This window comes from Perognathus longimembris, chromosome 23, assembly GCF_023159225.1.
Source record: "Perognathus longimembris pacificus isolate PPM17 chromosome 23, ASM2315922v1, whole genome shotgun sequence".
Classification (NCBI taxonomy): domain Eukaryota; kingdom Metazoa; phylum Chordata; class Mammalia; order Rodentia; family Heteromyidae; genus Perognathus; species Perognathus longimembris.
Genome location: NC_063183.1, coordinates 9620534 through 9742429, shown reverse-complemented (window position 1 = coordinate 9742429; position 121896 = coordinate 9620534). Strand labels below are relative to the sequence as shown.

General features: G+C 45.1%; 3 protein-coding genes, 1 long non-coding RNA gene and 1 other non-coding gene across 6 annotated transcripts in view; 2 read left to right on the top strand and 3 right to left on the bottom strand.

The window, feature by feature from the left end:
* Positions 1-718: 718 nt before the first annotated feature.
* On the bottom strand, positions 719-87752 carry Parn (poly(A)-specific ribonuclease). Its single transcript, XM_048333315.1, has 24 exons — positions 87596-87752; positions 87075-87152; positions 84080-84159; positions 83141-83208; positions 82968-83049; positions 82202-82262; positions 80099-80264; positions 78561-78626; positions 77585-77623; positions 74664-74706; positions 72832-72912; positions 71609-71665; positions 67169-67246; positions 62913-62956; positions 61602-61644; positions 60142-60217; positions 57717-57827; positions 57119-57188; positions 48804-48859; positions 47132-47218; positions 45673-45747; positions 14925-15114; positions 4381-4553; positions 719-1439 (listed from the first exon to the last, which is right to left on the bottom strand). The coding sequence occupies exons 1-24, from the start codon at positions 87612-87614 to the stop codon at positions 1387-1389; spliced, it is 1896 nt and encodes a 631-aa protein (XP_048189272.1). The 5' UTR covers positions 87615-87752; the 3' UTR covers positions 719-1386.
* LOC125341251 lies at positions 51023-51127 on the top strand. The gene has a single exon (XR_007208933.1). It is a non-coding gene; the product is annotated as a U6 spliceosomal RNA (small nuclear RNA).
* On the bottom strand, positions 51083-56845 carry LOC125341219. The gene is made up of 3 exons (XR_007208914.1): positions 56823-56845; positions 56416-56417; positions 51083-51381 (listed from the first exon to the last, which is right to left on the bottom strand). It is a non-coding gene; the product is annotated as an uncharacterized LOC125341219 (long non-coding RNA).
* A 2291-nt stretch (positions 87753-90043) lies between the features above and the next one.
* Positions 90044-111485, top strand: Bfar (bifunctional apoptosis regulator). 2 transcript variants are annotated; one of them, XM_048333317.1, is made up of 8 exons: positions 90044-90259; positions 103015-103350; positions 103819-103987; positions 104318-104487; positions 105654-105798; positions 109105-109278; positions 110377-110579; positions 110881-111485. In XM_048333317.1, exons 2-8 carry the CDS (start codon positions 103088-103090, stop codon positions 111071-111073), a joined length of 1317 nt encoding a protein of 438 aa, XP_048189274.1. In that variant the 5' UTR covers positions 90044-90259; positions 103015-103087; the 3' UTR covers positions 111074-111485. The 2 variants fall into 2 exon arrangements, with proteins under 2 accessions (XP_048189274.1, XP_048189273.1); XM_048333316.1 differs by having other exon boundaries at positions 103783-103987.
* Positions 111486-114546: 3061 nt separating this feature from the next.
* The window catches only part of LOC125341073 (group 10 secretory phospholipase A2-like), a 12571-nt gene continuing 5221 nt past the window's right edge, over positions 114547-121896 (bottom strand). Inside the window, exon 4 of the mRNA XM_048333079.1 lies at positions 114547-114857. Within this exon, the coding sequence (XP_048189036.1) occupies positions 114715-114857 (143 nt within the window). The 3' untranslated portion in view covers positions 114547-114714. The remainder of the gene's footprint in view (positions 114858-121896) is intronic.

The window sequence follows — 121896 nt, the reverse complement described above, 5'->3', positions numbered from 1 at the left end:
TCACTCATACCTGGAATCCCAGATCTCAAGAAACTGAGGCAGGGCTGGGAATACATGAAGACCTGGGTTCGATTCCCCAGCACCACATATATAGAAAATGGCCAGAAGTGGCGCTGTGGCTCAAGTGGCAGAGTGCTAGCCTTGAGCAAGAAGAAGCCAGGGACAGTGCTCAGGCCCTGAGTCCAAGGCCCAGGACTGGCCAAAAAAAAAAAGAATTCTATAAGGGATGAGAGGGGGCCAATCTGTCCACCCTCCTCCTGCACCAGTGGGGGCGGGGGGGTGAGAGGTGAGAAAGGAAGAAAGAATCCGCGGCCCCCTAGGCCCCCAGTGACTTCCTTGGTCTTCTCAGGGGTGAGAAGCACCCCCTAGGCAGCGAGTCTGCCCGTCCCTTATTCCACAGAGCAAAGAAGAATCGGGGCTCTATGAAAATTTCTTTAATTTTATCGTTTCCAGAAATACACATTTTTATTTTCATGATACAAAAATGTTCAGTATCTAATGATGATCTACTGGAAGCAGACCTGCGGAAGGAGGTCTGGGACGTGCTGCTGCCACTGTGATGTTCACATCCAGGTTGGGGTTCACCATGATATCTCTCTCTCTCACACACACACACACACACACACACACACACACACACACACACACACTCCTTGCAGGATAGGAAGCTCTGCTAGACATTGACAAACCACTAGATTTTCCTTCTTGAACATGACACACACACACACACACACACACACACACACACACACAAACACCAAGCAAGGATCAGCAGTGAAGATGCTGCAGAGCCAGCCCAGTACCTACTTATAATAGCATTAGGTTTCCACTGGGCTGCTCCCACGAGAAGCTGGCATGGCAGGAGAATAATGGTAATCAATATGCCCATAGGCCCCGGCCCACGCCGGCTCCCCTGGGGTTAGACCCTGCACCATTCCCATCGGAATCAAGCCTGACTGATGTTTTCAGGCAGCCATGGTGGGAAGGGGAGGCTCTCAGGAGCCTTGTCCTTGACCTCTGACCGCCCCACAGATGGGGACAGGAGGGGATGGGCTGGCATCTCCCTAAGCAGAAGAGAGCTCAGGCCTGAATCTGCGACCAAGACACCAGAAGTGGGCTCTACTCTCGCGCTAACCCACATAAAGCTTCCTGGGAGCAGAAAATGATTAACGGGTTAGTACAGTAATGCCCACGCTCACGACCGCCCACAGTTGTGATGTGTGTCCACAGTTAGTTTAGATTAAAAATGAGAGGGGGGGGAAATAAAGCAGCAGCCACCAAAGTAAGAACGGGAGACACTCGTGGTTTTGCCCCTTCCACACCATGCTTTAGTAACACAATGCAGCATGGCTTCCCGGCTTGCTGGCGGCTCCTCCTCAGGCCTCGTTACCAGGTGTCAGGAACTTCAAAGAGCTTGGCCGGGCTGTCCATGCAGCTCCCTGGGGGGGAAGAAAGCACAGTGTGAATGAGGTAGGCATGGAGGCACAGGCTGGCACTGCGCCCTGCACGGACAGGCATCTTGAGGTGGGCAGCCAAGGCACAAGTCACAGAGCACATTCCTAGCTATGGCAACAGGCCCTGCAACCACGTGGAAGTCGCCCATTGCCAGGGGTAGAGTTCGGAGCCTCCCATCCCTGCCTCAGTTGCCTGTTCCTGTTCTCTCATTTCCAGTGTTTAAACAAGGGCGTGCAGTGGTGCACGCAGGCAATCGCACTGGGTACTGGATTCATGCATAATCTTCATTAAAGTCCACCCAACTATCACCAATAGCCACACACAGACCGGAGAGACAGATATGGTAGAGCCATGCTGCTACCAGGTAGCTGCTTCGGTGGCACTGAGCTCCTGTGGGGGCCCGAGAACGTGGTTTCCGTGTGGGGTAGGGTGGAGAAGCCCCAGGGATAGCGAAAGAGAAGTATGCCAGCCAGGGCCCAGAGATCCCAAGATAGCAAGAGCAGATGCAGCTACAGCTTTTCCCACCGCATTGAGGCAGGCCGAGTCCACCTGTAAGATGGAGCCGGGTCAGCTGCACAGGGCCTGCTATACATCAGGGAAACCCAGCCTAGCCAGGCTCCAAGCCAAACTCCAAACCCCAGACCCCAAACCTAAGCCCAGACATCCTTCAGCTGGGCCAACAGCAATAGGAATGGAATATTATTCAACAATAACAAGGAATGAACCAACGATGCACGCAACAGCACGGATGTCAAGTGCCTTGTGAGAGATGAGGGAAGAAGGCTGGATTCTGTTTGTGAAGACATGTGCCTGAGATGTCAGGCGACTTGCTGCCTGACTACCTGTGACAAGGCTCAGTCGCTGGGGCCTCTCAGTGGGTCACACTGTCTACACCACATTGCACCTCATGCCCTCCGGCTCCTCCCCAGGAGTTTCGCATCCTCTCGCATCCCAGCCAGGCCAGAGGGTCTGGTGGGCTCCACCCAGCACACAAGCCTCCATGGGTCAAGGAAGGGCCAGGAGAAAAAGCCCATCCCCCAGGTTCAATTAAAACTTGTCTCTCTTCCTCTTTGCCGCACTGACAGAAAAGTACAAAGTTGATCTTTCTTTCTTTCTTTTTTAAAGCTCAAATCTTTTGGCAGTGACAGCTTTACTGTCAAAGGAGAGGAAATAAAGAAAAATACTCCCTATCTTATTACAGTACTAGAAGTTCAAAACCCCAAATAACTTATATAAAGTTTTCACTTAGAATAATGAAAACTGTAAAAGGAGCTAATCTATTAAGGCAGTATTTTAATATGTTTAAGATTATGGTGACAGAGGAGAAAGATTAAAAAGCTTATCTCTGAGAGGAGATAAACTAACAGTTCCTAAGAGACTGAGCTACAAAACGGCAGACACAAAGTGGACGCAAGCTCAGCATGATTGCTAAGTCATGCTGACACCTAACATTTACTTATTTATTTATTTTTGGGCGGTGGAACTCAGGGCCTTGCCCTCCGTCCCCCAGACCTCCTTGGCTTTGTTATTTTGTGAATGGTATGTGGTATTTTTGCCTAGGTCCAGACTGGACTTTGAGCCACCTATTTACACTTCCCGTGCAGTTGGTACGGCAGGTGTACCCCACCATGCCCAGATATTGTTAAGATGGCATCTTGGCACCTTTCTGCCAAGGAAAGCCTTGACTCTTAAATCTTCCTGATCTCTGCCCCATCAGTTACTGGGGTAGAAAGTATGAACCACCATACAGCTAACACCTAACCCCTTCCTGAGCATGAGGGATGAGAGACTTCTCCTCAATTCAGGTAGGAAAAGGGGGATATGCCGGGCTCCACAGGAATGGCTAAACTACAGCAATCAAGGCTTCACACAAGAGTGAAGGTTTTCTGTTAAAATTACACTTCAGCACAAGTTATAAAAAGCACTTGCCGCATTTTTGCTGCTTCTGTGATTTCGTTGGTATCAATGAGATTCAGAAAACTCCGGGTAGCCAGATCAGGCCAGACATGATGAAGGAAAAACGAACACGGGGCTTAGAGACTCGGGTCTGGGGCCAGCCCCACTGCCGGCTGCTGCCTCCTCCGGCCGCTTGTGAGCGCTAACCAGGCTGCGGGCACCACGCACAACAGAGGAGAGTGACAGCTGCGGGGGCCTGTGCCTCTGTCATCCGAGTGCACAGCGATGGCTGTGACATGGGGTGCACGTAAGGGCTCGGGGCCGCCAGCAAGCCACTGACCTCCGAGCCTCTTGTTTCAATCATGAACTGGACAATGGCGAGCACCCTTGCCATGCAAAGGAAAGGCCTCCGGTCAAGCCCGCAAGGCACACTCAGGAGGCAGTGTTGCAGGCACTGTCACTGTGACTGCAATCTGACTAGTGGCCAGCATCCTCCTGCTGTGGCCTTTCAGCCACCTCCTGCCCTTGCTCTAGCCTGTGTGGGGTCTGTGCCTGGGGCTGCCTGGGACACAGAGCTTGGGGGTCCTCGGCTCTGCCTCTACCTCCAGTACTCATGTGGCCCCGATGCCTTCCTAAGCTCTCTGAGCTAGGCACCACAGGTCTAAGACGGGGTGATGGCTCCCCATGCTGGCCGGGAATGGGGCAAGGAGAGAACAGGCAGTAGCCTCTGGCAGGTAGGACCACTCAGCATACACGCATTTCCTGTTTCTCTGCTTCTTACATAACCTTGCACAAGGGAGAAATCCAGGTGTCAGGTGTTGCTAGGAGGGGTGAAAATCATGTGCAGGAGTGGGCTGCTTTGAACGCATGACCCGAATCTACAGCATGGGGCAGGACTTAGTGTGGAGTCCCATGGGGGAGGCCACCAGTACCAGAGTCAGACTCGGCCCGCAAGGGAAACACTGCTAGCATTTCTCCCTCAAAAAAGGAGTACACACGGCCCAGAGGTTCAGCAAGAACAGTACCAACCTGCCCGAGGAAGCTCTTTCTTCATCCTTTTCAATTTCTTGGCCTTCTTGCGTCCCTCGTAGAGGGGCTCAGCCTCGCACTCAGATTCCTCGCCGGCCGCTCCGTCCTCCGAGCAGGCTTCTCCTGCCCCAGGGCTGGCGGTCCTCTCTCCCATGGTGCTGGTGGCCGAGAAGCTGAAAGGCATGGAAGGGGACACGGGGCTGTTCAGAAGAGCTTGAGGGGGCACTCTCTAGCCACCAGCAAGGGGGCGATGGCCGGAAACAGTCAGGGCCTTCTTATGAATCAAGTTAAAGACTTTCCCCAGGTCAGAGGCCGGCTCTGCCCTGCTCCACGCCGCTGGGAGTGGTGAAGCACATTCTGCCAGGACATTCCTGGCCTCTGTTTAGTGAAGCTGCTGCAGCAGAAGAGTAGAAGATGAGACTTCAACCTGCTAAGGGAGTCACTACACCACCTTCAACCCACCTGCTCTCATCCAGCTTCAAAGGAAGAGGTTTTGAGCTACAGAATTCTCTTCTTTTCCAAAAAAAAAAAAAAGGTGACTCATTACATTTATCATGAAGCCTGGGTTCCTTCTGAAAGCTTTATAGGATTTGGCATGTTGAATGAAATCAGATTATATGTCCTGATTTTCCCTTAAGAAAATATGGCCCCTGAAATATAACTTGATTTAACAAAAAACAAAAAACAGTGTGCATGGCCAGTAAACTTTCTCCTCTAAATGGTCTTGCAAATACTGTCGGTCATTTATTAGGAAAAGCATCAAACAACAAAAACCCGGAACAACACATGCGCACACACACACACACACACACGTACACACGTGCACGCGTGAAAAACCCCAAGGCATTCCATTTAAAGGGGTGCAGTGAGGAGACAGTGAGAACGTGCATCTGCGTGGCTTCCCTGAGCAGCGAATGCTCAGGTGTCCCAGGTAGATACCGGCTGTCCAGTCGTCTCAGGTCTCATGCTGTTCTGCTTTGCAGTACACCCACATGGGGAGGAGAACAAATGCCTCCTCTGAGTCACAGGAAAGGTCTCAGGTGCTCAGCCTCTGAGACAAACTGCACTTTCACATCTCTACACGGTTCCTTTCTTTCTTTTTCTTTTTGTTTGCTTGCTTTATTAAGTTCTTGCTATGTAGCCCAGGCTGGCTTCAAACTCATGAACCCACTGCCTCAGCCACCTGAATTCTGGGACTAGAGGTATGTGCTCCCACACTCAGCCACACAGACCAGAGCTTCTTGAGAGTGGCTGATTCCAGCTGGAAAATGACTGTGAGCTTTCTCATACCACCAGAGGGAAACTGCTCAAGGAACCATAGAGTATGTCTCAAGGACAAAGGAGCTAGCAGAACACCTTTAGCCAAATAATTAAAGAGAAGTAGTAAACGCCAAACTGTTGAAAAAAATAGGAATCCACAGATCGATATCAACGTACAAGGATGGAAGGTGAGAGGGAAAGAAAAAGAATGGGAAGGGGGTGGGGAGAGTGTCCTAATGCGTGCACTGAAACATGACTAATAAAAAAAAATACACTGTGGGCCTCTTGAAACAAGGCAGAGCCATCTTGGCTCATTAACAAACTATCTCATTTTATAAAACTCTCTCTCTCTCTCTCTCTCTCTCTCTCTAGTGGGCCTGGCCACAGGCTTGGAGGCAGTGTCTGGCCTTTGTCATTCTCTAGTGCCACTGCAGACCTGACTTTCTCATGCTTGGGATGACAGTTGGGACCCTCCTTCTGTGGCATCCTATCAGCTTTCCTTTCCTTTCTTTTTTTTTTTTTCTTTTTTCTTTTTTTGTATTGGGGCTTGAAATCAGGGCCTGGGCTCTGTCCCTGAGCTTTTTTGTTTAAGGCAAGGGCTCTTGAACCACAGTGCTACGTGTGTGTGTGTGTGTGTGTGTGTGTGTGTGTGTGTGTGTGTGTGGTTAATTGGGGATTAAGAGTCTCATAGACTCTCCTGCTCAGGCTGGCCTTAGAACTGTGATCCTCAGATCTCAGCCCCCTGAATGGCTGGGATTACAGGGATGAACCACTGGCACCCAGTCCAATCAGCTTTTCTAGCCTGCTCTTCCACCGGGCCCCAATGCAGGTTGAACTAAGGAAGTCCATCAGATGGTCTCTCCAAAGGTCCCCTTAGGTCTTCTAAGCCCAAAAGCTCCCACCCCACACTTCTGTTCCCACACTACCACCTACCACATCAATTCCCAGTCCCTGTTTAAGGCTCCCTCCACCCACGCATCCCACCATACTCTGCTCGATAGTCATTCATCTTTTCTAACAAACAGAAAGTGTTGACAGCACAGGTGTTCATCAACAGGAGACGACAGGGTGCGACCCACAGCAAAGAAACAAACAGAGGTGCACTCACACCATGGCGTGCAATGATGCACCAACAACATGATCATTGCAAGAACATTCTAAGAACATAAAGCTTTCCCAGAATAGAGTGGGTATTTCATAAGTCCATTTATGCGAACTCCAGACGAGAGGAGGAAAAACTGGAGAGGAAAAATTTCAGCAGAATGGTGGGGGTGGGAGGGTAGGCAGGTCTGGACACGGGGGAATGTTCTGGCATCGTGGTAACGCTCTGCTTCTTCACAAGTGTGCAACATGAGGTGGAGGGTTTGCAAAGTGGCTCAGTGGTAGAGTGTGTGCCGAGTGTATATAAGGACCTGGGTACACCACCCAGCAACACCGAAAGAAAAAAAAATTGAGGAACAACAAAATTAGGTGGATATTTCATAGACAAATGGTTTGATTGCTTTAATTTTTAACTGCAATAGATGGTTTTGAAAGGCCTTGTAGGCATACTCTGCTTTTTACCTAACCCCAAGTTACTGTGGCATCTATGGTTAAGGAGCCTCTGCCTGTGTAGTGCCCTCCACAAACACGAGTGTCCCTGGGCCACAGGGACTGTACAGGCCAGGCCACTCACAAGTCCTGGCCCTCACAGAACTTTTTTTGGGTGGTCAGTTGTGGAGCTTAAACTCAGGGCGAGGGCCCTGTCCCTGAGCTTTTTCCACTCAAGGCTAGCACTCAACCTCTTTAAGATACTGCACCATTTCCGGGTATTTTGGTTGGTTAATTGAAGATAAGGGTCTCACAGGGACTTTTCTGCCTGGACTGGCTTTGACCCATGATCCTCAAATCTCAGCCTCCTGAGTACCTAGGATGACAGGCATGAGCCACCAATGCCCAGCTCACAGGACTTTTAAGTAAACAAAGTATGTATGAGAACATTTAAAACTTACTTTGCAATATATTTCTTAGCTGTTAACCTAAGTTTGCTCTCAAGTAAGAGTCTCTTGCTTCCTAGGGAAAGTCACTGGTTATTGGGCGCCCCTCCCTGAGAGGCCCTCAGAGGCATCGTTACACATTTCATGTGTTATACTCATGTGGCTTCCCACTGCAAGCCTCAGATCCCAGCTTCCTGAGTAGCTAGAATTATAGGCGTGAGCACTGATGCTGGCTGCTCCTTCTTTTCAAGAGGCTGCTCAGCTTATCAACTGCTCACCTTCCATATTCATACATGACCATTTCTAAGGTGAACAGGATTTCTGTTGCTTTTGCAAGCTCCTCCTCAGAGAAAGTGGCTCTTCCGGGTTGTGAAGCAGCAGGACAGGCCTGACACTAACCCCACCCCCACCCCATCTTGGGACTGTTTTAGAGCCCCCCCCCCCCCATTCTTGTCCTCACAGGGCTGTGCAGGTCTCAGGGGTCCCTAAAGGGGCCCAAGTCCCGCAGCCTGCAGCGTTCACACATCCTCCTGCTGCCCAGCCGTTCCTCTCCTCACCGCTGCTGCCGGGCTGTTCATTGGCTCTCTCCATCTCTGTAGTTTCTTGTTCTATTTCTTGTTCTCTCCTCCCTCCCTCCCAGGGGAGGGCAATCTAAGAGAGCAGAGGACACGCCTATGTGCTCAGCACTAGCAGGGCCTGGCAGATACGGGCCCTCTGTCCCACCCCACCCCATTCAGCTTGCTGACTGGGTAAAATAAATGGAAGAAGAGCATGCTGTCCCCCCAGAAGCAACAAGGCCAGGGACAGACACTAAACTGTTCCATCTGTCCTGAATTATATATAATATTAGCCTGGCTTATGCTCCATTATATGGGCAACTAACTTCCCAGTCATCTGGATAAAAATGCTTTCCTAGGGGAAGGAAGGCAGGACAAACATCCTCCCCCTCCCGCCCCCCCAGTCCAGCCTCACACAGCAGAATGAACTGGAAAAATGCGGGTTGGTAGGAGTTGGAAAGCTTGCTTGTATTCATTCACAAGCGCTCAGGCTGAGTGCAAATTCCGTGACCATGACTGCGTCTATGACTCGGGGCGTGATCTGGGTGGAAGGTGAGGTGTTGGCCAGTCTGGGCTCAAGTCAGAAGCCACTCCCTCAGAACTAGGACTATTTCTAACCAAGAATTTGAGTGTGAGTTGGGTGCAGTGGCTCATGTCTGTAATCCTAGCTACTCAAGAGGCTAAACTCAGGAGGACTTCTGTGTGAGTCCAGCCTCGGTAACAAGTTTGCAAAACTCCATCTCAACAGAAAAGTCTGGGCAGGGTGTAAGTGCTTATCATCCCAGCTATATGGAAATTGTAAATAAGAGACTCCCCATATAGATGAGCCTGGGGAAAAAGTTATACTCTATCTGAAAAATAACCAGAGCAAGAAGGGCCATAGCACAAGCAGTGCAGTGTCCGTCTGGCAAACACAAGGCTCTGAGTTCAAATCCCACTCATCAAAAAATGAGAATTTCGGTTTGAAAAGCAAAGCTAACATTAAATAAGATATGTCTGCACGACAGCTACATAGCAATAAAGGACAGCTCTTGTGGAATGAGAGTGTCCATCTGTGCATGTATGAGAGAGACACAGAGCAAGAGAACATAAACAGGCAAAAATTGTAGCTGAAAAGATGAAATGGCCTAAGTCAGAGAAAACTGGCTCTGAGTTACTCAAAATTAATAGCATCACATCAGAATATTTTTTTACTAGTCAGGCATCAGTGACACATGTCTATAACCCTAGCTACTCAGGAGGCTGAGATCTAAGGACTGAGATTTGAAGCCAGCCTGGGCAGGAAAGTCCTTGAGATTCTTAGTTTCAATTAATAGCCAAAAAAGCTGGAAGTGGAGCCATGGCTCAAGAGGTAGAGCATTAGCCTTGAGGAAAAAACTAACAAACAGCAAAAGCACCGGGGCCATGAATTCAAGCCCTAGAATTGGTGCACACACACACACACACACACACATACACACACACACACACAAATCCATGTCAAATCTGGTGAGAAAAATCTGAGATCCTAAATTGGTAAAAAGATAAACTATTTTAATGGACTAGAAGATAATATAGTTAAATTTTATTTTATTTTTTGGCCAGTCCTGGGGCTTGAACTCAGGGCCTGAGCACTGTCCCTGGCTTCTTTTTGCTCAAGGCTACCACTCTGCCAACTTGAGCCACAGCGCCACTTCTGACCTTTTCTGTATATGTGGTGCTAAGGAATCGAACCCAGGGCTTCATGTATATGAGGCAAGCACTCTTACCACTAGGCCATATTCCCAGCGCCTCTAGTTAAGATATTAATTATCCTACTCATGATTGACAGATTCAATGACATTCCAATCAAAGGGCTGGCAGGCTTTGTGTAGAAACTGACAGACAGATTGAAATCTGGGCATCCAGTAGCTCACACCTGTAATCCTAGCTGTTTTGGGAAGCTGAGATCTAAGAATCATGGTCCAAAGCTAACCCAGGTAGGTAAGTCTGTGAGACTCTTCTCTCTAACCAGAAAAAGGACAGACGTGGAGTTGTGGCTCAAGTGGTGAAGTAGCTAAGGGAAAGCACCCAGGCCCTAAATTCAAGCCCTTAGTACTATTGGCATAAAAACAAAACAAAAGAATAAAAAAATTTTTTAAAGAAAAAGGTGAAAGGCAGATGCAATAAACTGACCTCAAGATTCACTGTGAAGCAACAACTGGGGGCAGAAGGGCACTGGACGGTGACGGACAAGTCCAGAAGTCCATCCACATACTCAGCCAGGTGATTCCTCACAAAGGCACAGTAGGCCATAAAGGAAGAACTGTTCACAACTGCACAACTGTAGCTCTGCCCTACACCATGTATCAACATCAACTTGAAAATAGATGGGACACTTAAATATAAAACTGAAAGCTATGAAATTACTAGAGAAAATAAGAACATGTTGTAACCTTAGTTTGGGCCTACATTGCTTTTGTACATATAAAACATATACACCTTAAAGAAATTGAAATATCTGGGGCTGTGAATGTGGCATAGCGGTAGATCTGCTCACCTAGCATGCATGAAGACCTGGGTTCAATTCCTCAGCACCACATAAACAGAAAAAGCCAGAAGTAGCACTGTGGCTCAAGTGGTAGAGTGCTAGCCTTGAGCCAAAAGAAGCCAGGGATAGTGCTCACTCAAGCTCTGAGTTCAAGCCCCAGGACTGGCAAAAAGAAAGAAAAAAAAAAAGAAAAAGAAACTGAAACATCTTCAGAAGAAAGACCTAAGTTCAAAGGCCGCTTCTCCCGTCACTGTCCAACCCTGCAAGACCCTCAACAAAATCAGCACTCGCATGGAAGGCATCTAGAACCTGTAATGGAGGACCTAGACTATTCCCAGCTAGCAAGTCCCTGGGACAGCCACGTAGCTAAGCACAGGGAACTCTGTCTCAGGCGTGGTAGATGATGACCAACAATCGAACTGGATGCTGCTATCAGCTCAGTGGTGTCACACGAAGACTGAGAATGCACTCAGAATGTCTGCCAAGCATTAAGTGTCAGAAAAAGGCCTTCTAGAAAAATGCTAATGATGTCTACATCTGCCAATTAAAATGCAGGATTTACACGTTTCATACTTTGTTTTAGCTAACACTATTTCAAAGACTACAGAAATAAGCCTAAGCATGTGTAATTTAGGCAACTCAAACAGGAAATGCTTTTAGCTACCAGACATGGCAAACAGCATTTCACTCTGTGCCATCTAAGGGGGTGGGGGGAGGCAGTCTGTCATCACAGCACCACGCACTTTCACACACACACAAAAATGACACTACCACATGAAGTACCAAGAAACACAGCCCAAGTGACCAAGACTTCTAACATGGTGGATCAAGTAAATAATATGAAGAGAAAGACAGCATTCATTTCCAAATATTCCTACCATTTTGAAACATGAAAGTGCCCCAACACATCAAAAGTCATGTATGCCACAAGAAGATGTTAAACTTGGCCTTCCGTTATTTAAAATAAAATCCCAAGTTGCCACGCTACTCTACAGTGAGGCCACAGAAGGCATTCGTCCAAATCTCCAATTTCTGCGACAAGGAGCTTTTCGTAGAAATGCTGGCTTTGACTTAGAAGGAAGCGACAAAACTTTTCCGTAGTTCCTAATTTAAAGAAAGCTATATCATTGCCAAAAAAGAACTACATTTTAATGAAGTACAGCTTTTTTAAACATCAAGTAAAGAAGCCTTAGAGATTAAACTCTAAAAGCACTCAAGGCTGAGGATGTATAGCTCAATGGTAGAGATCTCATCCAACATGTGCACGGCTCAGGACTCCGCCCCCAGTATCACAAATATATGAAAAGACCTAAAATTGCAGAGACCATTTTTCATATATAGTACTGCTCTGCTTCCCAGCTGAGCTCTGTGTGTGTGTGTGTGTGTGTGTGTGTGTGTGTGTGTGTGTGTGTGTGTGTGTGTTTGCCAGTCCTGGAGCTTGAACTCAGGGCCTGAGTACCATCCCTGGCTTCTTTTTGCTCAAGGCTAGCACTCTACCACTTGAGCCACAGTGCCACTTCCGGCTTTTCTCTATATATGTGGTGCTGAGGAATCGAACCCAGGGCTTCATGTATAGGAGGCGAGCACTTTACCACTAGGCCACATTCCCAGCCCCTCAGCTGAGCTTTGTCTACATTTTATACACCTCTACAGTAAGGCTGACATCCACCTCCACACTGCCCCGCCTGGGCATCAGGTGTGCTACACCAGCCTGCAGATGCAAGGAGAAAGGCTAGAGAAAAAGCACAAGCCATGCACGAGGCCCTTTAACACATGAAGCAGAGGAAGGAGGCAGCAGGACCTCCCAGGCTCTGTCCCTGGTGCTATTCCATCCCCTCTCAGGGGCACTCTCCCAATGCTGGCTTCTGACAATCCCGACTCTGCTTTTTCATGGTGGTTCCCATAGCCCTGGGCTTTCTCAGCAAGGCTAAAGACAGACAGAAAGACAGACACACACACACACACACACCCTATTTTCCTGTGGACTTGCTCCTTCCTCTGCTTAAAATCAACCACCCATTCATCAAAGATCAGGACAGGATCCCACATGGAGCGGAGCAGGACAGGGCCCAGCAGGGAGGATTTGAGTGTGTATGGTGCTGGACATCTGAATCTTCTCCCCAAATAAGCAAGGTTGAAAGGTGAAGGCTTCTTTGCTAGTTACCTGTCGTTTCATAACTTATTCAAATGAGATGCACAATCATGCAAACATGCCACAATGCTGGGAGGTAACACCAAACATCACACTGAGTCGCCAATGCCTCTATGTTAAGACTCCTATGCAGCGGAGCTAAATGGTTTAGCTCCACTGAGTCAGGAACAGCACATCATCCCTGGTTTCACTGAGATGTTATACGGGATAAATAAACAGGCACCTATTCTGGTGCCTGGAAGGAAGAAAGTGCTTTAATAGATGTTGTGCAGGTCAGCCTACAAAGAGCTCAGAAAGCATACTGTGTGCTGGTGAGCTTGACCCTAAGCAGGCAGAAAAGCAATGAAGAGATGAGAAAAGGTAACAGATTCTCTCTTACCAGTTAGTTTTCACAGAGCACCTGACCCGTACAACAGTCCTGCCCTTGGCTCTGAGGTGGTTTAATATAAATGAGGAGTCAAATGGCCAGGTACAGCTAAAGCATGTTTTCACTAAGGAACCATGGGAGACTGAAGGACCTGGCAATGCAAAGAGCTGTGGTCTAATTGCTGGGAGCAATGCCAGGGTGCCTTGCACTGAGTTAGGGGACAGTGAGGGGCCCATGTAGCCCCTCACATTCTTGTGAGATGAAAGAACATCAGCACAGGGGATGGAGAAGACATGAGGTGAGAACCTGAGGGGGGAGGAGGAGCCAGGCTTTCTTCAATGGATCCTGCTAGGTAGGTTCACCCCTGCCAACACAGAGTGGTTAATGTAACTATCATGAAAATTTAAATTCTGGAAGAAGTAAACCCCACAGAAGTAAAAATAAAACAAGCCTACACTGGGTGCTGGTGGCTCATACATGTAAGCCTAGCTATTGAGAGGCTGAGATTTGAGGATTGAGGTTCCAAGCCAGCCTAAGCAGACCATCTACAGGACTGTTATTTCCCATCAACTTGCAAAACTGCCACACTGGACATTTGGCTCAGATGGTAAGCACCATCCATGAGCAAAAAAAAAGCCTAGTGAGAATGCAAGATCCAAAGTTAAAAAGAAAAAAAAAAAAAGGAATGCTCATTTACTAGGATAAAACTATTTCGGCACAATAGAAAAGAAAGGCTGAACTAAAATAAAATAAAGTTCAAGTACAAATGACATTGGATATATTAGTATTTCAAAAAGAAAGGAAGACAGACTTTTTTGCTAACTCTTTTCATTCAAGGGCCCACTACTAATGACCTGCTTTCTTAGGTAAACCCCACCCCTAAGATCTCCATCATCCTCCATGTTATCAGACAAAAACTTCAACACATGAGCTTCTGGGGGCCAGTTAAGAGCCAAACCATAACACCCATCTGACTCCAAATACAAGATTCATTTAGAATGGACTATGACAAGAAACCTAAAATAAGCCAATCACAGTTCAAGCCCACACCTGGACAGGAAGCAAGACAGTATCCGAAAAATAGCCAACAAAAAACTGGGATTTATGGGGCTGGGAATATGGTCTAGTGGTAGAGTCTCACATACGTGAAGCCCTGGATTCCATTCCTCAGTACCACATATATAGAAAAAGCCAGAAGTGACACTGTGGCTCAAGTGGTAGAGTGTTGAAAAAGAAGCCAGGGACAGTGATCAGACCCTGAGTCACACACACACACACACACACACACACACACACACACACACACACACACACACACACACACACACACGGATTGCAGCTGGGTGCCAGTGGCTCTCACCTAAAATCCTAGCTACTCAAGGAGACTGAGGTCTGAGGATCATGGTTCAAAGCCAGCACGGGCAGGAAAGTTCATGAGGCTTTTATCTCCAATTAACCACCAGAAAACCAGAAGTGGCACTGTGGCTCAAGTGGTAGAGTGCTAGCCTTGTGCTGAAGAGCTCAGGGACAGCATCCAGGCCAAGAGTTCAATACCTATGGCCAATCCAAAAAACAAAACTGGATTGAGGTGTGGGTCAGTAACAAAGCACCACCTGGCGAATATGAGGCCCTGAATTCAAACCTTAGTCACTCCTCTTCCAAACAATCAGATTTCTCACAATTCTAACAGAAGCTACACTGGACCAAGTTGCTAGGCTCTCACCTGTTGGTGCAGAAGTCGTGGTTCTGTAACTCGTGGGACGATGTTTTCGTGTCCAGTCTCTTCTGCTCTACCTCCTGCCAGCTGTCTTCTGTCCATTTCCTCTTGGTTTGCTTCTCTTCCCGCTTCTTCCCCACATACTCGGCATAGGTCTGGATTCGATAGCTTTCTGCGTATTTGCTGGTATTCACAGCTACAAGGAAAAGGAAGCAATCCTTACTGACATCGAGGGAGTGGGTGTGGCCTAGCCAGGCAACACTGGGGACATCCAGCACAGCCTCCTGGTCTGCATCCTCTCCCAGAGCATGGCCGCCAACACAGTGAGAAGCTTCAAACAGCAATATACATAAAACACGAGCCAAACAAATGCAGTGAGCATGACTGTCTAAAAATTATTCAGGCAGAAATGAAAATAAAATCAATGACCACTAGGCAAAACTGCCAACCGTATTTTGTTAACAGGCCTCTGCTACCCCCCGGATGCCACCAGGTAACTGAGACACGCCATGCTCCTTTCCTTTCTCAAGGATACCAATGCTCTGGATTGTGCTCTGCCAGCAGGAAGGCTTGGGAGCAAAACCAAGTCTGGGAGGCAAATACTTCATACTACAGTCAGGACAGATTGTTTCTTTTATCAGTTGTGAGGCTTAAACTCAGGGCCTAGGCTCTGTCCCTGAGCTTTTCTGCCCAAAGCTAATGCTCTACCACTTTGAACCACAGCTCCACTTTCATGTTTCAGGACTTTCTTGCCTGGGCTGGCTTCGAACTGTGATCCTCAGATCTCAGCTTAGTAGCTAGGATCGCAGGTGTGAGCCACCAACATCTGGCCTCAGGTCAGTTTTCTGTTATTTTGTTTCTGCAGTGCTTGAAATGGAACCCAGGACCTCACTATACCACTGAGCCTCATCCCTAGATGGAGCCGGGTTAGATGTTCTTATCCCCTGCCACCCTCTCCCTTGAAGTTGCTGGATGGATACACTGGAACCATGCACATGAGGACAGACAGACAGCCGCCCTGCACTGGTGCTGGCTCATGCAGCTTGGGCACGTGCTCTCCTAGCTGCTGTCCCTGAAGTGGTAAGAGCCTGGCCATGCTGTCAAGGACAGTGTTGGGACCTCCGTGATTCCACCAGCACAGTGACATCAGAAACTGTGCACCCCGCCCCCAACAGAGCTCCTGGCGCGGAGCAGTTCTCAGCAGCTGTAAGGTAAATGAGTGTACAGCAGAGGTGGCCGGGGAAGTGAGTGAGAGCACAGGGGAACTGGACCAGGGCCTAATATGCACCAGGGACCTCTGCTCCAAGGCCAGGGCAGCTAGCTGCATGGGAGGCAGAGGCTACACACATACAGTGTACAATGACTTAGGAAATCCATGCCTCAATATTTAGCCAACTATTCGGGGAGAGGGGGTGTATTGGGGTTTGAACTCAGGGCTCTGTGCTTGTTATGTAAGTACTCTACCACTTCCAGCCTTTTTGCTGTGTGTGTGTGTGTGTGTGTGTGTGTGTGTGTGTGTGTGTATTTAATGGTGCCCGACAGTTTCCAATTACCACACTTTCTGTCCCATGGATTATATGCGCAAACAAGCGGCAAATATGGACAGGGAATTTATTTGGAAGTCAGGATCACTTAAGAGGGGAGAGGAATGGTCATCCGCTTTGCTGGCCTTCGGATGGCCAGCATTTCCTCATGTCCCATGGCTTTGCAGCTCTAGAAGTCCAAACTCTGGCTGCCAGCCATGCTTCTGAGGGCAGCATCAGCAGAAGGAACTGGCCCCCAACTGCATCCTCCAGCACGTCCAGCCTGCCTGCGAGGGGCAGGGTAACACCGAGCAGGCTGCACGGTAACACAAACCCTTTCTAAATTTGTCAGGGCAAGGATTCAAGGCCATCTTTTGGTCCAAACATGTGTTGTCAAAGCCACTGGGGGAAACAAGTGTATAGAGAACCTACCTCATTTCCCCACAGGCGAGTGAAGCAGCTGAGCCAGAATAACCTGGCCTGTTCACAGCTTCATCAGTTCCTAACACACGCACATCAGAGCAGTCAATCTCCGCAAATCCCCGAGGAAGGGATGTCCCAGTAACCACACAGAAACTGAGCGTCCAGCAAACTCAATGGCTGGCCGAGGCCGTATCAGTTAAGTGGCAAAGCTGGTGTAAATCGACATGTGAGCAATATATGGACACAACTATAGACACAATACAGGTATTTTCTATGTTTAAGGTTGGCCTCTGTTTCATAAAGTCCTTCCTGTACTCAGAGTTTTATTTATTTTTTTACGAGTCCTGGGGCTTGAACTTAGGACCTGACCTGAGCACTGTCCCTGGCTTCCTTTTGCTCAAGGCTAGCACTCTACTACTTGAGCCACAGCACCACTTCTGGCTTTTTCTATATATGTGGTGCTGAGGAATCGAACCCAGGGCTTCATGTATACAAGGCAAGCACTCTACCACTAGGTCATATTCCGAGCCCCTGTATTAAGAGTTTTAAAGAATACCTTAAAGCGTCTGGGGTTTGAACTCAGAGCCTGAGCACTGTCCCTGAGTTTCTTTTGTGTTCAAGGCTAGCGCTCTACCACTTGAGCTACAGTACCACTTCTGGCTTTTTCTGAGTAGCTTACTGGAGATAAGACTCTCACAGACATTTCTGCCTGGGCTGGCATTGAACCACAATCCTCAGATCTTAGCCTCCTCAGTAGCTAGGAATATAGGTGTGAGCCACCCCTGGCTATGTTTACTTTTTTAAAAAAATTGAGGTTATTTTCCAGCCAGGTATAGTAACTTACACCTGTAATTTCAACACTCAGGAAGCTGAGGCCAAAAGGATTACAAGTTTAAGATAGTATTGGCTACATAGTAAGAATCTATCACAGCCTCCTTAGAGAGAGATGGCTTTCCTTTCAGGTCAAATGAAGTCTAAAATGACAGCCCAATTGTTGATGAGGAGAAAGATTTAATGTGTAATGTATAATCCTCTGGGTCTCAACAGAAAAAAGCAGTAGTTAGAGGAATTGGGCTGGGTTATGGGTAGTGAGGCAGAAAGTGACTCCAATGGGAGGTGGTGTTTGGGGGTGGTGAAGGAGGTAACCTGTGTCTTGATGGTGGGGGTGACCTAACCTCAGGCCTTTTTTGAAACATAGACCATATACCAAAGATAGTCATTGTGTTTTATGGGCTATATACCTTAAGTATTCCATGGACCTGAAAGATAGATTCCAAAATTTAAATGGGAGAATAAAAGACCCAATGATAGCTCTTTTTCTTTTCTTTCACTCCCCCTTTTTTCCCTTTTGGCAATTCTGGGTATTGAGTGCAAAGCTTTGTGCTTGTCCACTTGATCTATTTGTTTGTTTGTTTTCCAGATGGAGTCTCATGCTTTCTGTTCATGCCAGCCATGGGCCATGACCCTTCTATGCCGGGCTAGGTTCACCTCCCCTGGCGCAGGGATGCCAGGCTTACTCTATTATCTGTGCTCCCTTTCTCACCCTCTCCCCTGGTCACCTGACCCACAGGCAAGGCCAGGGTGGAGTGGGGGGCTAGGGAAGACCTCAGGTGCACGTGGCCAAACGAGATCCCTTTTCCTCCCTCCTTACCCACGAAGGAAGCCAGGCGTACGTGGAGTCTCGGAGACAGCTTCAAGAGCAAATCTGATTTAATAAGGGAGTGGCCAACAGCTAATATAGTAATGGTGACGAGAAAAGGGGTGATCTACCAAGAGCTGGCGATAGGCTGGCGAGCTTGTCTTAAGACCCCCTCGATGGGCTAACGTCACTTGCATAGCACCACCCCATGGGCAAAGCCCGCGAAAATGGGGGGGGGGGGCATACGTGCTAGCTGGCGAGAGGTTGGGGGGCTGGTCACAAAGCCAGCCCTTCTGGTTCCGGACCCAGAGAGGTGTGGCCTGCTTCCACACTGCCCCAGGGCTGGGGGAAGGGCCAAGTCTCGGGATAGCTCTCCTTTGCCCTTCCCCCCTCAAAGCCAAAGCTGAACCCCAACACTTCTATCTCTGCTTTTGCCTCTTGAATAGCTGGGATTATAGGTGTGAGCCACCAGACACTTCCAAAGAGCAGTGAGAAGAGCTTATTTTCATGCTGTAGAAACTAAGACATGTAGCTATGGAGTCCAAGTAAACAATTAAATAACCTGGCCAATGGTAGAGAATTAAGAGCCTAGTAATAGAATTCTGTGACTTTGATTTTTGACAGAACAATCTAGAAAAATTGAAGAGCTGGAAAAACTGTTTATCTATAGGAACATAATGATAGTGGATTCTTAGTCATACCAGGCCAAAAAAAAAAAAAAATCTAGTCCAGATGGATGAAGAACATAAATGTCAAAAGTGAACTTTGAAAACTTGAAAAGAAAACGTAAGGGAAGAGCTTTCTGAGCTTGACGTAGGAAAAATTTATGAAGAGACATAAAAGAAAAGATCAGGAAGCTTGGCTACATTAATATTAAAACTCTGCTCCATCAGAAGATTCTTAAAAGAAAGAAAGAGGAAACGCTGGGCAAAGAAATGGAGAAGACATTAATAGGACAGCTGGCAGAAACCAACCCAGAAATACATGAAATGCCGACACATCAGTCAGATGACAATGGAAATGGGAAAAGGGGGCCAATGAACACATGCAGAGGCACTCAGCCTCGGGCCCAGGGACGTGAGGAGCACGGGAAGATGAACACTTTGTGTCTATTGCCTTGGACAAAAATGAAGATGATTGGTAATATCAATCATTGGGAAGATGGGCAGTGTGTCAACTACTATGCAAATACACATCAGTCTAACTTCTTCATCAACTCACTTCTGTACTCAGTCATGAACAAATGAGCCACCATGTGAAACTAGACACAGACCTGTACTCACTGGGGAGAGAGACAGTGTGTACCTGGGGAACTGCCAAGTCCTACGGGTCTCCAGGGGCACCTGACCAAGCCCATGACACAGGAATGGTACCCTCAACAAAGACGCTGGGCTGAACCTAAGGGTTGGGAGAAGAGGTGGTATGAAAAATACAGAAAAGAGTCGAGCCGCAGACAGGACCATGAAAGTGAACTATCTCTGGGGAGGGCATGGGCTGGAGGCTGGGTGATGGTAGGGGGGTGCTGTGGCCAGTGTGGTGGGAGACTTGGAAGGCCTCAGCCTAGGATCCGAGGGAGTAGCAGAAGGGAGTGTGAGCCCGGAGGAAGGGCAGAAAGGCTGGTGGAGAAGGGCGAGCAAAGGAGAGCTCACACTAAGCACTGAGGCACCCTCCCACCTGCTGAATCCCCATCCATCTCATCAAGCTTCCTAACTCCATTTTCACAAACACACATTGAGTACTATGACTGTGTGTGCTCCTTTCACTCATACATCCTTCCCTCCTTGGTTGGGTTTTCTTGAGGAAGAATCTTACTTTGTAGCCAGGTGGTCCTCAAACTTCCAATTCTCCTGCTTCAGCCTCCCATATACTGTGATTACAAGTATGCACCACCACACGTGGCTATTGACAACTTTAAACCTTCACAGAAGTCCCCCACCAAGTACAAAAGGTTTCCCAAGTGCTGACACAGCTCCTTACAATGTGGGGCTGGAGATGTGCAGAATGGGAGGAAATTTAAGATGGAGGCAAGCAGGAACAGGTGGAGCTCTGGAAAAACGTTAAAACAATTACTTCTTTTTTTAAAAAAATCACCAAAAACCAACCTTGATTTTCTTAGATGAAACCTCTAACTTTAAACAGGAGTTGGGAGGCAATTCCACATTTCACAGTCTTGCGGGAGTTGACAGACAGCTGAAAGACCTGAGCAATTTACAACATTCTTCACACTGCGTGCAAGAAAATTGAGACTGATGTCTCAACTACACAAGAATAACTCAGGGTTAAATCAAAGCTCAGCCAGACCTTGTGAAACATTGAGAACACTGAATAAATCCCACCCCAGGGAAAGACCGCCCCACTCATGTTTAGTCATGCTCTTTGGAGCAACCTCTGAAGGCACCTAACATAAAGGTGTGCACACAGACAACAACTGCAGTGCTGCAGACCAGCTGCTGTGCCATCTCAAATCCTAACACAGTGCCCTATGGTATAGACTTAGTACATCCTCTTTTCTCTCTGGTCCCACGTGATGAGACAGCATAGCATGAGCATCACAGATGGAGACTAACAGGCTGAGCAAGCAGCCGCTACTTGTGGCCACAGCGAGCCGAGCCCATTGCTACTGCTGAACCCACTTCCCAACACCGTCTTCCCTGCCTCACTGGCAACACCCAGCATGCAACAAGTCTCAGGTTGCACTAGTATCACCAAACACAAGCTTCCTCAGGACAAGAAGCCGCCCTGATGTGCCCTGCTTCTCCCTCTTGTACTGGTATCAGCCAGCATTGAGTTCCTGACCTGCTACCGGCTGACCTGAAGCTGGAAGCTCACTGATAACCACCATTTCTATGTGACAATATGCTTTGTTTCTAAAAGGTTAATCAACAAAAGGACTTTCAGGACACGACCCCATTGGAGCCGTGTGCAGCTGAACTGCTTGCTGGCTGTAGGTGGTAGATTTAAATGCAGTCCTTTCGTTCCTGCGGAGGATGTCTTAGTTTCCCTGTAGGTGCAAACACAGGTAGAAGCAAGCTACATGCACACACGCACCACACACCCACAGTACAATCTCTCCCCTCCCCCCCTCCATTTCCCACCACCATGTGAGCAAAAATTCTGGCCGAGTAGCATGGGCATAAAGATGTCTGAGTTTCAGCTGCTGCAGAGCCTGAAGTCTGTTTGTTTATATATGAACAGTGTTCGCTGGATGGCAGGATTTCCTTACAGCTCCTAACTCAGCAAAGTCTGGAGGGAGCTGGAGGAAAGGATGGAAATGACAGGTCCTTATCAGCTAGGCAAGGGCTAAGCTGGCTCACCTGGGAGGTAAAGTGTCAGCACCCAGAGCGGTCACAGAAACTCCCAAGGGACTGCCAATGGGGCCACCCCAAGTATCCCTTCACCAGGCGGGGCCTTTATCAGTTGCCTGCTGGGGGATGAAGGGTGGGGGGTGTTCCAGGTTGCTCCATTAGAAACAAGAGCCCTCTGTCTTTCCTTGCTTTTTCGCTCTTTGATGATGGGCTGAACCTCACAACTTACTTCACTGGAGGACTCTTTCTGTACCCATAAAAACCCTAAACAGATATCGTTATTTCTATTAAGTTTTGGAGACACAGTCTCCCAAGGTTGCCTAGGCTGACCTTGAACTCATGGGCTCAAGGAACTTTCCTACATCGTGAGTAGCTCGGACTACAGGTGTGTGCTACCATGATTTAAAAGTCCCATCTTGTCTTAGCATTCTGTATGAAACACTTGTTTTGTTTTAGCCTCTTTTCAAATTTTCAAAGCACATCCCAGTCTATGTTAATTTTAGACTATTACTCCATTTCATTTTCTTCCTCATCAAATAGTTACCCTGCTCTTAGCTGGGGAACATTAAACCGCCAAAATGAAATGAACCAACACATCAGTACCCAGAGAGCGGGAGAAGGAAGGAAGGAAGGAGAGAGGAGCACAGAGGGAAAGGGGTACAGAGAATGAGAGTCAGCAGGAACAAGCTTTGCCCTGTGGCAAGGGCTTTGGGTGGTTAGCAAGTCCCCACAAACCCAGAGAGGTAACAATCTCAAGCACTAGAAGAATCTGTGAAATTCTCTGCCAGTAGAATAAGATTTGTTTTTAAAGTGACACTGGAGGCGGGAGGCATGGCTGGGTGGGGGAGTGCGTGCTTATTAGCACGCAGGGGCCCCAGGCTCTCCTAGCAACCCACACATGCATGTGCGCATGCACACACAACACACACACATGCACACACACTCACATATGACACGCACTGTTCAGCCTGTCTCACATTTTATTATCTTCAAATTATTCTAAACATTTGTTTTGTTTTCCACATCACAAGGAGAAATATGCATCTTTTTGTGTAGATGTCCAATGCAATAATCAATTGGCTAGATAATATTTATGTGTAAAACAAACACAATGGCAAGTATGATATTGCTGTATATTTTTGAATGTTTTAGAATAATGCATCATAAAGTTCCCAATCACCCAGTGGTGTCCCGCAATGTCAAAATACTTAATACAAGAAGTAGTTAGCGGTAGAAAGCCAGGCTAGTGTGCATAAGGCATTGGGTTCAACTGCAGAGCCCCCCGCCCCCAACAAAAAGATCTCAATACAAATTGGGAAACTGAAAAACAATTTCTGAGAGCCATGTACTGACAGAGCAGAATACATAATTTTTCTGATTGACAGCAGAGTAGCTTGTAGATTTAAAAGTGCTTCCGACATTGTTCCCTAGAAAAATATTGCCATCCTTTGAATTCTAATCCTCCAGTCCCACAGCAAGTGCCTGTAATGTAAGTAGTCTTGTCTTGAAGCATGCTTAATGCTGCCTTTGCACAGTATTATGCTTGACTGTCATAAGGAAAAGCGTAAGTTCTCTTGTAACAATGGCCCTGGAACCCGGCTGTAAGGCACCATACACAGTGTTTCACCTGTGAGCTTACTGTGAGTGAGCGCCCTGTGCCCCTGTGTACCCCACTCCACCCCGACATGGCCAACCAACACAAAGGAAAGACCTTTGAAGGGAAGAAGCACAATAGCCACAACTCTGCCACCATTTAGCTATGCAGTCTCTGTGGAAGTACCTGGCAGGCAGCTGACTGGAATTAGCTGAGCCAGCCCTCCTGGCTCATGGCTGGCCTCTTCCCCTTGGAAATTCACCCTACAAGCATGTTCCCGAGTACCTGATTGTACCCCCAAAATCCAATTGAGGCATAGAACTTACATAATTAGGTGATATTCTGGCACAGAGTTAGGGTGTGGTGTTGGTTCACTACTGCTCCCCAAAAGAACACAGGCAGATTGTGTTATCAAGAAGCTTTGGATTGGGCTGGGAATATGGCCTAGTGGCAACAGTGCTTGCCTCCTACACATGAAGCTCTCGGTTCGATTCCCCAGCACCACATATATGGAAAACACCAGGAGGGGCACTGTGGCTCAGGTGGCAGAGTGCTAGCCTTGAGCGGGAAGAAGCCAGGGATGGTGCTCAGGCCCTGAGTCCAAGGCCCAGGACTGGCCAAAAAAAAAAAAAAAAGAAGCTTTGGATTGCTTAAAAAATAAAAATAAACGAAGTCTGGCCACCTGAGGAGTTAAGACACTTTAACGATCATCCTCTGCAAGAAGGACGTGGTGGGGAACAAGTGCGCCATGGTGACAGTGTTGCTTCCCGCCTGTCCCACGTCCTCTCTGGAAACCGGTCTCCCATCTGCACCAGGCCCTCTCTAGGGCGGTGTGGAGGCATGGCTGGAGTTCACCTTGGCTAGCCACCCGGCGTGCCAGCCAGATGTGGACCTGAGCAGGCTCTGATCTCACACACCAGAGGATGACCACATTGCTCAAGACACAACTCACAGTTGGCAGACACACCCAAGGGGAGTCTGGGAACTGAGAGCCAAGTGGGAAAAGCAGCTATGCATCTCCTGTCATCTCAGATGAACTTAGGTGCAGTTTCACTGAGTGGAGTGATGGGAAAAACCAGTCTCGTTTGCCTTCAACATCTACCCAACACCAAGAAGCCTGAACTCACACACATGCACCAACTCCAACACACAGCTGGATATGGTACCTAGTCTTTGTCACCCTGAAGCTAGCACAGCGCTCCTCTGTGTCCCAACAGTCCCATCACCACTACCAGCTGCTGACAAGCAAGGCTGACTTTCCAGAGTAGGGATCTGACTTCAGATCGGGGAGGAAATGTTAAATAATTCATCGGGCAATTTAAAACCATTTTAGTATTAAGATCAAAAACGGATATATTAGAGAAAGTAGAATTTTTTTAAATTGGTAAGTCATATGTTTAAATAAAACATACAACTGCAGAGAAATTCCGAGTCTTGCTCCTCTCCTCCTCGGCCCGCTGCCCTTGAGCTAGCAGCGGCTCTCCTCGGGCAGAGGCAGTTTGAGCACAGCCTCCAGCCACAGAGGCACCTGGTAAACATTAGCTGGAAGAATGACTGACTATTCTCTGGCTGAATGGGCACAGCAGAGAGAGAAGACCTTGCTTTTCTTGGTAGCAAAGTGGTATAAATTCCAGGCAAGAAGCAAGACTCTGTCTCAAAAATACTCAATTGCAAAAGGGAGCTGGAGGCATGGGTCAGCAGAACAACACCTGCTTAACAAGTGGAGGGCTACATGCAAACCCCAATCCTATTCAAGAAAAAGAAGAAATAAAAATCATACTCAAAAGAGAAAAAAAAGGCCGGGCACAGGTGAATCACGCCTGGATCATGGTGCGAAGCCAGCCAGGCATGAAAGTCCATGAGACTCTTTTCTCCAATTAACTACCAGAAAATCGGAAATGGAGCTGTGGCTCAATGAAGTAGAATGCTAGCCTTGAGTGAAAAAGCTCAGGGACAGTGCCCAGGCCCTGAGTTCAAGCCCCACGACGGACAAAAAGAAAAAGAAAGAAATTACACAGTAATGATGACAAATAAGCAAATATAAACCTTCAAGAGAAGTTGGTTTCTTTCTGTTTGTGTTTTTGAGACAGGCTCTGTAGCCCAAGCTAACCTTGCACTCAAAATCTTTAATGCTAAGACTTTCAGGCATATATATTACTTAGTTTCTTAATTCTAGTAGCTATCCTTATTTTCTTAACCTATCATGTTACTTTTCTGAATCCCATCCCAGCATCCCAGGCCACTGTGCACAGCTCTCCCCCACTCACTGGCTCACCGCCCGCCCCCCACTGGACAATGCCAGAGCACAAATAAGGGGGTCAACCAGCCACTCATCTGTGTGGCATGGTGATTTGACTTTCCCATACAGACAGCTTCAGTCAAGTGGCCAAGCTTATTCTCCTATTGTGCTGTACCAGCAAGGAAGAAGACAAGACAAAGAACCGGTGTCTATTGAAAAAACAGCAGAAAAAAATTTTTTTTTACCAGTGTTAGAATTTCCGAATGCCACCCAACCATTGGATTGCTTAATAAAGGTAGTTTCTGGATCATTTCCCTTTTTAAAGAGCTCTGTGAACACCCAAATCAGACCAGAAGGACCTATTCTATTAACCTCCGATCTAGCAAGTGCTGTCTTTAAGCTGAACATTAGCCTTCCTTTATTTAAAAATTTAAACTTTTCACTGCCAGCTAAAACTCTATGGCAATCAGCTGCTATCTCCATGTGTTGGTACAGATGATAAGGCCAAGGTCACAGTGTCCTTTAAAGGTCAAGGGTGATATAGCTTGGCTTGCCCTCTGATCCTTGGTCAGAAATGAACACCACTGGCTATCCACGTAGGACAGGGAAAGAGCAGCCAGCTCTGCACAAGCTGTTCAAGGAGTCACTAAAAAACAGAAAACTAAAACAAAAATAAAATGGGCCGGGTGTATAGCTCAATGGCAGAGCGCTACTAAGCATATATGAGGCCTTTGGTTTGATCTTCAGCATAGTAAAAGAGAAAAAAATAAAGATACTTGGGAAGCAGCACATAAATTCCTACACTAGTCAGACAGAGGAGCTAATAAACAATACATCACATACAATGTAAGCCTGAACCAACGAGCTGAAATCATGACAAAAATATGAGATAAAACAGAGCCAAAACGACAAGCCAAAAGTATCGCTGGCTCTCTTCTGCCTACTGAATTATGAGGCGGCTTAGCAGATTCAAGTAGAAATCTGTGTATCTAAAAGATAAACACAGCTAAAAATGAGATTATGTGCAATTCTGAAAAGTCTTTGGGGTCTAAAAGTAATTCATTTCCTCCCCTTCCCCTGCCCCCAGTTTTCTGGAGCCCGTAAGTTAAAAAGACATGTTTTGCCAGGAGGGAGTGGCTCACGCCTGTAATCCTGGCTACTCAGGAGGCTGAGATCTGAGGATCATGGTTCAAAGCCAGCCTAGGCAGCAAAGTCCTCATGAGATTCTTTTTTTTTTTTTTTGGGCCAGTCCTGGGGCTTGGACTCAGGGACTGAGTACTGTCCCTGGCTTCTTTTTGCTCAAGGCTAGCACTCTGCCACTTGAGCCACAGCGCCACTTCTGGGCGTTTTCTGTATATGTGGAGCTGGGGAATTGAACCCAGGGCCTCATGTATACGAGGCAAGCGCTCTTGCCACTAGGCCATATCCCCAGCCCTGTCATGAGACTCCTATCTCCGATCAATCACTCAAAAATCAGAAGTGGAGCTGTGGCTCTAAGTGGTAGAGTGCTAGCTAGCCTTGAACAAAAAAGAGCTCAAAGACAATGCCTAGACCCTGAGTTTAAGCCCCAAGACTCACCAGAAAAAAAACAAAAGAAAATGACATTATGTTCAAACACAAGACAAAGCATTTTCTCTTCAAGCACTGTAGGTAAGAACTAAGAACCATCACTCACTTAGCTAAGGCTGAGCACTTACAGAATCACACCCAACTCTCCTCAGACAGGAGCAACAGCAGTAGTATGCCTATCTTTATAAGAAGAATCTGGAGGGCTGGGAATATGGCCTAGTGGTGGAGTGCTCGCCTCGTGTACATGAAGCCCTGGGTTCAATTCCTCAGCATCACATATATAGAAAAAAGCTGGAAGTGACGCTGTGGCTCAAGTGGTAGAGTGCTAGCCTTGAGCAAAAAGAAGCCAGGGACAGAGCTCAGGCCCTGAGTTCAAGCCCCAGGGCTAGCAAAAAAAAAAAGAAGAATCTACTTTTTACATTACCTTTATAATAACAATTTTTAAAAAGAAGAATCTTCTTAAGGGACACCCACTGCAATATTTACCAGTTAACATGATATGGCTCTAGAACATGCTTCAAAACAAAACCAACATGGGGTGCTGGTGGATCCCACCTGTAATCCTATTTGGAAGGCTAGGACCTGGAGGACCATGGTTTGAAGCCAGCCTTGTCAGAAAGTTCCCTAGACGTTACCTCCAATTAACTAGCAAAAAACTGAGCTGGAGGTACAAAAGTGGTAGAGTGCCTGCTGAGCGAGCAAGCAAGTTGAGATTCACCATGTGTTTCTAGTTGAGTAGTTGGAAAGGGAATACACAGGAGAATATATATTTTAATTTTTTCCACAAGAATAAGTTCAAGCAAATCATCACCACCATTGCATAGGCCTTTCCCTGTGAGCCCCTCCCCCTGCAGAAACCCCACCAGCAACACCAGCATGGACCTGGCGCCTCTGCTGACCCTACACTGCTTGGTCTTTGGATGCTCTAGGTTACATTCTTGGATGTAGCGAAAGTCCACCATTTTGCTTCTGATGCTTTTCAATTCTAGGAAGAGCTGCTACAAGTACACTTTGTCCACTTTGGCAAACCTCAACTTCCCCCTTTCTTTCTCACATGTAGAACAAGAATACTTGATGGACAACAGAGTAAGTCCAGTAGATCCAGTTAATTCCCCCTCCCATCAATTAATGAAGACATTGGCCTAAGCCTTGACTAAGATGGGTGACTGGAATTTGGCTCCCTCAGAACTCCCACACTCAAAGGATCAGGAGTTGAAGCCACAGTGGAGCAAGCTCATCCCCCAATTCAGGCTCTTGGAATTCTCTGAAGAAAACCAGGGCTGTCCAAAAAATGCTATAAGCCACAGGTCCCTAACTCCACCCCACCCCACCACCCCAGTCCTCCAGCCTTGCAAATACATAACATAGGATAAAGACCCGCACAGAGTCACACATCAGTAAATAAACACACAGGATCATTGAAGAAAAACATATGCCAAATGAAACGGGTTTTTTTTTGTTTTTTGTTTTTTTTTTTTGCTTTCCACTCTGAATATTTGTTAAATATCATAGAGGAGCCAAGTCTAAGGTAAAAATAGTCCTGCAAGTGAAAACAAGAAAAGCCCAAATACCAACACAGAAAGAACTTTGGCTGCAAACCTCATATGCACTCCAATCAGAAACCAAACAGAGCTGGGGTGCAGGTGGGGAGGGAAGCAGAGGCTCCTCCCTGCAGGAAGGTATAGGAGTGCTAGCGCTGGCCTACAGCTCCAGCTTGAAGGCCAGTTGTGGACTAGGCCACAAGAGAAATCCTACTCGAAGCCTGCTCCCTACCTGGATGTTTACAAAAAAAAGCAAAGTAAACAGCAAAGATAAATTTTCCAAATCCACTTAAAAGATAGGCATTCTCGTTCAGATTGAAGAAAAGCAAACTGGCACCTATATGCTTTTCACAAGTGACACATCAAAAGCAACTCTGAAAATGGGTCATAAAGAATGGAAAAGATGTTATCAGGAATATACTAACCAAAACAGGAAAATCTTGCAATAATTACATTATACCAGACAAAAAATAAGTTCAGGACAAAAAAAAAAACCAACCCACTAATTAGCACAATAGCATTAAAGTATGTGAAACAAAAACTGACAGAATTACAAGGGAAAAAAAGCCCAACAATTTTACAACTGCAGTATGAGTTAAAACTACAGATCTCAACTACAAACTTTTATATCAGATGAAAATAATTAATACACATATAGAAAATCAGAGCCTATGTCTGACCAACTGGACATGCAGAAGCCACTACTTAGCAGCTAGAAAGCACACTTTCAAACACACTTGGAATATTTACAAAAACTAAGTCATGAGGCAAGACTCAACAAACACCACCGCCTGCCTGCACCGCATTAGCTGACACAGGGCTGTAAAGTCAGAGGCAGGGTGGGGCCTGGGTGCAAACTGGATGGAAGTCCACTGAGAGCTGCACTGTCAGAGATGCCCATCCTTCACAGGTAGAAAACATACACTTTGTACGTGGACAGGCAGCCACGTCCACTGAACACTTCAGTAAGGAGAAAATGACCCCCCTGCTTCTGCGAACCTCCCACGAGTGACACAGGACACAGACTTCCAGGGAAGTCCTCGAATCAAATAGTAGTTAATTCTAACACGTAAGTAAAAGTTTCATTTTTCTTAGCCTACAAACACTTAAAGCACTGCCTGAGCTGCTGTTTTCCCAAGGCAGCTATTCAGTTATAAACTGTCTTGCTTTGTTTTTCCTTACCAGAAGGAAGATGAAGAAGAACTGAGGCCTGAGGCCAAACCTCAGCACCAAGGTACCATGCCATTGGTCCATCCAGGTGATTTACATAATCGTGATCATAACTAGGTATACTTTCCTGTCCAAACATGAGTGAGAAAGATCTTTACTCCTAGGAGCAGCTGTTCACTGCTGCTTCTAAGCTGCAGAATTCAGACTGTTCCATTTGTCAAGATAAGAAGACAAAGATCAAACTCTAACATCATTTTTTAAAATGCTTGCAAGCATTTGGTAACAATGGCTGGGATGGAAAAGCTCCCTTAACTTAAGCCAGCAATCTAACAAGAATGAAGAGAAAATTCTAAGTTTACTTCTAATTCTTTACTATTTTACCTCTTCTTACAAATAATTTCCCAAATGGTATTCGTTGTAACATCTCAGAAGTGATATTACAACTTTAATTTGTTATTTAACACAAACAAAATAGAGCCATCAGCACTTCCTCAGATCTGCCTGTCGTTTTGTTTTTGTTGTTGGCCATGGGGCTTGAACTCAGGGACCTGGGCGCTGTCCCTGAGCTCTTTTGCTTAAGGCTAGCACTCTACCATTTTGAGCCACAGTGCCACTTATGGTTTTCTTGTCGTTAGTTGGAGATAAGAGTCTTCCAGGGCTGGGAGTATGGCCTAGTGGCAAGAGTGCTTGCCTCCTACACATGAAGCAGTCAGTTCAATTCCCCAGCACCACATATATGGAAAACGGCCAGAGGGGGCGCTGTGGCTCAAGTGGCAGAGTGCTAGCCTTGAGCAAGAAGAGGCCAGGGACCGTGCTCAGGCCCTGAGTCCAAGGCCCAGGACTGACCAAAAAAAAAAAAAAAAAGAGTCTTCCACAGTCTTTCCTGCTTGGGCTGACTTTGAACCACGATCCTCAGCCTCCTGAGTAGCTAGGATTATAGGTATGAGCTACCGGCGAGCTGCCTGCCTAGGGTTTTTATGTGTCTTTCCTAGTTCAGATCAATTAAATCTTTCTATTACCAGACATTACAATATCATACACATAAAATGATTCTCTCCTTTCAACATTATAGCCCAACATGGGTGGTATGTAGCAGGGAGAAATGAGATCTAAGGAGAAATAAGGATTTAGCTAATGACCAGTTTTAAAACAGTCTATGATAGAAAATACTATTACAAAAGACACAAAGGTGTTAAATGAAGTCTTTTTTTGTCTCTGTTTGTCTGAAGTTATCTCATAATGAAACTTCACTTTGAGATATAAGAAAAATGTCCAGGTCGTGTCTTAGTCTCACTTAAGGTGACCTCTAGAAAGGAAGAGATATCCATGACTAATGTATGAGGCAGGTGAGTCGCCCGCCCACCTGACAGTGAAACATGTGTGTGGACAGCTCAGGAAGCCAGCTTGAAGCTATTCAAGACACACCAGTTCCCAACACTACACTTCCTACTGGAACGGCCCCATCACCAGCAATGGCACAGCCAGGCACTGGGTGGCTCTGAGGTGCCACCGGTTGGGATGGCAGAAGACGCTTCCAGTTGGATGAGTGGGTGAAGGTTAGCGTGTCCTCTGTTCCTGGCACCTTCTCTTTCTATAACCCCTGCTCAGGGTCCCACGTGCCAACAACGGGGCAGAGCCTCTCAGTGAATCCCAGGATTTGATGAGTTCACCAGCCCAAAGAGCAACTCTGTCCTCAACTCCAGGCTCCACAGGAAAAGACAGCACACCCAGTGTCACATGGACAGAGGTGAAAGAAAGATGGTGTCACAGAGCTGAGACCCTTGCTTTGATTTCAACCCAGTTTGCTGGTTACATTTTTAAGTGCTTGTCTAAAGAGTAAGATGAATCCCCCTTCCTTTTCCTCTTCTCCCATCTCAGGCTCCTCCTTCCTAAAGGGCCAAGATGCAAAGTTAAAATGTAGCGGAAACCAAGAGACTGGACCACATCTGATTTTGTCAAACCTCATCATACTTCAAAGTGAAAGTCGAAATCCACCATAAGAGGGTATGTCTACAGAAAAAAAGCACCAAGCAAAGGAAGAAACTAGGACATCACTTATAGCTAAAGTCAGATTCAATAGTACCCTATGTCTCCATTTACCTAATCACCCCACATCAGGGGTCTCACCCTCTGCTGGAAACTCATCTTTTCAGACCTGGTTCTCTGCCATCTTTTCTCTCCCTTGAAGACAAACAGAATGCAGGGAAGATGGCTGTATAGTAAAGTACCTGCATAGCTTGTACAAACTCTGGGTTCTATCCTCAGAATCACAAAAATGAAACTCCAAAACACAACCCACACATAGATTGCCTTTGCCATAAAAGGCTTGGGTCAAACATCCTAGAAGAGAAAGCAAAGCCTAGCTACATGGACAGGACATTGGTCAGAGCCCCATGGGCCCCGCTGCATCTGGGGAAAACACAAGGTTAAGTATCCATGAGCCTCTGGTCACACTTTGGACAACCTTGTTTTTTTGTGCAGATCTCATTTAAGCCACAATGAGCTCACATCAAGTCCCACTGAGCTCATGGCCACCGCACTAGCCTCCTTCCTGGGGGAGAGCTGATCCAACACCTTACGCACTTTCTCTAAGGCTGGGCCCAGCCATCTTCCACTCATTGCCAACACCAGGTCCTAAGGCCATTTAGTCACAGAGTCACCACAAGCAGCAGCACAATTCACAAATGTGACACTGAGGAGACTGGGCAAAGGCCACCTGTTTACAGTGTGTGAGCTGAGGCAAAAGTCAGGGCACGCCGCCTAGGATCACCTCCACTGGAACACGTGCTTGTGGGGACCTTGACTGTCCCCCACCTCTCTGTGTGTGTCTGTGGGTGACTGTGAAAGCACTGTGGTGATTTTGAGGTCACCAGAACTGCTGTAACAAGTAGGTGAACAAGTCCCCAATCTGAATCATGAGGGCTGTGTCTTTTTTTTGTAAACCCAGGCCAAAACTAGTTTTCCAAACAGTGTGAAGAGACACACACACAGACCTAATGAGTCCAACCTCATCCTGTGGCAGCCTTTTCTGTGTGTGTGTGTGTGTGTGTGTGTGTACATGGGTGCACAAGCATATGCACATGTACACACTCCTGGGATGGAGCCCAAGGCTGGGTTGGTGGGATACAAGCATTCTACCAGCCATACCCACACTACCCTGCTTACCAACTTTCTCCCAACAGAAAGCTGCTGTAGTCACCATCAAACTGGGGCTGGCCCCCCACATTGATAGGAAGTTCATTAAAATACACTCCAGCCACAGGGAGTCATGGGAAAGGAGAGACAACTGAAGTCAGTAGTCTGGGCAGCTGTTTTCTGATCTTTTGTTCAAAGCACACAGAAACATCACTGTAACCCTCTGCAAAGGTGGCTCCAGCACCAGCTTCTCCAGCTCTGTGCTGCCTGCCTGCTGACGCTGCAGGAGGGGGCCCACTCCATCCCAACCTGAATCTTAATGGGGCCTGGGTACCGAGCTGTGAGCTAAGCCTTTGGGAGGGAGGGGGGCGCAGGTGTCCCTTGAACCTGGAAAGATGAACTGGTGGCCGGCGTGACAGCGCCATCTTGTGGCTGGTACGGGCAAACGAGGTCATATAAAGTCATGATGTGAGGTTTTGTAACCCAGAGAGGCAGCAAAGTAAAACATTCAGTTTCCATAAACTGACTGGGTTCCAGTAGCAATAAAACACCTCACAGACCAATCACAAAACAGAGTAACTATGGGTCAGGATGTCTTCCACTGTGCTGTTACAGACACTGTACCACCCCCCTCACTCCCCGCCCCACCGCTCAGGGATTCCTCCCCTGATCCGCAGGCATGCTGCTCACATACAGAGTCCAAATTTGAGATGGGAGGGAACCGGGAACAGGAATGAGCAACCCTATCTCTCTTGCCCAAGTCAGCACACAGCAAGCACCTTCCCAGTATCCCCCAGGGGATACACAAGAATGGAAGGAGGGGCACGGTATGAGGTAGCAACTCCTGAGCCAGGCACTGTATGGGTCAAGGGGTAAACTAAACACACCACCCCACCCTTACCCTCAGCCCCACTCCCCCCCCAGTCCCAGGCAGCTGCGTCCATGAAACCTAAGCTTTCCATCCTCCTCAACCACAAATCTAGCCAAGTTCATTACCAAAGCTGGGGTATGGCTCAGTAGTCTAGCACTTGGCCTAGCATGCATAAAGCTCGGGGTTCCATCCTACAACTAGGGGGAATCAAACGCTGCTTGTGGTAGCTCAGGCCTATAATCTCAGCACTCCAGAAGCTAAAGCTCAATAGAGAACTGTAGGCCAGTCTGGGCTATATAAAGAGACCTTGAGTCAAAATAAAAACAAACTGTCTTGGTTATATGGAGTACAGTCTGACATTTTCTTTTTCTTTTTTTTTTTTTTGGCCAGTCCTAGACCTTGGACTCAGGGCCTGAGCACTGTCCCTGGCTTCTTTTTGCTCAAGGCTAGCACTCTGCCACTGGAGCCACAGCACCACTTCTGGCCTTTTCTATATATATGGTGCTGAGGAATCGAACCCAGGGCTTCATGTATACGAGGCAAGCACTCTAGCCACTAGGCCATATCCCCAGCCCCCCAGTCTGACATTTTCTAACTCCTTCCTTTCAAAAAAAAATGTCGAGGGCTTGGCTAAAGCTTAGTGGTAGAGTGCACGTTGCCTAGGATATGTAAGGTTCAATCAAGAAAGGGATGGGGCAGGGAACTAGTGGCTCACGCCTGTCATCTTAGCTACTCAGGAGGTTGAGATCTGAGGATCATGGCTTGAAGCCAGCCTGGGGAGAAAAGTCCCCATGAAACTCTTATCTCCAATTAATCACTCAAAAAACAGAAGCTCAAAGTGGTAGAGCGCTAGCCTTGAGCAAAAGAGCAGGGACAGCACCTGGGCCCTGAGTTCAAGCCCCATGACCAACAAAAAAAGGAGGAGGAAAAATGGGATGGGAGGAGGGAGGGGGGCAGAGAGGGAATGCTAGTCACTGGGGCACTGATTTCACCAAGGACTGAGAGAATATGACCCATAGTTTGAAAACACTGTGGCCAACATGCACTGTCAACAGCCGTGTGGTGGAACGTGTCCCCCAGCTCTGTGGTGGCATGCCCCCCCTACCCTCTGCTAACAGACTGTCCTTGTCACACCAATCATATCATGCCTCTCCTCCCAGCTTCCCACAACTCTGTTCCTGGCACTAATCCAAATATCAAGGATGTGAATTCATGAAGGGCAGTCTCCACTTCATGCTGCTGTCCCTCCATCCCCTCCCAACCCACAGAGCCTCAGGCACCTACAAACATCCATCTACTCATTCAGCCACTTCCCAGTCACTGGCTGCAGCTCCATCTGTGTAAACATTTAGACGTTTGTCAAAAGATGAGTCCATCTAGAGTGGACTCTTTTTTTTTTTTTTTTGCGACCTTGTTTGTCAAGGGATGATTTTCATGAACTGAAGAGCACTGTCACGGGTTCTTGGAAGCCACGAGCCATTTATTATGCTGTGTAGCATTTATAGATGTGGCTGCTTCCCAAATCAAGTCACTCTGGACTTGGTCTAAGGCTATGAGCTGGAGTATATGCAAGCACAGCCTTCCAGGTGCCTCAAATAGGCTGCTTACTTCATCCCTTCTAACTGCGCCACAGCACATGGGAGAGGGCCACATGAGCAGCGCACACACCTCCGAGAATAACCAAGCTTTCCAAGGGCAGCACCCCAATTGGACGATTGACTTGGCTCAATACCTAGAAACCCTTTTTAGAGTCCCAGACTTTTTCAAAGAAAAGTGGTTCATGGCAAGATCTTTTTTTTTTTTTTTTTTTTTAAGTTCTAGGGCTTGGACTCAGGGCCTGGGCACTGTCCCTGGCTTCTTTTCGTTCAAGGCTAGCACTCTACCACTTGAGCCACAGTGCCACTTCTGGCCTTTTCTGTTTATGTGGTGCTGAGGAATCAAACCCAGGGCTTCAGGCACTCTACCACCAAGCCACATTCCCAGCCAGAATTTTATTTTATTTTTTTATTTTTATTTTTATTTTTTTTGGCCAGTCCTGGGCCTTGGACTCAGGGCCTGAGCACTGTCCCTGGCTTCTTCCCGCTCAAGGCTAGCACTCCGCCACTTGAGCCACAGCGCCGCTTCTGGCCGTTTTTCTGTATATGTGGTGCTGGGGAATCGAACCTAGGGCCTCGTGTATCCGAGGCAGGCACTCTTGCCACTAGGCTATATCCCCAGCCCCAGAATTTTATTTTTAAAGCCTACTTTAAACACAAAGAAATGAACAACCCAAGGCCCATGACAGCAAGGCTTGTACAACAGACAAGATGCAAACTCCTACTCCTAAGGCACAAAGTTCGTGTCTCTCCCTTCTGCCTTCACCACATTGGGTCACAGCAAAGGACGAACAGAGCCCATCATGATCTCCTCAGGCCTCTCTGCTAGGCCACCTCCAACTCATCCTGGCTCAGGCATGTGATCCAGTGGGCCTTTCCTGATGGTGCTTTTCTGCTGCCCACCCCCCACACTCCTGCTTCCTCATGGTGCTCTGCCTGAGCTGTGCTGTGTCCCTGAGTCCTTCCACAGAGACAGGCCAGGGCTCAAGCAGCGACCTTGCCAAAGGCCAGGTGCTAGTGACTCAAGCCTGTCACCCTAGCTACTCAGGAAGGTGAGATCTAAGGATCATAGTTTGAGGCCAGCCTGGATAGGAAAGTCTGTGAGATGCTCAACTCCAACTAACCACTAGAAAACCAGAAGTGGAACTGTGGCTTAAGTGGTAGAATACCGAAAGCTCAAGGATGGCACCCATGTTCTGAGTTCAAGCCCCAAGACCCCTCGCCCCCCCCCAAAAAAAATCAAAGCCTAAGGTTATGCCATACATACATAAACATCATGCATACAACTGAAAGGTAAGTCTCCAATATTATCTGCAATTATCTTTGCTAACATATGGGTAACTACACACTTTTTTTTGTCGGTCATGGGGCTTGAAAGAACCACAGACATAAGGACTGAAGCACAGATGCCCCATTAGAGTGAATTAAAAATACTACAAATTTGGATTATAGCTGAAATAAGTTATGACTATTGGCACAATGAAAACAATGCACCTATTTTTAAAATCAAACTCCCGACGGCAAATGTACAATGACATAGTAAGTATAAAGGGAAGGCTCCAAATGCATTTAATGCAATCAGGGTACTCAGCAGACACTGTAGAAAATGAACCCTGAAGTCTGTGGGCAGGGACAGAAGGAGGAAACTGGGGGAAAGCAAAGGAAGGGGTGACATTGTCCAAAAAAGAAATCTACTCATTACCTGACTTATGAAATGGTACACAATACTTTAATAATAACAATAAAATTATATTTAAAAATTAAAAAAATTGAAACAGGCTTTGTATAAATGCATTTAAAGAGCCCAGTAAGTATTAAAAATGTTACAAAAAATTTAATCCAGACACAGTAGAATAACATAAGAAATAGTAATAAAACATTACTAATACTCATATCTAGGTGGTGAGACCATGATGAAATCATTTTCTCCTTGAAATGTTCAAGTATTTTGTGCATTTCCAGCAATGAGTTTGATTTACTTCTAAAACTGAAAGTACTTCTAAAACAGGAGAGTAAAACAGTAACATTTTATTTTACTTTTATTGTTTTACTTTCATTTTTTATAAATGACATTGCCATTAAATCGGATAGATTTACTGAATATTCTGATGGTGCATCACAAAGCAAGCATTCTCAGATCCAGATAACAGATTTTAAAATAAAAAGCAGGCCAGCAGTTTGGAAAAGAACCAATGAAACAAAGTATGGAAGCTCAGTATCCAGCATGGCTTGCCCACTTACTCTGCCTACTCACGCTCTCTCTCTCTCTCTTTCTCGCTCGCTCTCTCTCTCTCTCTCTCTCTCACACACACACACACACACACACACACACACACACAGTGTTCTCTGCCACTTAAGGCTGGTCTTTCTTTTGTTGCATTTTTTTAATAACCTTCATTTACTAGTGAATATTTGCATTGCAGGAAACAAAAGCTCAAGAAGCAAAGAAGAAAGTTGCCCACGATCGCAAGCAGCTCTGCTGGATGTGTCCCAGGGCCTGGGCGACACTGGGAACTGATTCAAGGACCAGGAAGCCTTTTCTGGCTGAGGAAGGTCTCAGCTCTTTCCTGCACCGGCCAAGGACCACAAAATGCTAATCAGGGAGCAGCCAAGTTACTGCTACACACTTAACTCTGTCCGATACTGCAAATTCTCAAGAGTAAACACACTAGTGAAACAAGAACAATCTTGATACATTATTAAAGCTTTCCACAGTGCTTTGTATGGACTAAGTACTTTAAAGGGAAAAATATTCAGTCAGTTGGCACTTAGGAGTTTTCACATCAGAAGAGAGCTACATAAACATACATTTATTCACAAGTTTTCTAATAATGCTTTCTCCTTTAGCCAACTGAAGTGCTCTACAAGCTACTACAGTACATACATTGCCTGTACAAAAAAAAAAGAGAGGCACTGGCCAGGCACTGATGCCTATAATCCTAGCTACTCAGGAGGCTGGGATCTGAGGATCACAGTTCAAAGCCAGCCCAAGCAGACAAATCTGCGACTCTTGATAAACCAGTGAAAGGCCAGAGCGAAGGTACAGTTCAAGGGTAGAACACCACCCTCGAGCAAAAAAAAGTCAGGTGAAAACGCAAAGCACTGACATCAAGCCTCAGTATAGCACAAAGACAGGAGAGGGGAGGGAGATGCATTGTTTCCAGAAGCCAGTACTTATGGAAAAACACATCAGGTCATTTTAATCCACAAGATAAATTATCAGCCTCCTCCCACGTAAACAAGCTAGTGCAATAGAAATCTTATTTTAAGCCAAGAGTGTTGCTGCTCACAACCAGCTACTCAGGAGACAGAAATTGGGAGGATCACAGTTTGAGGCTAGCCCAGGCAAAAAGCCTCAAGACTCATCTCAACTAACAGCTGTGTGGCATGGAATACACCTGTTATCCAAGCTATGTGAGAAGCTGAGACCAGGAGGATTGCAGTTCCAAGCCAGCTTAAGCAGAAGTTCACAAGACTCCATCATTTCAACAGAAAAAGGCTCAGCATGGTAGAGCATACCTGTCATCCCACCTATGATAGGAAATATAAATAGGAGGCCAGTTAGGGCAAAAGGCAAAACTCTTATCTCAAAAATAACCAGAGCAATAAACATTTTACAAAAATAAAATAAAAAATAAAGAGCCAAGCCGGGCGCCAGTGGCTCACGCCTGTAATCCTAGCTACTCAGGAAGCCAAGATCTGAGGATTAAGGTTCAAAGCCAGCCTGGTCAGAAAAGTCCCAAGAGATAAAGGCCAATTAACCACTCAAAAATGGGAAGTGGCACTGTGGCTTAAGTGATAGAATGCTAGCCTTGAGCCCAAAGAGGCTCAGGGACAGCGCTCAGGCCAAGTTCAAGCCCAACAACTGACAAAAAAGTAATAAAATGATAATAATAATAATAATAAAGAGGTAGTCAATGGCTCACATCTGTAAGCCTAGCTACTCAGGAGGCTGAGATTTGAAGATCACAGTTCAAAGTGATCACCAGGCAGGAAAATCACTGAGACTCTTATCTCCAATTAACTACCAAAAAAAGGCCACAAGAGGAGCTGTAGTTCAAGTGGTAGGGCAACAGCTTTCACCAGGAGAGCTCAGGGACAGAGTCTACACTCTGAGTTCAAGCCCCAGGAATGGCTCAAAAAAATAATAATAACTAGGGCAAAAAAAGAGACTGTTAAACAAAGTAAACCCAAAGCAGGTAAAAGAAAAAAAAAACATCAAAAGAGCCGACAACAGCAAAATAGAGCTCAACAATCAATGCAGATTAAAGTAAGTGAAAAGCTGAGTTTTCATAAAGATTCATAAAATTGAGTCCTAGCTAAGAAAAAAAAAATCAAGGAAAAAAATGGGAACACCAATTACCATTACCACGAATGAAAAGCAGTTACCACTGTAGGCTGTAGACATTTAAAGGATAATACAGGTGCAGTGAAGTTTAAAGTTTAAAGTAAGCAGCCTCTTAGAAAACTCAGGGCTGAATAATCACCTTCCAAATGTAACGTGCAATCCTAATATGTAAGTGTTCAACACAATCATAAGCAGTGCTTTCAAAAGTATGGTTTGATAAGAACACACTCACGCCACATTGATACAAAGCCAAGGCTGCTCACCTTAAAATGTTTCTTGTAATATTTCCAGTGTGCTGCAAGTCTTACTTTCAAAGAACAAAATGACATTTTTCCCAAATCCCTGGGTTTTTTGTTTGTTTGTTTGGATGGCTTGGGGTATGATGGAGTTGTCAGTGCAGAACCTTGGGTTCAGGACCTTGTACTCACTCAGCTTTCACATTCATGGCTGGCGTTCTACCACTTGAGCCACACTTTCAGCTCAGCTTTTTCCTGGTTAATTGGACTTGACTACCTGACAACTGTCCCAGCTGACAATGTTCCAGATATCAGCCTTCTGAGTAGCTAGGATTAGACATGAGCCACTGGTACCCAGTTTCAAGCCATTCCTAGAAAAGCTACAGGCAGAGAGAAACTGTCCTAGGATGCACCTAAAGACACTCAAGACCATGTCTAGAAAGACATACTAAATAAAAAAATAACGTTGAGCTTTTGACTCATTTAGCAAAACTACACAAGGCATGCAAAAATACCAAGCATTGGCTCACTCCTGTAATCCTAGCTACTCAGGAGGCTGAGATCTGAGGATCGCAGTTGGAAGCCAGCCTGGGCAGCAAAGTTATGAGACCCTGATCTTCAATTAACCACCAGAAAGCCAGAAGTAGTGATGTGGCTCTAAGTGACAGAGCACTAGCCTTGAATGCAAAGGCTCAGAGATAGTGCCTAGGCCCTGAGTTCAAGTCCCAGGACACACATTCTCTCTCTCTGTCTCTCTCTGTCTCTCTTTCTGTCTGTCTCTCTCTCTGTGTCTGTCTCTGTACGCGCATGTGTCACACACACACACACACACACACACACACACACACACACACACACATACACACACACACACATCCCAAACAGGAATGAGCCCTGAATTCTGGTTTGACTGCTAAGGGTGAGATTTTTCCAAATGATTAGGCTAGTTGGACTTCTCTGAAACCTCAAGTTCCACACTGCCCAAGTATGCCTCACATGAAGCTGTAGAGGACAGACACAGGATGCCCTCATGTGGGGTTCCCCAGATCCTTCATGGAAGCAATAAGCAGGGAAGGGGGCAAGGCTTAAGTGATAGAATGATTGCCTAGCAAGCACAAGTCCCTGGGTTCAATGTTCAGTAACAGAATTAAAAAGGGAAAAAAATGCCAGGCACCAGTTTAGCTCATGCCTGCAATCCTAATGACTCAGGAGGCTGAGATCTGAGGATCATGGTTTCAAGCCAACCAGGGCAGGAAAGTTCATGAGACTCTTATTTCTAAATAAGCATCACTTAAGCTGTGGCTCAAGTGGTAGAACAGTAGCCGGGAGCACGAAAGCTCAGAGGACACTGTCCAGAACCTGAGTCTAAGCCCCAGGATTGGCAATCATCGCAATCATCGCATCATCATCATCATCATCATCATCATCATCATCATCATCATCACAACAGCAACAACAGTTAAAAGAGCAAGATTTAAACCAAATGGTAGTCAATACAGGAATTTAAATAATTAATGTTTCCCGTAAGAAGGAAATTTTCATATTCAAGATGTCAAAAAACGCTTTTTAAATGTTGATTAGAATTAGCAATACTAAAAGAAAAAGACAGGTGTCATTTAAAAAGAAACTCCTTGAATATAAATCAGTTTGCGTCAGAGGAAAAAAAAATCACAAGTTGCCACATAAAAGGCATTTAACGATTTTTACAATGTTGCACTATTGATCTGACAGGCCCAGTTTCTTACGAGTGACCAAGTAATCTGTTTAAAGTGAGCACTGATAGGATCTGCAGCCCATTCCCAAATCCTGGTCCCTCTCATCCCTATAACCACCATGAGGAAAGGATAGATTTCATACCATCTTTCAATTAAACATCTGCACAAATTTTAGACATCAGAGGAAAATAGCCCAGAGACATTAGATTTTCCACTACATGTAAAAAGGTATTTCTAAGTCATAATACCACAAGATCCTTTATTCAATTCAGAAATCTTGCCCATGTACTTAATTACTGAGGTTAGAGTCTACATGTATCCACAATCGTGGTGGGAGTTCCAGTCCCTACTCTCAAGATGTACAGTCTCCCATGACCACTGAGGAAAAGGGTATGTTGGATGTAAGGCAAGCAGAGGGATCTGGCTCTCATCTCCTACAACGAACGCAGCCACCGGAAACATCTGGGAAGGCTGATGTTTATGGCACAGCTTACTGGGAGGGCACTTGCCTAACATGTACAAGGCTCTGGGTTCCCCGGCACCACAAAACAAAACAAAACAAAAAGTTTATGCTCCAGGAAGGGGATGATTGAATAAAAGATGTTCAGGCAAAACACAATGCCTAGTATTCCCAGGGGAAGCTAGGGGGAGGGACAAGACAAGGGGAAGAAAGGAAAACTATGGTCAGAGGCCAGCACGTTCAACTTACTGGTACTTAGTGAAGAGTTGTCATACAAGAAAAAGAAAAAGGAAGAAAAAAATCATGCTTTAATAGCAAATCTGCATATTATTACAAGATGAATGGCTCAGCACATAGTACATGTCTATAATCCCAGCTACTCAGAAGGGAGATGATTAAGAGTGCAAGTCCAGCCTGAGAAACTTGACAAGAAACCCTGTCTCCAAATAAATAAGGGCTAAGCAAGCTTAGTGGTAGAGCACTTACCCAATACGTGTAAGGCCCTAGATTTGATCCCTAGTACAGACAAAAAGATTTTTTAAAAAAATTTTAAGGAGGGCTGGGAATATAGCCTAGTGGTAAGAGTGCTTGCCTTGCATACATGAAGCCCTGGATTCAATTCCCCAGCACCACATATATGGAAAATGTCCAGAAGTGGCGCTGTGGCTCAAGTGGCAGAGTGCTAGCCTTGAGCAAAAAGAAGCCAGGGACAGTGCTCAGGCCCTGAGTCCAAGGCCCAGAACTGGCAAAAATAAATAAATAAATAAATAAAATTTTAAGGGAAAAAACTTCACCATTTCATCCTGCCTATTGCTCATGTCAGTCATGCAAGCACACATGTATGACTCATGCCACAATGTGTGCCAGGCATTGCGAGTCTGGCAGGGGCAAAATGGGCAGCACATACCACATACAGTGTGAGACATAGGACCCTAACTCCAGAAACTGTGAAGCAAAATTCTCACTGTGTGAAGAGGCTTCGATACTAAGGGAGTACTAGTGACTGACATGAGCTATTCTGTAACATAACCATTGAAAGCAACTCAAGACACCCATACACATGATGAGCAAGCATACTCATCTTTCCAGTTACATATACTTAACTAGCATGTTACACATTTTAAAACACTGTCACGGGTCACAGAAAGGAGGCTAGGCAGGTGCTTTTACAATGCCCTCCATTCCTCAGACCACAGGTGGTAGAGGGCCAGGCTCTAGCAGGGAACTTCCTATCGTGATCTCACTTTACCTTCACAGCCATGCTGCAAAGTACCTCTGATCTCCTCCTGTTCACAGCTTCCGAGCCTGTGGTCTGGAGGTTTACACAAGCTGTCCAAGACAACTGGCCAACAATGGGGTGGAGCCACTGTTACTTCCCAAGAGGATCTGACTCCAAAGCCTGTCCATCTCCTTCCTCCTGCAGGGATCAGCCAGGCAGCTAGAGTGTGGACACTGAGCAGAAGAGGCAGGAACCATGGCAGGAGTGTCTTTCAGTTCCAGTTCCATGTTTCTCAACCTCATTGAGGCTTTCATTATGACTTTCACCTTGAGGTCTGCCTCCCACTTTAGCTCTAACAAATCCTTTGATCCCTTTGGATTCCCTCTTAAGTCATCTGTCTAAAGATCACAGAGGAATGGATTACGAAAATACGTGTAAGCAAAACCTTAAATTATTCAACAAGTAACATCACCTGCACCCTGTCCAAGACCATCCGCAGATGTTGTGTGATCTGAAATGCATTCACCAGGAAGGCTGCTATTATATAACCACAATAAAAGCCAACGCTATGCCCAGCTTATACATATAATCTCCTGGGATGCTCAGGAACAGCCTAACAAGTCCACACTTTGATCCATACTATGGAGAGATAAGCAGAAGCTCCTCAAAGGTAACTAACATGCCTTATTCTGAAGTTAGAGTGTCTCCCTTTACAACACAGCATGTGTTCTTGAGATGGACAAATAACCAATCAAAATACCAAAATTCTGCTCTGAATTCATACATTTGTAGGTGCTCATATGTAAGTGCTCACATGTTAAAAGTATTGTAATTAAATAACCTTAGTGCATGGTACTTTGTGAAAGTCAAAACAAAATGCACTTCATTTAAAATGCTCACACCGGAAGGGGGGGTATGAGGGACAAGGTAACAAACAGTACAAGAAATGTATCCAATGCCTAACGTATGAAACTGTAACCTCTCTGTACATCAGTTTGATAATAAAAATTTGAAAAAAAAGAAAAAAGAAAAATAAATAAATAAATAAAATGCTCACACCTTAAACAATTTCAAGCACCTGAGTGCTTGAAATCTATTTGGATATATAGCTTAACAATTCTTTTTCGCCATTTTAGTCAATACTTTCCACCTTAAGAAAACAGAATGTTTAGTGGTACTCAGTGTTAAAACTACTAAGGACACAAGAAATGTAGCAGTCTATCTTTAAAGATTATTTTTTTGGGGGAAGGGTCAGTGATGTGGCTTGAATTCAGGGTCAGGGCACTGTCCCTGAGCTTTTGTGTTCAAGGCTAGTGCTCTACCACTTTGAACCACAGCTCCACTTCCAGTTTTCTGGTGGTTAAATGGATATAGGAGTCTCACAGACTTCCTTACCTAGGCTGGCTCTGAACCGTGATCCTTAGATCTCTGCCTTCTGAGTAGCTAGGATTACAAGCGTGAGCCACCAGTGCCTAGCTCAGAATTTTACTTTTAAATGCAAAGGAAGCCAGGTGCTAGGGGCTCATACCTGCTATCAATCCTAGCTTCTCAGAAGGCTGAGACCCGGAGGACCACAGTTTGAAGCCAGCCCAGGCAGAAAAGTCCATGAGACTCCTATCTCCAAAATAGTCAGCAAGTTGCATGGGAGGCATGGCTCAAGAGGGCAAGCACCTACCCTAGAGCAAGTAATAATATCACCAAGTTCAACCTCCAGGACAGCTTAAAAAAAATCCTGCAAATAAAGTATCAGTTTGTTTGTGAAACAAAATAAGCATTTGATATAAATTTCAAAGAGTGACTACATGAGATGCTTATACATAAACAAGAAAGTACAGTGTGGCCACTCAGGGCAGGCATCACTATTTGGTGGTCTACCCAGTCCCCCCAACTGACTACTTGGAATTCTCAAAGTATTCTTATAAATGTACTTAGAAATCATTTTAGAAAGAGTATAATGGAAAGCAACAGAGTATAGGCAAGTGATTTAAAGGAGATATACCATGTAACATGTCTAATAAATCCAAAACCTTGCCTCATTTCCTCACCTCCCACAATACTCACTGATTATTTCCTTCATTTTAGAGATAAGCAGCTGGCTGAAACCACAGCCCCCTAAGTTGAGAGTGAGCCCCCACTCTGTTACTACCCTAGGCCGATGTCAAGGATACATACCAATCTTAACTAGGTCAGGCTGGCTTAGAGAAACGAAGGCTGATGTGTCATCAATCCAGGATATGTGAATGTTACCTGTGAATATCAAATTGAAAATAAAGTAACCCTTAAGTCTGATGGCCAGAAGCTAAAAAGCCAAAAAAAAAAAAAAAAGAAAAAGAAAAGAAAGTAACCATCTGACAGTTTATAGAGAGCTATGGGATTTATTCTGCAACCTGACTTGTTTTAATCAAGTGCGGAGTATGGAGGAGGAGATCTGGTGTAAAACTTAACCCAATATGTAAAAACTTAATCCTTCACATCAATTATTTCTCTTACAACTTCAAGAGAAAAACTATGGGCTGGGAATATAGCCTAGTGGCAAAAGTGCTTGCCTCATATATATGAAGCCCTTGGTTCAATTCCCCAGCACCACATATATAGAAAACGGCCAGAAAAAGAAGCCAAGGACAGTGCTCGGGCCCTGAGTCCAAGGCCCAGGACTGGCAAAAAAAAAAGAGAGAGAGAGAAAAACTATGTCAGGGAAAATAAGAAGCTAGGGCTGCGAATATGGCCTAGTGGCAAGAGTGCTTGCCTTGTACACATGAAACCCTGGGTTCGATTCCTCAGCACCACATATATAGAAAATGGCCAGAAGTGGCACTATGACTCAAGTGGCAGAGTACTAGCCTTGAGCAAAAAGAAGGCAGAGACAGTGCTCAGGCCCTGAGTTCAAGGCCCCGGACTGACCAAAAAAAAAGAAAGAAAAGAAGCTATTGGAAATTTGCTTTAAAAACAAAAGAAAGCTGAGTGAAAGCACAGGCACTGAGTTCAAACCCCAGAACATATCTGTCTCATTCATATCTTGTATCTTGGTCTGTAGACATCTGTGTTTGTTGCTTTAATTATTTTACCTCAAGTACTCTTCCTGCCCTTATGAAACAAGCATTCTCTCTGAATTTAATATTTTGTTTTGTTTTTGTGCAAGTCCTAGGACTTGAACTCAGGGCCTGGGCACTTTCTCTGAGTATTTGTGTTCAAGGCTAGAGCTCTACCACTTGAACCACAGCTCCACCTCTGGCTTCTTGGTAGCTAATTGGAGATTAGAGTCTCAAACTTGAAGTCCTCAGATCTCAGCTTCTTGAGTCAGTAAGATTACATGTATGAGCCACCAGCAGCTAGCCATTGAATTTAATCTTAAAAATTATTTTCCTGGTCAGTTGTAAAGGCAGTCACAGTAATGACATCTTGATTCCATGAATTAATAAGACTCCACAGGGAAATATTATTAGAAGTTCTCCAGAATACATTAGTACAGGAAAATCCCATGAGTAAAAATACAAACTTGTCCATTTACATTCTTCTACATTCTTCCACACCCAAGCTAGATAGTTGTCTATGCCCCTATACCAAAAAAACAAACAAACAAAAAACCCCATCAAAACCCTGAAAGGTATATCTGTACCTGGCTTTTACTTACCAAAGGCACTGAAGAGTTGGTAAAGGTCGCTGGTTTTCCACTCCTTAGGAAATGTCACGTGGAGAACATGGTCACGTTTAGGCTGCACTACAAGACAAAGTATGACGAGGGCTACAAGTTGAAAAGTGATCAAGGAAACTAAGGCCACAGGAGCCTGGGGACCTGTCACTGCACTGGTGATCACCAAGCAATTCCAGAAGAAAGTACCCTTAGGACTGGTGGGGGTTGAGGTTCTGACACTTCAGAGAACCTGTTAAACCCTCCCATAGCCATTCCACAGAGGAGCACATTCTCATGAGTTCCTACACAAATCATCTACAGAAAAATCTTGCTGCTGTTGCAAAGACAGCACTGCATCTTCTTTGCTTCCCCCCCCCACTCCGCCCCCTGCCCCAAGGCTAGCACTCTACTTCTTGAGCTACAGCACCACTTCTGGCCTTTTCGGTTTAAGTGGTGAAGAATCAAGCTTGCCTACCACTAAGCTACATTCCTAGCCCCTGTACCTTCTTTTCATCTGGATGTCCACAGGATTATTAATCTACAGGATTATTTCATTTCTGAATTAACAATGCACTACACAAATTAAATGGAGTAAGTAGAGGCAATTCTTGGTCTCACAATCTCATGTTCCAATACCAGAGCCCTTAGCTGTGCAACTGTAATCAAGAGGCCTACCTAACTTCTATGTCCACTCAAGACTACGAACTAAGAGTGGCCACAGTGAACTTCTAGAACTGTGTGACAACAGGTAATCTGGATGGAGCAGAACCAACAGTGTGCCTCAAACTGTCATGGCATGATTATGGTCAACCTCAGCACCCTCTTTCTGCATGCCATCCAGTCACAGGCATTTAGGGAGGTAAATCGAGGCTAAAGAGGCAAGTGGGAAGCATAAGAAAGTAACAGCAGTGCCCCTCCCCTCCCCCAAAGACATAGTGGCTTTCCTAGGGTTTTATGTGGTTAATGTTTCGTTATTTTATATTTGGATGGAATCCAGGGCCTATGCTAAGGATAAGACTGGACGCACCCCTAGACTTGCAAGGTTGTTGTTGTTGTTTTTTTGCTAGTCCTGGGGCTTGGACTCAGAGCCTGAGCACTGTCCCTGGCTTCTTTTTGCTCAAGGCTAGCACTCTGCCACTTGAGCCACAGTGCTACTTCTGGCCTTTTCTATATATGTGGTGCTGAGGAATTGAACCCAGGGCTTCATGTATACGAGGCAAGCACTCTTGCCACTAGGGCCATATTCCCAGCCCACTTACAAGGTTCTTAACAGAAAAGAAAAAGAAAAGAAATCAAGCCATTAAATACAAATATATGCATAGTCAACTAATTGGAAAATAGGAATTTAACAAGTTACTGACACAGGGAGCTTATCTTAACATGTTATAAATATTTATAGGAAATAAGGACATTAGAATTCTGGGGGAAAATGAAATCATGAAGGGAAGATACAGGTCTTAAAGATTCAGCCCATGTATAAACTGGAAAATGTGAGTGGAGCGATGACTAATACAGGCCCAGGGGTCCCATTAATTCAGGCACTGCAGTGTTGTCAGCCACACAACCACTGCCCAGTGCTCATAAGAGAAGTACTTTTTCTGTGGTAAGTTTTCCTTCTGACCCTCCTCTCAGGCCACACAAGGAAATGTACAGAAGATAAACCTTTACTCACAGTCTGGCCCTTCCAGGTTTAAATAGGGGATGTCCAGGATCCTCATAAGGTACAGTCTACCAAAAAGGAGAAGAAAAAAAGACAACAAAAAAACACAAGTTAACAGACTTCCCCCCCCCCCCCACAGCCCTGAGGCTTGAACTTAAGGCCTGAGGGTCTCTGAGCTTTTGGGCTCAAGGTTAGTGCTCTACTTCTTGAGCTACAACTCCACGTCTGGCTTTTTGATAGTTAATTGGAGATAAGAATGTCATGGACTTTGCTGCCTGGGCTGGCTTCAAATTGCCATTCTCTGATCTCAACCTCCTGCGTAGCTAGGATCACACATGAGCCACAGGCACCCAGCAAGACGTATTTCTTTATAAAAGCTAGGAAAGAACAGAGTATGGTGGTACATACCTGTAATCCCTGCACTTGGGAGAGAATCAAGAGTTTGATGCTACCCTGGGCTACAACATCAAACTCCTACCCAGCCTGGGCTAAGTAGTAAGACTGTCAAAAAGACACACACACACACACACACACACACACACACACACACACACAAAAAAAAAAAACTGAATAAGCTGTTCATTTTTTTAGTAGATGCTCTTTGATTATACTACTGTTATTTCTAAAATAATTTTAGAGCTCATTCATTTTAGAGATTTTTCTCTCATGCTAAGTATTTATCTTAAATAGAAAGAAAGAAATAAAATTGTGCTATTATCCTCAACATCTATACTATTCCCACCACAGACTAGTTACTCAATAAATAGCAACTGATGAATGAAAATAAGTAATAAGAAAGTTCTGCACAGAGCTTGCCTTGTTAGTCCAAAGACTGTAGGATGGAAACAAGCCTGAACCATCATCCCACCTCCAAATTAGCAGGAGTGGGGTGTAAACTGATGGCCAGGGCACACCGCCTTCTTCCTTTCATGCAGTGCACTGGCAATGCGGGAGTGTGCCAATCTCACAATCAGAAACAAAAGCCCACATTACTGGTCATCACCTGAGATAGTCTAACAACACAAAGCACAACCACCCTTGGTGAAAGCGGCCACCTCCTTGCTATACGGCATAGCAGCCATTCATGTCTGTCTTCTCCAATGGCACTTTAAAAAGCCCACTTGTTGATTACAACTGTCACATCACTCGTTTTTCTTTATTTGCAAGGCATTCTGTAACGTGTGAGATGATTTTAATGAGTTTTAGTTGGATAACAATATATCGTGTGCTTCGGGTAGAGATGACATTATATTTAATAGCAAATTACAGAGGCAAGCCAACTGCCCAACAAGCAATTAGTCTGGCTTCACTGACCTGCAATTAAGGCCCATCACTGACAGGCACTGGGAGGCTGAGCAGGTTTTGATCTCATTTACAAATGGAGCCATCAGGCTGAATAGCACTCCTCTGAGCAGGGCAGAAAAACCCCACCATGGCCCTCGGTGGCCTGAGAATTTGGAAGACCTACAGCTTAATAAACTAACTCCTATGGCTAAGAAACCGATTTAAGCTCATGTGAATGATTAGGCTCTTGTAAACCGTCTTACCCAACTAAATCAGTACCACTTATAATACTAAGAAACAGTAAGACTCTGAACCCAGCAAGTAGGTACTTCATGGTGAGGGTTCTGATGACCAGCACCAGAAAGTTATTCCTGTGGTAGGAGAAACTGTTTTTTATGCTTCAGATAATTTCAATTTTCCAGTTAATAAATTTAGAAACAGGCTCCAATTTTTTAAAAAAAGTGAAACAAAATAAAAAAAACAACGTAAAAGTTTAATGAAACTAGGCATGGAGTCACATCATTATAATCTCATCACTCAGGAAACTAAGGCAGGAATATATCCAGTTCAAGGCTACACTGGGCTACCTAGCAAGATTTTGTCTCAAAACAACAACAAAACGGTTAGCAAGACCCTACCCCACCCCCATTTCAACAAACAAGGTGGTGTGGTGGTAAATGCCTTAGATCCCAGCTACACTGGAGAAGTAAAGGGATCACAGTCTAAGGCCATCCATGAGCAGAAAGACAGAGAGAGAGAGAGAGAGAGAGAGAGAGAGAGAGAAAGAGAGAGAGAGAGAACGAGAACATGCATGAGACCCTATCTGAAAAATAAGTAAAACCAAAAAGGGCTAGGGGCCTTTTTTCTTTTTAACCCAATTTCAACAGAAAACTAAAAGGCTAGGGACCTTTTTTTAAAACCTAATTTCAAGAGGAAACTAAAGTTCAGTGCTCGCTTTGGCAATACATATACTAAAATTGGATCAACACACAGATTAGCATGGCCCCTGTGTCAGGATGCCAATGCACATCCATGAAATGTTTCGTGTTTTTACAAATAGTCTTAGTACTCCATGCACGTAAGTGAAAATGGACCGAGGAAACCTGAGGAGACAGGTAGAGATGGGACAGATAAGGGCAAGGGAGAAACATGGAAGGAATGACTCTGATCCAGGTGCACTGGACATACAAATGGACATATGAAATTGAAATTCTTGTACAACTATTTGAAGATAATAGTAATAATAATATAAAGGTCAAATCAATAAGATGTTCACTGGCATACAATGAAATACATCAACTGCAGGCTCAAGTCTATAATCACTTGGGAGATATCTGGAGATCAGATGATCAAGGCTCAAGGCCAGCTCAGGCATAAAAATTGACTAGATGGGGCTGGGAATATGGCCTAGTGGCAAGAGAGCTTGCTTCATATACATGAAGCCCTGGGTTCGATTCCCCAGCACCACATATACAGAAAACGGCCAGAAGTGCCGCTGTGGCTCAAGTGGCAGAGTGCTAGCCTTGAGCAAAAGGAAGCCAGGGACAGTGCTCAGGCCCTGAGTCCAAGGCCCAGGACTGGTAAATTAATTAATTAATTTATTTATTTAAAATTTAAAAAATTGACTAGATGTTTCCATGGTGAGAGCCTGTCATCCTGGTGACCCAGAGAAACACAACAAAAAAGATCACAGTCCAGGCCAGCCTGGGCACAAAGCAAGAACACACCTCAAAAATAACCAAGACAAAAAGGTATTAGAGGGCTGGGAATGTGACCTAGTCGTGGCAAGAGTGCTCGCCTCATTTACATGAAGCCCTGGGTTCGATTCCCCAGCACCACATATATAGAAAACGGCCAGAAGTGGCACTGTGGCTAGGGTGCTAGCCTTGAGCAAAAAGAAGCCAGGGACAGTGCTCAGGCCCGGAGTACTAGGCTCAGGACTGGCAAAAAAAAGAAACAAAAAGGTATTGGAAATATAGTTCTCATCTTAGAGCACCTGACTAGAAAAAGGCCCAGAGTTCAGTCCCCTGGTGCAGAAAACAAAACACCAATAATCAAAATCAACTTCAATAACATGCAATGTCAATAAATTCTAGTTCAAAATCTCAAATAATCCTATGAAAGTCTTAAACACAAATAACTTGGAATATCCTTTTTTTTTTTTTTAAGTCACTCCTGGGGCTTTTAACTCAGGGCCTGAGCACTACCCCCGAGCTTCCTTGTTCTCATGTCTAGCACTCTACTACTTGAGCCACAGCACCACTTCCAGCTTTTTCTGTTTATGTGGTACTGAGGAATCGAACCCAGGACTTCATGCATGCAAGGCAAGCACTCTACCACTAAGCCACAATCCCAGCCCCTTGGAGTATCACTTTTTTTTTTTATAGATTTTTTTTTTTTCCAGAGCTGAGGACTGAACTCAGGGCCTTACGCTCACCAGGCAGGCACTTTTCCCCTGAGCTAAATCCCCAGCCCCGAGTTGTAAAAAGGCACAAAATTTTTACAATTGTTAATACATCTGTGTAGAAGATTTATGTTATTAAAACAACAGAAAATAATCTCAAAGCCAAAAAAAAAAACATTTGGGGAAATTCTGGGCTTCATTTTTCACAACTTCTTTTACTACTGTTCTGTTGCTTTAGACTTAAAACAGAAAATAAAGACTATGAGAACTGAGAGACCCAAGGGAAATTACTGGAGACTTTCCCAGAAAAAGCCAACTGCAAATGCCTCAGTTCTTCTTATATGTCCTGTGTACAATCACCTGGCAGGAGAGGAGAAGACTATAAAGTAAATATAAAGCAAACTAGAGGCTGAGTGAGGAGGAATATGGTCCAAGTAGGTCATGTGCATGTATGAAAATAGAAACAATAAAGCTTGTTGAAATCATTTGACAAATGAGGTGGGGGGTGTGAAGTTACTTGGAACACATTTATACATGAATAGAAATGTCACAACAAGCCCCCAACCCCTTATATAATTTATGTATACTAACAAAAAACAAAAAAAGGAAACTATAAGTTCAAGTCTGCTATTTCTTTCTGGTTTTTTTAAGAGGGGAAGGGAAAAGGGTTATTGTTGTTTTCTAGTATTTTTTGGTTGTTACCAGGATTGAATAAGGGCCTCACGCTTGCTTAGGCAAGTGCTCTACCACTTAAGCCACCCGCCAATCCATTTGCTTTTCAGATAGGGTGCCAAGCATTTGCCCAGTCAGCTTCAGGATATAATCCTCTTAACTTTGCCACCTGACAAGCATGTATGCAAGTGTGCACCACCATGTCCCTTATTTTGTTATTTCTTTTTTCTTTGGCCAGCCCTGGGGCTTGAACTCAGGGCCTAAGCACTGTCCCTGGGGGCTTCTTTTTGCTCAAGGCTAGCACTTTGCCACTTGAGCCACAGCACCACTTCTGGCTTTTCTATATATGTGGTGCTGAGGAATTGAACCCAGAGCTTCATGTATACGAGGCAAGCACTCTTGCCACTAGGCCATATTCCCAGACTCTTATTTTGTTATTTCTAAAGTCCCTAATTTTGTTATTTCATTGAACTTAATGATGAGTTCAAAGAAATTATTGTCCTACAAAAACAACCAAAGATGATCCTTAAAAAAGGAAAAGGGGCTACTCAGGAGGCTGAGATCAGAAGATCATGGTTCAAATCCAGCCCAGCCAGGAAAGTCTGTGAGACTTAATCTCCAATTACTCACCAAAAAGCTGGAAGTAGAGCTTTGGCTCAAGTGGGAGAGTGCTAGCCCTGAGCAAAAACTCTCATGGCAGCACCCAGGCCCTGAGTTCAAGCCCCAGGACTGGCAATAATAATAATAGGATATTCTGAAATCAAGTCTCATTCTGTAACCTATATTACCTAGAATTTGAAATCTTCATTTTGCTAATTTCTGAGACTGCAGATGTGTACCACCATGCCAGACCTATTACTGAATCATCTACTGAGAAGATCCCAAGGTGACTGGTGCTTATTACATCAAATGTAATAAAGATGTTTTTATACCACATATGTCTAAAACAATGTCCCTAAATGGTTTCAGAGGGCCCCCCTGTGCCTTTTTCATGGCCTGGGTACTTCCCATGCTATTGGAGTTAAGAGTCAAAGAGAACCAAGAGGTAAGGGGCTGGCAGCCTCACACTTACAATCCTACTCAGGAGGCTGCAATCTAAGGATCGCAGTTCAAAGGCAGCCCAGGCAGAAAAGTCCATGAGACTCTTATCTCCAATTAATTACCAGAATACTGGCTCAAAGTAGTAGAGCCCTAACCTTGAGCTAAAGAACTCAGGGACGGTGCCCAGGCCCTGAGTTTAAGCCCTACAACTGACCAAAAAATAAATAAATAAAAGAGAAAGAGAAAGAGAGAGAGAGAGAGAGAGAGAGAGAACCAAGGCATGGCAGTCAGGACAAGATGTCCACCATGATATGATGGGCTGTGGGGAAATGGCTTGCCTTCTGCTTTCACCTTGGTCACCTTTTAATCAATGCATGGAAAGCCAGTCTTAGAGAATATCTTCAGGCCAAGTCCTTTGAGGCTGGAAAGAGCTAAAAATACTCTCCTTTTACTCTCTTGTACCACAGAAAGCACAAAGTCAGGTTCTGGCCTTATATTTTATTAACAGTCATCTGTCTCTGCAAGACATCCTGGAATCTCTTGCAGAGAGCTTTTTAGAAGTGTTTTCTGAGGAACGGTTATTTTCCATTTACCTTAGTTCTTAGAAAAAAGCAGGGTAATGAGCACGCTGCTCTCTGTAAGAGAGAGGATTTAAAAGGAAACAACCAAGCTGTTCCTTGTTCAAATGCAGTCCCTGATGTGAAAAGGATTCCACATGGGATCTTGTTTTCAGGGACAATGCTGCCTTGGGTTTTCTCTAAAAAGAACTGGTGAGGAGATGAGCCAGAGCAGGTGACAACACACCCTTGGACAAACTGCTTGTGCCTCTTTTTAAGGACAGAGGGGACTATGTGCCTTCCTCCTGGCCATAAGGATTGCATGACATGGGAAAGACCTACAGTAGGTCCTAGTACTGAGTGGATATCCAGAATTATTGTTCTCCTTTCTGGAAAAACCAGGAGAGGACTGGGGAGATATTGGTTCAAAGATTCAGAATTTCATATAAGAGTAAATTCAAGAAACTCACTGCACATCACTGTGACTATAGTTAATGAATTGTAAACTTGATCCCGACAATAGATTGTAAGTAGTACTACTTATAAGAGGACAGTAATGCTGTAGTGCATACACAATGTATTCAAAATTGCAGGTTATATACAACAAACAAGTGATTTTTATGTTATCTAAAAAAATTACAAAGAAAGATGAGTCCCTGTGGCTCACATCTGTAATCCTAGCTAGTTAGGAGGCTAAGATCTGAGGATTGTGGTTCAAAGCCAGCCCAGGTAGAAAAGTTTGTGAGATTCTTATCTTCAATTAACTACCAAAAAAAAAAAAACCAGAAGTGAAGCTGTGGCTAAAGTAGCACAATGTCCACCTTGAACAAAAAGAGCTAAGGGACAATGCCAGGCCCTGAGTTCAAGCCCTAGTCCTAGCATTAAAATAATAATAATAATAATAATAATGTACATAAAAATGCATGGAATGGCCATGATTTGAACCACCTGTGACTTCCATGCTTTAGGGCACATACTACATTTCCAAAGAGACAAACAGTGCCTCCCAGACAAGAATCAAAAGCTAATAAGTCTCTCCTTACCACCCTTAAGGAACTGGAGAGACAGGAAATACTCTGTCCACATAATTAGGGTTCCATGAAAAAAAAAAGCTTAATTTCTAATATATGCCACACTCTCCCCCAGTCTACTTCGAATGATGTTTTGAAAGTCTCAACTTCTATAGAAAATAACAACAGCTACAGGATGCTGAAATTCACTAACTTGCACAATAACAATGAAGAGCCTGCAGGAATCCAGATGTTTGGGATTAACATCTGTCTCTGCACCAAGCAGAGAACACCAAGTAGAGCACCATGGAAGTTAAACAGCAGCCGCATGGTAAGGCGACAAACCAGATGGTAGAGCACTGCACATCTTGTAAGCACCCCAAAGCTGAACCAGTCCTTCCCTCATGTAGTGGCAATCGGTGTACGCTGCCTTGTTCTGCCTGGCTCACACAGACTCTGATGCCAGCCTGTAAGAGTGCTGGGGCAAAGGTGCAAGCTCAGGGCGCTGGCCCAGAGCCAGACTTGGCTACTCAAGGATCAGAGCCATACCTGTATGTCTCAACCTCACCAAGCAAGTACAAACTACGCCAAAACAGGTCTTGAGATTTTATTTTTTGCAAAGTGCTTGGAACGTAAGATTTCTTAATAAATCACACTGCTCCCTTACAACAGTGTAGGTGTGAGCACATCATTACTGCACTGGATTTGTTCAGAGGGCTCCAGTGTAAAGGCAGTCACAATCAGAACTTCACAAGTTAGCCTGAGAGTCATTTGTATAGTTTCCTCTTAGAAATATTAAGTGATAATAGTGGGAAAATGGAAAAGGAAAGCTTTATAGGGAATGGGAGTCACGATCCACATGTCTCCCTGGTAGGCAATTGGAAGACCAAAATTACTTCAAGAAACCACACTGGGTAATGTTTGGTTAGTGGGTAGGGTTTATTTCTTCCCAATGTATATAATAAATCATTCCTCCACATGTCGATTTCTAATTTCACATAGCAGCTGAGTTATTGGAGATGAGGAATATTTTATTTAAAAATACATGACAAGTGCCGGGCACTGGTGGCTCATGCCTGTAATCCTAGCTACTCAGGAGGCTGAGATCTGAGAACCATGGTTCGAAGCCAGTCTGGGCTGAAAAGTCCATGAGACCCTTATCTCCAACAAACTACCCAGAAAAGGCTGGAAGTAGCACTGTGGCTCAGGCTGATAGAGTGCTAGCCTTGGAGCACAAAGAGGCTCTGGGACAGTGCCCAGACCCTGAGTTCAAGCCCCAAAACTAGCTCCCATCATCCCAAGATCCCAAACTGGTCCTTGATGAGAAGACTGGATGACTGGGAACCCTCTAGCACTTACTTGTTGAAAAATGGCTCGATGAGTTTTGATCTGGCAGACACATGAATTTTTGGCGGACCAAGAAAAGAACCTAAAGAAGAAGAAAATAAACAGGATTTTACATATGGTCAAGTGGACAGCACCTGAAACTTCAACAGAACACAGTGGATTCTATCAAACAGGGTGATTCCGCAAAGGTAAAAGGTAAGCATCGGCAGTTGATCTCAGAACCTCTGCCGGGGTGAGTGGACCCTAGGGAATAGTAGCTACATGGCAGACAACATTTGTGCTTCACCACCCCTAATTCCTCTGTGGAAGCCTTGTCCCCCACATGATGGTGGACATGGCTAAGAAAAGCAGTGCCCTCATAGGGAGACATGCAAGGACTTCCTCCCTCTCTGCCCTCCACTACATGAGAGTATGCTGCAAACCAGAACAGTGGATGTGCCAGAATCTTGATCTCTACCTTGCCAGTCTCCAGTGCCATGACAAACAACTATCTGTTGTCTGAGCCCCCCAACCGTATGGGAACATTTCACTGTAGCCAGGGCTAAGCAAGGGAGCAAGGGAAAGCCCCTGCAGCCTGGAGGGTGAGTGAGGGGAACAGGGAGAGGCATACCTAGGTAATCAGCCATGGAGATAAAGCACAGTCCAGTGATGTAAGCATCGTAGCCGGCCTCGTGGAGCTGCTCAGAAGCTGTGTCATAACTTGGAAAACCTTCCGCACTTTCTAAAGAGATAAAAGAAAGGAGTTTTCCCTGGGACATCACAAAAAATGAAAAGCAGCAAGCACAGTGCCCTACAATCCAAATTGCACTAGTGTGTGCTGTAGAAATAGCACCAGTGAGCAGAAGAAAAAGAATTGCCTGTTTCTTAATTGTGTTCATACACTACCTTATAACAGAGTTACTGAAGCTAAGAACTCTGGTCTAGACTAGGGACATGACCGTGTTACATTCCAAAGAGTCTGCAGACAGAGGACCCATAGTAAAATCACCCTTAGACAAGTACTCTTTCTCTGACTGCTTTCAGAGGACATGAAAACAGGTTCTTCCCTAGTCACACTGTCTCAATGTCAACCTGTTGCACCACTTTGTGTGTGTGTGTGTGTGTGTGCGCGTGCGCACACGCACATGCATATGTAGGTACCAGGGCTTGAAAACGAAGCCTAGACACTGTCCTTGAGCTTTCCACTCAAGGATAGCATTTTACTACTTGAGCCACAGCTTTACTTTTGGCTTTTTGGTAGTTAACTGGAGATAAGAGTCTCACAGACTTTTCTGCCCAGGCTGGCTTCAAACCACAATCATCAGATCTCAACCTCCCAAGCTGGAATTACAGGCATGAGCAACCAGCATCTGGCTCACTCCACCATTTGCACACTGTGTGACTATACTAATATTTAGGTTACTTCACCTCTGTGCTACAGTTTTGTAAAATGGAAATGATAACCATCGAATCCATACAAGTCTTTGTAAGGGTCCAATGTTGTAACACAAAGCTCTTACCTAGTGTCTGATATATGTTACACACTTACAAATTGTTATCTCTCCATACCCCAGGTGCCGTCCCCCCAAAACCAGACTCCAATTCAATATTGGCAGTTTCACATCAGTGCTACCCTCTACCATGTTTCCAAGCCAACAGCACCGTCACCTCAAGGACAGATCAGAACCTGCTATAATCTACCCTTAGGTCATGGGTCCATCTCATTGCACAAAATTAACTCTTTAATATGATTATCACACTGATGGACACACATGTTGATAGCACGAAGTCTGGGAAGTGAGACCTGCTACAATCTCTGCCAGACACATGAATTGCAAACGGAAGTGATAGGATAAAACTCTTACTCTTCAATAAGTATTTCCTAAGAGTCTAGAAATGAATGTCAAGAAGTCTACTGCAATTCAGAATCAAAAGCATGAATGGAAATTAATGGTGAAAGGCTGTTGCTGTTTGTCAATAGAATGCTCTTTAACCAAGAATTAATTAAGCTCTGTAAGTACCAAATATTACAGTGAAAGCCTTTTTAAAACCCTTCTAATCTAGCCTGGCAGTGACCTAAGTAATATCCTCAACCTTACCACCAACAAACACTTGTTATTTCTCAAATCAATTATTCCACTGTATTGTTGTGAAGTCTGGCTTCCCCCCCCCCCCCAACACCTACACTATCTCTTTTCTTCATTCTTTTCTTGGACCATGACCCAGAAAAGGAAGCAAGTCACCATATAATCTAGGCTGCTTTAAAACCTCACTGTGTCAATGTTTGAGCCATTAGTTCTATTAGCAATGTCTTTAGAAGTCCTCAGGCCACTGCTAATGAGAGACTAACTATAGTATAAGCAGTAAATTAGGCTAAAGGAACAGGGACATACTACCCTAAGGCTCAACAAATAGCAAGTGGTGGCTGCATATGGCAAAACATGTCCGCCTCATGAGAAACACTCCTCCTGGCCTCTGGTTTAAACTAACTTAGAAGAAGGGGTGCAGCTAGCCTCCAATCTCTCAGTAAACGAGTATGGGGAATTTTGTTTTCTCAGGTATAGTCTTGCTATGTAGCCCAGGCAGGCCTTGAACTCACAATTCTCCTCTTCCTCAGCTTCCTGAGTGCTAAGAGTACAGATGTACATCATCAGATCTGGCATTCTTGGGCTTCTATGAGGCAGAAAATGTATTTTTCATCTTCTGACAACCAGCAATTCCCTGGCTCTGCTTTAACAATGTACCATGTAAAAGGAGGTGTCAAGTTTTGGAAGAATTCCAAGGATTAGGAAATAAATGCCTTGAAGCTTTAATTACTAAAACTTCTCAATGAAGCCTGCCTATCCAACCTGATTAACATAAGGTAGAGGTAGAATTCAAATATCAACTTTATTCAGAAAATGGTAATTCAGCATGGGACATAAGCAAAATTAACTTGGCCCAAATCTATAAATAAATATGTACTATAGTTTGAGAACACTTCATTTCTTTTTGTAGTATACATCAGTGGTTATCACTAAGAGGTGAAGGGTTTTTAGTCTTAATAATATTCTTACCGACTTTAGGAGGATTGAAAGGTGTCTCTTTTAACCGCTTTTCCAACTCTGCAAGGGATGTGTTGTTAATGATTTCCTGCAAACCAGGAAGCCAGAGTTATAACTTTGCACTATCTCAGTGCAAGATGAACTGAAAAGACGCACTTTCAGACACAGACACAGACACACACACACACACACACACACACACACACACAGAGCACATTTTTTTTTAATGCTTCCTTCCCCCTTGTATTCTTTAGAAACCATCTTCTATTTGATGTGAAAAAGGAATAAGTGTCATTTTCACTCTATGGGAAGGATAACCAGCCAAGTGTGGTGATACATGTCCATAATCTCAGACTTTGGGAGGCTAGGACACAACTTGTGCTACATAGCAGGACCCTGTCTGTGAAAGTGGGAAAAAGAAGTTGGTATTTCTTTAATTTTTTGTTTTGGCAGAACTGGGATTTTAACTCAGGACTTCATATCTGCTAAGCAGGCATTCTGATGTTTGAGTCACATCTCCAACCAAAAAGAATTTTATGCATAAAACCAAGACTACAACTACAGACATTCTGGGCTTGGGCTGGGGCTCAGGGGGTAGAGTCTTTGCCCAGCAAGCACCAGGCCATGACCTGTTTCCAGAATGCTACTCTGTTCTAGTGCTGTTCTCAATTCTATAAAGTCCTTCACACTATTCTTGATTAGAAAATATATGCAAAAGGTAAAAATAAAATAAAAAGAAGTAAAAATTAAGCAAAAAGCTAGACTGAAGGCAGGAGGATCATAAGCTTGAGTTCAACCTGGGCGACACAGCAAGATGCTGTTTCCAAAAAGAATTATAATAATGATAATAATAAAAATAAACCAGACACTAATGGTTCAAGCTTGTAATCCTAGCTACTAGGAGGGCTGAGATCTGGAGGACTGCAGTTGGAAATCAGCATGAGCAGGGAAGTCTAAGATTCCTTCTTCAAAATAACCAGCCAAAAAAAGCTGGGTCAGTGGTGTGAATTAAGGGGTAGAGTGCCAGCTGAGCAAGCAAGCTGAGCAAGAGAGTTGGGCTCTGAGTTCAAATCCTAGTACCGTCAAAAATAAATAAAAATAGGTAAATATTTTTAAAAGAAAAGGAAATACATCCAAAATACAAGGAAAAGAAAATAAAGGATGAACTTTGTGCATATATAACCTACTCAGAAATAAATTATATATTTTAATATTAAAAGCCAACATTCAAAAGGAATGTTAAGAACCTAATTCAACCATCCAAAGATAACTGCTGTTCACATTTGAGGTACTTATTTCTGGTCTATCTCTCTCTGTCTCTCTCTTTCCTTCCTTCCTTCCTTTTTCCTGTTTCTTCTTCTCTTGGAGGCACTTAAATGGCACTTATAATAAGCCAGAATACCAAAGCTACTAGTAGTTCATTCAAACCTCAAAATATAGCTTATTGGGGATAGTTCAAATTTAAATAATACCTTAAAAGGCTGTGTGCTGGCCATCAATTTAGTATCCAAGAGCCTAAAGAAGGAAGAATTTTAAGAAGGTAAACAAAATATAGGTCAATATTCAAAGTTAGTCAACACCAAGTACAGCATTGCATACATAAAATACATACGTGAGGCAGGAAATACTAAAGTAGACAGGGGCACCAAGTACGTGAGCCATGTTGAATCTAACCATGGCACATTAGTCTGGGGACTCGGTGCCATCCCCATGGACTTCACGTGACAGGGCCAGGGCCATCCATACTCTTAACGCTGAAGGGAATGTTCCAGATTGGCTTGTGCCTGAGGTATGTGATAGGCATCAAGGTCAAGAGGGGTCAAATGCCCTCCTGGTTTCTGACACTGCCCAAATATTGCCATGGGCCTCACCTATCTACTGCTGCTACCCAGCTTTGGATGCATCCATTCAGATGGGCCCAAACCCTGAGTCCTAGCTTCATGCTACTGTTACTTTCTACTGCTCTATTGCAGAGACGGAAACTGACCAATGTGGAAGCTGTAGCTCGACAGTTCTCTCCATAGCAGTGGGAATGCTGGGTAATATGACAAGAGACAATCCAGCTGAAGGAAGCTCCTGGAGGACCCACATGGCTGACCTGTGCTCCATCAGACAAGTAACAGGTGCCTATCAGGATCAGCACTAACTTAACAGCAAAGAAAAGGAATCTATGGCCAGTTTCTTGACCGCGGGCAGAGTGTTCCCTCTTGGACACATTGGTGGGTATGGGGACATACCAGAGCATCGAAGAAACCTCCCTCTACCAGCAAGATGGGAAATGACAAGGAAAGTCACTATCTGCGTTCACTCAGCATAAATTCGGATTCTTAATAGGATAACTAAACTAGTCATTATTTTCTTTTATCTTTTCTTTTTTTTTTTTTTTTTTTGTCAGTCATGGGGCTTGAACTCAGGGTCTGGGTACTGTCCCTGAGCTCTTTTGCTCAAGGTTACTGCTCTACCACTTTGAACCACAGCATCACTTCCATTTTTCTGGTGGTTAATTGGAGATAAAAGTCTCACGGACTTGCCTGCATGGGCTGGCTTCAAACTATGATCCTCAGATCTCAGCCTCCTAAGTACCTAGGATTACAGGCACCTGGCTCAGCCATAATTTCCAAACAGCCAACAATCACCAAGTTGAAGATATTAAACCCTTTTCCAGCTAAAGGAACTGGGCTCTAACCATGACCTAATGGTTTTTATAAATTACTATGTAACTATTTGCACTGTCAATGTCACCTTGACTTTTAAATGCAAGACAAGTCATTGAAGAAACCAACCTGGGGAATACACACGTTGTCATCTCTTTAAACTCATTCAAGTCCTAAAGAAATAAAAGAATGATTGGTTACAATTTTCCTAAGATACCCACAGTATTCAAAATATACATTAGCAGCCCAGCTTCATAGCTGTCTTTTCAAACAAACCACCATACCTTACACAGGCCTTGAACTAGAGCTAGACTAGAAAACCCATAGCTAACTATCACTTTTTTTTTTTTTTTGGCAATCCTGGGGCTTGAACTCAGGGTCTGAGCACTGTCCCTGGCTTTGTTGCTCAAGGCTAGCACTCTACCACTTGAGCCACAGCACCACTTCTGGCTTTTTCTATAATATGTGGTGCTGAGGAATGGAACCCAGGGCTTCATGTATACGAGGCAAGCACTCTACCACTAGGCCATATTCCCAGGCCTAATCATCACTTTTTAAAAACTCCCAAAGATCTCATAACTGACCTTTACCATACCTACAATAGCCAAACTTAAGGATACTTATGGACAAAGGGAGGAGTTCTTATTCTACATAGAAAAGCAAAAAGAAAACAAAAGAAGTCCTAGTAACAGGAAACAGGTTGTGTTCTGTTATCTAGACTTGATGTAAGTGACTCTGACAGTGTTACATTCAACAGTTCACATAGGAAATGCCCCTATTATAAACTAGCTCAGACCTCTTCTGGGGCCATCCTTCAATGCTAGCTGAAATGGCTACTTTTTTCCAACAGACACATGATTCCTGCCTTAAGTACTCAGAAAATTGCTAAATGGCACTCACAGCAAGTGCCTAAATTAGACTATTCATTTCCTAAGTTTATTTTGATCAGGAAGCCTAGAGAAGAAATGAGACTGCTCTAATTTTGAATTAACTCATTTACATACATAATTGCCAAGCAAGACTGGAGAGTCACACTCCTGACCCTGCATGAACCACACTTCTCTCTTCAGCATTCCTCATGCTTCACAGGAAACTGCCGTTTCCAATTAGCTTCTCAAGCCTGTAAATGCAGACTGTACTTAGCTGGCTTGAAATATTTACCACTTTCAATGGCCATCGTTAAATTAATGGACAATGGACAAATGTGGTTTCAATGTTAACTCAAACAAAAGTGCCAGAATGACTGTCTACAGATTCTCAATGCCACCATGAAGCTTCACAAACAAGAAAAAGGCTGAACGATGGAGGACCTCCAGGCCCAACCTGTTCTGAAAGTTCTATTCAAAAGAAGTTTTACAAGGGGACTAAAAAGCACCTTTAACAGAGGGGGTTCTGTGATATACTATGCCTGCTTTATTTTTGTGTGTGCCAGTCCTGGGGCTTGAACTCAGGGCCTGGCACTGTCTCTGGGCTTTTGTTCAAGGCTAGCACTCTACCTTTTAAGCTACAGCTCCACTTCTGGCTTTTTGCTGGTTAATTGGAGTTAAGAGTCTCACAGACTTTCCTGCCTGGGCTGGCTTCAAACCATGACCTCAGATCTCAGCCTACCTAGTACCTAGGATTACCAGGTGTGAGCCACCAGTGCTCAGTTCTGCAGTATACTTAAAAACAAAAATATATGATGTCTGTACATGTAAGAGCCCTGTCATTTCAAATGTGTTTTCTTGCTTATTCTCATCACGTCTTCTGAAGGTAGAAGAAAGCAAGCTGCTCCCTCTGACAATGTCAGAGCATATGTAAGCAAATTACCCAGGTCTCCCTAGAAATAAAGCATGGGATAAAATTGCTTATCCTAGCCCATTCCTACGTTATAACAAATCATTCAAGAACTTCATTCAGGACTAATCCCATTCAAGTCAACATTTATTAAGTGCTCACACATGAAGAGCCATGCCAGGCACTTAGGCAAGGAAAAGAGCCCAAGGAGCTAATCCCCTAGAAGAAGGGTGTTACAGAAGAGCCAGTCTGGCTGGGAAGGAGGGTAACAAGTGGTTGGATTACACAGAAGGTTGAGCTTGATGACAAAAAGCCTGATGGCAGAAGACATTGCTAAAAAGAGTCGACTGTACCAAAACAAAATGTGAGGCTATTTGAGAATTTTAAGTGAGGTTGATCATGTGAGCAGAGTCATAAAACGGAAGATTGCAAAAACTGGCACAGTCGGAAGATATCCACTCATTAAATCAATATTTAATTCTTCCCATGTGCCATCTTCTGTTTGGTATTCAAAATGCCTAGAAGCTCAGTATTAAATATGCTTTCCTCTGTCCTTGCTGATAACTTCATTGCATAAAGGTCGAATGAGTCAGGAGAGCGAGGCACTGGTGGCTGACATCTGTAATCCTAGTTATTCAGGAGGCTGAGATCTGACGATCATGGTTCGAAGCCAGCTAGGGTAAGAAAGTCCATGAGACTCTTATCTCCAATTAATCGAAGAAAAGCTGGAAGTGGTGCTGTGGCTCAAGTGGTAAAGCACTAGCCTTGAGCAAAAGGAGCCCAGAGACAGTGCCCAGGCCCAGAGTTTGAGCCCATGAATGACAAAAAAAAAGAAAGAAAGAAAAGAAAAGTCAGGAGAGGAATAGTTCCTAGGTAGACAAGGCCAATGGGTAGTGTCTGGTGTGAAACAAACTTTACTCTTTAGATCCTCCCATCACATTGCTCAAACCATAGTGATGAAGGAGCCTTTGTCTCCCAGAGGGCGATTGGCTGTCATGGGAAGTGTGGCAACCTGAAGCTTACACAACTAGAACAAGGGGAGCCAGATCCTGTCACTCATGGCTAAGCTGCACTATAAGCAAGATGCTCATGAGCAATGTGACCTGAAAAAGATGAGGAAGGCAGGCAGGTATGCAAACAAAAGCACACTTCCAAAGGAGGCACCTTCCAACACAGATGCATCAAAAACTCATCTGATCTGATGGCAATAACCATGGCCTGCAGCCCAAATGTGGCCGACCACATACTGTTTTTAAATCAAGTTTTACTGCAACACAATCACACCCATTTCCATGTACTCAATGGCAATTTGGGAACCACAAGACAGCACTGAGAGTTATAATAGAGACCACACAACCTGGCAAGTTTCAAATATTGGGCTCATGTTGAAGGGTGACAAGGAATTCAGCCTGCAGTTTATGGAACTCCAAGTGAGAAATCAGGCTCCTTGCAGCGGAAATGCCAAGAAGCCAGCATGAAGTGGGACAGCATGGCAGCGATGTATCAGGATTTAGCAGTTTGTGCATGAAGAAAGCATCAACAATGATAGACAAGGGAAGGGCAGAACACTGGAAGTGAGTGACCCAAATGGGCTCAAGAGAAGAAGCTGATTTAGAGACAGCTTAAGGAAGAAAGTTTTTTAAAAAATCTCATCTGAGGAATCTAGAAGCATAGTTCAGTTGGTAGAGTGCCAGCCAATGAGCAAGAAGTGCATCAGGTACTGAGTTCAAGTACTGGTCTCGGACAAAAAAGATTAACAAACCTCTTCAAAAGGCCAGCTCAGCATCTTACCTATGTCCCAACTTCAAGAGAAATATTAGGCTCTTAGACCAATATTCACATATTGTGGTTGGAATATAAAGTAATAAAAGTTGAAATTTACTTGTCTCTTCTGAGACAAGTAAATCCTAAACAACCCTCAATATGAAGGCCATCCAGGTAGGAAGATGACCGCATGTCCGGATGTGCTACCTGCAATTGGATGCTACCATGAGTGGGTGGGACAACTACAGCACAGCATACAGAGAAAAAGCTCAGCAGAGAGGGGAATGGAGGGACGGGAAACAAGTAAGACAGCCACGTACAGTTATGGAGCAAGAGAACAAGTGCCAGTGAGAAGCCAAAGGAACCCCTGCCTGTGCACTTAAGACAGCTCAGCTCCAAGTGTGGAAAAAACACGACCAAGGGCCACCGAGAACCTAAGGGAAGCAACCTCACAAGCAGGCCGTGAAGAATTCCATAGCCACTGACCCAGTTTGATTGGCACCATTTACCCCTAGCGGCCATAGGTCTAATTTTAGCAGTACCAAACTCGAAGCCATGCACATGGCTTCCCCTTCTGCCCAGCGCTGAATAAGCAAACCCTGAGCACAAGATGATGAAGCAAATATTTATCCTGGCTCTGAAAATGGTGGATGACTAACGACCCCTTAAAATAGCACTGATGTACATCCTGTCAATGAAAACAAAATGAGGCACACAAGAGTCTCTCTGGGAACCCTCTGTAGGGATGTCACACAAACAGAGGACACTTTCGTAGTAAGTTAATTAATTAGGTAACTCGCAGTGTTTTTTGTTTTTTTTTAAACACTGACTGGAGAGCCACTCACCGGAGGCAGTGGGCAGTAGAACTGGTGGACCGTGTGCATGACATCCAGGAGCATATTATGTCCCACAACGAGCTTCCCCTATGGAAGAGTCAAGGTAGGAAAAAGACATCAAAAGTTATACCAGGGCTTGAGTGTAAAATGCATACGATAGGATCCATGAGGAGGATCTCCAACCCGACTCACTTTCCATGTTAAAATGTTTCAAATACAAAAGCACTGCTGTAAGCAAATACACAGACATGAACAGGCCTCATTTCTCTTCCATTTTGGAATGTTAAATGCAGAATGCAAAGTAAAAGCTCCCAATGATGTGTTTACTTTGTTGGCCATTTTCTCTGATTTTTACTAAGTAGGCTCCCTCAATCAGAATCAGAAGGACTATAGTAAAGGAGAAGAGGAGGTATCTCACATCTCACTATGTTGCCCAGGCTGGTCTTAAACTTACTGGGCTCAAATGATCCTCTTGACTCAGCTTCCCAAGTAGCTGAGACTTACAGGTGTGTACCACCGCACCTGGCTAGAAACAGTAAAATTTTGACTGAAAAGCTTTATCTAGCTATCTCTATCTATCTATCTATCTATCTATCTATCTATCTATCTATCTATCTATCTATCTATCTATCTGTGCTGGGGTTTAAACTCAGGGCCTGAGCACTGTCCCTGAGCTACTTTGCTGAAGGCTAATACTCTACCACTTGAGCCACACCACCACTTCCAGCATTTTTGGTAGGTAATTGGAGATAAGACTTTTCCTGCCAGGACTGGCTTAAAATGAGGATCTTCAGATCTCAATCTTCTCAGTAGCTAAGATTACAGGCATGAGTTACCAGCATGCAGCTGACTAAGAAGTTTTTTAAAGGTAAAATCTGAAACCTAAATCTTTTGAACTGTCAAAATTCCAAATATGTATTTTAAGACTGTACTCTTTAAAAAAAAAACCTTATTTCAAAAGATACACTCATAAGACAAAACACAACGCATCTCTACTTATATCCATCACCTATGTGCAAATTCATGTGCAGGTTCTTAAGTACTTTTACATTGCACGTGTAAATTAGTACGTGTTAATTTACATTACTAGGTGTAAATTATTCCACTTCGCTTTTTTTTTTTAAATGAGGGGCTAAGAAACTCATAGGATGTCACTTTAGCTGGAGCTAGCCAGGTGACATACGTACCACATGAGGTCACAACAGTGGAGCTTTATATAAGGTCCCAGTGGGCCTTCAATGTAACACTGCTGGACTCATAGGGCAAATAAACATGATTCTCTGACATAATGTGAAACTTCTCTACCTAACACACTGACTTCTAGTTCAGTATTTGTGATATTCAGAGTCCCTATCCAATGCAAACATCACAAACACTGGTTAAAACCATGAAAATAGTGTGTGGTGAGCCCCACACGGTGCACAAACACTAATAAATGAAAGCAACCATGCTACAACACAAACATTCTGGGCAGCCAGAGGCAGAGAGAAGAAAGGAACAGGGCACACAGCATCCTGGTGTTGCCAGAAAACCATACACAATGCCGTGATCTGGTCATGTCTGCTCCCCTCCCAGTACTGGTTAGTAATCTGAAACTGCTTTAGGCATGTGCCAAGCGGAAGAAAATACATAGAATGCAGATAATTAGGACTGGATTTCTCAGCTGGAAAGGAAAAGGTAAGGAAAGAGAACAGGTTAAAAATAAGCCCTGTGGTACTACTCTGGGATCTGAGATATCAGATAAAGGCCTGGATAAATGCAACCATGTTTGTGTGTGTGCATTTGTATGGACACCCACACTTCATCATGGGGCAAACCTCACAGAATGGACTTGCATAAAACTAGATGGTCTGACCTAGATTGTATACCTAGATATCCATTTATTTAGCCACTGTTCCTGTTCTAGGCTACAAACTTGTAGCAGGGGAACCTTTTATTCTGCCAATGGCCATTTGGATATTTGTAACATTCACAGGCTTTAGCAAATTATCAATACAACTGCCCAAATAGGGGTGGCTGACAAGAAGCACATATGTCTGTCCATCACATACAATGATTTCACCAGCCTTCTAGAACTGTAACATGACACCACACAAATCCAACAGAAACTACCTTAGTCAGCTGATCAGGTTGTCATCTTGAATATCATTTCTACAGTACCCTTGCCAAAATCATAGATTCTAAGTCCAAGTATAAAGAAGCATACCCAAGTAGAAGGACACACATCTGACAAATAATCAATGCTGTCAGAAGTTCAAGGTTATAAAAAGACAGGGACAGCTAGATGCTGGTGGCTCACACCTGTCATCTAGCTACTCAGGAGGCTGAGATCTGAGGATTGTGATTCCAAGCCAGCCTGGGCAGAAAAGTCCCCATCTCCAATTAATCACTCAAAAAATGGAAGTGGAGCTGTGGCTCAAAGTGAAAGAGCTCAGGGACAGTGCCCAGCCCTGGGTTCAAGCCCCACAACTGACAAAAAAAAAATGAGAGAGACAGACCAACAAAGTCTGAAATACAACGTGCACATAATGTGGGATCCCAGACAGACTAGTAAAGACAAACAGGACTTCATGGGAAAAGAATGAAATTCAGGTAAGGACATTGCCATAGTGATAATAAATATTGTACCAGTGTTAATTTCCTAGTTTTGATAATAACATTAATATTAGTGATAGCTCTATGAGGAGCACACAGAAACTCTATGCTCTTTTAGTACTTTTCTATGAGCAGAAAATTAAGTTTTTCTAAAAATCTATACAAAAATACCAGGCGCCAATGGTTCATGCCTGTAATCCTAGCTAGTCAGGAAGCTGAGATCCGCAGAAGTTCACGAGACTCTTATCTTCAGCTAATCACAGAACAAGCCAGAAGTGACACTGCGGCTCAAGTAGTAGAGTGCTAGCCTTTAGCAAAAGGAGCTCAAGGACAGCACCCTGGTCCAGAGTGCAAGCCCTAGGATCAACAAAACAACAACAACAACAACAAAGAAACCCATAAATGTACCAACAATAGAGAATTACTTGGCATGATATACACATATTTAAGTGTTTACTATCTACCAGCTCCATAACTTCATTAACATTAACAAGAAATTAATATATTAAGAAATACGAGGGGCTGGGAATATGGCCTAGTGGCAAGAGTGCTTGCCTCGTATACATGAAGCCCTGGGTTCGATTCCTCATCACCACATATATAGAAAACGGCCAGAAGTGGCGCTGTGGCTCAAGTGGCAGAGTGTTAGCCTTGAGCAAAAAGAAGCCAGGGACAGTGCTCAGGCCCTGAGTCCAAGGCCCAGGACTGGCCAAAAAAAAAAAAAGAAATACGATAAGCAGGGTACCAGTGGCTCATGCCTATAATCACAGGTAGTCAGAAGGCTGAGATCTGAGTGTGAAGCCAGCCCAGGAAAACAAATCCATGAGACTTTTATGTCCAATTGACCAGCAAGAAAAACGACAGAACTGAAGGCATGACTCAAGTGATAGAGCACTAGCTAAGAGAAAAAGCCAAGTGCTAGTGGCTCATGCCTGTAATCCCAGCTACTCAGGAGGCTGAGATCTGAGGATATCGGCTCAAAGCCAGCTCAAGCATTAAAGTTTGTGAGACGCTTATCTCTAATTAACCAGAAAACTGGAAGTGGCACTGTGTGGTTCAAAGTGGTAAAATGCTAGCCTTGAGCAAAAGAGCTCCAGGACAGCACCCAGTCCCATAACCAAAAAAAAAAAAAAAAAAGCCAAACAAGAAAGAGGTCACACATCAGTACCAGCATTTAAAAAAAAAGAAGAAGGGGCTGGGGATATGGCCTAGTGGCAAGAGTGCCTGCCTCGGATACACGAGGCCCTAGGTTCGATTTCCCAGCACCACATATACAGAAAACGGCCAGAAGCGGCGCTGTGGCTCAAGTGGCAGAGTGCTAGCCTTGAGCGGGAAGAAGCCAGGGACAGTGCTCAGGCCCTGAGTCCAAGGCCCAGGACTGGCCAAAGAAATAAAGAAATAAAAAAAAAGAAGAAAAAAAAAGTTGGAATTTCAGCTGCAATTACACTTATGTGCAAGGACAAGGATTCACTCGTATTTTTAATCTTCTGGATTCCTCTATTTAGCAAATAAGACATCTTCAAACATTGATTGTCTCTCCTCTTATTTCTTACTTCCTGATTCTTCCTATGGTTTAGAAAATAGTATTTGTTTGGGGTATCCTAGGAAGACAACAAACCACAGTAGAATCCTGGGGTGCATTTCCAGAAGGAAAGGTTTTTTCTGAAAATTGGTGCTTTCTCATCAAGTGTATCATAGGGACAGTCTATTCTTCAATTCCAACTTCTTCCTCCATACCAGGTAAGCATTCCACATGTGCTAAATGCTTCATTTGCCTTGGTATTTAGGTAATTCATCTTAAATATTATGTTTGGCAATCTAGCTAAAAACAAATAAAAGGCCAGTTTCACTTACAGAATTAGCGATGGCATGAATGACCCTTGAGAATCCCACAGCATCATTCAACTCCTCCTAAGTTAGAAAAGAAAATAATTGAGGTGTGTACGTTCTTTTTTTTTTTTTTTTTGGTGGCCAGTCCTCGGGCTTGGACTCAGAGCCTGAGCACCGTCCCTGGCTTCTTTTTGCTCAAGGCTAGCACTCTACCACTTGAGACACAGGGCCACTTCTGGCTTTTTCTGTTTATGTGGTGCTGAGAAGTCGAATCCAGGGCTCCATGCATGCTAGACAAGCACTCTACCACTAAGCCACATTCCCAGCCCCAAGGTGTGTATGTTCTTTATCTGAGCTGAAATCCTGGCATCGTCTCCCTCAAAGCACTTAAGTTTTGTGTCAAGTTTGATGACATCAGTGTCACAGACATGGTACCTACTATCCCAAATAACTGCATGTTTGATGTACATATACAGCCTTCTGTACTACAAAACAATCAAGTGACAAATTATCCATTAGTTACAGAATAGTGCCCAGGCTTCACCCATCATTTCATATAATACATTCAAGTTTTGGTCAAATTGTCTTGAAAAAGGAACAAATGTTTCAACTTTAGTAAGTAGCCACCTGCTGGCTGAACTCAATAATGCACTATGTTCTGAGGATGTGGTGACAATGTACCCATAATCAAAGCCATGCAGGAGGCAGAGGTGGAAGGTTCCAGTCCTAAGGCCACCTCAGGGGCAAAAATGCAAGACTAGTTTAAAAACAACAACAAAAAAAACCCTCCTAAACCAAAAAGGCATTGGGAGCTGGGCATCTGTGGCTCACACTTGTTATTCTAGCTACTCAGGAGGCTGAGATCTAAGGTTCATGGTTCAAAGCCAGCCCAAGCTGGGAAGTCTATGAGTCTCTTTATCGCCAATTAACTACCAAAAAGCTGAAAATGGCGCTGTAGTTCAAGTGGTAGAGTACTAGCCTTGAGCACAAAAGTTCAAGTGCCCAGGCCCTGAGTTCAAGCTCCATGACCAGTAAACACACACATACACCATTGGGGTATTTATTACTCAAGTGGTAGAGCACCTGCCTAGCAGTGCAAAGCCCTAAGTTCAAACTCCAGGGCCATCAAAAAATAAAGTAACAAAAATAATAAATTAAACCCAACATAGGATCTAGAAATGCACTGAAGGAAAAAAATGGACATCTATTATTGCATTCCTCACACAGGTGAAACAGAGCCCAGTTACCTGTTCTTTAGCATGTTTCTGTTGCTCCCTTCTCTTGCGTTCTTCCTCATCTACTTTGCTGACAACTATGTATCGCTCCTTCTAAAAGACAAAGCAGATATACAACTGGACCCAGAAGTCATAATTACACTATAGTGAAGTTGTAAGTTTAGTTATAGTTAAGTTGCACAGTCTTTCCCGGGCTAAGCACAACAGAGTATTGTGAAATGCCCCCAAAAGTAGAGCTGGTGTAGACTATGAGTTCAGCTCAAGTGGTAGAGTGCAAGTAGAAGACCCCCGGGTTCTGAGTTGGATCCCCAGGACCAGAGAAAGAGAGAAAGAGAGAGATCCCCACACCACAAAACTATATATATGTATGTACTATATATATGTATATGTACTATGTATATGTATACTTCTACATATGAGCAGTAAGTTATGTAGCTTTGAACATAATTTTTTTTGGTGGTACTGGGATATGAATTTACACTTGCTAGAAACTTGCTAGATTGCTAGATAGGCACTTTACCACATGAACCATGCCCTCAGATTTTTGTGCCCTAGTTTTCAGATATATCTTGAGTTTTTTGCCCAGGGCCAGCCTCAGACTGCAATCTTCCTTATCTAAGCCTACCACCAAGCTGGAACCTCAGCTTGTTACCTGAGATAGAGTCTCACTAACAAGGTAGCCTCAAACCCCAATCCTCCCAATCTCTGCTTCCCAAGTAGCTGAGATTACAGGTGTAAGCCACCATTCTTGATCCTTGACCATGATTTTTTTTTTGCCAGTCCTGGGCCTTGAACTCAGGGCCTGAGCACTGTCCCTGGCTGCTTTTTTGCTCAAGGCTAACACTCTGCCACTTGAGCCATAGCGCCACTTCTGGCCATTTTCTATATATGTGGTGCTGAGGAATCGAACCCAGGGCTTCATGCAAGCAAGGCAGGCACTCTTGCCAGTAGGCCATATTCCCAGCTCCTGAATGTGATTTCTAAGTAGTTACTTACAAAGCAAAATTTCCACATCATATTTTATGATATGGATTTTCTGGTTAGGAGATAGAAAACAATACTGCCTTCTTTCTCAAATGTTACATTTTATGCTAATTAAACACAACAGGCTGCAGTCGTGGTTCAAGTGGTAGAGTGCCCAAAACAAGCAAGTGAACCCGAGCAAGAGTTCAAGGCCCCGAATTCAAGCCCTGCTACAGCCATACACACACACACACACACACACACACACACACACACACACACACACACACACACACACACTCTGCCGTGTCAGAGTTTGAAGTTTATTTTCTGAGCATGTTTGTACCTTATCCAATCTCTACTCTGATATCTGACTTAAGAACAATACCAAATTCTAAATTTTTTTAAATCTGCAGAAGGAACCTCCCACAGGCATCTATTTCTCATGACAATTCTATCAGTGCAACTCAGCTCATGACTCCCATTGTAAGACTTAATGGTACTTGCCAGCACAACACAAAGCCATTCTGGAACACGGGCTGGTATGTGTGCATGTTCAAGTTTACAAAACAGGATGAGACTGCCCTAAGTAGAAGAACACATAACACTGAGAGCTGAGCTGAGCTGGGGAAGGACTAAGTGGCAGACGGCTCACCTAGTATGGGCCCTGAGAGCCATCCCTAGCTCTAGATTTAGATCATGAGCTGCAGGTCCAGCCCCCATGTACAAACGAAGAAAACAAGGCTTAGAGGGATTAAAGAATTGGCCTAAAGGACCAGCCCCCAGAAAGCAGAACCCAAGGTGTAAAACGCTGACATGTTAATACATCAATGGATAGCTGTGTATGTTGAGTGTTAGCCCTAAGTAATTCTTGGGGTTACCTTTTCAGTTTCTAAAGTCTCAACATGAATGCCTTTGGGATACCTAAAGAAAAGAAAAAGGAAAATATGATATCAGGGTGTAAGTGAATGGCTGCCAAAATCCAAAATATCTTAAAAGCAACCACATAGCAATAAGCCATACCCCAAACTAGCTTAACCTTGAACTTAAGTATAAAAGAATGCACCAAATTCATTTGTTAGGACTTTAGCATGTTCATAAAATGCCTTACATCATATTATATAGTTAACTCATTACCACAGTCAAACCTTGCTTCTAAAAACAATGTCTAAAGGGGCTGGGGATATGGCCTAGTGGCAAGAGTGCCTGCCTCGTATACATGAAGCCCTGGGTTCGATTCCCCAGCACCACATATACAGAAAACGGCCAGATGTGGCGCTGTGGCTCAAGTGGCAGAGTGCTAGCCTTGAGCAAAAACAGAAGCCAGGGACAGTGCTCAGGCCCTGATTCCAGTCCCCAGGACTGGCCAAAAAAAAACAATGTCTATGAAAAATAGAAAGTGTCTTGAGGCTGAATGGGGAACACAGAGAGGGGCTTGAGACTAGCAGGGCCGTGGTTTAGCTCTCTAGGTGCAAGGAGTAAGCTACAAGGACTATGTGATGGAGCTGCCTGGGAAAACCAGATCATTCTGGTTTTCTCTTTTGTTTGCGAGTCCTAGAGCTTGAACTCAGGACCTGGGCACTGTTCCTAAGCTTCTTTTGCTCAAGCCTAGTGCTCTACCACTTAAGCCACAGCATCACTTCTGGCCTTTTCTTATGTGGTACTGAGGAATTGAACCCAGAGCTTCAGGCATGCTAGGCAAGCACTCTACCACTAAGCCACATTCCCAGCCCATCCTCTTTTGTTCTTGTTTTGGTGGAACTAAGGAGTAAACTCATACCTGCCATTTGAGCCACACCCCATCCCTTTCTTATTTGTTCAAAGTTTATTTCTAGTATACATGTTCTGTCAGGTTGTTGTTGAATATTTCTGGTTTTGATTTGTTTTGTTTCTGGGCAGTGCTGGGGATAGAACTCTGGGCCTCGTGCATGCTAGCTAGACAAATACTCTAAAACTAAGCCACATCCCAGCCCTATACTGGCACAGTCTAATAAAAGACAAGAACCACAGATTCAAATGCAAACACCCACCTGTGGAATGTCAATGCTCACCTTTGAGTGAGAGAGCCAAAAGAAAGCATCCCCAGAAAAAAATATAGGCACAAAACTTTGTATGTTATTTCAGGACACTGGTAGACCTCTTGAAATCACCCATAATCTAACTCCAAATTAAGAATCCCTACTTTAGCTGGGCACCACAGGCTTATGCCTGTAATCCTAGCTACTGGAGAGTCTAAAATGAAGAAGACTGCAGTTTGAGACCAGCCCAGGTAGAAAAGTTCACAACTGGATCTCAACTCAGCGTATATGCCTGTCATCCCAGCTATGTGGAAGACTAAGATCCAGAGGACAGAAGTTCAAGGCCAGCCTGAGCAGAAAAGTCCATGAGACTCATTTCAACAGAAGAAGCTGGGCATGGTGGTAATATCTGTCTCACAGTTATGTCAGAAAGCCTAAGACAGGAAAACCACAGTCTAGGTTTGCACCCAGGCAACAGTTAGGCTATGTCAAAATACCCAGTGTAAAAAAAAAAAAGGGCTAAAAGCATGGCTCAGTGGTAGAACATATCATGTGTCTGATGCTCAACTTCAAATCCTGCTACCACCAATAAAAACAAAAGAATCCTGACTTTAGAAAATGTTTTATCTGAGTTATCTCTTAGGTCTTAAAACCAAATCTTTGCTACACATCTTCAAAAAACAAAAATACAACACAGCCAGAAGCTGAATGGATAGATAAAAAAGATAAAAGAGGGGGGCTGGGGATATGGCCTAGTGGCAAGAGTGCTTGCCTCGTATACATGAGGCCCTGGGTTCAATTCCCCAGCACCACATATACAGAAAATGGCCAAAAGAGGCACTGTGGCTCAAGTGGCAGAGTGCTAGCCTTGAGCAAAAAGAAGCCAGGGAAGTCTCAGGACTGGCCAAACAAAGAAAAAGATAAAAGAGGGCTGGGAATGTGGCTTAGTGGTAGAGTGCTTGCTTAGCATGCATGAAGCCCTGGGTTCGATTCCTCAGTGCCAATCACATAAACAGAAAAGGCAGGAAGTGGTGCTTATGGCTCAAGTGGTAGAGTGTTAGTCTTGAGCAGAAGAAGCTCAAAGACAGTGCCCAGACCCTGAGTTCAAGCCCTGAGACTGGCACAAAAAAAAAAGATAAATGAAAACCATAAAAGCCTTAAAGCATCTCTATTAAGAAACATAAGTGAAAATTCAACTTAAGGTGTGACTCAGAACAAATGCCAGGCCACAAGTTCAAATCCTAGTTCCGTAAAAAAAAAAAAAAAGAAACAAACAAGAAAAATAAGGGAGCCAGGCCTTGTGGCTCACGCCTGAGATCCCAGCTACTCAGGAGGCTGAGATCTTAGTGGCTCAAAGCCTGCTTGTGCAGAAAAATCCATGAGGCGCTTTGTCCAATTAACCACAAGAAAACTGGAAGTGGCAGTGGTGCTGTGGCTCAAAGTGGTAGAGTGCTAGCCTTGAGCAAAAGAGATCAGGTGGGCTGGGGATATAGCCTAGTGGCAAGAGTGCCTGCCTCAGATACACGAGGCCCTAGGTTCGATTCCCCAGCACCACATATACAGAAAACGGCCAGAAGTGGCGCTGTGGCTCAAGTGGAAGAGTGCTAGCCTTGAGCGGGAAGAAGCCAGGGACAGTGCTCAGGCCCTGAGTCCAAGGCCCAGGACTGGCCAAAAAAAAAAAAAAAAAGAGAGAGATAAGGGACAGTGTGAGCAAAGAGATTATATTTTGTTTTTTTAAATCCTGGGCCCTCCACAGAGCTCTCACATACAATGCAATCACTTACTTCCAGCTCACAGTTTGATAAATTAGCTTCCTTTGGAACCTATAAAACAAAAGAAAAAATATTAATTTGGCCCACTAATGGTAAATTCTGATTAAGTACTTCATTTTTAAAAGTTTTTGTTAGGGGCTGGGGATATAGCCTAGTGGCAAGAGTGCCTGCCTCGGATACACGAGGCCCTAGGTTCGATTCCCCAGCACCACATATACAGAAAACGGCCAGAAGCGGCGCTGTGGCTCAAGTGGCAGAGTGCTAGCCTTGAGCGGGAAGAAGCCAGGGACAGTGCTCAGGCCCTGAGTCCAAGGCCCAGGACTGGCCAAAAAAAAAAAAAAAAAGTTTTTGTTAGAAGAGACACATAATATGCAAAAACAGGGAGGAAGCCAAGTGTTGGCAGCTCACACCTGTAATTCTAGCAACTCAGGAGGCTGAGATCTGAGGATGGCAATCTGAACCCAGCCTGGGCAGAAAAGTCCCTGAGACTCTCATCTCTGATTACTTCCTAAGGGCTGTGGGACCAGAACTGCAAGTAGACACACTAAAAAACTCTTGAGAAGCAAGTGTGGCAGGAAGCTAGAAGAAAGAGATGTGTGAAATGCTGATGATGTCCCTGCTCAGAAAAGTTAAAGAATGAAAGTGGCCTGAAAGATAATCTTCTCTTCTGGAAGCTTCCTGTATTATGGGCTCTTCCAGGCCTGAAGTCAAAATGGCACAGTTTCTACATTCCAGGGACAGAACAAAGCATCCATCTTGTGCCTCAATACAACTCTCTCTTTCTCTCATGCACACACACACACACACACACACACACACACACACACACACACACACAATGTTAATGCTATGGTGCTTAACTCTTGGAGCATGATGACCATAGATGGACTCTATATAAGGGAGTTTTAAAAAGACCAAATGCATCAAATGTCAGAAGTCATCTTCCTCTCCAAAGAAAGAAAATATGAAAATGCATAAGAGAACTAACCCGGTACATGGCTCTAAATCCAAATTCTTGTTCTCTTCACTTTGCAGTAAGTCTTCTATTTTCGCTCTGAGGAGTTAGAATAAGATCCCAACCATCAGTACCTTGAAGGAATGAAGTCATCAACCAAGAGAGCAATCACACTTAAATCCTACTCAAATCTTTCATCAATAATCATACTCAAAAGCTGAACATATTTCTTGAGCACATAGTTCTTGATTTCTGTACATTTTGAACAAATCACATAACTTTTCTATTCTAACACTTAGAAAAAAGTGCTTTATTTTAGTGCATGCTTTGGGCAGGATTATTGCTGTCATTGATAAATTAGTGACAACTTCTTTGAGAATTTGTCAAATTAACAGGCACTGGTGGCTCAAGCCTGTAATCCTAGCTACTCAAGAGACTGAGATTTTAGGGTTGAGATTCCAAGCCAGCCAGGGCAGGAAAGCCCATGAGAATTTTATGTCCACTGAACCCCAAAAGCCAGAGGTGGAGCTATGGATCAAATGGTAGAGCACTAGCCTTGGTCAAGAAAGCTAAGAGACAGTACTCAGGCTAAGTTCAAGCCAGTTCAACACACACACACACACACACACACACACACACACACACACACGAATTTGTCTATGCAGGCACTGATGGCTCACGCCTGTAATCCTAGCTAGTCAGGAGGCTGAGATCTGAGGATCACAGTTCAAAGCCAACCTAGGCAGAAAAGTCCCTGTGAGACTCTTATCTTCAATTAATGACTCAAGAAAAACAAAAGCGGTGCTGTGGCTCAACTGGTAGTGCTAGTCTTAAGCACAAAGAGGCTCAAGCACAATGCTCAGGCTCTGAGTTCATGCCCTACAACTGACAAAAAAAAGACTTTGCCTTGGATAGGCGCTGGTGGCTCAGGCCTGTAATCTTAGCTGAGATCTGAGGATTGAGGTTCAAAGCCAGCCTGAGCAGGAAAGTTCATGAAACTCTTTATCTCCAATTAATCACATAAAAAGCCGTAAGTGGCGCTGTTGGATCAAGTGATAAAGTGCTAGCCTTGAGCAAAAGGAGCTCCGGAATAGCACCCAGGACCTGAGTTCAAGCCCCAAGATCTGAAAAAAAAAAAAAAAAAAAGAAAGAAAGAAAAGAAAAAGAATTGGTCAAAAACAATGATATAATTTTCTACTACTTTTCTAGTAAAATATTTATACTGATAGCTAAACTAGAGCCAAACCAGATACTCCTGCAAGGACAGATCTGCTGTCAGAACCGTGACTATGTGACACAGAAAAGCAAGTACAGGCTGAAGCCTGGCTAAGCCTGGTCACCTGACTGCCTCTGGGCATACTAGGCCTGCTAGTTGGGCCCTCTGTCCAAGCCAGCCCAAGGCAGAGGTTTCTTGCTTAATGACATGGAGTAGGTCCATGTACGATGCAAATTGTGGTTGTTACTCAAAGTCAGATCCTGTCCCTCATAAGTTCAGGCCTGAGTGTGAGCCCTTTGGGTGCAGCACAGGTTGAAAGACTTATTGCACACACATTTTTCATTTAGGAACTTACACAACTTGCTCAATAAAATTCTTCTGATCTTCGGGAATTGTCACAGGACACTGTGAGGTGTTGGGAGATGCATAGGCCAGTGCCCCAGCACCATTAGCCTGAGAACGCTTTTCATCATATTGCTCTCTCAACTGTCTTTCTTCTTCCTGATTTAAATATGGAATTCCTAAGCAAAAATGTGAAGATTACATCAGCAGAAGAAATGTTTTCACATATTTTTTTAACTGTATTTTCTTTTTTGGTACTAGGGTTTGAACCCGGGACATTGTACTTGCTAGGTAAGCACTTTGCCACTGAGCTACATCCCAGCCCTCACATAACTTTTTTTAACACACCAAAGAGTCTATTAACAGTCACGAAACATATGTCATATTTAACTATGTCACATACATATACATACACACACACACACACACAGAGGCAAGTGACTTCATTATGTTTGTACATTCATTCTTCTTTCAACAGATACTCCCTTGGCAAAGGAGGGGCAGCCTCTCTGGTGTGCTCTAACAGCTAGTACTCATCACTCGGCACAGTGAGTGGTCACCTGAGACATGGCACACTCTGCACTGGGGCTGGAAAATGGCTCCTCAGGATGCACTCCAGCCTTGCCCACCATCAGGAGGCTAGAGGTCACACCCACACTGATGTCTACTATGGAGACTTTTTTCCCCCATGAGAAGCTGTCTCCAATTAGAAAACAATCATCTAAGGAAAGGGGATTTTCGCAATAGCACTAAAGGAATGGAGCCACTTTAAAGTACTATATTAAAGACTGGGGATGCTGCTCAGTGGTAGAGCGCTTGGCTAGCACTGCACAAGGCCCAGGGTTTCACTCCCAGCAATGCAAGGAGTGGGGGGGGATCAAGCATTATATTAGCCTGGTGTAGTGGCCTACAAGCCTGGCTTGCAAAAGGCTGAAGCAGAGCTGGGGATATGGCCTAGTAGCAAGAGAGCTTGCCTCGTATACATGAGGCCCTGGGTTCAATTCCCCAGCACCACATATACAGAAAACGGCCAGAAGTGGCGCTGTGGCTCAAGTGGCAGAGTGCTAGCCTTGAGCAAAAGGAAGCCAGGGACAGTGCTCAGGCCCTGAGTTCAAGGCCCAGGACTGGCCAAAAAAAAAAAGGCTGAAGCAAGAGAATCAAAGGTTTGAAGCCAGCTTGAGTTCATAGTGAGACCCTCCCTGACTCAGAAATAAACCAACAGCCAGGAGCCAGTGGCTCATGACTGTAATCCTAACTACTCAGGAGACTGAGATCTGAGGATCGTGGTTCAAAGCCAGCCCAGGCAAGAAAGTCTATGAAACTTCTTTCCAATAAATTATTCTGAAAAAGCCAGAAGTGTACTGTGGCTCAAGTAGTAGAGTACTAGCCTTGAGCACAAAGAAGCACAAAGAGTTCAAGCCCCAGTACACACAATAAATAAGCAAATAAATAAGCCAACAAAGCCAGGCATTGGTGGCTCATGCCTCTAATTCTAGCTACTGAGATGAAGGATCTTGGTTTAAAGCCAGCCTGGGCAAGAAAGCCCATGAGACTCTTACTTCCAATTAACTATCAAAAAAGTCAGGGGGCTGGGAATATGGCCTCCTGGTAAAGTGCTTGCCTCGTATACATGAAGCCCTGGCTTCGATTCCTCAGTACCACAGATATAGAAAAGGCCAGAAGTGGCGCTGTGGCTCAAGTGGTAGATGTGACCCTTGAGCAAAAAAGCTCAGGGACAGTGCTCAGGCCCTGAGTTCAAGCCCCCCAGGACCAGCAAAAAAATAAAGAAAATAAACCAACAAAAAAATTAAAATAGAGTACTTTACTGCCTATTGCACTGGAAGAAAACAGGGAAGTACTCTCTTAAGTGGTGCCTAAGTGACTAAGCCCTACCATTGTGGAACAGACTACACACAGTGAGACCAGGAGCCTGAGAGGCCATAGCAGCCCTACATGAAGTAGTAGTGTCTGCTGTCCTCCTCAGTTCATTGAGTTATGAAAAATCTAAGACTGCATATTCCATCTTACCCATCTGGCACAAAATGGTAATTCTCTACTTGTGAAGGACAGTTTAAAGACTTACAAATCTCTACACATGGTACACATACAATCTTACCATTGCGAAAAACTTTATTAAAATCAAATCCTTGGCTCGCTAGGAAGTCAATGCTGGAGCTCTGAAATGAAAGCACAGGTTTGAATGACATTAATGGAAAGGATGCTAACAGAACAGAGAAGTAATTCAGGCAAGAAAATGACACCAGCCAGGTGGGCCTCAAGGGCTAACCACAAGCAAGCAAGCTAAGCCAGAGCAGAAGGCCCTGAGTTCAACCCCCAGTACTGGCACAAAAATAAATGAATGAATGAATAAATTTCACATTCTAATTTCTGTCTATCTTTGCATCTTATTTCTTAATGAATTCTGAAACAAGGGAGGAAATAACCATGATAAATTACTAAACTAACTAAATTAACAAGCTATATCTGAGGGCCAAAGCAATCAAATTATTTGTCCAAAGCCCGAAGTTAGTAAACAGAACTCAAAACTAAACAAAAACACAAAAAAAACTTTTTTTAAGATAGAGTCTTACTACTAGCTAAGGGTGGCCTGGAACTTGCTAAGGAACCCAGGAAGGCCTCAAACTTGTGATATTTCTGCCTCAGCCTCTCCTGAGTACTGAGGTTGCAGGGGTATACTGGCTGGCTGTTTTTGTTCGTTTGCTTTTGCAGGTTCCGGGATGGAACTTAGGGTCTCATACATGTAAGGCAAAGCATTCTTTCAGTGGGCTACCTGCGCTATATTTAAAGAGTTCTGATCTTACATTTGCACAATGGCTCATGATTTTTCCAGAGGGGGAAAAAAATGCCATTGTGCCACTTACCTGACAAACAAATTTGACATCTGGTGAAGATCTACTGAAGGGCTTGGGAAAAACGTAGAAGTTAAATGACTTTGTTATATACCTGGGGGAAAAAAAATCAGACAAAAAGGAGATTTAAGGGGTGACATGATTCCACGACGGGAGAATTCCCACCACTTGTTGAAACAACCTACTTTGAATCTGTGTGGTCATACTTAAAAGTGCAAAGGCCAAACTGAAACAGCAAAAAGTCCATGGAATGCTAGAAAAGGGAAATAAAATATCTGTCACAATGGTGCTGAACATTTAATATGAGCAACAGCATTTTCAATCAGGTGCTTTCTGAGTCACTTGGCAGAGTACTTCTGATTGGAACAGGTTATACACATGATGGATCAGAGCATTATTAATTTATATACATTGCTTAATTATTTCTCCCAATTAACCATGTATTCACCATCCAAAAATGACATTAGACCTATTTCCAAATTATTAAAATAGGAAGTAGGGTTGTGGTTCAAGTGGTAGACTACCAGTCTTGAGTGGGAAAGCTATGGGAGAGTATAAGGTCCTGAGTTCAAGCCCAGAATAGGCACACACACAAAAAAGTTAATGGGGTCTGGGGATATGGCCTAGTGGCAAGAGCGCTTGCCTTGTATACTTGAAGCCCTGGGTTCGATTCCCCAGCACCACAGATACAGAAAATGGCCAGAAGTGGCGCTGTGACTCAAGTGGCAGAGTGCTAGCCTTGAGCAAAGAGAAGCCAGGGACAGTGCTCAGGCCCTGAGTCCAAGGCCCAGGACTGGCAAAGAAAAAAAAAAAAGTTAATGACGAAAATTACTAAAATAACCATATCATACCCCCTACAAATCAAATAATATAAAAAATAAGCCTTCCCCCCACAATGTTTTCCAGCACACAATTATTTTTGCTGTTGTTTTAGATATCACTAAAATGCTGTGTTCCGGAAGAAGTGGAGAGGAAGTGTTATGCACATATGTACAAGGTTCTAGTCCGGCAGAAGTGGAGAGGAAGTGTTATGCACATATGTACAAGGTTCTAGATCTTTCACTATAAGACAATAGAAAGAGGAATCACACGTACAGAAAAGACTTGTGAGGGCATCTACTTGCCTTTTTAAGCTTCTGATATCTCTCTTCTGGAGTGTCAAAACCATTAGTTAATGTGGTCACTGAGGGTCCATCACTGATTCCTAGATTTAAAACATATGTTTTTGACCTATTAATAAGTGCTACTGTAAAAATGTCAGCAGTCACCACTTGGTGACTATTTTCATACTCCTATGAGTTAAAATTAACTGCAACTATGCCCTGCCTCATTTTTTTTCAAAATTAGCTGTAATTTGTGGCTATGAGGGTAAAGCTCAATGGTAGAATACTTCCCCAGTATATGAAACGCTGGGTTTGATTTACAGCAACACACACACACACACACACACACACACACACACACAGTGTTGACTGGTCAACAATACAATAAACTTAGAGCAATACATATATTTAGAGAAAGTTTCAGCCTGAAAATGTGCACTTTCCAAGACTAAAAGGGCTTCAAAACCTAGTAATTTAAAAAAAAAAAAAAAAAAAAAAAGGGGGCTGGGGATATAGCCTAGTGGCAAGAGTGCCTGCCTCGGATACACGAGGCCCTAGGTTCGATTCCCCAGCACCACATATACAGAAAACGGCCAGAAGCGGCGCTGTGGCTCAAGTGGCAGAGTGCTAGCCTTGAGCAGGAAGAAGCCAGGGACAGTGCTCAGGCCCTGAGTCCAAGGCCCAGGACTGGCCAAAAAAAAAAAAAAGCCTCTAGCTGGGTGCTAATGGTTCTCTATAATCCTACCTTTTCATGAGGCTGAGATCTGAGTATCATGGTTCAAAGCCAGCAGGGGCAGCCAAGTCCTCATGAGACTCTTATCTCCAATTAACCTCTCAAAAAAAGAAAACAAAAACAAAAACAAACAGAAGTAGAACTGTGGCTCAAAGTGTTGGAGTGCTAGCACTGAGCAAAAGAGCTCAAGGACAGTGCCCAGGCCTTTAGTTCAAGTCCCACAATGGAAAAAAAAAAAAAGAAAGAAAGAAAGAAAGAAAAAGAAAAACTATGTTTAAGTAAGTTTCCCTCTTGTGTTTTTTACATGGTTCTCTATGTAGCCAAGGCTGGTCTGGAACTCTCCATTTTCCTGCATTATCCTTCCAAGTGTTGGGGTTACAGATGAGGTCTGCTATACCTAGTTTATTTTCCTGTTTTCTAATGTATTAACATACAACAATGGATGGAGAGTGTGGTTCAAGAAGTAGAATGCCAGCCTGGTCCAAAAAAAAAAAAATGAGAGACAGAGAAAGAGAAAAAGAGGAAAGAGAAGGAATTGAATTATTTCTTGTGAAAACTCGACTTCTTAGGGAATCAATTCTACACTTAAAGCCAAGGCTCATGGTCACCCCTATATGGATTCCTTTAGAAAAAGACTAGTTTTTAAAACATAAAATCATAATCATAAATCTTGTCACTAACAACTTAAAATTTTGCATTTGCTCTCTCAAAAAATTAAAAAACCATTACAAGTATTAATAAAATATTACACACACACACACCTACCAAGATAGGCAATGAACGCTTACACTAATGCATAAAGTAATATCCTTATTTACTGCAAAAGCTTGACCATGGCTAGATACGAAGGACAAACACATACACATACACAGAGACAAATAGTGGCTGTGAGAGACTTGGAGAAAAGGAAGAATGTAGAATTCACTGCATAGTGTTTCAGTTTAGGAGGAGGAAATGGATAGTGATAGCTGCATAGGAACATGGACATACCTAATTGGAAAACCACAGTAAAAGAAAAAAAAAATACAGGTAAGGTAGGAACTAGCAGCTCTTATCTGTAATCCTAGCTACTCAGTAGACAGATTTAAGGATCACAGTTTGAAGCCAGCCAAGGTGGGAAAGTCTGAGAGACTATCTCCAATTAACTAAAATGAGTAGAGTACTAACTTTGAGTGGAAAAGCCCCAGGCCAGCCCTTCCCTCAAAAAAAAAAGGAAGGAAGGAAGGAAAGAAGGAAGGAAGGAAGGAAGGAAGGAAGGAAGGAAGGAAGGAAGGAAGGAAGGAAGGAAGGATTAAATAAAAAACTGAGGCTGGGAATGTGGCTTAGTGGTAGTGCTAGCCTAGCATGGATGAAGCCCTGGGTTTTATTCCTCAGTACCACATAAACAGAAACAGCCAAAAGTGGCACTGAGGCTCAAGCAGTAAAGTAATAGCCTTGAGCAAAAAGAAGCTCAGGGACAGTGACCAGTGCTCAGTGCCCTGAGTTCAAGCCCCAGGACTGGCAAAAAATAAATAAATGAGCAAATAGAAAACTATGGCATGCAATTTTACCACAAAGGGGGGGCTGGGAATGTGGCTCAGTGGTACAGTGCTTGCCTAGCATACATGAAGCCCCGGGTCCAATTCCTCAATACCACATATAAACAGAAAAAGCCAGAAGTTCTGTGGTTCATGTGGTAGAATGCTAGCCTTGAGCAAAAAAAGAAGCTCAGGGACAGTGCCTGAGCCCTGAGTTCAAGCACAAGGACTAGTTTAAAAAAAAAAAAAGGGGGGGCTGGGGATATAGCCTAGTGGCAAGAGTGCCTGCCTCGGATACACGAGGCCCTAGGTTCGATTCCCCAGCACCACATATACAGAAAACGGCCAGAAGCGGCGCTGTGGCTCAAGTGGCAGAGTGCTAGCCTTGAGCGGGAAGAAGCCAGGGACAGTGCTCAGGCCCTGAGTCCAAGGCCCAGGACTGGCCAAAAAAAAAAAAAAAAAAAAAAAAAAAGGCTCACCCTGGTCCTCTATCATGTATGGGTCAAATTTCAAGCATCACCAAAACCATAATCTCCATCCACAACCCTCACATCCTGGACAATAATAAAACCACCACATCTCTTTCATGCTTTCAAGTGTTTATGAGGAAATGTTAATTCTGCAACCCACCTAAGACCACAACCTACAGAAGAAGGTGACTGAGGTGGGAGTCAGAGAGGGAGGGAGGTGGGGTGGAGAGGGGCTAAAGGAGCCTGGGTTCTGTACTGCACAGTGATAGCTAGCCCCGATTCTTGCAAGGGGGTACCTGAAAACTCCCCATCGATAGCGAAGAAGTCCGCCTCCTCTATGGCCTGGTACACTTTGTGAAGATTACTCTTAAAATCTGTGGAGAAATTGAGAAAAGGCTCAGAACCTGTGACCTGGCCTTCTGCCTACAGACTAAGGGGAGAGGGAAGGGGGCTGGGGGAGGAGGCTGAGAAAACACCTGAGGCCAGCGGGGCCAGGTCCCTGAAGTGTGCACTACCTGGGGGGAGGTCAAGTCCTCCGAGATGTACCGACCACGTGGGGTCAACTCCCAGACGCGTGGCTGGGACGCAAGACCAGGCCCGTGAGGGGACCTAGGGCCGGAGGAAAACCAGGGTGCTGGGGAGAGGGGGAACACGTTTCTCACAGGAACAAGGTCCCCAACCCCCAAGAGGTGCCGGGCGGGAGGAAGGCAACTCCCCGAGGGTCTGAAAAAAAGGCCCCCCGCCAAACAGGCTGCCGGTGGTCTGGGCCTAGCAGGCTGAATGAGGGGGAGCTCGGGGGCGCGGGTCGTGCACGCACTGCTTCGGATTATCTCCATGTTGCAGAGTGGTGGGAACCCCGGCCCTGCCCCCCGGCCGGTCTCAGCCTTTCAACTCGCAGAGTCCCGCCGCGTCCACCACAGCAAACCGAGGCAGCGACAGCAGCCACAGCACAGCCCTCGGCGCCGACTTCCGGAAACAGCGCGCGCCTGCTGCGGCTGCGTCAGCGCCTGCGTAGACCGGCGCCGGGGGCGGGGCCAAAGGTACGGACCAATCACCTTTCAGAAATCGTTGGGGAGGCGTGGTTATTGGGTTCCAGGGCGTGTCCTAGTGCTTAGTAGCGTTTGATTTGGGAAAGGAGAGACGTGCAGGTTCTGACGTCCAGTCCGTTGGCAAATATTTGCTGGGTTCTTATTCTGTCAGTCCGGTACGGGTGAAGCTGCGGCGAGGAAGCATGATCCCAGCCCACAATGGAGATCAAAACTGGGGATAGGACTGGGCGCTAGTGGCTCACGCCAGTCATCCTAGGTACTTTGGCTTAGATGTGCCAGCCCAGGGAGGAAAGTCCTGAGACTCTCATCTCCAGTTAATCACCAGAAAGCCGGAGGTGGGCCCGTAGCTCAAAGTGGTAGAGAGCTAGTCTCGAACAAAAGAGCTCAAGGACAGCGCCCAGGCCCTGAGTTCAAAAAAACAAAAAACAAACAACAAAAAACCCTTGGGATAGGAAGGAGAAAGTCAGAAAGCAACCTTGTAATTGCTGTGAAGAAAAAAAAAAAAGCAAGATGCTGTTGCAATAGAGAATAATAGGCTGAGTACTTAGATGATTGGAAAAAAACAGGGATCAGACCTTTATCTACTGAACTAGTCGCTGGCTTTGTGACTGGGGGGATGCATAGAACATCTGTCCCTAACTAAGATGTACATTGGCTTGAGGTTGATCAGCAAAGTCTAGAATGGGGCTGACATACTAGAAAAATCTATAAACAAGGGTTAAGTCAATCCGTTCACCTTGGTCTTTCACAAAAGCCTTCTATATGAAGCTGGTTAGTGTTATGGGGTTAGAAATGTTACAGGGTTTGAGGGAGGGGATTCCCCTTCCCTCCAAGAGCCCACCACTCAGAGACAGTCTCAAGCAAAAAGATGGATTTATTGGGGAATCATAAAGCCAACTGACTGGCCAGGGATGCAGCACAGACTCGGGAGCTGAACTGCAACAGTGAAAAGCAGGCTGACCAGCCAGGGACACAGTGCAGACTCGGGAGCTAACACCGTGACCCTGAGCAGTCCTCAAATTGGGGTTTATAAAGGTAAAAACATAGCACAGATTTAGGGGCTTGATGCAGGGGTTGAGCAAGCAACAAACAAGCAAGTGTGGCACAGATGTAGGAGGTTGATGCAGGGGGTAAAGCAAACAACAAACTAATCCATTTACAGGAGCAGAATTTTGGGGTCAAGTTGATCAGTTAGAAGGCATGCTTTCTCTCTCTCGGTTGTGTGTGTATATATGCTCGTGTGCAAGTACTGGGGTTTAAATTCAGGGCCTTCTGCTCTCACCTATCTTTTTCTCTGCAAGGCTATCACTCTTCAGGTTGAATCACATTTACATTTCCACGTTCAGCTTCTTTCTGGCTAATTGGAGATAAACTTCTCACAGACATTTCTGCCTGGGCTGGCTTTGAGCCTCCATCCTCAGATCTCAATACAGGGTTACAGTAGTTAGCATCACTGGCACCCAGCTAGTAAATTTTGCTATGTACCTTCTATAATAAAGTTTATTGCATACATATTGCCAGAAAATGAGTGCACACACTGACTAGCAAAGAACAATATATTTTTTTTCTTTTTTTTTTTTTTTTGCCAGTCCTGGGGCTTGGACTCAGGGCCTGAGCACTGTCCCTGGCTTCTTTTTGCTCAAGGCTAGCACTCTGCCACTTGCGCCACAGCGCCACTTCTGGCTATTTTCTATATATGTGGTGCTGGGGAATCGAACTCAGGGCTTCATGTAGGAGGCAAGCACTCTTGCCACTAGGCCGTATTCCCAGCCCCGCAAAGAACATTTTTAACCAACTTTTCTAGGTAGGAGAAAAACATATCATTTCAACTTAGCAACTTAACGTTCTCTAGGCGAGTTTAAAACATCAGCATGAGATCTCAACAGGGCCAGACGCCTTAGGGCTAAACGTGTAAAGACATTTTAATTCCCAGTCTTTAATCCATGGCTGTGATTTCCCACCCCCTCCACACAAAATGTGAAGATAAAATTGAAGAGAGTACTGGCAGGCTACGAGATATTACTCTTTGGGGCACTTCTGAACTAGGCTGTATCCTCTGAATAAAGAAACCACCAGCCTGGAGGAGCAATTACGGGAAAGCACCCGCCTGCCCCTGGAGGTGCAATTCCCCAGCTCAGGCCCTTAGTCAGTGAGTGAAGAGGAAGGGGCGGGGCCTGGTGGTGCGCAAGCGCTCTGGGCCTCCGTCTGGGCGTGGCCGCTCTAGGCGGCCCGGAGGTCGCGGGGTTAAGGTGGCTGTGTACGGAGTGCGACCTCTCTATGGTCGGGCGCCGGGGTATACCCTCCCTCCTCCCCATCTACTCCCGAGGGTCCCAGGTTACTTCCGGAAGTGAAGGCTTCACCTGCGCCTCGGCTTCCGCGGGGTTCGGGGACCCAGGCGCGATGGCCGGGCTGGCCCCGGGACCAGAGAAAGGGTAAGCTGAGGCACGGCGGGGGGAAGTTTGCAGACGACCCGTGGGCTTTACTTGGCGGGTGTGGCGAGGAAGCGGTTCTCCGGAGTCTCCCCGCGGGGTCAGAAGAGGCCCGCGGGCCTTTGTTCACCCAGGCCCAGGTCTCCCGGGCACTAGCCCGTGTCTTGGCCGCCGGCCCTCGTTTGGCTGGCTTCCCCTACCCCTTCCTGAGATCCCCAACGTCGGCACCGCGCCCTGGGCGTCATGGTCAGAGTCACTCCGCTCTAGGAGCCCCCCCACACCCCCCGCCAAGACAGGAAGGAGAGACGTCGCTTCCACACACCCGGGAGGGGGGCGAACTGGCGCCCGCCCGCCCGCCTGCCCGCCGGGACGGGCCCGGGCCCGGGCCCGTGACCCACCGGTTAGAACTAATCGGACCCGGGGTGAGGATCTATCTGGCCGAGCTTACGGCCTGTTGAGCTCAGCCCGTTCTTGCCCCGAGAAGGAGGTATTGCCCCCACCCCACCCCCTTGCTCTCTTAAAATAACGGAAGCGCCGAAAACGGGGAACGTGAAACTCCCAAGTCACGGTAGGGCCGGGCTTGAACCCCTGCCCTCCCGACTCGAGAATGTGAACTCGTGGCAAAAGTTAAGCTTGCTTGATGGGGGGGAAAAGAGAACGGAGGGGAAGCAAGTGAGGCCCGGCTGTCTCTCACTGGGGGATCTTCGGTTGGGGCCCGAAAGGTGGGTCCGCAACTGTGTCAGGAAAGAAAAAGGCAGAACCCCAAATGACCATGCCCTCAACTGTCCCCTCTGGGTCCTCCCCGCCGAAGCCCATTGGTCGATGCTTTGGTGTGGACTTGGCGTCACGCCGGGAGCAGCCAATAGGAAGGAGCGTTGCTTATCTTTAGGCACACGGCCTGGGCCAGCCTGGGCCGATTGCACGCGCCCAGGAGATCTGGTCGCTGCTATTTTGTAAACAGCCAGTCTGGTTGGTGTGCTGACCCTAGTGCTCTGTGTTTGTCTGGGTATTCTCACAGACCTAGGGAAAACACACACACACAAACGGTTTCTTTTTCCTCCAGTGTTGACACTGACACCAACAGATATTGTAGCCAGCATTCAGTAAAATGGCACTATTAATAATCCCAGTAAGGGGCTGGAAATATGGCCTAGTGGCAAGAGCGCTTGCCTCATATACATGAAGCCCTCGGTTCGATTCCCCAGCACCACATATATAGAAAATGGCCAGAGGTGGCGCTGTGGCTCAAGTGGCAGAGTGCTAGCCTTGAGCAAAAAGAAGCCAGGGACAGTGCTCAGGCCGTGAGTCCAAGGCCCAGGACTGGCAAAAAATAAAATAAAATAATCCCAATAATAACAACCAGTCAGTCACACAGCATGCCCTCTTTTGAGCATCAATGGATGCAGTTTGAATATCTCATCCTCCTCACTTCTGGACTATGTAGAGAAAACCCCAAGACTCAGGGAGAGTAAATGATGAGCTGGTTGGAAACACAGACCAGTCTCACTCCTGGGATCATGTTGTTTCAACTTTACCAGACTCTCCAGGGACATTACAGTCTAGGCATTGAGGGAGGGGGAGCCTTACACCAATACACAGAGGCGGGGTTGATTAACTTGAGTATGGAAGGACCTAATCACTTTTTGAGTCTTACAAGTGAGTACCTTTGACTCACAGTGTAGGGAGGGCTTTGTTGCAGATGGAACAGTATGAGGTTATGGGAAAATGCCAAGGAGTAGTATGTGAGGAGAGGAGAATAATCATAGTAACAGAAATGTATTCCTGTGTCTTGTTCCCAGAAATCCTGTCCAGGTATTCCCAACTTCCCAGGTGATTGTCATGGAGATGTTAAGAGCATTGTGATAAGAAGTAGGTATTTGTTGATTTGGTTTTCATCCACATATACCTGGAGCCCAGTATTAGACACTGTCAGGCATAATAGAATTCTGTGGCATGCTTCCTCACTTCAGGGATCGTAGAAATTGGAAGTGGCCGAAGCAATAGTGTATTAACATATATTGGCGGGGCGGGGCGGGGGGAGGTTCATGCACTTACTATGTGCCTAGGGCTATGCATATAATAGCCATTTTAATCCTTTCAGCAACCCCTTTTAAGTGTTGTTAATATGTTCATTTTGCCAGAACAGGTGCCTCACACCTGTAATCCTAGCTGCTCAGGAAGCTGCAATGTGAGGATTGAAGTTCAAAACCAGCTGGGGCAGGAAAGTCCTTGAGACTCTTTAGTTAACCCCCAGAAATGCGGAAGTGGTTGCTGTGGCTCAAAGTGGTAGAGCACTGACCTTGAGCAAAAAGCACTCAGGGACAGCGCTCAGGCACTGAGTCCTAGCCCCACAACCAACAAACATATGTGTGTGTGCATATATTGTACATATATATACATATGTATGTATATACATTTTGCAGGTGGCTGCTAAAGTAGACAAAGGTGAAATGATGTGACCAGTAGTTGTCTTTTGCAGGACTGAGGTTTGAACTCAGGGTGTCTTTTTTTTCTTTCTTTTTTTGGGAGGTCACTGAGGCTTGAACTCAGGGCCTGGGTGCTGTCCCTGAGCTTTTCTGCTCAATGCTAGTGCTCTACCATTTTGAGCCATAGCTCCATTTCTGGTTTTCTGGTGGTTAGTTAGAGATAAAGAATCTCGAAGTTTCCAGCTGGGCTGGCTTCAAACTATAATCCTCAGATCTCAGCTTCCTGAGTAGCTAGAATGACAGGCATGAGCCACAAGCACCAAGCTCACGGTCTGTTGTTAGGCTGGTGCACCATGGCTTGAGCCACATCTCTGGCCTTGTCTTGGAAATGGACTCTAACAAACTTTTCTGATCCAGATGGCTTCAGATCAGTACCCTGCAGGTCTCCTGAACTGTGCCAAGGGACAACAATGTATTCCTGTGCCTTGTTCCCAGAAATCTTGTCCAGGTATTCCCAACTTCCCAGGTGATTGTCACAGATTTTAAGAGCATTGTGATAAGTAAGGAGTCATTATTTGTTGATTTGGTTTTCATCCACATATACCTGGAGCCCAGTACTAGACACTGTTGGGCATGATATACCTAGAGCCCAGTATTAGACACTGTCAGGCATGATAGAATTCTATGGCTTGCTTCCTGACTTCAAGGGTCTTAGAAATTGGATGTGGCTGAAGCAAGTGTGTGTGTGTGTGTGTGTGTGTGTGTGTGTGTGGAGAGAGAGAGAGAGAGAGAGAGAGAGAGAGAGAGAGAGAGTCAGTCAATAAGCACCTGTTACTTTTCCAAGGAGAGAATAGACCTGGTGAGTGGACCGTTTCCATGCAGAACCTAGAGTCCCCCTCTGGGTTTGAATTGTACAATGAAGGGCTGAGTCCATGGCTCCAATGGTAGAGCCAGTACCACCAAAAAATGTTTGGGCTTTGCAGTTGTTCAGAGTTTGTGGTTGAGAATCAAGACATAGAGTGGATTAGAGATGAGTCTCTTGGATTTGTCTGTTCAGGCTGGCTTTAAATTGGGATCCTCAGATCTCAGCCTCTTTAGTAGCTAGGATGACTGGAGTGAGCCACTGGCACCTGGTGAAAGTCTTGACATGGCTTGCTTTTCTTTAGCAGCTTAGGGAGCCAGTAGTATTTCTGAGTGTGTTAGACAAAGCCCAGCTCAGTATTAGGCACTACTGTGGGAGTGTGGTTTGTTTTTGTTTTTTAAGTTTAAAACAAGCCTCTTCTAGAGGTTGTCTCAGTCCATTTAGGGACATGAAGCCCCAAAATAAAGAGGGTCACTTTTTTTGAGCTGGATGCCTGCAATTTTAAGTACGCAGGGGGCCAAAATTGGAGGATTGTGGTTTGAAGCCAACCTGGGCAGGAAAGTATATGAGACTCTTATTTCCTTTTAACCACCAAAAACACTGAAAGTAGAGCTGTGGCTCAAGAGATAGAGTACTGAGTTCAAGCCCCAGGACCAGCACCAAAAAGAAGAAAAAAAGATTGTCACTTTTTTTTTAAGTTGTGCAAAGACAGTTGTGGAGTTTTCTGTACTTCAACATAATCTGTGGTCTTCCACAGCCTGTGATCATATGTCTCATTACATGAGTATAACTTATAGAGAGCTCTTAAACATCAAAAGCCTTTTCATAATGAAAATAGCAGGATTTTGAGTTGTGATTTTATTGACTTCTTGCTTTCTTTAGGCTTTGTGATTCATAATATGTTAAAGTATAGTATATTAATAAACTAGTGTATTGGTAGCTTAGAGAAAAAATTAATTTTTCATTGTAAATATAAAGGTGATGCACAGAGGGGTTATAGTTACATAAGTCAGATAAAGCATATATTTCTCTCCTTTTTTCTTTTCTTTTTTTTTTTTGCCAATCCTGGGGCTTGAACTCAGGGCCTGAGCACTGTCCCTCAGCTTCTTTATTGCTCAAGGCTAGCACTCTACCACTTGAGCTACAGCACCATTTCCAGCTTTTTGTGGTACTGAGGAATTGAACCCAGGGCTTCATAAATGCTAGGCAAGCACTCTACCACCAACCCACATTCCCAGCCCAAAAGTACATTTCTTTTTGGGCAGTTTAACTCCTTCCCTCACTCTCCCAGTTAAAGAAAAAAATGTTAAGTGTAGGAATGAGCTGAGTCTACAAAGAATACATTTATTTCTAATATATGAGTCAAAAGTGAAGTGTGTGTACACTTGTGTGTGCATGTGTTTGTACACATTAAATCCAGAGTTTTGGCCTGTTACACAACCACTGTATCCCAGCCTCTTCCTTGGACATGTTAAAACTGGTAGTTAAGGTATGAGTTACTTGGTCATTATGGCAGTTTCTGTGTACCTCTATCTCTGTATCTGTGTCTCTTTCTGAGTTCCTGGAGATCTACAGCATGCAGTATGGGCTGCATCCTTGAATATCTGCCTCACAGTGAACGTGAGAGGACAGGCACAACCAGGTTCCCCTTCAGAATGCCCTCTTCTTGCCCAGCGCCACTCAAGGCATCAATCACTGCACTTCAAAGTTCAGGCAGCAAGTCGACATCTGAAAGAACTACCTTTGCCCTAGTCATTTCCAACCCTGCCAGGAAGAACATCTTTTGGAATTAGGAGGGGAAAAAGATACCATACAATCAGAGACGAGAAATGCTCTTCTGTAACAACAGAAGAGTCCATTTTGCTGTCTATATTACATACCCGTAGTGTTCCGTACTTCCTGCTATTTCTCTGTTGTCTTACTTCCTGTTAGTATATGGGTGGACACTCTTTGGACATTTAATATCTGGTGTGTTCTGCCAGAGTTTTGTGGCAGCACCAGGACCCTGGTGTGCCAGAAATAGTAGTCCCAATTCTGTGGTACGTGCTCCTCCGTTGGACAGTGTGCTCCCTAACTATAGCAGCTGGAGTTCACCTTCCACACTCTGGTCACACATAGTTTGTTTTTTCTCAGCTGTGCAGTAGCATCCCTGGAATGTGGCCTGCATAGTAACAGGACATCATCAGTCCTTTGAACTAATAACTTCCTAATTACTTCATCGGGACCATGTCTTTATGAGGATAGACTTTAAGTCAGATTGTCATTTAAGACGTGTCTTTGCCCTTTACTAATTAGGCCTCACCTGTAAAGGGAAGTGACAGTGATACTTTCCCCTGGGACTGCTGTGCCTTTCAAATTATATGGGTGCTGTTAATGTTAGAACTTGTCATTGTTCTGGATTTCCTGGAAATAGGTAACGTAGGAAGTAGCCTAACTAGAAGCCCACACAAGCCAAAATGTCTTTAGTCTTGCATTGAATGTTCTTTCAAAGAAATGACTGGAGACCATATTATTTCAGGCTAGACCTCTAGCTAGCCCTTAAAAAGATTATTCTCAGGATATCAGGATACAGTGGTCACAATAAATGTGTTTCCTTTTTAAAGAGAGCCAAGAAATTATCCAACAGTTTACTAGAAAGAATGTCAACATTTTTTAAATCCCCATTGTCATGAACACAAAGTGAGGTTAGTTATTAGATGAATTAAAAAAAAAAAAAAGACAGGGGCTGGGAATATTGCCTACTGGCAAGAGTGCTTGCCTCATATACATGAGGCCCTGGGTTCAATTCCTCAGCACCACATATACAGAAAATGGCCAGAAGTGGCACTGTAGCTCAAGTGGCAGAGTTCTAGCCTTGAGCAAAAAAGAAGCCAGGGACAGTGCTCAGGCCCTGAGTTCATGGCTCAGGACTGGCCAAAAAAAAAGACAGACAAAGAAAGATGGGGAGTAAGAGGGAGGGAGAAAGGGAGAGAGAGAGAGAGAGAGGGAGGAAGGAAGGAAGGAAGGAAGGAAGGAAGGAAGGAAGGAAGGAAGGAAGGAAGGAAGGAAGGAGTGAGTCAGTCCACTAGTGCTATTAACACTTTTTTACTTGCTTGCCATACTGACAATGCAAGTTCAGATCTGATCTACAATGTACAAACTCTGAAGCAACTGTGCACAGCTTTCTTCATCCTCCATGCTAAGAAATGTAAAAGTGCTAGAGCCAAACAATCCCAAATTGTATGCTTCAAAACTCATCTAAGTCAGGGCATTCACTCGCTTTAGCTAAGATGTATCTGGAACATTGACAAGTGAACCACTGAAGTACAGTACTATGATGTAATTTTCTTTTTCTTTTCTTTTTTTTTTTTTTGCCAGTCCTGGGCCTTGGACTCAGGGCCTGAGCACTGTCCCTGGCTTCTTCCCGCTCAAGGCTAGCACTCTGCCACTTGAGCCACAGCGCCGCTTCTGGCCGTTTTCTGTATATGTGGTGCTGGGGAATCGAACCTAGGGCCTCGTGTATCCGAGGCAGGCACTTTTGCCACTAGGCTATATCCCCAGCCCCATGTAATTTTCTTTTTTAATAAGCTTGAGTGGAACAGTCCTGAAGGATACACCAGAGGAATGCCAGGTTATCAGTTTAAGGTGTCAGCCACTTTGTCTCAGTCACTTTTGAATCCATGTTCTAAGAATTTAAAGTTTAGTCATCTTTCCTGAATTTGAGAACTTCATATCATGTCAGTAGCTAAGCTATGAGTAAAGAAGACTAAGGTGAAAGGCTTTTATTTATCGTAACTGCTGTGTCAATTGCCTGAGACCTTGATAGCTTTGTGAAATCTGGGAAATGCTTATGCACAAGGAAATATTGCCAACCTAAAGTTGCCCTTACAATAGTGTATTATCAATCCTTAGTGAAGGCTCAAAAAGAAAAAAAACAACTTGTAGCAAATCCATATCCTCATTACCACCCACGTGGTTCATCATCTCAGATAAACCATCAAATGTAGAGGAATCTTCATCTGAGTCAAATCTTCCTTGTCTCTTTAGTGATTGAAATCCACACTGAACCAATTAAACTTTGCTCTTTCTTGGGTTAAGCTACGCTATGATTGGCCAGATTCCCCTTTTTGTAAACAACATAAAATTGACCTGTCTTTCCTTTTTTGCTTGGTGCCACTTGGATCGATATGGTGGAAAAGATGGATTTCATTTAAATGTTTAAAATCATCACTTCTTCAAAGACAATCAAAAGTATGTCTAGATTTTTCGAAGTTTATGTTACCATCTTTACTGCCTTCATCACAAAATTCCATGAAGACATAGTACCTTGGATCATACCATTTTGCTGAAGCAGACTTCATGGTGTATTGGTCAGAGGGAATGGGGAATGGTTGGCAGTAGCAGAAGCAGCCTTTTTGTTTGTTCTTTGAGACAGGATCTCAGTCTGTAACCTGACCTGGCCTCAAGCATGTCATCCTCATGCCTCAGCTTCCCAAGTGGTAGGATTGCAGGCATGCACTACCACACCCTGCTGATAAATGTGTGTTGAATGAAGTAGACCCATAGTCATAAGCTGCTAATACAAACAGTTTGAAGGTTCCAATTCCTAAAGCACTAACCAGCATCACATAGTTAGATCTTTATAGGCTAAGGCATAAAAATTCTTAAGCTCAGAATTAATGCATTATTTGATAAGCCCAACAGAAATGTCTGTGCTCATTGAGCATCCTAAATGGTAGTGACTTTACCCTAAAGGGGTAACTAAAGACATAAACGGGCCAGAGGCGTGCTTCTATGGCTAGCAGCGGGCCCTGAATTCAAACCCCTGTATACCACCAGCAAGAGGACAAAAAAAGAAAAGAAAAGAAAAATGGCTGGGGATGAAGCCCAATGGTACAAAGCATGCCTTGCATACATACAGCCCTGGCTTCTATCTTCAACACCACACATGGGGGTGGAAAAAGCAACAGACAGGAAAGAGTAGTACCATGGCCTCCTCTCATGAAGCAACCTTCCAGATACATCCAGAGACCAGCTCCATGTCTAGACACCTCACTTCCAGGGAGACCATTTCATCCGGACTGGGAGATGGAGCAGTCCCAGCCTTCCTCTTCTTTTAGAGATTTTTTCAAGTTCTATTGAAGTGCCAGACACGTGAACCCCATTTTAGAATTAAACCCTGAGCCAATCAGATTGTACCTGTGTCCTAATCTTGCTTGCACACCTGATTGTTGTAACCTTGTTCTTTGCCTTTATAAGCCCTGTGTAATCACAGCTCGGGGCTCCCTCCTAACCTCCGCTGTGTCGGTGGGTAGGACGAGGGCCGAGTTGGCAGCTCGTTAAATAAAGCCTTGCCTTGCTTTTGCATTTCGGAGTGTCTGAATCTCGGTGGTCTTCTTGGGGGTGGTCTTGCGACTTGGCACAACATTATACCTTGGCAGGTGTGTCTTTTTTTTTTTTAATAATCCAAAGAAACCATTTACTTGCACAAGTGCATATAGTAAGATTAAACACTCATGTATCTTTTTTTTAAATTTACTTTATTGTTTTCATAGGGGTGCTATATAGCGCGGGTTACATTTCCATCCACCAGGTAATGAGTGTATTTCCTTTTGTACAGTGTCATCCGTTCCCTCATTCCCATTCCGTCCTTCCATCTCCACCCATGAGTTGCATAGTTCACTTTCATCAGTGTCTAGCACAGCCTATGCACTCCACTGCTGCCCCTTTCCACAGTGCCCTCCCTCCACCCGCCCACAGATGGGCATGTGAATACACCATATATAAGAATACAAAGTCATCAGAAAAATAACAAGCAAGGAAAAAAGTCCTTGGTTTCTATATCTTTGGAGTTCCTTTCAGTATGTATATTATGCATATGAAGAGGTGCTTGGGTATTGTACCTTTTTTATTCTCTCCTAGGACTGTCCTCTTTTGGTTTCACTGTGTATCTAGAATCCTGTGTAATTTGTCACCCAGTGCGTTTTAGATCTAACTTCCACATATCAGGGAGAACGTGTGCCATTTGTCTCTCTGACCTTTTTTGTTTGTTTGTTTTTGTTTTTGTTTTGCCAATCCTGGGCCTTGGATTCAGGGCCTGAGCACTGTCCCTGACTTCTTTTTGCTCAAGGCTAGTACTCTGCCACTTGAGCCACAGTGCCAATTCAAGCCATTTTCTATATATGTGGTGCTGGGGAATTGAACCCAGGGCTTCATGTATACGAGGCCAGCACTCTTGCCACTAGGCCATATTCCCAGCCCCTGTCTCTCTGATCTTGGCTTACTCGCTAACATGATTTATTCTAGTTCCATCCATTTCCCTGCAAATGACATTTTATTCTAATAGCTGTGTAAAATTAAATTGTATATAGGTACCACCCATCTATTGTGGGGCATCTGGGTTGTTTCCATATCTTGGCTATTGTGAATAGTGCGGCAGTAAACATGGATGTGCAGGTGTCCTTGTCATATCATTGTTCCTAATGTTCAGGATAGATGCGTAAGAGTGATATGGCTGGGTTGTAGGGAGGGGTCTGTGTTTAGTTTTGGGTTTTTTTGTTTTATTTTATTTATTTATTTTGCCAGTCCTGGGGCTTGAGTTGGGCTTGGGTGCTGTCCCTGAGTCTCTTTGTGCTCACTACTAGTGCTATACCACTTGAGCCACAGTACCACCTCTGGCTTTTTCTGAGCAGTTCATTGGAGAGAAGACTTTTCTGTCCTGACTGGCTTCCAATCACAATCCTTAGATCTCAGCCTCCTGAGTAGCTAGGATTACAGGCATGAGCAACCAGCCCCTAACTATGTTTTTTGTTTTGTTTTGTTTTGTTTTTTTGCCAGTCCTGGGCCTTGGACTCTGAGCACGGTCCCTGGCTTCTTCCTGCTCAAGGCTAGCACTCTGCCACCTGAGCCACAGCGCCCCTTCTGGCCGTTTTCCATATATGTGGTGCTGGGGAATCGAACTGAGAGCTTCATGTGTAGGAGGCAAGCACTCTTGCCACTAGGCCATATTCCCAGCCCTCTTTGACATTCTTATCTCTTCTTCTGAGAAGTCTCTCCTTAGCTCCCTTGCCCATTTAGTGATTGTTTTATTAAGTTTCAGAGAGGTTAGTTTCTTGAGCTCCTTTGTAAACATTGGATATTAGGCCTTTGTCTGGTATATTGCTGGTAAAGATCTTTCTCAATCTGTTGGGCTGTCTTTCTAGTTCAGTAATTATGTCCTTAGCTGGGCAGAAACTTTTTATCTTAATGTAGTCCCACTTGTCAAGTCTCTCTCCTATCTGTTGTGTCCCTGGGACTCTGTTCAGGAAGTTCTTGCCTTTGCCTCTAAGTTCTAATGTCTGTCCTACTCTCTCTTGCAGTAGTTTCAGAGTTTCGGGGCTGACATTGAGGTCTTTGATTCACTTTGAATTGACGTTAGTGCATGGTAAGGAGCAGAGATCCACTTTTCATTTTCTGCACGTGGCTGTCCAGTTTTCCCAACATCAATTGTTGAAGAGGCTATGTTTTTTAAACCACTGTTTATCTTTGGCTCCTTTGTCAAATATCAGATGACTATAGGTATATATGGTTTTATTTCTGGGTTTTCTAATCTGTTCCATTGATCTTCTGATCTATTTTTGTGCTGGGTAGCTAGGATTAGAGGCACCTGGCTAAGATCCATTTATCTGGTGACCGGGGCTCTTCCATGACATCCCCATAATAGGCTCTATGGAAGAGTTTGAAATCTGGTATTGTGATATTGCTCACATTGCTTTTTTTTTTTTTTTTTTTTTTTTGCCTAGAATTGCTTTGGCTTCTAGGTCTTTTGTTGTTTCATACAAATTTTGGGGTTGTTTTCTCTATCTCAGTAAAGAACATTATTGGGATTTTGATGGGGATTGCATTGAATGTCTATGTCACTTTTTAGCAGTATGGCCATTCTCACAGTATTGATTTTATTTATCCATGAACATAGAAGGTCTTTCCATTTCCTGATGTCCTCTGAGTTCTTTCTTCATATTTTTATAGTTTTCCCTATAAAACTTTTACATCTTTGGTTAGATTAATTCCCAGGCTGTTTGTTTTTGTTTGTTTGTTTTTCAGGCTATTGCAAATGAAATTGTCATGATTTCGATTTCTGTGTGTACACTTTTGGCATACAGAAAGGCTACTGATTTTTTTTTCCCAATCCTGGGGCTTGGGCTCAGGGCCTGAGCACTGTCCCTTTCTTTTCTTTTCTTTTCTTTTTTTTTTTTTTTTTGCTCAAGGCTAGCACTCTACCTACTCTATCTCTCAAGTTGAGCCACAGCACCATTTCTGGCTTTTTCTGTTTATGTGGTGCTGAGGAATCAAACCCAGGGCTTCGTGCGTGCTAGGCAAGCACTCTCCTGCTAAACCACATTCCCAGCCCAGGCTGCTAGTTCTTGTGCGTTAATTTCGTATCCTGCTACTTTGTTGAAGTGGTTGATCAGCACTAGGAGTTTGAGGGTCGCATTTTTGGGGTCCTTTAGGTATCAGATCATGTCACCTAGCAGGTATGTCTTTAGAAAACTTAGAAAGAGGGCTGGGGATATGGCCTAGTGGCAAGAGTGCTTGCCTCGCATACATGAGACCCTGGGTTCGATTCCCCAGCACCATATATACAGAAAATGGCCAGAAGTGGCGCTGTGGCTCAAGTGGCAGAGTGCTAGCCTTGAGCAAAAAGAAGCCAGGGACAGTGCTCAGGCCTTGAGTCCAAGCTCCAGGACTGGCAAAAAAAAAAAAAAAAAAAAAAAAAAAAAAAAAAAACTTAGAAAGATTTCTGTTGGGGGATGTCATGGAAGAGCCCCAGTCACCAGACATGGGTTCTTTCAGTCCCTTGGTGATCCTCATCTTTAAGTTTGTTGCTATTCACCGTCTAAAGTGCAGGTGTTTCTCCCCCCGCTCTGAAGCTGGCGAGAAGCTGTGATGTAGAAATGCTAGCAAGAGCTCAGAGTAGCCACTTTCTGTACCAGCAGCAAGTAGCTCATTTATAATGAACACAACTCCAGAAGTTGATTGACCTGCGGCTCTCTAGCCTAGAAGCCCCATCATACACCCCCTCTGTTGACTGGAGGCAGTCCATGACGGGCAGGAACAAAAATGGGCCAGGCAAGCAACAAATGAGGCGAGCAGGGGCCACAGGGACCTGCCCTGACTGGCACCCACTGCCGAGTTCCTCAGCTGCCATTTATCATGAAAGACAGGTTATCTAACCCAGATAAAAGGATCTTAACCAGGTGCCTCTAATCCTAGCTACCCAGGAAACTGAGATCTGAGGATCTCAGTTCAAAGCCAGCCCCTTAGCTGTTTTTCTTCAAGGCACAGCTCTACTTCTGACCCGTTTGTTTGTTTGGTGGTGCTTAATTGAAGATAGTCTCACAGACTTTTCTATCCAGGCTGGTTTTGAACTGCTATCCTCAGGTCTCAGCTTCCTGAGTAACCAGGAGATCCAACACCTATGTATCCTATTTTATTGATTCTTTTTTCTCTAGATTGTCTGATGTTTGAAGCATTTTCCTGAGTCTAGAATTTTCTATGTCTCTGGGTCCTGGAAGTTACTAAGCGATGGAGGAGGCCGAGGAAACGGACGGGATCAGGACAGGCCTGGAGAAGGACACCACTGCCCATAGCCTCCGCCCTCAGATCTCAGTCAGCGAGTTTTCCTGCCACTGCTGCTACGACATCCTAGTGAACCCCACTACTCTGAACTGTGGGCACAGCTTCTGCCGCCACTGCCTGGCTTTATGGTGGGTGTCTTCAAAGAAAACAGAGTGTCCGGAATGCAGAGAAAAGTGGGAAGGCTACCCCAAAGTCAACATTCTCCTCAGGTAACCGTGGGCATGCTGGGAGTGACTGCATGGGGGGAGGGGGGGCACCACGGCCACTCACTCTCCCAGGGGACTGTCATCCTTGGCCTTCATTCTGCATGAAGCTGCATGGTAGCTCATACCTGTAATCTTCGCTACTGAGGAGGTCAAGATCTGAGGATCACAGTTCAAAGCCCGCCAGGACAGGAAAGTCTATGAGACTCTTATCTCCACTAAAAGCTAGAAGCAAAACAGTGGTTCATACCAAAGAAGTACAGAAATACCATGCAGGCCCTGAATTCAAGCCCCAGGACTGGCACTTAAAAAAAGAACAAAAAAAACCAAACCTGTAGTCTCATAAACACCTGCCTATTTATTACTCATGCTGACTTTTGGATTATATTTAGCCCCGCAGACAGTCTGACTGTTCTGGTCTTCCCGCCTTCCTCTTAGGGACGCCATTGAAAAGCTGTTTCCAGATGCCATTAGGATGCGGTGTGAAGACATCCAGCACAACAGCGATGTCATCCAAAGTCTCGCGGCCTTTCAGAGGCTCGGAAATGACCAGCTGCCCTCGGCTCCTAACGCAGGCCGTGCGAACCAGCAAAGAGGAGGGGGCTTCTTCTCCGGAGTGCTCACCGCCTTAACCGGCGTGGCAGTAAGTAACTCATGCACATGGTCAACAGGCGTGTTGACCATGGAAAATAATCATCACCCATAGTTAGCTCTGTCCTCTGTGTGGCCTGGGTGCCATCTTGGCCCCAGTACAGAGCTAGGGAAACAGGGAGGAGTCAGGTCTGCTTGAGATAGAATGTTCCATGCTCAGTACCACAGTGCTACAGAAATCCAGGTGTTTTTCCAGCCCCGTGGATGGGGTCAAGGGTGCCATCAGCTCTCTTCCCCTCTCTGCCCCACCCTGCCCAGCCCACCCTCGCATCCTCGGGAGCTGTGGCCCCTCCACGTTCTGAGGCCCCTGTCCGTCTTCCAGGTGGTCCTGCTGGTGTACCACTGGAGCAGCAGGGAGTCCGAGCATGACCTCCTGGTCCACAAGGCCGTGGCCAAATGGACAGCTGAAGAGGTTGTTCTATGGCTGGAGCAGCTGGGCCCATGGGCCTCCCTCTACAGAGACAGGTTTCTATCCGAAAGAGTAAATGGAAGGTGAGGAGAAACTCATGCCACACCCCACTCATTGAATGTATGTTTGCAGTGTGTTTATAGTGCTCGTAGACATGCACACCCCAGAAAGATGCTTCTTACCCTGTAAGAAAAACTTGTCACCCTGCAGTGGGCAGCCCCTGGCAGACAGCACTTGGCTCTCTCTCTTCCTTTCTCTCCAAAAAAATGCTATGCCTGTTCTAGACCTTTTGCGTTATTTAGCCGTACAGCCCATGGTCTCTGGGTCTAGTTTCCCCATCTTATAGACTTTTCCAAGTTCGGCTGTGCTATAGCTCACAGCCATGCTGCATTTGCCCTTGTGACATTGTAGCGACCGCTGAATCAGCTCCATCTTGATAAACTCCATTCCTTTGTTAATGTGAATAACGCTCCACTGATCTTAGTGTGCAGAGTTTTGGTAGATATCTACTTTCAGTACTCTTTCATTAGAATAGAATGGCTGGGTCATTGGTTAATTCTGTGTTTCCTTTCTTCCTCCTTCTCCTCTTCCTGTAGTGGGATTTGAACTTAGGGCATTTGCTTGCTCAGCATGCTTGTCTAGGGCTGGTTCTCTACCATTTGAGCCACATCTCCAGCCCAGCTTTTTGATGATTAATTGGGGATGGAGTCTCCTGGACTTTTCACTATTGCTTGGCTCCATGCACACACTTTTTTTTTCCAGTCCTGAGGCTTGAACTCAGGGCCTGAGCACTGTCCCTGGCTTCTTTTTACTCAAGGCTAGCACTCTACCTCTTGAGCCACAACTCCACTTCTGGCCTTTCCTGTTTATGTGGTGCTGAGGAATCGAACCCAGGGCTTCATGCATGCCAGGCAAGCACTCTACCCCTAGGCCACATTCCCATTCCCATGCACACACTTTTAAAATTGAAGAATTTGTGAGAATCAGAGTCTGTCACTGAGTCATGAAAGGCATAGGAACAGAGCGCCCTGGTGTGCTTTGGGCCTTGGTTACAAAGTGTCCTTATGCTGCTACTCTACAGAGCTGTCCAGTAGCTCAGCTGTGATTGATGGAAGGTTTGCAGACAGTCATGTGCTTAGATCTCACCTTACCCCTGCCGTGTCCACACCAGGTAAATGGATCCCACTGTGGAAGAGCTGCTTCTAGTGCCCAATCTCAAAAGAAATCTTCTCCCTCCACCCCTCCACAGATTGCTTTTAACTCTGACAGAGGAAGAATTTTCCAGAGCGCCTTATACCATAGAAAACAGCAGCCACAGAAGAGTCATCCTCACAGAGCTAGAGCGCGTGAAAGCCCTCGGTGTGAAGCCCCCCCAGAACCTCTGGGAATATAAGGTGAATTTTTCCTTTTGAAAAATGGAGTGTGTAAGCTGGGCGCTGGTGGCTCATGCCTATAATCCCAGCTACTCAGGAGGCTGAGACCTGAGGATCTCAGTTCAAAGCCAGCCTGGGAAGGAAAGTCCAAGAGACTCTCATCTCCAATTAATTACCAAAGAGAACAGAAAATGGAGCTGTGGCTCAGGTGGGAGAGCACCAGCCTTGAGCTTAGGAAAAGCGCCCAGGTCCTGAATTCAATGTGTGCCAGGACCGGCACACATAGAAGAAAAGAACATAGAGAATGATAGCAATCGCCTGCAGAAGAAAGAAAAGCCCCCCCCCCCTTCGATGGAAGCCCCCTTCCCATCAGCCCTCCCTCTCCAGGACCCTTTGCACTGCACTGGGCACTGGCCCTGGGGTCTGTGCTCCTCCAGCGGCCATGGGAGGTCGTGTGAACCCCCTCTAGCCTTAGTGTAGGAGGCGCAAGCTGGGCTTGCCTGCTGGGAGCTTCTCCTCTGGGGCTCTTTGGTAATAATCCACCACCTACGTAGGGGGCCATACATGCATTTCCTCGTTGATGGGCACCGTGTTCACTATCAGAGCTAGTGGGAAGGTGCAAATGTCATCTGGGTGTGCAGGATACAGATTTGGAGTTTCTGAAACAGAAAGTTGGTGTGCTTATGTGTTTTGTATCACTATTTTTTTTAAAAATCTCTACTTCTGTTGTGTCACAAGTTATTGGCTTGATAAAGTCTAATCAAACACTGAACTTTCTGTGGCTTCTGTGTGTAGTCCCACTATGGCTTAATTTTTAATATCTGCAGGTCATCTTCAAATCTATCATCTAGCAGTGACCTTCGATTTAGAATACTTTAAAGTATACTGGCACAAGCCTGTAATTCCAGCACTCAGGAAGCTTAGCAAGAGGGTCAGAAGTTCAGTCTAGGATAACTAACAAAACACTACCTTTAAAAAAAAAAAAGTGCTGGGAATGTGGCTTAGTGATAGAGTGCTTGCCTGGCATACATGAAGCTCTGGGTTCCATTCCTGAGTACCACATAAACAGAAAAGGCCAGAAGTGGCGCTGTGGCTCAAGTGGTAGAGTGCTAGCCTTGAGTGAAAAAGAAGCCAGGGACAGTGCCCAGGCCCTGAGTTTAAACCCCAAGGCTGGAGGGGGGTGAGGGAAGGGGGAGGAAGATAAGGGAGAAGAGGGGATAATTTAAGTTGTCTTTGATCCTAGCATCAAGACAGAGGATCTTTTTTTTTGCCAGTCCTGGCGCTTGGACTCAGGGCCTAGGCTCTGTCCCTGGCTTTTTGCTCAAGGCTAGCACTCTGCCACTTGAGCCACAGCACCTCTTCTGGCCTTTTCTATATATGTAGTCCTGAGGAATCGAACCCAGGGCTTCATGTACACGAGGCAAGTGCTCTTGCCACTAGGCCATATTCCCAGCCCTAGCACAGACGATCTTATGGTCAGTCCTTCTCCACACAACCCCTCCCAGGGGGTGGCCATTTGGCAGTTAACCGAAACATTCCCCACTCATGGTGGCCTGTGCCATTCCTTCTGAGTGCCAGGAAGGAGGCCTATCCCTTGGCATCTTTCTCACCATGCTTTTCTTCCTTATCTGATGGAGTTGGCAGTACCTGGATTGCTTGGGTTCCACTGGCGCCCATACTGGCAGCAGAGCTGATGAGGCGTGACGTGGCTGTTCCGTCTCCTCCCTTGTGCCTGCCACACTCTAGCTGCTCTTACTCAGGCTTTCTTCCAGGACCTGGCTTCCTCCGAGGTGTGTATCCTCAGTGACAGCAGCGCCACCCCACTGGGGCACAAGCCATGTCTTAGCACTGACAGTGGTTCATGGGCCCCCACCAGCTTGCAGTTCGTAAGCTAATGTATGCATCTTACTAACTTTTCTGTAAGGATTGTGAAAAACTTTTACAGCACTGGGACTGTAGCTCAGAGGGATGATTACAACTGTCTAACATGTGCAAAGCCCTAGGCTCCATTCCCAAGTACCCCAAAATAATAATAATATACTTGCTACATTTGCTATGACCTTATTAGTGTTCAATGGGTTTTCTTCTTACGTGTCAAAGATATTTAAGAGTTTGCCAGGACCAGAGGTTCATACCTGTAATCCTAGCTTCTCAGGAAGGTGAGAGCTGAGGATCACGGTTCAGAACCAGCCCAGGCAGGAAAGTTCATAAGACTCTTATCTCCAATTAACCACCAACAAGGTAGAAGTGGATCTGTGGTTCAAGTCCTAGTAGAGTGCTAGCCTTGAGCAAAAAAGCTCAGGAACAATTCCAGGCCCTGAGTTCAAGCCCCAGGACCAGCACACACAAAAGAAAAATATTCAAGTTTTGTTTTGCTTTGTTTTTTAAGGTAGGGTCTTGACTATGTAGTCTTGAATTTTGGTCTTCCTGCCTCAGCCTCTTGAGAACTGTGATTATAGGTGTGTACCACCATACCTGGCTCTAAGTGACTCTTGTACCTTTTCTGCCCCTGGCCTGGAATGAACCCTCTCAGAAATGTTTTTGTGCTGGGGGTAGAGCCCAGCACCTTGGTCCAAGTATAAAAGCATTCATTACCTTTGAGCCATATTCTACCCCACAAATTGGATATTACTAAAGTATGTAATTTTGTGAATCTGGAAGTATGTACATATGTGGGAAGCCATCACCACAACCAAGATGGCGAACACATCCATCACTCCCAAGTTAATTCCTGCCCCTTTGCAAAGCCTACCTCCCACCACTACACGCAATAGGTGACATGCATTCCTCTAAGGACAGGTGACCTTGAGCATCTCCGTGTGTTTTTATGCCTTCTTTACCTGATGCTCCCAAGTATCAAGAAAGCTAGATTATAAAGTTACATTTACAGGGCTGGGAATGTAGCCGAGTGATAGAGTGTTTGCCTGGCATGCATGAACCCCTGCGTTTGATTCCTCGGTACCACATATACAGAAAACAGCCAGAAGTGGCGCTGTGGCTCAAGTGGTAGAGTGCTAGCCTTGAGCAGAAAGAAGCCAGGGACAGTGCCCAGTCCCTGAGTCCAAAGCCCAGGGCTAGCAAAAAAACAAAGTTACATTTATTTATTTTAGTGCTGATACTGAGGCTTGAACTCAGGACCTCACACTTGCTAAACAGACATTCTACCACTCACTAAGCCACATCCCCAGCCCAAGATTAGATCTCTTTAAAACAGCCCACCTGGTGGGTTTCCTGCCTCTTCTTATTACTTACTTGTTGGAGAAGGAGCCCAGGTGGGATCAGCCACCATGACGGCCACATGCCCCTGTGCCTGCCCTGTCCCTGCAGGCGGTGAACCCTGGCCGGTCCCTGTTCCTGCTCTACGCCCTCAAAAGCTCCCCAAGACTTGGCCTGCTGTACCTGTACCTGTTTGACTACACAGACACCTTCCTGCCCTTCATCCACACCATCTGCCCTCTTCAGGAGGACAGCTCTGGGGAGGACCTCCTCAGCAAGCTCCTGGTAGGTGGGCCAGGCAGTGCACACAGAACCAGCCAGCCTTCCTGGGAACTTGGTAGGGGTGATACAAAAGAAAAATGCAAAGCCAGGCACCAGTGGCTCACACCTGTCATCCTAGCTCATCAGCAAGCTGAGATTGAGGATCGTGGTTCAAAGCCAGAGCGGCAGGAAAGTCCGTGTGAGACTCTTTATCTCCAGTGAACCACCCAAAAACCCAAGTGGAGCTGTAATCAAAGTGGTAGAGTGCTAGCCTTGAGCAAAAGAGCTCACAGACAGTGCCCAGGCCCTGAGTTTAAGCCCCACAACCAACAAGAAAGAAAGATGCAAACCATCCCATTCCTAGAGACCAGAGAGTCAGCCCTCTAGACTTGAAGGATTTAATTTTTAAAAATATAAAAATGGTTATTATTACTATAATGGAAGCTGGTGAAGGTCCTGACCATGTCTAATTTAATAAATCTCTTACTGGAACCCACAAAGAATGGTAGCTTGCTCCACTGAGCCCTAGGTCAAGTGCTCCACAGAAACCAGCCAGAGTGAGACGGACCAGCGCTGAGATCAAATGCTATGGGCAGGGCCCGTCCCAGAGGCTTCCACTGCTAATGAGCTGTGGCCCAAGTCACCAATGGCATTGTCATATCAGCTGACTCATGGTTATGTGTGCTGTGCCACCCTGAGCATTTGTTAGCCTTCCCTCTTAGATTATTTTAGAGCTGCTAGGCACCGATGGCTCATACCTGTAATCCTGGATACTTAGGAGGCTGAGGTCTAAGGATTGTGGTTCTAAGCCAGCCTGGTCAGGAAAGTCCTTATCTCCCATTAACTACATACAAAAAAAGCCAGAAGTGGAGCAGTGGCTCAAAGTTGGGGAATCCCTTTTTTACTGGGGGTGGTTTTTTTCATGTCTATTTGGTTACTTGAGCGTGAATGAATGCTCTTTGAGAGTCTTGGGGGGCTACTCCTGGTCTATTTCGATGGAAACATGCACGCGTGACATACATTAATTTAGACTGTTAGGTCCGTGTACGTGCATGCACATGCGTAGCTCACATCCAGCACGCGCGCTCGCTGATGGCCCCGTTTTGTGTGACCTTGTGGAAGGACCTGAGGGAGCCCACCTGGAAGCAGTGGAGGGAGTTCCTCGTCAAGTACTCCCTCCTGCCGTACCAGCTGATGGCCGAGTTCGCCTGGGACTGGCTGGAGGTGCACTACTGGACCTCACGGTTTCTCATCGTCAACGCCATGCTCCTCTCCGTGCTGGAGCTGTTCTCATTCTGGAGGATCTGGTCAAGAAGTGAACTGAAGTAAGGGCGGTTTTCTAGCACAGCTCTGGTGGGAGTAACAGGTGGGGGAAGAAAGGTGTGGGGCAGTAGTTGAGATGGGGTCTTGCTACCTTTCTTGCCCAGGCTCAAACTATGATTCTCCTGACTAGCTAGGATCACAGCTGGCAGGGCCACTGGACCCTGGCTGCCCCAGGCTTTGCTAACCCTTCTTTCCCTGTAACGCTGTGTCCTGAGAGCTGAAGCCCCTGCCAGGCCAGGGGAAAGGTTCAGGTCAGAGCCCTGGGGTGGCCCGCCCCGCCCTGACCAGCTCTTGTCTTTGCAGGACAGTACCTCAGAGGATGTGGAGCCATTTTTGGAAGGTGTCCACGCAGGGACTGTTTGTGGCCATGTTCTGGCCCCTCATTCCCCAGTTCGTATGCAACTGCTTGTTTTATTGGGCCCTGTACTTCAATCCGATCATTAACATCGATCTCGTGGTCAAGGAAGTCCGGCGGCTGGAAACTCAAGCACTGTGACTGACCTGGAGGTGACACCTGTGCCCCAAGGCTTAACCCGTGAGGAACGGCGGAAGCAGACTTCCTGCATCTGCCCCTGGAAAAGCAAGGTGCTGCTGCTGATGCGAGGCCTCAGCCAGGTCCTCCCTCTCAGCCTGCGGCACCCGGGCAGCAGAACCCGATGTCCCAGCGCCCAAGGACTGTGGAGGTGACAGAAGAGCTCCCCCTCCCACCAGCTCCTTTCTCACAGGGCCTGGGGGGGAGCCTGCCATCCTTGGGGGATGCCACATGCCATCAGAAGTGACCCCTCCCCCCCCCCCCCGACCTCAGGGAGGACAGAGGTGCCCAGAGCCTCTCTCTCACCAGGTCCTGGGTGAGGCCCACCCTGTGAGGCAAGTGTAGGAAAACAAGGATTTGCCATAGGCATAGCTATAAAAATACATAGGAAAAACCAGAAATCAGTCGGCCACTCTTATGCACTGCTAAGGCAACTCCGATGAGCAGTGGTGGCTGTTTTCTGTAATCATTGGAAGTTTGCTCCCTTTCTATTGGGGGGTGGGTGCCCAGGGGGGTGTCAGGCAGTTCAGGCTGAGTTGAGCCAGGCTCCTTAAAAGTATTGCTTGGGCTTTGTTTTGTTTTTAAGCATTTGACCTGTAAAATAAATCCAAGGTAGTCTTTGTTGAAGGAACCATTTTCTAAGTTGACCTCACACTGTATAATGCGTAATCTTTATTGTTCCATTCTGTATGCACAGCAGGTCTAATTGCTGTAATTGTGACTTGTGGGGGGTGGGGGGGTGTCAGAGCTGAGACCTCCCCTTTCCTCCTCTCTGCAAACAGCAGGTAAATGAACTATGAGCTCATCAAGGCTGGCTTCGGAAACAAGCTTATATCCAAAGTGTGTGTGTGTGTGTGTGTGTGTGTGTGTGTGTGTGTGTGCGTGTGTGTGTGTGTGTGTCCCCAGAAGCCTTTCTTTAACACTTTCTATCTTTGAGTGAACATTTCACTCCAATTTTGCTTCTGAAAGTTTGATGAAATTACTTGAAATAAAAATAAAGATTTTTATACAAATGAAACTTATGTGCACTGAAAAGAAACTGATTGTTTAGGAAATAGAAATGTCTGAGTTTGGGGCTGGGAATATGGCCTACTGGTAGAGTGCTTGCCTCATATACATGAAGCCCTGGATTCAATTCCTCAGCACCACATATATAGAAAAAGCCAGAAGTGGTGCTGTGGCTCAAGAGGTAGAGTGTAGCCTTGAGCAAAAAGAAGCTCAAGGACAGTGCTTAGGCCCTGAGTTCAAGCCCCAGGGCTGACAAAAAGAAATGTCTAAGTTACATGATAAAATCTGCTAGCCAACCTCAAGTTCTCAGCTGTAGCCCCCCACCTGGAAAAGGCCTCCAAAGAATGATCCAGAATGTTCTTCCTCCTGCCAGAGACAGAGAAGGCTCAGTGGGCCTGCACAGTGTGTGTGTGAGCCAGGCCTAGGCCCTGCATGGTTACTGTACCCTTCCCACAAGAGGTGGTAGCTGGCCATGGGTGCAGCCAGAGCCCAGACTGACCACAAGATGGCTGAGTGCCCATCAGTGCGCTCTACCACCTGTCCACACCCTGCCTCCTGCATGGGTAACAGCCACAAAGGAGACTGGCCTAGAGCAAACAGCTGGGCACATGCTCCCCTCTGGGAGTACCAGGCACCCAGGGCAGATCAAGATCCTCTTGGGGGGGGGGGTGGTGTCCAAGGGGTCCACAGAAAATATCCACACCCTCTGAAAATGCCATTTCTCCAAATCCAGACCAAGGAATAATTTTAAAAAAAAATAGGGGTGGGGGGAGTTTGGGGAATTTATTTACAAGCATCCTCACCAAAACAATTGACAAAAACAGGAGCTAGCTCTCAAGTCTGTCTGTGACCTATCACATAATGATAGGTCATACAACTCTTAGGGCTTTTTTGGTTTTTGTTTTTCTGTTTTTGAGGGCTAAGGATGGAGCCCAGACCCTTTGTATACAGTAGGCAGGTACTCTGCCACTGAGTCACAGCCCCGCCTAATAGAACTCCTCAAGAGGAAGTTTCCATTGTTGTTTGTTTGCTGAACTCAAGGCTTGTTTCTAGGCTCGGTTCCAGCCACTCCTCCAACCCACCAAAGATTGTTTTTTCATGACCTTATGAAAATTATATATCATAGTCTCAACTATATATATATATATATATATATATATATTGTTTTTTTCTTTTGTTTTTGTTCTCTTTGTTGAGACAGGGTCCCATTGTAGTCCAGGCTGTTTTCAAACTTGATAGGTAGCTCAGGCTGGCCTTCAACTCTTGATCCTCCTGCCTCAGCCTCCTGAGTATGAGGATTATATAGGTGTATGCCACCACGCCCAGCCTTGACTACACTTTAAGAAACTCTAATGCAGAGCACATTCAAATGCTAACCATTATCATTCTGGAGCATGGAATTATAGTAGAGGGATTTTTTTTTCTTGCTTTATTATATTCTGTACTTTTTTTTTCTTTTACTTAAGGGTCTCGAGCATGCTTTACCCTCTGCTCTGCTTTTTCTTTTTTTTATGGTACTGAGTATAGAATTTAAACTGTTGCACCTGCTAGATAAACACTTTGCCACTGACTGAGCTACACCCATCCCAAGCCCTGGATTTTTTTTCTTTCTTTATAGATGGGTCTTGCCATATTACCCATGTTAGCATCAAACTCCTGCCCTCAAGCCATCTTCCTGCCTCAGCCTCCCCAGTAACTGGGACTATAGCCATACACTAACTACCATACCTGGGTGCTAAGAAATAAATTTTTAAGTGTTATAGGCAGTGGGAGAGGGAAGGCTCTATTACTGCACTCAGACATAACAAAGGTGGTATATCACATGATCATCTGACTTCTTTTCTTTTCTTTTTTCTTTTTTTTTTTTTTTTTTTTTTTTGCAGTGCTGAGAATACAACCCCAGGCTCTACAGGCAAGTTCTCTTCCACTGAGCCACATCTCCAGTTCCCTCACTTCCGGTGTGGCCTTGCACATAGCAAGATGGGCACTCACATTTAACCACTAGCTGTCAGCTCATAGTTGGAAGGGAGAGCCTTCCAGTGAGTTAATCCTCAAAACTGATGTCAAGCCAGGTACTGGTAGCATGACTATAATCCTAGCTACTCAGGAGAGAGCTGAGAATTCCAATTTGAAGCAAGCCTGGGCAGAAAAGTCTGTAAGACTAATCTCCAATTAGCTAACAAAAAGTAAGAAGTGGAGACGTGATTCAAGTGGTAGAGTGCTAGCCTTGAGCAAAAAAAAGCCCAGCCCAGCCAGAGTACAGGAGGCCCCGAATTCAAGCCCCAGTATACACACACACACACATACATACAAAATTGATACCAAACCCAACCCAATTGTGTGTGTGTGTGTGTGTGTGTGTGTGTGTGTGTGTGTTTTAATAATATACACCTAGGGCTTTTGACCTTCATCAATCAGTAAATAAACAAGGCGAGTCTTGAGTTCCAGGATGGAAGAAGAGAGAGCGAGAGAGCAAACACAGGCTTGCAGCTTTATCACTTGGCCTCAATTGCCTTCTGAGAAAACTGGATGCCGTTGTTTAGTAGTGAAAAGCAGCTTTATTTCCTTGGGCAGACTAGACTGGTCCCGCCACTCAGTCAGTCACAGGCGGGTGAGTCAGCTTCACACAGGAACTGGGGATAGAAGAGGTATTTTAGGTGGTACTCAGTCCCTGCCAGGCAGTAAGCAATCTCTGCATCACACTTGCACAGTAGTTCTTGACACTTATTTTCTGCCGGTCCTGGAAGAAGTGAGGAAACTGAGGTTAGAGAAGGGACCTGCAAACACCCAGGTCAGATGCCAGGGAAGCTGATAAAGCTGAAGGCAGGTCAGGTTATAAACTAGGCTAATGTGGCACCCGACAGTTTACCGTGGCCCCTGCATCTGCTCATGGGAGTCTGAAGTTAGCCCCTTTTACAGAAAAGGAACTCGAAGCCCAGCACTGTGGCCCACGCCTGTGATCCTAGCTACTCAGGAGGCTGAGATATGAGGATCATGGTTTGAAGCCAGCCCAAGAAGAAAAGCCCGTGAGGCGCTAATCTCCAATGAACCACCAAAAAGCCAGAAGTAGAGCTATGGCTCAAGTGGTAGAGTACCGCCTTGAGCAAAGAGCTAAGGGACAGCATCCAGGCCCTGCTGAGCTCAAGTCTCAGTACTGGCACAAAACAAAATAAAACAAAAGAGGAACTTGACGTTTCCAATAAAGAGTCCAAAGTCCACACCAGTTTTTGGCTTCTCTTCTAAGACAATATTGCATGGTTTCATTTGACGATCTGTTTAGATAAGACAGAAGGCACCTGGCAAACACAAGGGCCTGAGTTTGAAATGCCTGCTTTATAGCTCCTTGGCCTGCAACTTCGTCTAAACTTTCTGAGCCCAAGACCTCAATTAACAAAGGAGTGATGCTGGGTACACACCTGCCTAGCATTCACAAGGCTCCTATTTATCTTCCTTCCTGCCATCCATCCATCCAGGAATGGTCTTTCTGATGCAAGCATTCTCTGCTATTCTGTTATTCCTCCTTTTTGGGACAGGATTGTGTGCTCTGTGCCACTGTGTTTTGAGACATTTTGAACTTCTTTTCAAGCTAATGGTTTTATCTTGCGTCTTCAAAGAGACTTTGAGTTTAGATTTGTGAACAATGTGAGAATGGCTAACATTTGGGACATCTGGGAGATGGAGTAGGTATGAAGATGGCTATGAGCCTAGGGAGTAGGGCAAGGCAGAAGGTTAGGGGGTGGAACAGGAAATGCCCCCCTCAGGCTCATCTGGAGATGGCTTTGGTCTCCGCTGGAAATGCTGCTTTGGCCCATTCTGGACACTTTAGAAGGAGGAGGATGCAGTAGGAGGGAGCACGTCATGGAGAAGGCGAATCTTTAAAGGGGACTTCCGGTCCTTTCCTTACTCCCCTTCCAGGCTGCTATGGGGGGAGCATCTGCCTCCTCTCCCTCCTTTTCCACACACTCCCACCTCTCTCCTGATGTTCAGCCTGACCTCAGGCCCAAGGAAGTAGAATGGAGCCAACCAACCTTGGCTGGTTCATGAAACCATGAACCACAATAAAACCTCTCCTCCTAGTAAGCTGTTGATGCCAGGCATTTTATCACAGTGACAAAGCATCTGACCAAAACCAAAACAAAACACTGGTCAAAATAAAGTACTTTTGTGGCATGGACCACAGTCAGCATCCACTAGGACACAATGTCACCATTTTGGTTGTCATCACCATGGTGAGTTTGTTGAGTGACAGGGTAGTGGGGTGGAGATGCTACTGCCAGCTAGTGGGTCAAATACAGAGATGCTGCAAATGTCCCAGGGTAAACAGGGCAGCCCCCACTAGCAAGTTATGTGGCTGATAACGCTGGCAGTGTCCAGGCTGGACAGCCCTGTCATAGCTGGGGTGTGGTAGCATATGCATATAATCTCAGCGTTTGGAAGGATGATGCAGGAGGACTGTGGGATATGTCGCAAGTTTGAGGCCAGCCTGAGCTACAGAAAGTGTAGCTGCCATGACAGCTTCCTGGAGGTCCACTCAAAAGAGGAAAGGGAAGGAAAGGAGAGGAAAGGAAAAGAATATCCTGCTAAATTACTCTCAGGCTTTCAAAGAATGATGTTAGCCCATATGTTCCAAGTTGTCCCAAGACACAAGGTTAAGTGAAAAAGAAAACTACACACTGTATATAATATGACCTAAATATGTATGTATAGTTACACACACACACGCACGCGCGCACACACACACACATCAGAATGAAGATGCCAAACTTAGACATTAGATAACTCTGGTGGAGGGAGTGTGACCTTCTACACTAGACTGTTTCTGAAATGCTTGATTTTTTTTCCACAATGAGTACATACTAGGTTTAAAAGATCCTTCTACAGATGGATGCAAGGAAGGAAGGAAGGAAGAAAAGAAGGCAGGAAAGAAAGAAGGTCTGGAAGGTAATAAAATGGATGGATGGACAGAATGATGAAAAGGTTTATATCCATCAAGATGCATTGTATTTATAAACTGATTTGTTCAATGGCAATCCCTTTGTAAAACTACTTATATAATTTTTTAACATAATTTCTTTTTGCCAGTCCTGGAGCTTGAACTCAGCGCCTGAGCACTGAACCTGGCTTCTTTTTGCTCAAGGCTAGTACTCTACTACTTAAGCCACAGCACCACTTCTGGCCTTTTCTGTTTATGTGGTACTGAGGAATCAAACCCAGGGCTTCATGCATACTAAGCAAGCATTCTATCGCTAAGCCACATTCCCAGCCCTTAAACGTAATTTTTGAAAAGATATATATGTTTGTTTGTTTTTTTTTTTTGCCAGTCCTGGGCCTTGGACTCAGGGCCTGAGCACTGTCCCTGGCTTCTTCTCGCTCAAGGCTAGCACTCTGCCGCTTGAGCCACAGCACCGCTTCTGGCGGTTTTCTGTATATGTGGTGCTGGGGAATCGAACCTAGGGCCTCGTGTATCCGAGGCAGGCACTCTTGCCACTAGGCCATATCCCCAGCCCCGAAAAGATATATATGGATAATACAACTCATGGGTAGAGACAGGAGGAAGAGATCTGGAGAGAGTGAGGGAAGGGAAGACACTGTACAAAGGAAATACACTCATTAACTGACTCATGTAATTGTGATCCCTCTGTACATCACCTTTATAATAACAATAAAGTAAATAATGATTTTTTTTTAAGATGGATGAACCATGGATGGTGGATGGATGATGGATGGATGGACAATGGATGGGTAGGTGGATAGAAGAGTCCCTGGCTCCTTCTATCCCTCAGAATGCTGCCTGGGCCTCTGCCTCTATCCAACATTGTCTCCCCCCCCCTTTTTTTTTTGCCTGTCGTGGGGCTTGCACTCAGGGCCTGAGCACTGTCCCTAGCTTCTTTTGCTCAAGACTAGCACTCTACCATTTGGGCCACAGCACCACTTCTGGCTTTTTCGGTATATGTGGTGCTGAGGAATCGAACCCAGGGCTTCATGCATGCTAGGCAAGCACTCTACCACTAGGCCACATTCCCAGCCCCAACACTGTTACCCATTCTCACTCACAAGGACTCTGCTGCAGCCACTGTATTTTTTTTTTTTGGTTGTCTTTACTACTTTTTTTTAAATTTAATTTATTTATTAATTGAACACAAATTTTTTGACAAGGTGTTATGCAAAAAGGGTACAGTTACATAGTAGGGCAGTGTGTACATTTCTTGTGATATCTTACGCCCTGTTTTTCTATCCCTTCTCTAGGTCAGGTAGACATATATACAATATACAATGTATCAAGAATATATACAGTAGCCACGTGGCCATGCCCAAGAAAGTTCGCCTAGGGCTTTAAATATAATGTCGATATTAGACAATATGTCGACAGTAGTCTTATATGAACGTACAAACATAGCTTTTGAGCTATTGTATTCCCCTGAGAGGTCAATTTTTGACCTTTATATGTTGAGTAATTGGTTTTAGTTACATACTGTTGGGTCGCTGCCCCAATCCTGTGGGAAATACCATTTGACAAGCAGTTTTTGGTTTCACAGACCTAGTCTCTACTGTCTCTCCGTCTCCCTTTGTTAACAGTCATATATCAGGGAGATCATGCCCCTTTGTTTTCTGTGTTCTAGGCTTGTCTCGCTCAACATTATTTGTTCGCGTTCTGACCATTTCCCTGCGAATAACAATATTTCACCATTCCTAATCGCTATGTAGTATTCCATTGTGTATAAGTACCATATTTGTTGGATCCATTCGTCTGTGGAGGGGCATCTGGGTTGTTTCCATATTTTGGCTATTGTGAATTGTGCCGTGATAAACATGGAAGTACAAATGTCTTTTTGATATCTTGGGGTTTGCTGTTTAGGATAGATGCCTAGGAGTGCAGCCACTGTATTATTATCTGCCAAGGAAGTGTCCCCAGAAAGATTCCTGCTCTGCGGGATTGGTGGGTCCAATCACTGAGAATCAACTGGACCGGTGGAGGCATCCACTGAAGGATTCATAACCTGAGGGTAATACTGGGAGGTGGAGGAACTTTTAAGAGGTGAGACCTTGTAGGGGGAAGTAGCACACTAGGCTTGTACTTGTGGGGTCTGTATCTGTCTTCTCTTCCAGTCTCTGTTTCCTGGCCACCACAAGGGCAGGGGCTCTGTTCCACCTTGCCCTTCCCCCATGATGCTCTACTTCACATCGAGCCCAGAAACAATGGAGCCAAGAGTCCATGGACTGTCACCTCTGTGACTGTGAGAGTATTTGTTTCTACCTCAGGACATTTGCACCTATTGTACTCCCACTACCGCTTTACAGAGCTGGCTTCTCTTCTTCCCAGGCCTGTACTTCAGTGGCATCTAACTAATGAAAACTTCTCTTGCCTCTGGTCATTCTTTTTTTTTTTTTTTTTTTTCTTGGCCAGTCCTGGGCCGTGAACTCAGGGCCTGAGCACTGTCCCTGGCTTCTTTTTTGCTCAAGGCTAGCACTCTGCCACTTGAGCCACAGCACCACTTCTGGCCATTTTCTGTATATGTGGTGCTGAGGAATCGAACCCAGGGCCTCATGTATACGAGGCAAGCACTCTTGCCCTAGGCCATATTCCCAGCCCCGCCTCTGGTCATTCTTTATAAAAGAGGATCTCCCACCCTGTACCCCCAAAAGAAGCCTTGTGCCCTAAGTCTTCAGTCTTTCCTCCCCTTCTCTGGAGTCCCTAGTTTGCTTTCTCTCTGTGCATTTATTTATTCTGGATATTTCATACTGAGGCTGTCACATGACTGTTTCTACATGTCTCCTTTGGCTCATGGCCAGGTTCTCTGGGCTCATGAATGTGGTAGGACGTATGGTATTTTCTCGGTGCAGGTGGCAGAACTGAAGTCAGGGTCTTCTTGTGGAGCCCAGTCTCCATCCTCCGTCAAAGCCTCTCAGATGCCAGGGTCACAGGCGGGAGTTACTATGCCTGGATTTGCTAATTTTTTTTTTTTTAACATAGTGCTTGTAAAAGCACAGAACATCTGTATTACTTTCCTCTCTCTCTTTCTCTCTCTCTCTCCCCTCCCCCCATTTTGTGGATCTCATACATGCTAGGCAAGGACTTTACCACTGAGCTGTGCCTCCCACTTGCCTGTCTCCTTGTTCTACACTATAGGACCTTGCTGCTCTGCTCTGCTTAAAACATCACGAGGAATCTATCCCTGAGAAGTTTCTCAGTAACATTGCTGAGAATACACCCAATACACCCAGGCTCCGTATTATTGCCAATACTCATACAAATACAAGAGTGTTGTAGTAGTCCCACATGGCTCATGAGAGATGAGAGGCCATGGGGAGCTGGTGTTCACCCCTGTAATACCAGCTACTTAGAAGGCTGAGATCCAAAGGATCACAGTTCAAAACCAGCCCAGCAGGAAAGCCCTTGAGGCTCTTATCTCCAATTAACTACCAAAAATGCCAGAAGTGGAGCTGTGGTTCAAGTGGTAGCTAGCCTTGAGTTAAAAAAAAAAAAAAAAAAGCTCAGGGACAGCACCCAGGCCCTAAATTCAATCTATAGGACCAGTGCGCATGTACACACACAGACAGACAGACAGACAGAGAGAGAGAGAGAGAGAGAGAGAGAGAGAGAGAGAATAAAAACTGTCTGTGATCTCAGGACTTGGGAGGCCGAAGCAGGAGAATCAATTACTCAAGGGCAACCTGGGCTGCAGGGTGAGACCCTGTCACCCACACCCAGCAACAGGAAAAACAGCACCTATGGGTTCACCTTAAAATTAAATCATGCTAGTAAATATTATGACAAGCTTTAAAACTTTTCATATATTTGTCAGGCCCATAAATGGAAAATGGGCCAGACCTATAATTAAATAAACAACTATATTCAGAATATCTCCAAACAGAATAAGAGAATATTTTTAGTCTACAAAATGCATAATAGAGACTTTGGTTCTTCTGCTTTGGTTGGGGCTGGACAGCTCTGCACACAGCAGCAGCAAACACATCAACAAACATCTCACAAACATCGCTTCCATGGGGCTTCAAGCCAGCAGGATGTGCAAATGGGAGGGAGAGAGAAGAGCTTGAGAGCGCCTCACCAAGCTTCAACTCACCTCCTCTTTGCCCAGCTGAGTAGGTTAGGGACACATCATTTCCTCCCCACGGGCCTCAGTTTCCCAATCCTAAAACAGGAGATTGGAGAAGATACTGCCTGGGGCTCCATCAGCCCTACAAGTTGATATAATTGTAGGGCACCCGTGGATCATGCCTGTCATCCTAGCTACTCAGGAGGGTGAGATCTGAGGTTCGTGGTTCAAACCCAGCCCAGGCAGAAAAGATCATGAAACTCTTTTTGGTGGCGTTGTGGTGGTGGTGGTGGTTGTGGTCATTGGGCTTGAACTCAGGATCTGAGCACAGTACCTGAGCAATTCTGCTCAAGGCTAGTGTTCTACCACTTGAGCCATAGCTCCACTCCCTGTTCTCTGGCGATTAATTGGAGATAAGAGCTGACTCAGCCAGCGTTGAACCAGGAGCCTCAGATCTCAGCCTCCTAAGTAGCTAGGATTACAAGTGTGAGCCATCAGTGCTCAGCTTTGATCTTTTAAATTTCATTTTATTGTAATTATTTATTTTAAACAGAACCTCACAGTGCAGCCTGGAACTCAGGACCCTACTGCTTCAGCTCCTCACCCACCCACAAGTGCTGAGATTATGGTGTGCTTTTTCTCTGAGCTCTCTATATGACTGTTACCTAGAAAGTAGACTGGTAGGGCTGGGAACATGGCTTAGTGGTAGAGTGCTTGCCTAGC

Bases quoted from the DNA above. Each gene is read 5' to 3' on its own strand.
- Parn (XM_048333315.1), bottom strand. The intron at 71,666-72,831 runs GTAACTGGGCTC...TTTCTAACTTAG, and splicing joins AGAAACATGCTAAAGAACAG to GAGGAGTTGAATGATGCTGT. The intron at 1,440-4,380 runs GTTGGTACTGTT...CTTCCCCCCCAG, and splicing joins GAAAGAGCTTCCTCGGGCAG to GGAGCTGCATGGACAGCCCG.
- Bfar (XM_048333316.1), top strand. From the start codon at position 103,088: ATGGAGGAGGCCGAGGAAACGGACGGGATCAGGACAGGCCTGGAGAAG. The intron at 103,351-103,782 runs GTAACCGTGGGC...CCTTCCTCTTAG, and splicing joins AAAGTCAACATTCTCCTCAG to GGACGCCATTGAAAAGCTGT. The intron at 104,488-105,653 runs GTGAGGAGAAAC...ACCCCTCCACAG, and splicing joins TCCGAAAGAGTAAATGGAAG to ATTGCTTTTAACTCTGACAG.